This window comes from Amphibalanus amphitrite, unplaced genomic scaffold (assembly GCF_019059575.1).
Source record: "Amphibalanus amphitrite isolate SeventyFive unplaced genomic scaffold, NRLGWU_Aamphi_draft 000464F_arrow, whole genome shotgun sequence".
NCBI lineage: Eukaryota > Metazoa > Arthropoda > Thecostraca > Balanomorpha > Balanidae > Amphibalanus > Amphibalanus amphitrite.
This window is the reverse complement of record NW_024881958.1, coordinates 41,262-157,434: the sequence shown is the minus strand read 5'-3', so window position 1 is coordinate 157,434 and position 116,173 is coordinate 41,262. Positions and strand designations below refer to the sequence as shown.

Genomic DNA, 116,173 nt, shown 5'->3' with positions numbered 1-116,173 from the left:
TTAAAATTTTATGACGTCACGACAGAAAAAATTTTGAAAAATGATTTTTTTGAAGTTCTGGACCTCGTACGGAAACAAAAATAGCACCATTCGATTCCCCGTGAAAAACTGCATCAGATAGACACCTTTTTAGGCCTTAACAACCAACTTCAAAATTTGACCTCACTTGACCTGACCTTGACCTGACCTCGACCTGAAATTCATCCAGAGGTGGTCCATATCACTTATTGAGTGCGCCTATTGAATTCTATGAGTAAAATGACCCATAAAACATATGTCGCACATGCCCTTTTCTATATTTTGTTTTTGGTGACCTGACATGACCTGACCTGACCTTGACCTTGACCTTTGAATGACATTGTATGCAACGAATATTGTCTTGGTAGTCTAAGAACACGTTTTGGGCAATCAGTCTCACTCCATTCTTCGGCAACTACGGTGCAAGGCCGATACTGTAGAAACTTGCATCTTGTACCCTTGACCTGACCTTGACCTGACCTCTGACCTACTTAAGCAAAAAAAATTGGGCTCTTAAGATCCGCCTTGTTGAGAGCTTTCGATTGCCGTTTTCCCCGTCTTTCTACGACCATCGGTTCGGAAGTTAGACAGGGGGGGCAGAATCTGCCCCCCCCCCCCCCAGCAGGGCGCGTATGGCTGAATAGCCCAGCGGGGCGCGGGTTAATGTCCCTAACTAAGTCACCTCAAATGACCACTTTATACGACCTAAACATTTGATGTTTCGTGTATTATGTACCCGTGAGCGCTGTTATCATTTCTAATCGGGCATCCGCATCACAACCTTGTCGAGAGGGGTGAACCTGTGGTGCATTTATTCATACATGGATGCACACATGCAATCATACATAAGTTAGGAAGTGATGTTGATGCAGATCGGTGCAATATTGCGCGACCTGTCGCTATGGGAGGTATGTTCTATACCAGTTCCACTGAATTGTGAATGGGTCACAGCTGACACCAGCCGGTGCCCTGCCCCGGTGACCCTGGAAGCGTCCCGAGAGCCAATCTTCTGGGCTGAGGCGGCGCCGGCGGCGACATCACAGGGCGGAGGTGAAAGGTGCGTCTGACCGCCAGGTGTGGAGGGCGCTCGGCCCGGCTCGTCCCGTCCCGGCGCCGTCTCACGTATAAAGGCCCCACCCGTGGTCAGAGGGGCAGTGCCATCACGGATCGGACAGTGTGTGTGCCTGTGTGATATTCTCACCGTCTCAAGTCATGAAGCTGGTAAGTGCCGAGCTCTCAATGTGTCAGAGGCGTCAGTACGATCAGATGCTTCAATATGATATAGCACGCATAAAGTGATGTGCTCATACGGTTCATAAAGATCCCTTACCCCACTAAGATGTTCCAAATGTCTCACATATCTCCTTTGCTGCTTTCGGAAAGTTTTAGCAGGTTCTCGAAATGTGTAAAATTCATAACTTCAGGAGCTGTTCTATTGTCAAGCGTGATTCTCTTTTACATTGCATTATGGCAAAATAAATTGCATTGCTGATCTCTTCGGAGGCTTTGGCACCAGAAACCTTGTAATATTCTAACTGCGAATCCTTTTTGCCTGAAACATTTTCAGTTGAATGTCATGGGAACCAGGACACCCATAGTGGTACTGCTTGCGCTTGTTCATAATAAAAGTAGCAGTTATCTGAGTGAACTGAGCAATTATCTGTTGTCATATAAGTCTAGATTATTTTGTAATATTATGTTCCACGTAAGCACATTAGACCAAAACACAGCATTCACTTTTATCTCAGCTGGTTCATTGATTGGGGTCTGTACAGGCTTGGTATGCCTGCCTATCTTATACGAAAAAAAAACAATCAAGCGTGATTTACTAGTGAAGTGGTCTCTGGATGCTTCAGTATACAGCTAATGCACAAAGGGCGATCAAATGGCACAATGGTCTGTAGCAGCTGTCTACCAACTTCAAAATTACAGACAGTAAGTGTGCGAGCTTTCAGAAGCTGACCGAGCGCCCCGCTCCCCCAGATCGTTCTGGTGTGTCTGGCGGCCGTGGCCCTCGCCCGGCCTCAGGAGTTCTCCGCCGACCCCGAGCTGGAGGCCCTGCGCGACCGCGACCGTAACGCCGAGATCACCAGCTACCAGAACGAGCAGACCCAGGACGGCGGCAACGTGCACTCGTTCACGGCCACCAACGGCATCGAGCGCCAGGAGGAGATCCGGCTGCAGGAGGTCCGCGTCATCAACGAGAACGGAGACGAGGAGTTCCGCCTGGTGCCCTTCTACACCGGCGAGTTCAAGTGAGTCGCCGGACTTTGGCATGTGATGCGAACGCGAATCATTATGCGTTGCGATAGCTGCAATAGACAAATGAGTTCCTCGTAGCCCCGTAGTGCTACACTTTCGTAGCTCAACTACCTGGGGCTCCAATAAGAGAAGTTAGAGCTTCTTGCAAATATTGATGCTTCGATGCAAATCGGTGCGACTAAATGAGCTCCAGCGTCGTTTCAAGCTCAGCTACGGTCCATCCATTGACAAAACAGTTCATTACCAGCTTCAGTTATGTGCAGACGACAATGTGGAACATCTGTCCGATCTCCCCAACCCTTGTGACACCGTCCACCTACAGACTATTCTAACAAGTTTCATTTTTCCGCAGGTTCCCGAACCCCGACGGCACCTTCACGACCCGGCGGTACTACACCGATGAGACCGGCATCCACTTCGAGGGCGACGACCTGCCCGTGGCGCCCCAGGCCTTCTAGAGCGGCGTCCCAGCCCGCCCTCCGACCATCCTCATCACTCAGTCTGTACTCATGTCAAGTCACGCCGTCCCGTCGCGGCGGCCCGTCTCGAAAGCTCGGCTCGCGTTGTTGTGATAAGACGGTATTGTCCATTGTGCTGTAATACATTGTTATATCGACGTGATTTGCTCTGTTTGAGGCATTGCGAAACAATGGGATCGAAGATATTGAGATGGGCGTCGAGGGGCCACGCAAGTAGAAGGGATAGCTACACAGCATTGCTCTAATAACTGGCCCGTAACGCTTTGCGTTTTGTCATAAAGAGCAGCGAGGGTTAGAAAAAGCCACTTTCCTGCCACCTGCAACGCATTTTTATGTAATATCTGTCTCCAAAATGGACAAGTTGGCATTGGCCCTTCACCGAGCCCCGTTGTTTTTCAACAAAGTCAATGGGAAACAGCGGTATAATCCACTGCCAAAGCCGTTTCGGTTGTATTTATTGCCGACGTGCAGAAGAAATACGAGTAGACCAGAACACGAATGGCTGGTACCGAACTAAAAGTTATCAGGTCACCTGGTGACATGTAAGGTCAGATGACCGGTCCCAGGTCAGCATGCGATTTTGGTGCCGTACGTTTGTGATATCCAGCTACATTGCTTGATTAACCGTTGTTATAAAAAGCTGATGTGCACTGACCTAAGGCCAATAAAAGGTCAAATCTGTCCAGTTCAAGAGGAGACTCATCTTAGGAGGTCGAGTTCGATAGTATTGGACTTGGCAGCTTACTATAACTTCAGCTGTAACTATTTTGACTAGCAAAAAAAAAACATAATCGGGTATTATTGAAAAAATAACCTCAAATGGACTCAGTGACGTCAGACATGACGTCGTAGAAAACCCCAAATGCACAATTTGGCTTCGGCTCTTGCCAGGATAAAATGGGCCATAAGGCCTAACTGCAGCACATCAGCATATGGCTCTAACAAAAATCACTATCGAAAAAAAAAATGCTGCAGATCTTTCATTACCTGAATGACCTCAGGGACATAAGAAGTGCTTATGAGCACTGAAAACACTTTGGAAGAACGTTAAGAACGTACAAGGGTATTTAGACCCCTGTGGGGTAAAATGTTATGCCACCGTTTTTCAGAACCCCCATGGTTCTTCACGTAGACGGCTTTGCATTCTCATCAAAGGAATCCACACGATTCTTCCAAAGACTCTTATGAGGTTTAGGGTTTATAATAAGAGCGTTCTTAGCACCTAGATAAGAACCCCAAAGGGTCTGTGAAGAGGTCCCTGAGGTTTATAGGGAAACCACCCTGTGTTCTGAATATCGGTTGTAGAACCCTTTCAGTTCTATTGCAATACCGCAAAATCCCCGTTCATTCGTCTATTGAACCTCCCATGCATTGCCATCGACCTGCGCCGTCACATCTGCTGCGCAAACACAGTATTTGATATACCTTAAAATGTATTACCTTCCTCTTTACTCTGAGCAATCAGCCTGCAAGTCTCGAGTCAGGAACAACCAGCCCACAACCAGCCCATGCGATCAGCCCGCAACCAACCCGCATTCAGCCTACGATCAGCCCGCAATCAGCCTGCAGGAACGCTTTCCCCTCGGCCGTGTCACTTGTCTTACACATCCAAGCCAAATAACTGCAGAGCCTTTCGGGTATGTCTAATTATTCAGGTTGATTCCTTCACGCTCAGGGTTGCTTTCTGTACAAATATGAACACATTTTTAGCTTTAGCAAGTTGATGTTTTCCCAAACACAGTATGCGCTATCGCCCATGTCAGCAGCAGGGTGGCGATATCGCATTCTCCCAAATCACATACAGTTTCTCCTTCCACCATCAGCTTCAAGCCAGCGTTTTCGACGATGTCGACGTCTCCGCGCGCCAGGACGCTCTCCTCAGACTCCAGGGCCTCAATCAGATGGCCTCGTCCCCTAGAATGAAGAGTCGGGCGGATGCGTTATTCAACAGGCAGGGAGTAAAGAAACTTAGATTGACTTCAGAGACCATGAGCCTACTCCAAAAATAAAATAATGCACTTAACATATAAAGTGCAGCTAGATAAAATATTGCACTAATCAGCAAGAACATATGTTTATTAAAATCTGCCAAATTTATACCTAAACCAGTTGACCCCAAAATTGCAAGCTGATTCTATTCCTGATTTATCTTCATTTGGAAGATTTGTCTAAATAACACATGCATAATTTAAGCTATGGGGCATTTATACAACATATAAATACTTACTGCATTGATTGGTCTTGCATATGAAATTTCTTCATCCAATGCATTCATCCATGCATTTGAAGAGCGTTGTGATATTGCTTATCATTGTCAATAACAAGTAATATAGATAATACACAACACTTGACAAGCCAAAAATTATCCTTATTTCAGTTCTTCAATATTCGATTACTTGCCATTCACCCAATCTTGCACCAGCCGCTCGCCACTGCACAAAGCGTGATCCAACGCGATTGAAAAATGGCGATCGCTTCCGGTGGACGCTAGAACGTGGTACCGCGGGCGTGGTCTTGATGAAAGCCATTACACTGATCAAACCACAACCCCTTCTTCTTAAACCCGATGCTAGTTCGTGCAAAACCTTCCGAGGGTTTATCTTTCGCGCGCTTTGTGTGACGTAATATCACGTGACTAGGGAGAACGAAGAAGAATCGGTGTTGGTCGAGTTGAAGTCCCCTGGGGCCGCTAAGACTGCACGCGAAGAAGCAGCACGTGTCTTCGGTCTATGTGAAACACTGTGTGTGTTCTTCATGAACCAGACGTTCTGCTTCGCCTCTAAGCCAGTTTACCCTAATACCCAAAAAACCTAAGTGTGGAATATTTTAAGATGCTTTTGCATTACGTTCTTTCAACTTGTTTTCAGTGAGTGCTATATGTACCGGTTCAATGTGTCATGTCTACCTATAACCCGATGTTTGAGAGTGTTTAGTATGGCTTTCTTCCAAAAGAAAAGCAGTTCAATGCTCTACAATTGACTGATTGACAGGATACAAAATCGACTGAACCTTAGACACATAGTTTATACCTAATCTTGCTTCACCAATCGCCGAAAGGGTCAAAGCGATCGTTCAGTTGGTGTACTTAGCTTTAGCGAGCATTATCTTTTTTTCTGAGTTGAGGTCACTTGGCGTGACCTGGTGTCCAGCTGGTGACCTACATTGAAAGATCTGGGTCTCAATTGTTAACTTGTGAAGGAAATATGCATGTGTTCCAAGAACGGCGGCGCATCGCATCCCTTCCTTAGATATTCGCGAAAAACCGCAAGGGGGTTTCCCTCCCCCCCGCGCCGGACGCAGACTAATGAAAGGACCACAAAACTGATCTAATGTCAGGTCTCAGATATCAAATTTTGAGATAAACTTTTTGTACAATCTATAGGTACGTAATTCCCTCATCAATCACTGAACGTTGCAAAACGATTATTCTGTTTGTGTGGCAATGTCGAACCTATATATAACTTTCCCTAGGGTGAGGTCACTTAATTTGACCTGGGGACCTGACCTTGAACGATCTGGGTCTGAAAATCTAATAACATGTGTAAAAAAGGCGTCCGATAAGGACTGCAAAAGGTGTTGCACGCTGCGCCAGCGATTGTAAAATACTCGTGGAAAATCGCAAGGGGCTGTTCAACCTTCTCGTAGGGCGCGAGCTAATTTTTAAAAGCAGGCCATAACCAACAATTTACCATGCCTCATTCATAAGTATTCAATGATGTGCTTATGTTTATCACTTACCGCATGCTGACAGCGGTAAAAATGAGCACAGATATCGAATGGTGATGACGACTGACGTCTAAGAGAATGTTCAATGCCAGCCTTGAGTGGAATGCACTCTGCAGATTGAATGGCGCCATGTGCATCGGATCTTACTCCGCAGTCCGCACCCACGCGACGGGACAATATCACGCTGGTTCCCGGCCTCCACGCCGTGTACTACACACTCTAGATCGCCGCAGTGTGACATGAATAGTAATTGTGAATGCGCGGTCGGTTCGTCCGTCCGCGCACTGCGTGACAGCTGGATGGGGCCGGTAGGGGGACTGTACCCCGACTGACCGGTATGGCGGCTCAGTGGAGATGGTTCCACCGCTCCTATAAAACCGGACTGTCCGCCCAGGCAGCCACCAGTGCTGTCCAGGAGTCCACGTGTGTGTGTTTGCTGCCCATCTCAGACATTGACCGTGTCATGAAGCTGGTGAGTGATTGGAAATATTTTGAACAAGTGACCTCTCGAAATCCTCACAGTGGTTTGTGGCTACAGTCAGACAAAGTGATTTTTTGCTACATATTCACGTGCAAGACGAATACGTGAAAATTGATTTTGAAAATATTTTCACATTTTTTCGTCAAATTGCACTGAATAGACATCAATAGTTATTTTGATATAATCCATTTTAGCAGAAGGTAAACAAAAAAAGTATCGCGAAAGAAAAACTCAGACAGCTTTCCAAATTCTCCAATTTATTCGATACGCAAGTCTTATAAAAAAAAATACTACTCTCGACAGCCATAATTCTCACTGAAACTTCTCCACTTGCAACATGATGTTAAAGGGACTATCCCACCTTTAACATGGGGTTTGAGTTGAGATAGCCAAGTTTGCGGCGAGGTTCAGAAACCACTATCTATCTAGGTTGCAACCCCCGCGGCCTCTTGGTGTTGAGGAAATTCGTTCCCTTCATTTGAAAATGGGCCTTGTGCTAGGCCCTATCTTCAAGATGGAGCGACCGTTATAGTGTGACGTCACCTCGTTTAGTCATTCTGATTTAAATGGGTTTGTTCGTTGAAAAATCGCTTAAAACTTGGTCTGAACTTTGTTGTGGTGCCTACAGAGTAAAAAGAATCAGCTTTATGACAGTAATGTGGCATGGGGAAGGAGGTAATTTTGGGCTGTGACGTCACATATTTGAAAGTTTGTGTTTGGAATATGGGAAGCCTAAGATGTTTAATGAAAAATAAATGCCAGAACCGTGTTCCTGGTCATCCAATCTATAAAGTCGGGCACAATTTAACTGGTTTTAACAACATTTTAGAGGGTGGGATAGGCCCTTTAATTGGAACAACCCTTGCTGTCGGCAGCTCGTTCTGGCGTGTCTGGCTGCCGTGGCCCTCGCCCGGCCTCAGGAGTTCTTCTCTGACGCCGAGAGGGAGGCCATCCGCGACCGCGACCGTTTCGCCGAGATCACCAGCTTCGAGAACCAGCAGACCCAGGACGGCGGCAACGTCAATTCGTTCACGGCCACCAACGGCCTGGAGCGCCAGGAGGAGATCCGGCTGCAGGAGGTCCGCGTCATCAACGACGATGGGCAGGAAGAGCTCCGCCTCGTGCCCTTCTACACCGGGTCCTTCACGTAAGTGGATATCTTCGTTAATGAATCTTGAACGAATAACTTGGCGACGACAGCGTAAGGACTTGGATACTTGTCAAGATAGCTAAATGTCCTTTGCTGCTTTACCGTTTATTTTACTTTCTTTCCAATACATTTGCGTCCCTCTCAATGGTGCTTCCCGCTTGCGCGGGCCTCGAGTGGTAATTGATCTTTTCAAGATAAAAAGTTTAGAAGTCACGCAGCCTAGAAGCTTTAGCAGACCTACGAGTAGATCGTGTGAGCCCATTATTTACGGTCCACAACTGCAGCATCCGTTGCAAAGTCGTCTAACACACAATTTCATTTTTCTGCAGGTTCCCGAACCCCGACGGCACCTTCACGACCCGGCGGTACTACACCGACGAGACCGGCATCCACTTCGAGGGCGACGACCTGCCCGTGGCGCCCCAGGCCTTCTAGAGCGGCGTCCCTGCAGGCCTTCTAAATCGACACTCACCATTTCATCCGCACCATTCTCACTCCGCTTTCGCCAGCCAGCCCACAAAACGATAACGATTATCTCGTGGCAAGTGTCAGCACTCAGCGATCAAACGGCGTGGTGATCCCATTACTTGTTCATGTGAAGCAATACATGTTTATTGTTATTACTTGTGACTGTTCGTTGTGGTGTCCGACAGAATAGCATGCAGGGTGAGATAAGGCCGCCATTTAGCGCAGTTCATCGCAAGGATGTTATGGGGTACAAGTAAACGGGAAAACTAGCGCGAAAGCATACCATTGGAACATAGCCAGTTGGCAGAAGTGCCGACAAGTCAAGCTACCACATCAGACGACGCAGACACATGTACTTTGTATATTATACCGACTAATGGTATGCCGGATGCCGAGGCTCAGTGCTCCAGTCACTGGTGAAGCAACCAGTGAGAAGTCAGAAGTGGTAATTAGATGTTACAGAAATACGTTAAGGACAGGAGGGAAGGCTTCCCAGACATCCCACCCTGCCACAAGTGGGATGTGTAAAAAAGTATTAGTAGCCGAAGCCTTATTGTATTTGCCGAACAACTGCATTAAAAAACACCTATCTATACCCAAAGGGTAAAATAAACTGGTGCAGATTGTACGTTGAAGGTCAACCGGTGACCTTTGAGGTCAGGTCAAGTGTTCCTAGGTGGGGGCTCAATATTTGGTGAATAATTTGACCGAAAAATGGTCGCAGGACAGCGATTTTGACACCGTCGTGTTCATCATGGTCAAGCGCGTCAAATGGTACTTACAATTTGTGTTTGGGTGAAGTCAGCTTGTGATGTTTACGTCTGGTCAATGTCTAGTCAAAGCCACTCAAGTCACAAAGTTAGTCCAAGGAAGCCACGCTGCATAGCTCTTCGGCAAGTCTTCCTGAGTCCATTGATGGCTTTCCCGACTCGCTAGCACATTTATGTAGTCTGTTAGCTTTTGACGAACAATTCCGATAACCATAGTGAGTGACATCATTTATGACGTAGCAAAATTGTTTCAAGTCCTGCTTGCAAGGAGTGTATGCAAACATGGTTCCATACTCCTGAGAAGATTCTAGATCATTTCTCGCGCCAAACTAATAGTTCCCATATTTCCACCATTGACTTACAATGGTGAGGTCAACTGTCAAGTGACTGACCTGACCTCAGGTGATCTTTATGAAAAATAAAAAAAATGAGAGGGTTTGAGAGTTTGCCGAGCTCCGCAAGTTTCATCTCCATTCGAAAGGCCCTCTGGCACTGCGTGATTAAGGACGTTGCAGCACTTTTGCTCACTTATGAGGCCACTAGTGCCTTGTGAGTCATGACCTCATAAGAAGTGGCCTGACCTGAACTGAAGATGCCGTTGACGTCACAAGATCCGGCTCAAATCAAAAGTCAGGTGCGTCAACATTTAGCTTATGTACTATCGCCATCAGCGTTCCGAGCAATAATAATAATAATAACGTCCTGGGGACCCTTCCCAAAGCTTTGAACCGGCCAGGTGGGACCTAATCTCGATTAACCCGCGCTCCACTGGGGTCTGCGTATAACACGCCCCACTGGGGGAGGGGGCTATTCATAGCCCCCCCCCCCCTCCTAACTCCGAAACTACTGGGCCGATCGTCAAAATTCAAACAGCGTCTGATAGCCCCGGAAAAACTGTTGAGCGAAACCTAATTTCATTGACCTCGAGGTCACCGATGACGTCAAAGGTCAGGTCAAAGTAAAAATTATTAGCATTTTGGCTTGTTAACGTTTTGGGCTCTGGCCGCCGTCTTACAGGTCAGATCAGTCTCATTTTTGGTTCACACACTCGTGAACAGATGCTCTAGATACCCTGAGGGTACCAAACTTGTACTTTGATTTTCAGGTCAAGGTCAGGTCATCACAGGTCACGAAAATATTATATTACGCGTCGATCACGTGACACATGTTTTATGGTCCATTTAGGCCAAAGATTTCGAATTTGATGTCGTCTGTGTCATTCGAGGTCATTTTGAGTTGAATTTAGCTTAGGTCAGGTCACTTTCAGGTCAAAAAAGGTCAAATTTTGAAGTTATAATTTTTCAATAGAAAAGGTGTCTATTGGATGCAGTGTGAGCTCAGGAACACGATGGTGCTATTTATATTGGCGTACGATGTCAAATACGTGGTGAAAAAATTGATTTGAAAGATTAATAATTGTGAATTTTTTGCAATAATGCATATAACTTGGTCATTTTTGAAGATATTTAGCTAAAACTTGCTAGAGTTAGTCATAATAACGCGTTCTATCACATATATTCCGTTTTTTACGAAAAGTCATAAACTTTTTGGAAAAAAATGTAAAAATGTAAATTTTGAATTTTATTATATGCAATTTTCAAAATATTCAAAATTTCGAAAATCCGAGATATCAGTTTGATAGCGCATTCTATTCTGAGTCCTCTCATGCAAAGAAATTGGATCTAGCTTAAAAACTGAGCCCTTGGGAGCGATTGCTGTGGTTTAATGTTTTGCGTCGAAATCGGCCGAACATGACGTCACTCTGACGTCATTTCCGGCCGACCTATGGTAGCTTCGAAGTTCAAATTTTGACACAAGGTGTCAAATTAATGCAGCCGAAGGTACTGAAAGTTTGACGTCGATACGTCAAGCGGTTTGGAAGTTATTGCAGAAAAACGGGAGGGAGGACTATAAATAGCCCCCCCCCCCAGTGGGGCGCGGTTAACCCTCGCCCTGGCAGGGGGTCGATGCGACCCCCCCTAAGGTTTTTCGAAGATAGCGTAAAAACGGCGGCGCGCAGCGCCGCCAAATTTGGCACAGCCTATGGGGCAACCTTTTTACATATGACCTGAAAATTTCAGGTCCGAGTGACCTTGGGTCAGGTCACCAGGTCAGAAAAACCGGTACAAGGTCATGGTCAAATTTCAATTTTATTTTTGCACCTGTCCAACTCACAGTTTTGAACTGATTTCCTTCAAACTTTCAGGATGTGCTAAGTTCACCGAGTTGTATAACATATAGTTCGGGTTTTTTTGAAGTCACTGACCTGAGGTCAGTTAGAGGTCATGACGTCGTAATGTTAAGCCTACGGGAAAATACTAAATTCGGAAAATACTGGAGATATCCGCTTCGTTCTATCACTTTTGTGCTTTGAAACCACAGTGCTTAACAGCAGGTCACTTGGTGCTTCTTTGTTTGGTGTACTTATCCATGGGTCAGGTCAAATGAGGTCAACTGAGGTCAAATGACGTTTTTGCCAATAACTTGGCACATAATGACGCTAGAGCTTAAAAATGGTATCATTGTGTTCCTGGTGATCAGCCGAATCGAATGATATGCGATATGATGCAATTTGGTTAACTTGAACTTAATTTATTAATTTAAGTTTACTTAAAATTTAAGAAAAACTTTAAGTACACTTAATCAGGCTAAAAAGTATATCATTCGACGCACCTTGACGTGCTGAGTTCACTGGTGCTTTTGTTTTTGCGCTATCTTAATTAGATCAAAAGTTATAAGCAAAAAACTTTTGACCTGTTTTTAGCGAAATTTTTATATTTATACCCCCAAAACCCCCCTAAATATTGACCTAGAGCAACCAAATTTGCACAGGGGCGAGAACTCCAGGGGGCCCACCTACCTACCAAATTTGGTGTTTCTAGGTGCCATAGGAGCCAATCGCGAGGGGGGGTCGATGCGACCCCCCCCCCCTGCCAGGCCGTGTTATGAAAAATGTCCTGCCAGGGCGAGGGTTAAGCATCATTTCACCGATCGATCATTTGCATCCAAGTCACCCTTAGACGCTCAAGACGCAAAGGCGGCCAATGCTGGCGCTCAGACGGTGCCCATTCCGTATGACGTGATAGCCATTGACCAGACGTAAAAACAACAGAGGTAACGATAACAACAGGCATGTATTGCATCACAGGAGACAATGTAATGGATCACCGTATCAACTGGTGTGTAATGACTCACGATGACTATGTCATCTAAAAGTGTTGAGTGAGGGTAGGTGCTTCTGCGCCTGCTGATGTTCAGTATGGCGAAGCTGTCGACTTAGAAGGGCTGGGGCGCCACGGGCAGGTCAGCACCCTCGAAGTGGATGCCGGTCTCGTCGGTGTAGTATTTCCTCTCGGTGAAGGTGCCGTCGGGGTTCGGGAACCTGCAGAGAGAGGATCGTCGTTAGTTGGACACTGACAAAGATAATTACCAGAAGCAAAAAAGCACTAAGATGAGTAGGTAATTACGCAAGCAACATTTCTCCAGAATATCTTTTGTCCAAATAAGCACTAGAGGAAAAAAGAACTAGGAGAAAAGAAAAAAAAGAAAAAAAAATCAAAGAGCAAGTGCCTCGACTTTGAAGCCGAAGGATTGCAAACTGGTTGGTCATCGTACCTATCGCTAGGCAAGCAAGTCACAAAATGTAGGTAAGAGGTACTTCACTATTCCCAGGATGACGGCGCTACGCCTATCCGAAATCCTCTTAGGTTCCCCAATCTTCCCCGTCGAATGAAAGTCTTTTGCATGTTGGGCCACTGAATTGCGAAACACGTACTAAGTTGGTAGGCACCAGGTTTCAATGCTAGTTATCCAGGTCCTGTAGCTTTTGCACAGCTGAGGTTCTGGTGGTGAACTGTATGTATAGTTGGATGACCTTTTTACTACCGCGGAAGTTGTATACGTACTTGAAGGATCCGGTGTAGAAGGGCACCAGACGGTACTCCTCCTGGCCATCCTCGTTGATGACGCGGACCTCCTGCAGCCGGATCTCCTCCTGGCGCTCCAGGCCGTTGGTGGCCGTGAAGGAGTTGATGTTGCCGCCGTCCTGGGTCTGCTGGTTCTCGAAGCTGGTGATCTCGGCGTAGCGGTCGCGGTCACGGAGGGAATCCGCCTCAGGCTCCGAGAAGAACTCCTGAGGCCGGGCGAGGGCCACGGCCGCCAGACACGCCAGAACGATCTGTAACACAGCCACAGTGGTCAGTCACGTGCGATCGCAGGACACTGCGCAAGGCTTTTCCTTTTTGGTGAATCATCACGCTAACATCTGAAATATATGTGGAAGCGGCGGCACGATTCACTGTTCATTTTATCTTCCTTTTGGCAGCACTCACCAGCTTCATAACTGCGGGTTGAGGACGAGACGGGCGCACAGTGGAGTCAGTCAGATGGTTCTGATGCCCACTGCAGGGAGGAGGCCGGTTTTATAGGTGCCGCGTGGCCCGCTGACCGGCCGCACCGGTCCATCGACACGGTGGGTACGTGCCGCAGCCTCTGCCGCCCCGCCTCGGCGCACCAGGCGGGTGAATTGGCTGAGCAGAAGGCCGCAACGTGATGGAAGCGTTTGGAACGCATTGCCGTGGTGTCATACGGCTGAGTTGCAATCTAACCGGTAAGCGACTAGGTGGAAGATTGGGCTAACGGATCACTAATGATATGCGGAACGGGAAGATTAGGCTGATGATTTGCAATACGCTCTGATACTTTTGTGGCCCTTGTGAAATGCAATAAGAAAATGATGAAGGCCTTTGTTTATGCTAAGATGTTGACCTGACATAGGGAATAACTTTGGATAAATGCGTGAACTCTGTTTCATGAACAAAAGCTCTCCTTCAGTTCTCAAACATTTTTCTACGATGGCCAATTGGTCATTGTCAACTTCTGTTCGACAACCGTTACCGTCGGTAGCAGGACGATAAAACAAAGCAATACGTGGCTTAATTCATGTATATTTTCACGAATCCGGCATGCATTTCACAAAGATCATGCAAAACTAAGCGTCATTATTTTGCGTCTTTGATCGGTTTGCCCGATCATCCACCATAAAAATGCGATGGTGCACTAACACTCAAAACAATCTTTCGGCCTACCGTTTGCCTTTAGAATACCGCAGATAGCAAACTGATCTGAGCAATGAAGATCTTTAGGAATCGTCAGAGAAAGACGCAGTCTTTCCCGGAGATCCATTACACTGTATGTCAGCGTGCCGTGTGTCTCTTGCCTCTCCAGTTCTCATTCATGTTTATATCATCAGCCATTTTACGTTGCTACAAACATCAATATACATACTGCAATTTTAGGGCAGTTTGACAGGTCTGGGGTGCAGGACTTCACTCTCACCATCGTTATCAACAAGTCGACATAAACCACCGCTCTTCAACCACTTCCCACCTTGACCTCACTTCGGACCGACCTCACCGTCAGCTCACTGAAGCAGACTCCTCCTGCGGCCGCTGCACGCCCCTCACCCCACGCCCCCACTGCAGTCCCCGGAGGATCGTTCACGGCAGGCGTCTACTGCAGTGCCTGCGGGATCGAGTCGCCCACGGCGTGGAAGCCCGTCTCGTCGGCCTCGTACTGCACCTCGATGAAGGTGCCGTCCGGCTGCTGGTACTTGAACGAGCCCCGGTAGACGGGCACCCGGACCGTCTTCTGCTTGCCGTCCTCGCCAGTCACGGTCAGCTCCTTGATGAAGACGCCCTCCTCACGTTGGATGCCGTTCCCCGTCTCGTAGCTGGAACCGGAGAGCGAACATTCGTCAGACACTCAGCGAACCCGGAGTCACGAGCTGAGGCGAAAAGTGCACTGAGTGAGTTGGAAAGTTCAGCAATTACAACATCGTAGTTTCTTCTTGCAGACAATATTTCAAGAAATATGACCTGTTTCGTCTCATCTTGTTGGGAAAGATATTTTATTGGGAAAACAAGACATAACTTTTCAGATGTTCGGCGAAAAGATATCAAATGAAGCCCTGTTTGTTTGAAACATCAGCCCGTTTGAGCATTTCCTTCCACACAACTAGTTATTGTCCATTGGACCCACCACCTGGCCACTTTACTCACGCGTGCTGGTTGCCGCCGTCCCCGGTCGGTGCGTTCTGGTAGCGCACGATGGGTACGGGTGGGGTACGCTGCTGATTCACTCCGCTCCCGCTGTACTGCTGGGTTCCGCTCCCGCTGTACTGCTGGGTTCCGCTGCTGCTGTACTGCCGGTTCGTTCCGCCGCTGCTGTATTGCTGGGGTGCGGCGTTGCTGTACTGCTGGTTTGCAGCACTGTTGTACCGCTGCGCCGTGCCGCCGCTGTACCTCTGGCTGGCCCTGTTGGACGCTGCCGCCGCCGCGGGAGCCGGCTGCGTCCGCTGGCGGTACCCCCTAACGTCCGAGGAGGGGGTCGGGGAGGGCTGCGCGGGCTGCTCGTACTGCCGAGTGGTGCTCTCAGAGGCGGGCGGCGCGGCAGTCGTGGTGACCGCCTCCTGCGGGCTGTACGCCGGGGTAGTGGTGCCCCGAGAGGCGATACTCTGGTAGCGGTTGCGTCTCCGCGCGCTGGTGCCCCGGTACTGGGCGGCGGGGGCGGCCAGTGCCACCGCTGCGACGCACAGGATCAGAACAATCTGCAAAAACAGTCAACATCAGACACTGAACATGTGGTATCATCCAACCATAAATACTCAGTTTGAGCTTTGCAGGTCCAATTATCTTATGTAAATCGCGATGAATATGAAAATAAACCCATTTGATTCATCGCTTGCAAAAAAAGTTGAATAGATGATAAACGTTATAGGTAGATCAGTATATCTGGGGTGCTCACTCACTCGCTGCATGGTGGGCTCACGTCTCTGGCGATCTGACATGGTGTTACAGTTGCACACCTTCTCTTATAGTCGTCACGGCGTGTGACGGTGTGTGACGGCGTTACGGTGGTCGCTGGTGGCGCGTGCCGCCGCGGGCAGTGCACACCCCTACCACCGCGACGGGTGGCCCGCTCCCACGGCGGGACTCCCAGGGTGTCAAAGACGGCGAGACGAAACGGAGCCGTCTTTGAGTGTGTAGGTACTCTGTACTGGGTTGAAGAGGCCGCCTCTGACCGATTAGCGGTGGAGATTTAATTATAACAAGGCGTGTTTGCTCAAGGAATGAAGCAAAGCAATGACGGAGGCCGGAGGGTGGGATGCAATGATGGTGCATTTCATCGCGGTGTGAGCTATCGGACATAAAAGGGAGCGTTTTCCTGTGAGAATAGTACCTATGCTTCCCGAGTGTTGACATATGCGTTGCAACATTCTGGTCGTTCGCTATATCACATCGGTGTGAAAAAGACAGTGCGTTTCAGGCACCTTGTGTTCCGTTTGCAAAAGAAACTGAGGGCGTCCGTCGATTCATGAATTGTGATTGCCAAATATTGCTGCACCGTGAGGATTTCGTGCGTTCATGTGTCCTTCACATGCTGACACATATTCGATATATCGGTGCCGTTTCAGCCGTTTAAAACCACGTAATAATCGAGTGCGCGTGGTGTGGTCTGGTGACTCAAAACGGTCGGAAACGACCGCCATTATGTCAATTTTTCCAATCTGCTAACTAGCCTTCCCACGTCGGCGCGATTTTTCACGGGTCCGGCGACCGTGAAGTGGAAAACGAGTAGAGAAAATATGGTGCATGGAATGCTGCTTGTGAAGTATAATGTTCACTGCATGTCATGTCATTGTCCATGACACCAAACAATGTTCCGCAATGGCTCATGAGATGGCTACGTTTCATCAATCATGTCAATCCACTGTAAGTTTGATATATTCTGGACCGTAGAAAGCAACAGCCAGCATATGTATATTATCTATGAGGCGGAAGCCCTTCAATCATTGACAATTTGAAGCATTGCATAAACACCCGTATTCTCTGATGATCCTTGAATCTCTTAAAACTGCAGTGATGCGCAATGCGTATGCGTCTATTCAATTGCCCGTTATCCACCTCAGAGGTTATAGAGAGAAAATAAACGACGCCTAACAAAGCTCTTGTCCTCACGTGTGTCAAAATCCTGGCTCTAAGAATACGACGCATTTCCGGATCAGAACAGTCTGTGTAAATTGTCGCGTGATTTTTACCATTTCAGACCGATTAATGGTAATGTTTATAACAGATATAGCGTCTAGACATGTGACGGCAAATAATATCCAGGAACATAGCACGCGGTGAGTGCAATTTTTCTGCTCTGTATACCGCACGTAATTTGGATTTACCAGGACAGGATGGCAATTCAAGGTGACCTGATAAAGTTGCAACTTCTGTGCATCGTGGTTTAGTATGAGAAGCCGAGCATCCTGTGAGATATTTGACATTTTATCGTTTTTACGTGAAATCACTTTGGTATTGACTGAATCAATAAACAGAGCCCAAATGACGAATCAGTCCTCCTTCTCTTGCGTTATACGGTTTATTGATGTGTGTAATCTGTATTGAGTACCATCCCTCCCCAGACTCGACCACACCTTCTCCCCCCCCCCCCCCCCCACCTGTGGCCGGCACTATCCCACCGAGCGGTCACGGAGACCTGCCGTGAGTCGTGATCCCATACCGTGACGACCGTGAATTACCGCCCGTTCTCCTCTCGCGTCACTGCCGGGTGGGCGGCCACCGAGCAGAGACTGACGGGGGGAGGGGGGCAGTGGAGGGGCGGAGAGGTATCAGTCACTCTCGCCAAGGCAAGGCGGTGATACCGAGAGGCGAGATAGTTGGCCATATTGGCACGAACAGCAGTTGAAGAACTGAGAACCGGTCTGTCGGTCTCTCTGTTTGCCTCTCTCTCTCTCTCTCTCTCTCTCTCTCTCTCTCTCTCTCTCTCTCTCTCTCTCTCTCTCTCTCTCTCTCTCTCTCTCTCTCTCTCTCTCTCTCTCTCTCTCTCTCTCTCTCTCTCTCTCTCTCTCTCTCGCCCTCGCTCGCTCTCTTTCACTCCACGGTTGCTGGCACGAAGAGATAATGAAGCGAGCGGACTACGCATACCGTTTACGAGCCGCTACGGTGTGAGGCAACGGTAGCGAGATCAAGTGAGGCCATAAGCTGATAAAATTTGACAGGTTTGAAAGTGAAAATGCGGCAATGAAATGTAGCGAATCGTTATCGCTAACTCAATCATGATTTAATTGTTCTTCGTAAATTCATTTTCAATTTAAATCAAACACTAGGCTGATACTTTGCTATAGTTTCTTTTTCAACGACTCCCACATCAGAACGGATCCTGAAATTTGTCATGCTCATCAGTGCTTTCGCACAAACCTGCCATTACTGCATAATTATCATATTATTTAGAAACATATATCTAATACGCATACAGGTTGCGCAGCTTAGAAAGGCTGCATGTTTCACCAACACTTAGCTCTTATTGAAGCTCCGCCAATTCCCATAATTCGCTTCAAGCATGTCGGTTAGTCCGGAAAAACTCGGCAGCAATCCCCACAGAGCAGCTGAGACTCGACCCGAGCCGCCAGGCCCTGCACGCGAGTCGGTCAACCACCGGCATGCCTGTGAGGAAGCGGTTGCTGCCTGTTCCGAAAGTGACCGCGCCGCTCACGGCATGTGACTGCCGCGGATCATCGACACCGATGACGCCACTGGTCTCAGAGGTGACGTCACTGGGAACAGCGAGCCGGGGCGGTTCTCCGGGAAAACGGTGGGGCGTGTTCCGATCGGAGGCAACTCTCGCTTTCGCGGTGACGGGGAGAGGATTTGACGGCGGCCATTTCGGCCAACTTCACAAACCGGTATGATGTCACCAGAGCGGTGCAATTACTGAGGAAACGATTGAGAAACATCAGATCATTTCACTCGCTAATTGGTGCTGGAGATGAAATCGTAGACAGAGTGCAGCTATGATCGTGCAATGTAATGACCCTCGACAGGGATGCAGCAGAGGTCTCGATGTTAACTTTTCATGGTGTAGGTGGCTGCTGAAATTCGCTGCCAAATAATCAAAATGTAAGATGCACGACCCAGTCTATCTTTAGCCAAAAATGAATAATTCAGGTAGGTAATTTGCGAACTTTCCCGGGATCGGATCAGAGACTAATATGGCCAGCGATCACCTGCAAAAGGAGCCGGGCGCTATTTCAGCACCCGAGGTGGTGCAACTGACAAATCCAATTACTCATTGCTGTCTATTCATCTTGCAGTCTTCTTATGCGGTGGACTAGCTGAAGAGACGAGTCTGTCTCCCGTCCACCTTTCTCCGGCCGACCTTCAGCGGATCCATAGAAACTGCACCGGTAGAACTGCTCTCAGGTCTTTGTCATCGAACTACCGCAAGTCTAAGTCGACGGGGAGTTCCATTCTATGCAAATTGTTATCCGTCTTGGTTAACCGCTGCATGCCTAAGACAATACCGGTCAAATCGCCCCGGCACGAAAGCAGCTGATCGCTGAAACTGAGAGTCACGCGCCGGAGATGGCAGCCCAGGCAGCTCGTGGGCTGCATTCCCACGTGGGAGCGTGCAGAGATAATCGCGCGATATGACTCAGCAGCCTTTTCTTACTGCAGCTTGTCTTTAGCGAAAAGACTAGTTAGGTTGAAGGAATGTGAACACTGAACAGTAAAGTGATTAAAAAACATTTGTTATGGAAAAAGGAGAAATATATACAACGAGAAAATAATTCAAAATTAAACTAGCAGAGTAGAATAGCGCAATTGTTCGTGTAAAATCCAGATTAGTTTTTGCACATGCCTACCAATTATAAATGCGGCAAAACAGTCCTATACAGTCCGAATTTATTAACGCCCATTTATTCAAATAATTATTATTTAATTTGCCAGTCGAGCTTCTCCGGGAAGCCAAACATTAACTCATCAACAAAAGGTTTTGTCGTGGGTGGCAGGTCCTCCCCATGACAGCGGCATGACCGTCTTCCCACGCCTGGCAGATGCCGTCTTCGAGGTCAGTTGGGATGGCATGTCAGCTCCGATCAGATACGGGCCAATTGAACGGGATTCTGAGCGACAGATCGAGAGGCGATCTGTCACCGGCTGATCCCACCAGTCTGCCCCCTGCGGAGACGCAGCCGTTGCAAAACACCACGGCAGCGCTGCGCAACCATGGCGTAAGGCGTCTCCGGCTCGAGCGGCGGCGGCGGCGGCGGCGCGCGGGCGAGCCGCCCGCCTGATGGCCCTCTCGTGCAACAGAGCTGATGGCGCAACCCGGGGCGGGGCCGGCGGCCGGGTCACACGGCCCCAGCCGCGGTCACCGGTCAGAGGGCCGGCCGGCCCGCGGTGCGGCCGACCCACGGCTCGGGTACCGGCGGACGCAGCTCGGATCGGGCCAGCGTCGGCCGGACCGCCGCTCGGGGGAACCGTCCGTGCAGGGATTGGGCCACGCACGGCGGCGGGTCGGAAAAGTCCAGACGACCAGTGACCTTCGGAGAAGCCGGCGTGGCGGTCCGCTCCTGCCCTCTCTGCGCCGGCGTGTTCGCTGGGGTTCTGAGGTTCTGAATGTCCCGACAGAGCCTGACCTCGCCTGGATCATCGAGAAGTTATAGGTCTGCGAGTCGCTCATCGGCTACTGACCACGAACGGCAGATCCCAGTACAGTCGGGCAGCCACGTTGGGCACGTGGGTGAGGGGTGGGGCCCTGGCGGACACTGGAAAACGTCTGTGGAGCGCTATACGGTGGTTCATGCTGCGTCATTTGGTTCGGGACATGGTAAGGCACGATGAAGGACAAGATATTTAATTGGAGAGCCTACTTAGGTAGTATGCCATACAACGTCAATTGCTTTTTCTAGGCCCCGGCTACTAATTTTGGCGTCCCGCTTTCGTCGCAGAAGCGGTGTGCATGCTCCGAGAGCTCCGTGCACTGCGGATAATCTGCATTTTCCGGCGGCAGCTGCTCTTGTCTACGGATCCAGCAGTGCAAGCCTAGCCTAAGCCCGATTGCGGTTGGGTGGAACTTCATGCATTAGCCCTCACTTTCCATTCGCGTTGGATAAATCTGTCGCGTATTTGCGTCTTCGGGTCAGTGATACCGCTGAAAAGCCCAATCCATACCTATTTGAAAGCTCTTTCGCTAATGTGTCCCCAGATTTGGCCCAAGGTCAGCGGTTCGGTCTACAGAGAGCGAAAACCATCGGCATTGACGTTTTTATCGAGTGTCGCCTGTCAAACCACTCTAAACTGTTTACCGACACGTCTTTGCTAAGTGATTTGCTGTATAAATACTTCTATAAATACTTATAAACAAATACTAGATACAAATAAATAATATAAGCCCTTTTCCGAATAAAGAAAGAGCTGCTTTTGTTCGTGTGGAGCTGAGATGTAGCTCCTTTATAGGCAATGCTAGGCAAGCTAGGTCTAAAAGATTCACGATTTATCGGTCTCCTTTATCTCGTGGCGGTTGTCAGCAAGACCCTCCCGCGCCTTAGAATGATCGCAGAGCGGGTCAGGTGATAAGGACAAGCTTTGGACGGCTGACCCTGGCAAATGTTTCATAATTAATCAGGCTTCCCCTTATCTAGTGTAGACCGTCAGTTACTCAATCCCTCCTGGCACAGGGTACCGGGCTGGGAGCTGCTAAGGTGACCAGGGCAGGCACAGAAAGGCTGGCGCTCTCCGTCGGTCGCAAGGTCGAGGACTAGAGGTCCTGGACAATCTCTTTTGGCACCCTGGCCTGACCCCGATGGCGATGGGCCAGAACATGTGGCAACAGGGGACTAATCTAATTCAGGTTTGACATGTGCATGAACGAAAGTATTCGAGCGTCTCAAATTGATCATAACGTTTTATGCCCCCAGATTGTTGGTCTAATTTTGATTATGATTTTTGAAAGGCGGTCGGGTTTCTCCAGAAGCATTTACGAGGTAAAGATGAAAATCACAGCCCACAGGTATCTTCCGATAGTCCATGTATTTATCATTCGACGCATTAGGAAACAAACCGGCATGGCTTACAAATCGATGACCATAAAACATAAGACGCAACAAAATAACAAACTAATGACGTATTTCACAAGTCGCCAGAGCACAGACAGCCCCACACATTCCTTCTACCGAGTAGCACCATGGCTGGCCCGAACTGACGACTGACAGTCCGAGTCACTGCCAAGGCCGACGCCTGATCAGTGTCACCGGCCACCTCAGAGTCGGGAACAGCACCGGTACTCCTGGCAGGGGCGCCGGGTCTCAGGGCAGGGGCGCCGGGTCTCACGGCAGGGGCGCCGGGTCTCACGGCAGGGGCGCCGCGCGGGTCTCACGGCAGGGGCGCCGGGTCTCAGGGCAGGGGCGCCGGGTCTCAGGGCACGGGCGCCGGGTCTCACGGCAGGGGCGCCGAAGGGATATCCGAACTGACCGGCCGAAAGCCCAGCTCGTCGGCGATGTAGCTGAAACATCAAGGGCAGGTCAGCGAGGGCACTTTCACTGGCACGTCAGCGGCTCGGGCAGAGGTGCCCGGTGACCTCCCTCCCTCCCTCTCTCCCCGCCTCCCACACTCTGCCCCGGGCTCGTCTGAGGACCGGTCATCCCGCGCACGGCACTCAGACCGCGCGCGGCGGACCAGTTTTTACCCAGCCCGCTCGGCCGTGTGAAGGTGAGGGAGGTAAAAAGAGCCGCCTCTTCTGACCACCGGCGGACGGAATTCTGACAATATTGCGGCCTGCGTCTACCACAGAATTCCATCGCAGCGCTCCGGTGACGGCGGTCGGGTGCGCCGCGGCCGCGCCGACCTCGGGGCCGCTGTTTTGTGCCTCCACGCCGCGTCCCAGGCAGGTCGTGATCTCCGGTATCAGCCCCGGGGAAAGTAAAAGTGCTCCGCGCCCAGCGCTCGGCCGACGCTACATAACGGGACCGGTCCGTCCGTGCCCCGGGGCGGCGCGCGGCCTTGAACTCGCCTTTTGAGCTGAGATAAATGGACCGACCGGCGACCTTGGAGACCACGTGATGGTCCTATGGGTGCCCCGGGACAGGGATGATTGCGGGGCAACCCCGCCGCGGGGGGCAGAACAGGGCGGCAAGGTCGCTCTGGTCCGGGACGAGATGGGACTCAGTACCGGCCTTCCTTGAGGTTATGTTCATGGTGCTCTATCGATTAGTAAAAGAAGTAATGGGAACTGATAGCATCATCTAGGTACGGAGCACGCTAGATGTAACTACGAGCAAAAATAACGAAGGAAAAACAAACGAGGTATCTCGCTCAGTTTGATTGTAATATTGCGACACCGAGGGCTGGTTTCAAAGACTATATGTGCTCGATTAGTTAGTATTCTGTCGTCTTATCAGCCGCTCAGTTTCAAATACGACCTCTGAATGGGAGGGACACATCAGTGATGAACACACCGGTATCTCAAGGCGCGTCACGTGTGTCCAATAAGCCGTGGCGGGGAGCGGCGAGCGATCGGCTCAGCGCTCGCCCACCCAGAGCCCACCCTCGTGGCCGGCCTCACCGGGTCACAGCTGTGTCGAAAGCGACGGGCGGGCGGGAAGCGTACACAGACACGCGCACACACATATTGAGTCGCCCCAGCCATTGCACCATACTCAGAGCGTGGGCGGGACGGAGGTGCGCTATGAGGCGACTCCCCAGCGTCCGGCGCCTCACAGCAGCGTGCACGGTCCTCACGGCAGAGAGGAGGGCGGTGCCCATGCAAGATAATGAACCCCACTAGGTCAGGGTAGTGACCGAGGGATAAACCGCGATTGACCCGCACGCCACGCATGCGATTTCGCCGTGCATTGTTTGTCGGCTTTTGTTAGATTGAACGGGATGGACAATGCCATCGTATACACAAAATGGTGATCACGCTATTAGTCCGTGAGCACTAAGTCGTAATAATTGATAAGATAGAATCTCAGGTTGAGCATAATCCGCTACTATGGACATATTATATTCAATATCGTAGTAGGTTTGCCGAGACATTATGTAAGTTACCCTTTATCTTTTTTCTAGAGAAGTTTTGCCCTACAATTGGACTTGTGAGATGACCCGGCTGTCAGGTCGTTCAACTTAGCCTGTGTCTCGACTCACCTGAGCTCGTAGAACGTGCCGTCGTCCTTGGGGTAGCGGATGACTCCTCGCACCACGTTCACGCGTTTCACCTCCTCCTGACCGTTGTCATTTTTCACGACCACGTCCTTCAGGGCACCCTCCTCCTCACGGTTGATCTCGTTACCCGTCTTGAACCTGCAGGAGTCGAGTAAGAGAGCTTGTTAGTCCATGAGTGAAAAGTGGCAAGTTGACGTTACATGTCTTGTGAGTTAGAGACCGTGACGAATAATCATAAGTCACGGTGCGTGAAGAAACAACTCATGTGTGCCACTTCGCCAACGAGTAAGTATGATAAATTTTCCGTGAATAAGCATTACTTTTAAATAAAAAGCCATGAAGCCGGCCTCCTTTTAAAGCCTCCTTTCAGGCTACCCGGCACATAGAGCTTGTGTAATTTTAGCAACAAATCAGGCGGAGACATGTGAAATGAGCCGGCAGACCGGCAGGCAGTTACCGTCACCGTCCCGTTCAGTTGCGAGACGGGCCACAGTTGCACGCGCTGCATTGAATTTATTATGAATGCAGTTTGACAACAATCGTAAATCGCGCTCTGCTGCCAGCGGCAGAAATGTCAGCGGCTCTCGGCGCCACCGGCTCCGCACCAACCTCCGTGTTGCAATGCAGACTGCATAGAACGGTCATGTTCGGTCGGGTGCCTAAAGTATGCATGCATTGATGCAGCTCATTATCAAAATCACCCAGCTTTATCTGAGGTCAAGGTTGTGCATTGAGATGTCAGTGTAGCATGTGTTACGTCTATCACGTCACATTCTGTGCAGTTTGATGTCAATGTGCGACCCTGTGACGTCACTATTCGGAACATATCTAGCTTGGGAGCTTCGCGTTACGATCGAACCCACCTGAACTGGTAGTTTCCGTCTCCGCCGAACTGGTTGACGTACTCGAGGATCGGTACCGACGTGGTGGCTGGTCTCTCGCCCTGCGGAGCCGCGGCCGCCAGCGCCACCAGGGCAACAAATGCAATCTGCCGCACAATGGACGACGGTAAAACGTCAGTAGACACTCATGGGACGAAACGGAGGAAGAACTTCTGCGATTTGCGAGATCATCGGCCATGCTCGGTTTTACAACAGCCCAGAACTTCGGAAATAAATCGTAATTGTCACACAAGAAAACCTATTTGTTTCAAATACGAATAAATTAATTTTGGTCTGAATAACAATTTCGTCCGAATGCAATCAGCCAGTGGATACACCGTCTTTCTACCGATTTTTTTTTTTTTATAGACACACGGCCCGGAGCGAATGGCCGACATTCGCGAGGTCGGATACACCGTCCGGGGGAAGTGCACGTTACATTAGGGGTCAGGGGAACAGCTGGGCTACAGGAGGGTGCAGGAGGGGTACAGACTGACCACGTACTGGCGAGGTACGGGTTCCCAGCCGGGGTACCAGTACGGGCTCTACAGCCGGGGTACAGGAGGGTTACGGGGGTGTCGTCGGGGCACGGGAGGAGCCTGAGCAGAGTGCGGGCGAGGAGCGGAGGGATATAGATCGAGCGTGAGTGGAGCGGAGCACCTACCAGACTCATGGCAGCAGCGTCGGGCGTGGCCGGCGGGAGAGCTTCTCAGGCAGTGTGTGTGAGTGCCCCGGGCACGGCTCTCCCTTTATAGCCAGCCCGCGGCCTGCAACTGGAGCAATCGCCCGCGGGGAGAGCAGGAGAGACAGATCGTGCGTGGGGAGAGGGTCGGGAAGCGGGCGCCGGGTGCCGGGCGCGCCCCGGGTCAGCCATGAACGACCGCCACGCCCCCGGGTCAGCCGGGAACGACCGCCACGCCCCGGGTCAGTCGGGAACGACCGCACGCCTCGGGTCACCGGTGAACGGTGCGGCAGCGCAACAGCCGTAGGGCAGGCCGTTCTTGGCCCTGCACACAACAACCGGGCCTAGTGTCAACAATCAGAGGCCAGTGCATGCTGTAACGCAGCGCGGAGAAAGTGTGGATGACCCGGTGAGGCTGAAAGTTTGAGCCGCTAACGCCTTCACTGAAAACAATTTAACCCAAGGCCCGCAAGTAAACCGGTGTTTTGCAGGTACCCCTATCCGCAACCATTTTTAACCACCCTCCCAGGAGTACAGTAAGGTCCCATTGCAGTGTAGTCGTCCCTGCTCTCAGCGGACTTGTTCGCTGACAGCGGTTATATGCGCTCAGAGTAAGTACGACTACACCGCAATGGGACCTAGCACTACTCCTGGGAGGGTGGTTAAAAATGGTTGCGGATAGCGGTACCCGTAAAACACCGGTTTACTCGCCAGCCTTGGGTTAAATTGTTTTCAGTGTTTGTAAACTTGAAATTGCAATAATCTGGGAGCTGGTTGCAGGCGCCATTTATATTTTCACTCCAGACAAGGCCTGACTGTTGACGAACCTATGCGTGACAGTGAGGTGCTTTATTAGATTTGAGGCGAATACGTGGTGGATTCTTCGGACCCTGATGCAGCATTTACCGATCGACAATTTATACCTACCAATTGCATTTGCAACTTCAATCCGTTTTGATATGCAGTGGCCGTGATTCATGAAGGTTCCTGTTTCTCACGTATGCAACTACACCAAGGCTTCTGGTATGCTCGTGCATGTGCACAATACACATTCCACATTTATCCAAATTCCAAACACCTGTGCAAGCGTACCTAAACTATACGAGCAGCTACTGCATCTCAAACAGTCGCCCCGTGGTAGATCCGAGAAGCTCTCAGCGCTGCTACTCCGCATGCCCTTGGTGATCCATGTTAGACGTCCACTTCAGACACGCAGTGAGAGCGCATCTGTTGGGGGGGGGGGGCTGGATACCTACACCAGATGACACCGGCACTCACTGGAGGCCATTGCCAGGTGTCCTACCCTGATGAACGCGCGGCTCCACAAGGTCGCAGTCGCACCTTGTGCAATGAATGCTTTCTCGAGGGTGTCCTCGAACGCCTGTGCGCAGCGAAGGACAGTGACGGGACATTTGTTCGCACGGCGGATGAAGTTCGTTCAATACCGGGCAGCCGCCGCCGTCTATTCATATTGTCCCCAGAACTTTAGGGCATTTGACCTGACCTCAGAGCTGACCAGTTGACCTGGGCTTCTAAAACTGGGTATCATTCGCTGCGTCTCGTAACGATGCATACACTCGACTTTCTCCCACTGCACTGGGGTCAAACTCATTTAGGGGCGAAACAGCGAATGAATAAAACCGACATATCCGTCAAATGTTTACTTGTTTTTGCTTTTATATCTAGATTCACGAATGGCTCGACAGATAATAATCTTGCGAAATATAGCTATCATTCATGGAACCTGGGCGTTTTTCCTACTCAATATACATCTACATAACTACATATTGGCATATAACGGATAACGACAGCACGAATTTTCGAGCATGCGGCTGCCCCAGCCGGTGAGTCAATCGTTCACCGGGTATCGAAATTCACTGGACCTCGACTAAATCATCTTGTGCTGCGACGCAGCGGCAGGAATGACAAAAGAACTGCACTGTGACGAAGCCAAACAAGATATATATTTGTACGGTTCAGCTCAGCATCGTCGAATCCATGGATCACCGCCCGTAACTTCTGCAATATAAAGATGACATTACGTTAATTAAAAATCGGTTGATAAACCATATGTTGCGCACAATTTTCCGCTTTTGAGTTATAAAAGGCAAACGATGTGCGATTGGATTCAGCAATACTCAAATGAGCACGCCGGACATGATGATTCTGTGTAGATTGCAAACGTATCGGTCCTATTATATCGATAGGTATTTTATCGGAATAGCAAGCGAACAATATCGCATCAATATCATTGATCCCATACCCCGTCACTTTGGATGCTCCAAACGTCATCATACAGCCGAGTAAATTTCTTTGCATGTTTCTTTGTTTTCCAAATTGCTACATTAGCACTACATTACTCAAAACACGCTTTAACCCGTATACCCACCACACCAAAACACGTGTGGTTTCCGCTGTGCAGTGTTTGTGGGTTTTGAGCCAGTGGCTCCCACTGGTACATACTACACGTACACATACACACTACACGAACACATAGACCAAAAGGCAATAGAAGAAAAAAACAATAAATCACGTACAAAAAACATACCCGTTGTTCAAACAAGAGGTGACGAGGACAGCAGAGTCCTGTACATAATTCCTTAGATGATTGGTACTAACCACCCAAAATATCACAGCGGGACAGCGGGTTCCCCACCGACCCCTCCAGGTCACCATCGCGTCCCGTCACTGCTGCGGCGGGTCAAAAGTGATGTCCATCTCGGGCACATCAATCACATAGAGCAGCACGTCCTGATCCCCTCCCGCCGCGTCCGCCAGTACCGCCGCCGACGGCGAGCGGGCCAAGCTCGAGTCCAGCGCGGCGTCACCAGATGGCACTGCCAGCAGCAGCGTGCCGTCCGGCTCCAGGGTGAGGATGGAGTCGGCGGCCGGCCGGGCCGGGGCGCTGTGCAGCGAGTCCAGGAAGCCGGCGGGCGACCACTGCGGCCGCTCAGCCGGGTGCATCTTGGCCAGGTGCCGGCTGTCAGACGGGGGGGGGGGGGGAGCAGCGGTCAGCATACCTCGGGGCAACGTCGAGCTCAGCTAATTGGTAACATAAACGGAGAAAAACTGGCAAGCATAAACCCCATTGCGAGTGAAACATTCGATTTCACTTTCCGTCAAATCCCAATCCATAAAAGGAAACCCCAGCTTCTTAGAGGAAGCCAAAACGCCAGACATCAGACGCAATATTACTTAATTAGTTAACTACACCTAATCAGACGGGGACACTCAGCCAACCAACCGACCGTACCCACACTGACCCGTACTCCAACCCCTGACGGCTCGGAGTCTCACCTGATGCTGCCTTTGAGCCGTGTGGTCATATGGCAGAAGGGGCACTCGTACTGCCCGGCGGTGTGAACCACGGACATGTGCCGCTGCAGGTCGCGCCGCTTTAGGAAGGAGCGCGAGCACGCGGCGCACCGGTGGGTTCGACCCTGGTGGAGAAGGAGGGGGGTCAGAGAGGGGCTGGGTAGAGTGTAGGAGCGACAGGTCATGTGAGGGTGGTGGTGTGGGGAAGCAAACGTCTACTGAAATAACTATGGAGCTAACGAAATCGCGAAAGCACAAGAACTATGAACAATCGAGAACGAGAGATAAAAACACGTAGGAACAATCACATAGCTTCGTAGTTCAAAACACAGAGTAAGCCAAACCTTCCTAATAGACCCGAAAAAGAGCCCACTGCCCAAACTACCTTACAACTGCCCTCACCTAGGCATGCTGCAGCCGGTGGTCACCCCCCCCCCCCCGCCGGGGCGGTCCGTCCATCAACTGGGTATGTTGCAGCCGGTGCTTCTCCCCCCCCCCCCCCGCTGATGGTCTGCCCCTCAACTGAGTGTGCTGCAGCCGGTGGTCCATCCCCCTCTCTCGGTCAATGGTCCCATCCCCCCCCCCCGCCCCCAGCCAGTAGTGCGTCCTTACCTGCGTGTGCTGCAGCCGCCGCCCCTCCCTTACCTGAGTATGCTGCAGCCGGTGGTCCGCCCCCCCCCCTCCCTTACCGGGGTGTGCTGCAGCCGCCGCCCCTCCCTTACCTGCGTCCGCCCCCCCCCCCCTCCCTTACCTGCGTATGCTGCAGCCGCCGCCCCTCCCTCACCTGGGTGTGCTGCAGTCGGTGGTCCTTGAGGTGGTGCGCGCTGCTCAGGCACTTTCCACAGACGTCACAGCGGAACTCCAGCCGGTGGTCCGGGTCGTGGGTCCGCCGGTGGCGCAGCATGTTCACCTTCTGCACAAAGCGCCGCTCGCACAGGTCGCACGCGAAGCGCGCGTCCCCAGTGTGCAGACGCACGTGCACGGCCAGCGACTTTTTCGACTTGAACCGCTTGTGGCAGTGGGGACATGGCACCTGGGGGTGGGGACACAGTGGTTAGGTGTGGAATGTACAGAGCTGGTAATATGAAACCGTTGCGTTTTCTATGTGAAAGGGCCTTTTGTGCGAACGCATGATATACCTAATGACAATTGTTTTGATTTAAAAATCAATTAACTAATGAAACAGCGAAAAAGCAAAGACCTGCAAAAAGTGTCCTTCTTTCTCGCTCCATTTGTATATCTCCCCAGTCACCAAACCAAACCAGCCTCACCATTGGCTGGCCATGCGTGGCCAGATGTGACAGCATCGTATCTTTCCGCTTGAACTTCAAGCCGCACAGCTCACAGGCGAACTGGCGCTCGGCGTGTGTGAACCGGTGGAGCCAGAGCGACTTTTTGGAGGTGAAGGTCTGGGCGCACACCTCACACACCACTGGGGGTGGCGCGGACTGCGCTGTCCGGGATCTCACCGGTCGCCGGGAAGGAGCCACTCGTCCCGCCGCGCCCCGCTCCGGCTCCAGGCGCGAGCAGACGTGTGCGCCGAGCTGCAGCCGCGAGCGGAACCTGCGGCCGCAGGTGGTGCAGCGGTGCGGCAGCTCGTGCTGCCGGGCGTGCTCGGCCAGCGCCGGCAGCGAGTCGAGACGCGCCGAACAGCGGCGGCACGTCACCGAGCCGCAGCGGGCCAGCTGCTCCCCGGCGCCGCACAGCGCCTCGTGACGGCGCAGCGGCGCCGCGCCAGAGAAGCGCCTCGCGCAGCGCGGGCACGCGAAGCGGTCCGAGTGTAGCGCCGTGTGCTGTCGCAGACTGGCCGCGCTGGCGAAGCGGCGCGCGCACTGGGGGCAGGCGTGCGGCCGGTCGGCGGCGGAGGCGGCGCGGCAAACGTGAGCCGCGCGGCTGGACGCCGAGGCGAAGTGGCGGCCGCAGCCAGCGCAGCGCAGCGCTCCCGTGTGCCGCCGCTGGTGGCGCCGCCACGCGGCCGCCGTGGTAAACAGTCGGCCGCAGTGGGGACACGGCCAGCCCTGGGCGGCGCGCCGCGGACCGGGGCACGGGTGGGCGGCGAGCGTCTGACGGCGGGTGAACACCTACCGGGACGACGGGACATGGTTCGTTCGTCAACCACCGGCAGTCAACATCCGTCAGGCAGCAGCAAGCAAACATTGACACGTCAGACAAGCATTGACGGCTGTGCACATACAGTGAGGGCTTCCAGCCAGCAGAGAACAGCTGCATACGAATAACAGAGCTGCTGCACTCAGGATAAGCCAGGTTTGCCAAACACACGAACAAGAAGAATAATTGATGCAAAATGTCGATGAAAACATTCTACTAGATTTGCACAGAACACGCACACCGACGTCGGTCACACTCCCGATCCGATCCGAGCCCCACTAGTCAGACGGTACCTTGGCGCAGTGTGGACACCGGTGTAGGGCCCGGTGGCTCCTCAGGTGCACCACCAGGGCCGCTCCGTCCGTACACTCGGCGTCACAGACCGCGCAGCGCGGCGGCGGCGCGGCCGGCAGAGCCGACAGCTCTGAGCCGTGCACTTTCAGCAGGTGGGCGGCCAGCGAGGCGGCGCTGCGCGGCCGGCGCGGGCACAGCGGGCAGCACAGTTCGACGGCCGGACCGGCGGGTCCGGCCGGCTGAGGGGAGAGCGGGGAAACCGGTCACAGTGACTGGGTCATTACAGGTGATACGGGTTATAGAGGCCATACGAGATATACAGACCATGTATGAGATATCCAGGCCCTAAACTACCCTTCCCCGTTCCCCACCCCGTCCCGTCCCCGTTTGGGCGGACACTCGGCCTCAACTGTTCCGCCGCCTAACCCGTTCCGCGCCTTTCCCAGCTCCCTTTCCTGCAGACTCTCGGCCTTCAACTGCCCCACTCTCCCCACCCCCTCCATTCTCAACTCCTCTACCTCCCGTTCTGGAGGACTCTCTGAGTCTGACCTCCCACTGTCCCACCCTTCTCTCCCTCCCGTTTCCCACCTTGTCCAGCTCCTTTTCGGGCGGCGTCTCGGCCTCCCGAATCAGCACCACCTCCGTGACGTCACTGTCGGCCGGCGCCAGCAGGTCTGACGTCAGAGAGTGACGCAGTTTGGCGGCGTAGAACGGCGCGTACCAGACGTGCAGCGGCGTGCCGGCCGACACCGCGCGGCGCACCACATAGAAAATGTCGTCACCGATCTGAGGGGCCGGGCGGCGACGGTCAGCCGTCAGGGTGTACTTTGCCTCCAATAAGATAATGCAGACACCAACCGCCACATCACAAATGTGACGACCTAAATTTATTTGCCGTAAGAAAAAAAGAACTGTCAGACTGTGGCTGTTTAGCGAGCATTCTTTTGTAATGGTCCCACTTGACCTTAGGTTACCTATATGGTCCGAATGAGTAATGACCTAAGGCCATCTGGATCCACTTGACCTGAGGTCACCTGGTCCCACTGACCTGAATACAGGCGAGGTTCTGCAGGTGCGACTCCGAGGAGGGCGTCACCAGACACATCCAGTTGCACTGGTCCTCGTCCCGGGTGTCCAGGTACCGGTCCGCCGCGCCGTCCCCACCAAACACCTGACAGAGGCGGGTCAGGTCAGGTCAGGTTAGGTCAGGCAGGTCAGGTCAGGTCAGGTCAAACTCATACAATCCTGACACATCGACTGGCCGAGCAGACGATGGTAATGCTACGGCAAAAAAAAATAGCATCGTCAAATGACGAGCATCGATTTGTATCTTCCGGTAAAACGGTACGAAATCGATAGATCTTAATCAAACAAGGAAAAGCGAGAAGAGAGCGAAAATGTCGCCTATAAGTAGTTACTGATAAGAAACAAAAGTGAGCTGAGGTCAGCTGGTCTCCATTGGCCAGTGGCAGTGGCCGCCGCGTTATCGAATAACCAATCAGCGGTCGGCGACCACCACGCCAAGCGCCATCTGTCACCTTGATTGGGAACTGATGGTTGGTGATGTGGTCGGTACGCGGCGCCACCATCGGGCCGAACAGAGTGCCGACCCCCAGCTCGGCGGTGCTCACGACCGTTACGCTGGAGTCCAGGTGGCAGCGTAACGCCAGCACCGAGGGCAATGTGACGCGAGCGCGGCTCGTCAGGCCATCACCAATCTGTCAAAAGAAGGCAATGATGGGTCGTCTGAAATAAATGGCCAATGTCCATGATAAATGTGTTTTAAGCCCATATCAGGCTAACACCTATGACTGAACAAAGTGTCCTCTCTCTGATATACGAGTCATATATGAGGAGTTGGATTGAAATAGTGCCTGCTAGTTCCTATCAAATCAAGTGGACTACCAGCACAAGGGATCATCACAGGATAATTATCATTCTCAGATGCAGGATAATTAATTTAAACTCAGTATTTTTAATATAATAGCATGATTATGCTTTATCACAGGAAACTGGTCAACACAGATTTAAAAGGACTTCTGATAATGCATACGGGCAGCCTGAAAAAACATGATGTAGACTCTCTCACCCTTGGAGCATCAATGAGAAACTTGCATTCCTTGGCAGAATGTTTTTCACCACACATGTCACAGCAACGTAGCACATCTTCAGATAGACCTGTAAAGAATAGTGTAGCACAACAACATATCAAATAAAAGTAATGATTTATACCTATTCTTTAATTGCATAGGTAGGTAAAAATACAAGTTGTAATTGAGTAGCAGTTCCATGTTTTCAATACCTTATCACCTTTTTTAAATGTAGCCCTTGGCCAGATGCTCCATGAATCAATACCTATACTTTGATGATTAAAAGTAAAACATCAGTGACATTATTTTATTGGCTCATTCAGGACCAATCTACACATGATCCACATCAACTTTTGGTACAATGCTATTTTATGTTTAATCAAATTAAGCATTAGGCTCCAGTTCAAATTGCAAATTGCTTCACTGCAGCCTGCATAAATGACAAAATCAATAAATGCATCTACCTCATTACCTCAATTAACTACCTTGAAAGTGCAGGCATAGGTCATAGGTGAACAACAAAAACACAGAAATAGGTAGGAGTGTTAGCTAAAATTGATGTGAAATTGGTACCTACCTAACCATCAGCTCATATTGATCTAGGACTTTGCTAACATGCAAAGATCAAAACCAATGCCAGTGCACGTCAGAGAACATATTTATCAGTCAAGGTGATAACATCCAACGACGTACCTGGAATGCAAATATCTGGAATACCATCAGCAAAATCCATTTAAAATAACTCAGCCGTATCAAACCTTCATCCATGGCAAAACCAAGAGCAAAACTCGGACGCCGGTGAAAACAGGGCGCCGCAGGGCATATTAGTCACGTGATATTTGGAACTGCTCCCCCTCCGTGGGCCTTCTACATTCCAAACGTCACGTGTAAATTTCACGAACCTTGATCAAATCGCCCCAGGCGCCCTGTTTTCACCGTCGTCCCAAAACTCAAACTTGCTTGCGAGTCAAATGTATCCGGAATAAGTATTATGTTCACAAAATTAAATTTGCGTGTCCACATGCATCATTGACAACAAAAGTACAAATCAACGTCGCGTATCTTTGTGCTACGCGACCAATACGAACAGCAAATGAACATTTTTTGTTGCGTCAGAAAAAAGCATTGCTGCGCCATGTATGTACAAAATGGTAGCATTTTCATAGGGGTAAAAGAGAAAATTCCTGCCCGTAAAAAAAAAAATCAGAGAGAAGGAAAGAAGAAAGTCACCGTGATGACCGGCGTGAACCACAGTCGGATAAATTGAAATAAATAAACGGACGCTTACGGAGTGGCTCGTCTGTCCTCGCCATCCTCAGGACAAACCTATCCGCATCCCCCTCACGCTCCCTTTCCGGGATGGCGGTCACCCCACCTGACAACCCAAAATTATGTAGGTACCTTTTACTACCTCTTCCAACCGGCCAACCGGGGTGGATGATGTCGCCTGTCGGTCTGCCCTCACCAGTCACTAAGCCGGGACCCGTTAAAAATCCAGTCGGGTGACCGTTTGGGAGGCGGGCGGACTGTCCCGGGCAGTCTGCTCCCACCGGGACGCGGTCTCGCCTCTTCGAATGACTGTCGAACGTTTGTGTCCCACACACTCCAATGTCTACGCCCTATCCTATTACCTATCCCATAGATTTGCAATAGTCACTTAGGTGTAAATGATAAGCATCGGCCTTATAAGGCCGAGAAAGCTTGCTCCCGAGAAAACAAACAAACAAGCAAACAAACAAACAAACAAAAAACGTCAGATAACATATGGAAATACAATATCAACTTTTTCCCCACATCCTTAGGTACCTAACCATTTTGACACAAAATTTGGTACCTAATAAAACGACGGCGTAATGACCAGTGGCGGCGGAATAGGGGGTGCAGGGGGTGCAGCTGCACCCCCATCGAAAAACATGGGGGTGCAAACATATCTTTTTGCACCCCCAAAATCCGTACAAGGGGCCCGTCGCACCATCCAATGCAATTTTCTCCTGAAAACCAGTGATCGGGAAACGAACACTGATGTGGAATCATCCGGGATGTCCAATTATGATCAGGAGCGCCCCATGCTAGTCTTTGGGGCCCCCACACCGGCTAGAAGTGTCCCGAGAGCGTTTGGTGTTCCACGCGGCATCTGAGGGCCGCCCCCACGACGGCCTCAGAGGGCCCATTTATGACGATCTCTGAGGGATCCCACCTGAGGACTTTGTCCCCTTGGGGCCCTACAACGGTCACTAAGGGCCCTCATGACGACCGCTGAGGGTCCCACAGAGACTCCAGGGCCCCAAGGAGACTCCAGAGGCCACGCTGGCCTCTGAGGGCCCCTATGACGGCCTCTGAGGGCCCTTACGATGAACTCTGAGGGCTCTCACAACGAACTCTGTCCCCTGAGGCCCTATAACGACAACTAAGGGCCCTCATGACGACCGCTGAGGGTCCCACAGGACTCCAGGGGCCCACTGGCCTCTGAGGGCCTCTACGACGGTCTCTGAGAGCCCTCGTGACGGCCCTAGACCCAACTCAAGTCTGAGAGCCCATTTGGCTTCAGACGGCCCAGCGACGGCCTCTGAGGGCCCCAACACAACCAGGCTGCAGGAGCTATGCTGGCATCTGAGGGCTCTGCAACAATCTATTGAGAACCGTAACAAAGATGGCCTCTAGCGGTCTTACCAAGGCCTCTGAGAGCCCTGCAAAGGTATCTGAGGGCCCATGAAGACCCTCAATATGGCCAAGGACCCTCATGACGACCTCTGATGACCCTCTCGAAGGCTTCTAAGGGCCCTCACAACAACTTCTGAGGACCCCAGGACGGTCCCTGACGGGCTGGGCCCTGACGACGACCTCTCTGGGCCCTCACGATGGTCTCTAAGACCCAACGCAAGCTCCAAAGGCCCACACTGGCGTCTAAGGGCCCCACGACGGCCTCTGAGGGCCTCGACGCAGGCAGGCTCCAGGGGCCATGCTGACCTCTGAGGGCCCTCTTGACGGCTTCGAGGGCCTAACGAAGGCTTCAAGGGCCAGCGCTGGCCTCTGAAGAACCTTACGACGGCGTCGGAGGGTCTCAACTCAACGCAGGCAGGTGCCAGGAGACATGCTGGGCTCTGAGGGTCCCGCAGAGTTCAGATTCAGAGGATCCAACGACCTTTGTGGACCTTACGAAATACGAAGGTCTCCGAGAGCTCACGCAGGCTCCTGGAATTCCACACTGATTCTCAGGCCCCATGTCGGCTTGTTGAGGCACTTTATCTGCTCTTGGTGCCCCGTCGCCGGCCTCTGAGAGTCTCAATGTCGGAACTTATGGGGCCATGGGCCCTACACCGGCTTTTATGGCCCTTACATCGACTCTTGGGACTCATGACCCATGAAATGTGGGTCTAAGCATCTTCTAAGAATCCCCATGCTGGTTCTAGTAGCCGCCAGCCGAATATTAGGGCTCACACGCAAGCTCCTGGGACCCCATGCATACCCCAGGGGTCTACCTGCCTCTAAGACCCCACACATACTTTTGGGGCTCAAACGCTTGCCCCTGAAGACCCCACTGAGACCCCTTTCCTCTATTCAGTCTTCCATACCGGCTCTTTAGGCTAAACATCGGCTCCTGTGGCCTCCATCCCGGCTTTGGAGGGCCTCCATACAAGCTTTTTGGGGGTCCGATGCCGGTTTCTGAGAGCCCTTAAAGACTTTCGAGCCTATACTGCCTTCTGAAACCTTTCAGCAACTTTCAAGTGACCGACCCTGATCGGAGGGCTCATTCAATCTGGGGAGTCATGTATGTAGATCTCTGGAGGAGTCTCTATGTGGTCGGTTTCCAAGGGGCTTCTAAACACGGTCTTCTTGGAACGGTCTCGTAGGGCCCTCAATGGTCCACTGCGGATCCAGAAAAGTGGTTTGAGACGCTGCGGGTGGTGGCTAGACTACAGGGTGGACCAAAAAGGATGGAAACATTTTGAACTCGCATAAAATGTGTTATTGCATGCAGGTGACTGAAAATGATACCAAACGAGAGTACATTTCGTGGAAATTCATAATGACATCTCTCTCATCTGCTTTCTCTCGTTTTCAGTCTCCCACAGCAAATGTTCGAAGAGGCCACTTTTGCGAGACAGGCAAAGAGCGGCCCGCCTGGCTGCTGACGCGATAGCCCGATGACACATGTCCGCTTGTTTGGCTCGTACAGCCTTGGTGATCACTCTCTTCAGGTAACAGATGCCTTTAGAACCTTCCTTGTAAACCTGGCCTTGAGATGACCCCACAGGAAAAAATCCATCGGGGTCAGGTCAGGTGATCAGACAGGCCAGTTCCGACAGGCACTGCGGGATATCAGCCGGTCACCAAAGTGGTTCTCGCTCCACTTGAGCGTTGTTTCGCGATGTGAGGAGGCGCACCGTCTGGCTGGAATCACATGAGGTCCATGAGACTGCCATACTTCGTTTGGGCTCACTTCAACAACTTCTTTAGCGTCGCTTGGTAGCGCTTTTGGTCGTCAGCCACGGTGTTGTCGCTCCCATCCTCGAGCCGAAGTGGAACTGGCCTGTCTGTCTTTTCATCTGACCTATGGATTCCTTTCCTGTGGAGTCATCTCAAGGGTCAGGTCTACAAGGAAGGTTATGTAGGCCTCTGTTATCTGAAGAGAGTGACCACCAAGGCTGTGCGAGTCATACCAGAGGACATGTGTCATCGGGCTATCGCGTCAGCCGGCAGGCGGGCCGCTCTTTGCCTGTCTCGCAAAGATGGCCTCTTCGAACATTTGCTGTGAGAGAAGGAAAACGAGAGAAAGCAGATGAGAGAGATGTCATTATGAATTTCCACGAAATGTTCTCTCGTTTGGTATCATTTTCAGTCACCTGCATGCAATAACACATACTTTATGCGAGTTCAAAATGTTTCCATCCTTTTTGGTCCACCCTGTAAAAGATTAGCCGATACAAAACTAGCTGCAGTTGCTTCTTTATGCTTTCATTCTTTGAGACAGGTAGGTACACTGCAATTTCAAACCTTTTACAGAACTTTGTGTATGGGGATAGTTTTCCAAAATCTTCGTTTTTCATAAGTCAATAATAATCACTAAAAAAACTGAAGGGGGCCCAAAACTTCCAGAGGGGCCCCTTGAGAAAACTTTGCACCCCCATCCAAAATTACCTTCCGCCGCCACTGGTAATGACGCCGCTGTTTGCCTCTTTGGGATGGACGTTTTGATGCAATCGTGATTATACCGTACGAACTTCGTAACGTCAAAACAACGCACCTCACTATCTATTCATTTGCGACTGAAGTTTCCGTGAAACTCGCAAGTTCAGACGGTCAAACAAAACTGCGTGCATTTACGTTTACATAGATTCTATGGTGCTCATACAGCCCACCACCCGGTGACGCGGGTCGGCTGGCGTTTGACCTAACCGAGGTCACGGGAGCAGCGCCGCTAGCTGAGTAGCCGCCTGGGGCGCTGACACCCGCTCGACCGCGCCCGGCCCGGGCCGCCAGTGTGTCTCGGCCGGTCGGCTGCGCGGTGTGGGGTCTGTGCGAGCTGTGTGGGGTACGGACTGGGAAGTACGGTACCCGGTACTCAATGTCGCGGTACGGCCACCACCGGCGCGGCTGGGGAGGGGTACGGATCACCGGCTGCGGCAGCTGGTCCGGCGTGGGCAACTGGCAGAAGGCGGTCATCATCCTCTGCGGCCTGCTCTCCATGGTGAGAGGTGGCGGGACATTTTAGCGACCGGAGGCGGGCTAAAAGAGGTAACGTGCGTTTTTTTATGTCGCAACGTGAATATTGCTTGCCGAGTATCCCGGGTTGCTAATAAAGCCAAGCATTTATTATCATTTTATTAGATTCAGTGTACATATGCATCCCATTCCTTTCTTCGCCCGGTTAGGCGTTAGATATTCGCCTTCGCGTCCCGCAGGTGATCGGAGGCCTGCTGATGTTCTACGGTCTGAAGATGTGGTGGCAGTTCTCCAGTGACGCCTCGGAAGCCACTCAGTACCTGGTGCAACGGCTGAACCGGGCCGAGACACAGCTGGACCTGGTCAGGTTAGTACCGTGCTGGAACTGAACAGAACTGGATAATGCTGGAACTAAAATATAAAAACAAAACGTTAGGGTGGCTCTAGTGGTAACTAAGTTTTCGAGCGACTTATCTTTGTTGTCGTCGTCTAGCTCAACTGCTCGTCATTTCACTGAGCGTCGCGAATAAACAGTCGATCATGCGGCACAACGTTTTAGCTATATTCAGTTCGTAGGGAATAACATTTAAATAATACTGCGCTAGTTTTCTTGTGACTCAGATCATATGACTCATCACATTTTACCGTTCTCTGGTATCCCTACCTATCGTGTGTCTCAGCACTCCGAATTTTCTAATGTCCTTTTCTTCCTCTCGTATTGTTTGTTCCCATAATCTCGCATCGCGACTGTCCTTGTTATTTTACAATCGCCTCAAAGTATCGTCGTCTATCACGTCTTCTCGTATATCGTTTATCTCGTTCTTTCTTACATCGTTTGGCTCGTCTTCTCGTACATCGCTTATCCTGTCCTCTCGTAGGTATATCGTGTGTCCCTTCTTCCCATATACCTATCGCCTATCCCGTCTTCTCGTATATCGTCTATCCCGTCTCTCCGTTTATCCCCTACCCCGTGTTCTCGTTTACCTAAATCCCGTCCTTTCTTACATCGTTTATATCGTATATCGTTTATCCCATCCTTTCGAATACATATTGCCCTCCCATAGTTATGGTCTATCCCATCTTCTCGTATATTGTCCATCTCGTCCTCTCGTATATCATGTCGGCCTATCCTATACCGTCCTCTCGTATTAGTATCGGTCTATCCGGCCTTTCGTATATCGTCTATCCCGCGTCCTCTCGGCCCTATCCCGTCTTCTCGTATATCGTGTGTGCCATCCTCTCGTATACCATTTATCACCATTCTGTCGCATATCGCCTGTTCTGTCCTCTCGTATATCGTCGATGGCGCCGCTCTTAGGTTCTACTCATACTAGTCCGTCTGTCTAGTTTATCCACCCGGGCCATCTCATCAAGCTGCACCGTCTCTCGTAACCCTCCCCGCCGCCACCGCTCTCAGGGTGAACTGGGAGCACGAGATCGTCAGCCAGGAGTGCAGCTCGGAACGCGAGCCGTGCGAGTGCCACCTGGTGACCAGCAGCCGGCGCGGCTACAGAGCCGTCATCGTGCTCTCCATCGTCATCGTCATCGCCGGCGTCATCGGCCTGTGCGGCAGCTGCTGCGAGAGCAGCACCTCGCTCTTCCTGGTGGGTCGCGCTCGGGTCCCTCACAGAGACCGGTAGATACGGTGGTGCTGCCGCTAAACGTTCTTCAGTTCTTTTTACTGCAAATTATTTTTCCGTAAATCGATGTTTTAGGAGTTTTTTTTTTTTTGTCACTTTAGCCTAGTGTCACCAACGACCCGACGACCACTGTTCTACCCAAATTGACCTTTTGTGTAAATATACATTACTACTTTTAACCGGAACGGTACAAAAGTTCGAACATTGTTCGTGATAAAGAACAAATTGGTCCTTGTTTATTTGATGTTATGCACTAAATGCAGCTTCTGTAACAATTCCAAAACATTTCTCTGTGCCCGTTTCGTCTGTTGTCTCTAAATTCTGCTGCTGGGCGGTGACCCGTGATCCGTGACCCGTGATCCGTGACCCGTGATCCGTGATCCGTGATCCGCGACCTGTGACCCGTGACCTGTGACCCGTGACCTGTGACCCGTGACCTGTGACCCGTGACCTGTGACCCGTGACCTGCTACCTGTATGCTGTGTTCGCTGTGAGTATGTGCTACTGGCCTGATCCCTGTGACAGCTCTGTGTCCGTTGTCTGCAGTTTGTGCTGCTGGCCGGTGCCGCCGCTGTGGTCGAGTTCTGTATCTCGATGGTGCTGTTCAGCGCCCACCACCAGCTGGCCTCAGTGGGCGCCCACGTCTCGGAGGTGATGCGCCGGCCGCTGCCGCCCCTCTCCGACGTCTACAAGCTGGAGGTCAGCGAGTCGGAGCAGCGCGCCTTCCGCCGCGCCATGGGCTGGCTGGACGAGATGGGTAACCTGGACGAGCGGCGCATCCTGCCGCACTACTTCTCCTGGTCCGACTCCTGGCGGGAATGGTCCGACGAGATCCAGGATAAGACGCTGCAGATCCTCATCAGGAACGAGTGGATCGCCAAGCCGAGACCCACAGAGTTCTGGGAAATGCACGATGAAATCGGAGGCGGCGGTCGAGAAAAGGAAGACGGCGGCTTCGAGCCTCTGTGTGCGAGCGGCCGGTCCAGCCTGCGGCGGAGGGGGATAGTGGATGCTGCCACCTCTCTGGTGAAGGGGGTCAACACGCTCAGAGGGCAGCTTCACACGGTGACCGGTGAGATCACTGCCGACCTCAGCGCCGACGAGAACTGGCGCGCGCTGGCGAAAAAGTTCGACAAGGTCTGGAACCTGCAGAATATCTCGCTGGCCGAGAGGGCTTACGAGATCGGCGTCAACCAGCAGTGTCTCTACACAATAAAGATTCGCACCCTGCAGGATCTCAAAGAGGTGAGGGTTTTCCGAACTGTACATACGTTTTTTATTTGTTTCGTACGTAAAGCAAGAGAAAGTTTCCTTCGGTATGAGATCACTTTTAGTCATTAGCAGAGCGTACCGTCTTGCAAGTGTATTGCTTGGTCTGATTTGCTGCCGATAGCAGAATTTGCATTTGACTACCTCTCGATGCGACTGCAACACGTGCACACACTTTTTACAAACCTCATGATGGGCTGGCAGAATGGTAGCAGGGTTCATGAGTCATGAACCCTGCTACCATTCTGCCAGCCCATGATCTAACTCGCCACCGCCGTCCGCCGTGTGCCGCAGGTGAAGGACCTGGTGCCCACCGTGCTGAGGAACGCCGTGCTCACGCTGGCCATGTGCGCGCTGCACGTGCTGGCCGCCGTGGCAGCCCACCTGCTGGTGCGCGCGCTGCGCCGCCACTTTGAGGAGCTGATGGAGATGCAGCGGGACGCCGCCGACACCGGGGTCACCGTGGTGACCAGCAACACTACCAGCACTACCAACAACCAGCAGAGCAGCAACCAGCAGCAGCAGCAGCAGCAGCAAATGATGATGATGCCCATGATGCAGCCATGCTACCAGCAGCCCTACCAGCAACCATATCAGCAACCATATCAACAGCCTTACCAGCAGCCGTACCAGCAACCGTACCAACAACCGTGTCAACAGCCATACCAGCAACCGAACCCCCAATATCAGCAGCCGGCTCAGCAGCCTGCTCAGCAGCCACCGAATTCTCAGCTCAATCAGCAGTCCAGCCAGGCTCCGGAGCAGCAGCCAAACCAGCCACAGCAGCCAGGACCACAGGACCCGAGCCAAGGACCCAGCCAGCAGCCTCAGCCGGCGGCATACCAGCAGCCGCAGCAGCCAGAGAAACCCACGTACCAGCAGGCGTGCCAGCAGCCCTCTCTGGTGTCCGCCCAGCAGCCAGCCCAGCAGGCAGCGGCGCCCCAGGCCGGTACCAGCTCGGGGCCTCAGTCGCTCGCTCCGCCGGGGCCCGACCTCGCCTCGGCTCCTCCGGCGTCCTCGGCTGCTACCGGTCAGACGGTGGCCGAAAAACGCGACCTCAACCCGTTCAGAGAGCGCTCTCCGGCCGTGACGCCCGCCCCGCCGTCACCGCACACCCCAGGTAAGGACCCAGACATGTGCTGAGATCGCCATATATGCTTCAGGCACCGTCTCTGTGAATTTAGAACTGGTGGCGTAAATTTGAGCTTTTCCGAGGAATATTGTGTGACTATTACTTACATACGTTGTTTTGGAGGGATGCACAAGCATTCATTATCGCAGTACATCATGTTTTACTTGACATCGTCCCTCCCCGCCCCTCCTGCACGGCAGTGTACCGGGAGCCTCCTCCGCCGTACCAGCTGGTGGCACCCTCTGTATCGGGGCACCTGGTGGCGCCATCTGCGGCGGAGCAGTCCGGCGGCCGCTGGAGTCCGGTGTTCCTCACACCGGCGGTGGCAGGCGGCGGGACGGGGCCCACGGAAGGACTCAGCAGGCCGAACAGCCCCACCACCGACTTCTTCTGACGGAGGCAGGTGGCTTCCCTCTGCATAAGAGATCAGTCATTAGCAATAGTCACGCATGAAACTCGAATAGCTGGTCGGCGTTGATTTGTGAATTTTATTGTGCATGTGGATGTTAACTTTTATTCATAACTCGTTGTGAGGTGTATTGTTATTGTTGATTTTATTGTAGCAGAAATTTATAAATATACGTTGAACAAGAGCAGTATCGTTTACCTAACTGGCGTTCCGTGGGGAGGGGGGGGGGGGGGCTTTAATGCCTCTCGATAGATCGTCACCAGAATTGCAGTGTCCCGATAAGCTGTTAGCGTGCTAACCAGTGGTATTTGGGGATGACTAAGGGATGACGACTAATGGCATAAGATATTTTTATAAGATATCTTTCATATTTTTTATAAGATATCTTTAGCCCAAAGCCCTCTTCAGTTAAAGACCACTCTGATGAGTGTGGCATCGCCTTCTCAATTAACGATTTTACAATTCTGCAGAGGAGTTACCTGGAGCTTGACCTTAGGCTATTAGAGTCTCTCTACATCCACAAACATCGACCAAAACTGAATTCCCAAAACTCTGCGCTGCCACTCAATATCGTGTTATGAGTGACCTATAAGTGACGCTTCACACAACAGAGGCGTCCAAATATAACTGTCATGCGTATTGTGTAGCACGAATTAGTGTACTTGTTTCTTGTATTAGTGTCTCGAATGCATATATTACGAACGACTGAATGATTGCGACGTATTTGTATGTTTTTTTTTTGTATTTTTACTCACTGATGATGGTGTTAATACACCGAAACCGGTCTGATCATAATGAATTCGATACAGTGCCTAATCTTACGATTTTTATGCTTGGGATACGTGTGCGAAGAATTTACACATAATATCAGCGGCTTTCAGCTGGTCGTTCATGGTTCTCCGGATATAAAAGCATCCATTAAAGGGACCCTCCCACCTTCAAAAAAAGTTAATGAATTGGCACGAAAGTGATGTCGCTCGGTTCAGAAAGAGCGAAAACGAATATCTACCAAATTTCATCGAAAAATATTCACCGGTTTTCAAGATCTTACTTTTACTTTTGTTTACTTTTTGGGATCTCCGCTGTTCCTAGCGACTTTATTTGAAAGTGCGGCATTTGTTGCGCGCAAAGCAGCATATAGGGTAGTCTGGGACAAGACGCCCCAGATAATTTATTTTGCTACACAACTTTTGTCCCACATCACCTGGAAGGCCAAATTTGTGCTCAATGCGTTCTTTGGACATTTTACTTTAAATTCCACCCCTCAAATTCATTCACTTATGATCGGACTCCTAGCTAGGAAGTGATTAGTGAGGCAATTGCAAATGGGGCATTTTGCCCCAACCCCAGGGCAAAACGCCCCACGGCCTGGGGCAAGAAGCCCCATACTCTAGATTAAAGATTTAACATGCTAGTTGACTTAAATCTTATATGAGAGGTCTGTTAGACCTTGGGAAGCACGGCACTGAAGTTAGCTCCTTCCACCCTATCAGGTGTTCAGCTACGACACTATTGTATGAGCACCTGCCTCATAAGGCCAAATAATAAATTATTGGAATGGAAATGTTAACAAAATACTTCCTTTGCCATCCAGTTATTGAGAAAAGTACATATAAATGCATAGAAACTTACTGTTAGCCAGCTACCGAACATTAGAAAGTGGGTAGTCCGAACAACACATGAGGTAAAACGCCCCATGGGGCGTTTTGCCCCGCGACTTACTGGGGCGTTTTACCCCACCCCGTAGTTCGGTCAGAGAACAACGCCTTGCACTCCAGCGAGGCATAATTTAACACGAACCAAGCCGGCATTATAAACGTTAGATAAAGTTGTTCGAAATACATAAAAGTCGTTTAACCCTCGCCGGACCTATTGGTTTTCTACATACGCGCCGGCCGAGGGGGGGGGGGGGGCGGGTACGACCCCCCCTCGCCGTTTCGCCCCTGGTGGAGCTAGCGCGTCGCGGAAAAAACGAGCGTGTGCGCCGTTACGAGACGCAGAGATTGGTACCCGATTTTAAGGTCCTAGGTCAACTGGTGACCTCTGAGGTCAGGTCAAGTGCCCCAGGGTACGGTTCAGTTTTTGGTGAATAACTTCGCAAAAAACGGCCGCAGAGCCGCGATTTTGGCAGCATCGTGTTCGCCTCGCTCAGGCGCGTCGAATGATATACTTTTTGTTCGTTTCAGGTCAACTTAGGGTGTTGACCTCAGGTCAAGGTCAGGTCAGCACCCCCAGGTCACGAAGTTGGTCGAAAGAGGTCATGTTGCATATCATTCGATTCGGCAGGTCTTCCTGAGTCCATTGGTGGCTTTCTCGACTCGCTAGCTCAATTTGATCGGGAGTTATTGACGAAAAACTGATATGACCTTGATGACGTCATAAATGACGTCACGCAAGGTCAACATTGCAAAAGTGACGCATCTAACCTTGCAAGGAGTGCATCACATCACGATTCTGTGTGCTTGAGATAGTTGGAGATCGTTCCCGGCGCCAGAATAGCAGTTTTCGTTTTTCCCCATTGACTTATAATGGTGAGGTCACGAAAATGACCTGACCTCATATGACCTTTAGGAAAAATCCGAGATATACAAGTTGTGAGACTCATAATGGATACTAGATCCTGCAAGTTTCATTTCCCTGTGACATCTCCTCTGGCAGTGAGGGCGTTGCGAAGTTGCGACATCTGAAGACCGTGCAGAGGTTCACTTATGACGTCATAGGTCAGTGACCTGACCTGACCCAAAAATGCGGTTGGTGTCAAAAGATGCGGCTTGGATCAAAGGTCAGGTATGCCAAGTTTCAGCTCTCTATTGCCAGCGTGTTCGGAGCTATGGCGAAAAAACCCTATGGGGGGGGGGGCGGCACCCGCCCCCCCCCTCGGCCGGCGAGGGTTAACCCGATGTGGACCATAAAAGAACGCCATGATGCATAAGCTGACAACAAAACATAAAAATCACTCCAAAAACACATTTTTGGCTATATCTCCCTAAAGAGTCATCACAATTTCTTTCCAGTCTGCTCATATAATGATCATATAGTGCACGTTTTATAGAAGAGATGATGTTTTTCCAGAACCTTGCCAGTTCCGAGAAACATCGGTGAGGCGTTTTACCTCGGCGGGGCGACTTGCCCCGGTCTACCCTACCACCGCGTGCTACCAAACGTTTTAGTAAAAGATTTAAAAATCGTTAGATCTCCGCTGACGTCACAAATTCTAAGGGGGCATACCAATGCACTAGCCCTTAGAATCCGAAAACTGCAAGTTTGAAACTCCATATCTCCGAATTAAAGCATTTGTCGATGTTGTGAGTGCCCAAACCGGTATTTACAGGTCATGGCCACCAATTTGGCTATCTCAACTCAAAACTAATGTTAACCCGCGCCCCGTAGGGGGGGGGGGCCGAAACGGCCCCCCTGTCCTTTTCGGTCGATATCTCCTAAACGGCTGGAGATATCGCCACCAAACTTTCAGGACCCCTCCGGGCATCAATTTTACACATTGTGACCAAAAATTTTTCCAGAGGCTGTGATAGGTTGGCCACAAATGACGTCAGAGTGACGTCATGTTCTGTCATTTTCGACCGAAAAAAGACCTTCGCGAGAAGACCTGTCAGGCCTACAGCTTTAAAGATACAGAAAAATGATCAAGACATAAAAGGTGTAGAATTAACAGGGCTACAAAACTGCTATCTCGGATTTTTGAAATTTTTGAGTTTTGATCCCAAAAATCAAAAAAACATTTTTTTTGGATATATTAGCCAAAAAATCCAAAAAGTTTTTTGAGTTTCGAAAAAACCGGAATAGGTATATGTGATAGTACCTACCGTCTTCTATCTACATACCAAATTTCAGATCGATATCTCGTTTTTTGGCCAAGTTATAGCGAAAAAACTGTTCAAAAATGATGACGTCAAATTTTCAAACTCAATTTTTGGCAATTCTAGAAATCGTAGAGCAAAACAAAGACCACCATTAGACTCCCCGTGACGAGCTGCATCGAATGGATACCTATTTTATGCAAAAATATCAACTTTGAAATTTGACCTAATTTGACCTGACCTTGACCTGACCTTCACCAAAACGTGACCTAGGCTGGCCCCAAAGGCTGCCTAACCCACATAATCGCATTTGTCATGTAAAATGGACCATAAAACATGTATCACACGACACTTTCATATTGTGACCCCCCGGTGACCTGACCTTGCTGTGACCTGACCTGGTATCAGTGACCTCAGATAGCAAAGTATGTGTTTGACGAGCAATGTACCATCGATGGTTTTCAATAAATTACCAATTTACTCGCTTTCACAGCACATTTCTTGAATTGCCTGTGAACGGTGAAAATCTGACCTTTGACCTGACCTGTGACGTCATCGGTTTGACCTAGGTCAATGAAATTTGGTCACAAGGTAGTTCCCGGGTAGGGCTATCAAACGCCGTTTGAATTTTGAAAATCGGCCTGTAACTTTCCGAGATCTTAGGGGGGGGCCGAAACGGCCCCCCCCCCCCTACGGGTGGTAGGGTCCGCCGGTAGCCCTACGGGGCGCGGGTTAAGGTGGGAGTGTCCCTTTAACGTGCTGAAATATCAAAAGAAAAAAACATACACACACTATATAGACAGTCAAATCTCCGTACCGATATGCATTGCCGGTACGGGATTGTAGGCGCCGTGGCGTAATTGCGTATCAGGCATTCGTCACACACAATTTGTTCGATGCCTGCCATATGCGTTGTACATTTCCATGAAGTCATGGCTGAGATATTCGCGTACTTCAAATCTGAAATCACCATCCAGCGATAGGTATGCTGAGCGAAAATCGGTCAAGTAAGCCAGCTGTCCGGCTCTATCTAGGTATAACAAACGATGCCAGTTCCTTTGAGACAGCAGGATCGGTAGCCTGACGTCAGGTCTTCCGATTCACTCCGGAAAATCAGGTCCTCATGACTGTTGGTAGCCTGTCCACAATATTGGACATGCCACAGAGCGGCAGCATTTATAAGAGATGACTTTCGGGAAACCGTTCATTTGTCACCAAATGGTCCATAGGATATGACGCAGAAAACAGAACGGCTCTGGGAATGCACTGACGGCGATGTGGCCCGATTGATTTATGCTCGGTTACCATAAAGGCAATCGCAGCCTGTTCCACGATAGTGCCTTGCTTTCTTGAAAATATGCATGGCTATATTTCGGGAAAAATATATCATTGACGTACCTAGGCATGAAAGCCCAGTTTGTTTTTTATATAGTTCTGCGACAATCGTTATAACTGGCGCACTCTGAACCAAAGCCTCGACGCGTTTAGTGTACATCGTTTTCGTAGACGAGGCATATATCCGTGCCTGTGCGCAGTCAAATCCGTTCGTAATCGGTAAATCTGTTAGTCGCTTCCATGACGATCGCACAAAAATCCACTTCAAAGCGGGCGCAAATACATAATCCCCAAGCCAAAACAGCTACTGATTGTGTCCGCGGCGCCGGGCCACCGTTTGACATCACGTGCAACTGTTGGTTTCCACCACCCCTCGCCGGATAACGGCGCTAATCCGCGGGGTGGCTCGTTCGAGCACCTGCCGCTCCGATAGCGGCCACTGGCGTGTCGGGGTGCCGCGCACGCACATCAGCCGCGCGCGTGCCGACTGAGCCGCAAACCGCCCGCTCTGTGCTGAGCCGCAAAACGCCCGCGCGTGCTCCCCACGCCGACCGAAGCCGCGGACCGGGACCGGCGGCCGGGAGGGTGGTCAGATTCCCGCTATGGGTCGGTATCTGCCGTGAACTTCCTGTATCTGTGGTAACCGCTAACCTCTCATCCCCAATGATCAGAGCCGTACAATGAACGGGGCACAGCATCCGTTCTGAGCCTCTTTCGTGTTTCGTTCTTCCGTGTTCGTCGGTGGGTCCGAGATGTATGGCGCCGTATGTCAAATGCACTGTCATGTTCGAAAAGTATACACACAAAAAACTTTTACAATGTTCATGATTTTGCCAAAGTCCGAGACAGCATTGGATGATTTTGCAAAACACTGACTTGAACCATCGGAATGTTGCTCCCGTCAGTGGCCAGTACGATTCCACGCCGTGTGGCTGGCCCGTTGGTTGCTGAGCTCTGATTGGTCGCCGAGGTCACGTGACTCTGTGACCTGGGGGCGCGGCCGGCCGGCGGGAGGTCGGCCGGGCCGTCCAGTCCGGTGCGCGAGCTGGAGGGACGGGGTGGCGGCGGACGCAGGGGCATGGCCACCACGCGCAGAGAGGAGTCGGAGCGACTGCTGGGGCCGGGCGGGTCGCCGGTCAGTGACTATGGATCCTGTGACGACACGGTCGGTTCAGAGTGTCCCGCCGACTCCGAGTCAGCCAACTCCAGCGAGGACCTCTCGCACAAACCGGAGAGCGACCAGAGCCTGGCCGCTCACAAGAAGCGCTCCAAGTTCAACTGCCGCCAACTAATGTTTCTGGGAACGCTGGCCTCCATTACGATGACGTCATCTCTGTCGCTGTGCATCTTTCCACCGTTCTTTCCGAAGGTGGCCGAGAGCAAGGGCTTCAGCGCGTCTGTGTACGGCGCCATCATCGGCACCAACTGCCTGGTCTCGTTCGTCGTCACCCCGTTCCTCGGCCGCCACATCGAGACGATCGGCGTCGGCTTCAGCCTGGTGAGCGGCGTCTGCGCCAGCGGCGTATCCTGCATCCTCTGCGGCATGCTCGAGATGTTCCCGGCCAGCATGTCCTTCGTGTACGCGGCGGTGGCGATCCGCACCGTGCAGTCGATCGGCAACGCCGGCATCATCATCACCACCTTCACCTACACGAACCTGCAGTTCCCGCGTAGCACCGGCATCATATTCGCCATGAACCGGACCGTGATGAGCGTGGCCCAGATGTTCGGGCCGGGCCTCGGCGGCATCTTCTACGAGCTGGGCGGCTTCTACATGCCGTTCGTCGTGTTCGGCGCGCTGCACCTGGTGACACTGATGCCGCTGGTCTGTGTGCTGCCCGACCGGCCGGAGGCGGTCACTCCGAAGAAGGAGAGTCCCGAGACGCCGGTCAGACGGCGGCTGTCGCCGGAGACGGAGCGCGATCAGGACCCGCAGCCGCTGCGGCAGATGCTGCGCATCCCCGGCATCTGGGTGGCGTTCGTCTCGTTCCTGGTGTCCACACTCAGCACCGGCTTTCTGTCCATCACGCTGGAGGCGCAGATCCTGCGCAAGTACGAGCTCTCGCACATCTCGCTGGGGATGATGTTCGGCCTGAAGGACGGCGCGAGCAGCATCACCTCGCCGATCTGGGGCCTGCTGTGCGACAAGTTCCGCTGCGTCAAGGCCTACGTGGTGGTGACCTCTCTGACGGCGGCCGTGTGCTTCGCCGTGTTCGGCCCGCTGCCGGGAGTGCCGATCCACCAGACGCTCGGACTGCTCATCACGGCTCTCTCCCTGTACGGCGTGGCCATCGGTGGCATGCAGGTGTCGGGCATGGTGGACGCCCTGCGAGAGGCCACCGGCAACGGCATGGCCGACGACCCGACCACGCACGGCGTGGTCGCCGGCATGTGGAGCTCCCTGAGCGGCGCCGGACGCTTCATCTCGCGCTGCGGCGCCGGCATCCTGGTGGACACGATCGGCTTCCCGCGCGCCTCCTGCGTGGTGGTGACGCTGCACGCGCTCATGGCCGGCCTCGCCTCCGGCTACATCTGTCTGTTTGGGGAGAACCAGCGGCGCGGCCGCAGCGAGAAGTCGCGCCGCCGGCGGCCGGCGGGCGCGCGCCGCCGCTCTCCGGCCAGTTCAGACGACACGCCGCCGCCCCACCCCAGCGGCGCGCTGCAGGTGCCGCTGGTCACTCCGCGCGCCCGCTACACCAGCGAGGGCCGCATCACCTACCTGACCCACTCGCTGCCTGACGTCGGCGGCGCCAGCAGCTACAACGCCCTGATGGCCGAGTAGTGACTTGCCCAGCTGTACGTCAACAGCTGACCGCCACCAGGGCGCTGCTGTGGGGAGCGGAGCGGTCCGTGTCTCGCCGTGATGTGGCGTGCCAGCTGCTGGAGCCGGTGCGGTGGCGAGCAGCCGCGGAGACCACCCACCCAGTGCTGTGTAAAGTGAGGCAGTGCGAGACGGGCGCGCGGAAGCTGGCGACTCCGTGAGACACCATCCCGAGCGCTGAAGGAGATTGACGTCGACTCGCTGCACCGTTCTGCCGATACCGGAGTGCGGGTACGCGCGCCGCAGGTTATACCCCCACGAAGCAGCGCCGCTGTCCAAACGTCTCGTGACCAGCGTGTGAGGTGAATGATAGAAGACAGCCGTCTGTTGTAACCGGCGCCGGTCAACCGAACTCAGGATAAGGATGCTGACGATACGCACGCATAAAGCGAGACGTCTAGTCTGTGCTTTATATGACCTCGACTATGGTTGTTGTGGAGTGCCAGTTGATCGTATATGTATTTATTTATCAATTGTATTTATATTGAATCCATTTGATCGATTGGTGCGTAATGTATTTCAGACAACTGTTCACGATCCCTTATGTACAGGATGCAAGTGTCTTATTGCAGTTGTGTGCATCATGCGTGCTGGTAACGCATTATGTTCCATTGCAGTTGGAGTAAAATGTGGTTCTTTTGCATTTAATTTAAACGTTTTGCTGGTATGGTTTATTTGGTAGGTACACACTACATGCAAATAAGACACAAATGCATAGAAACTGGCCAACTAAAAATGTTGTTTTGAGATGTTTTGAGAAGGATGTATTGGACAGAAAAGTAGATACAAAGATTATATTTCATTCTAATAAAACTAAAACGGTAGCGAGACAGAAACGTTGATGAAGAAAAGTAAAACGTGTGACCGAGCGGACAGCGTCTCGCTATATTTCAGCATTGACGTCTTTACCATACCGACACATGCCGTCAATAGACGCTTATCAGCATTTCCTATGACGCAGCGATTTTACCTCCAAATGCTGGCACCTGCACTCTACGGATGCAATCCTGAGTGAATCTAATACCTATGCATACACCGGCGCTTCTGGCCCGTGACCCGATATCCCGGCCGCCCGCGAGAGCTGATGTCACCGCAGTGACAACGTACGAACAGATAAATACAAGGAAGACATTGCACTACAGCATGCACTATAGGAGGCGTGATGTCACTAGTGCACAGGTGTCCTGAAATCAGTGACTGTAGTGGCCAGCGTGACACGTTCTCTTTCTGACAACGCCGGGCTCGGTGACACGTCTACTTCCGTTCCAGTTTCCTGCCGCAATGCCACGTCTCATTAGTAAGCCATCGTCAAGGGAGGTCACTTCACAACGTCACGGGAATGGGGGATATTCCCGAATGGTGACGTCATGCAAGGATGATGTTACGTCATTGTGTTACGTCACTAGTCCACCGTCATCTCCGAGCGGCCGCCGTTATGGAGACACGTCATCATAGCTGACGAGGAGGGACGGGGAGGGTAAAGGACGGACATTAACAATGGCGAGGGAGGGGACGATGAGCAAACACATGTGCGAAAGGGTCGGGACGGGAGCGGAAGACATGACGATTTTATACCACACATCTGAAATAGAATATCATGTTAGGGAATAAGAGGGGACGTATCGAGAAGGTCCGAGATTCTAGTGATGAATGTCATCCGCACACTACTCGGGATAAACGACGGTAAAATCGAAATCAGAGATAAAATAAAATTGTTATGAAACAATAATTTATCGTGTTTTATCGTGCTGTTGCCAAACCAACACTCCAACGTGAACGTTTTATATTCCGACATAAGAAATAACGTGGGCAGATATCCAAAAAAAATTCAGACTGGTCAAATTTTAACTATCCTGGCACCGTTAATATTTTTCAGCGACTGTTTCTGACCGAAAAGGATCCGGTCTCCCTGTATTGGACGGGCTCCCCAGCGGCGGCTGTTCTCAGGCGCGATCCCACTACTGCCCGACACGGGTACTTTTGGCTGCTCGGTCGCCCGCCTGGCCCGGTACGCACCTCCTTAGTCAACCTGGCGACCCCGGATTCCTCCGGGGGCCCCATATTGATGCCGGGCTTAGTGCGGACACCCGATCGACACAGACCACCGCTGGAGAGGACTCCCGCCCTCAAGAGATCCACGGAACCACGCCTCCGAGTAGCCGGATTACAGGAGCGCGCCACCGCTCCCAGCGACGGTCAGGGTGTCTGTTATCGGTCGGCCCGAGCAATGTTTAGACAGTGGTATATCAACAATCCATGGCATTCAGCTCAGCATGTCGCTTTGAATGTCATCAACGAATTATCCCTGAGTAAGATTAGCTCAATATCTCTAATCATTTGCATAGATACCGCTCATTTGCTTGTATCAAGAATGTGATTCTTCATGTGGAAGCGCATCATTTGGACACGAGCGACTGGGTTTTGACCGTAATCCGCTCTTCGACTGTCATTACGAGCCAGTCGTCTAGATTGTCAGTAGTCGCGGCTCATTACAGAAACAATCGTCATTAGCGACCGATCCGGTGTGTGTTCCCACGGCTCTGAGAGCGCGCCGGTCACTGGCTGGGGGGGGGGGGGGGGGGGGGCGCTGACCGCGGTTGACAGCTCCGTACCGTTATAACTAGGCAGACCTGAGACGCAGTCAGACGCAGGGATCGGTCTCTAACGTCTATAGCTATAAATAGTTGAACGGTGACTGTGATGTGCATTTGGGGAGAGCATTCCTGATACATTTCTTTGACTGTTACTGTGCTCAACTTTGACTGCCAATGTTTTATGTTTTATGTGTGTTTTATGCACCCGTTTCAGCTCCCACTGCCCCCCACCGAGTTCCGGTTCAGTTCTGCGTCGGTGCAGCTCTCTCGGGCCCCGATCGACACACGCCCGATCGGCTGGGCGGAGCCGCCACACCGCAGTTTGTCGGCGGCGGCCGTTTGAAAGCTGAATGGAGCTGCGGCGGCGGACAGCGCGCCGGTCCCGGCCGAGGCCGGCCGGTGACGGTTACAGGCTCACCTCGCGGCGGCACGCGCCAGGTGCGGCACTATCGCGCCCGGCGAGCCGCGTTTGTGTCCGCCGCGCGTTCAGGAATGCGGCGCCGCCAGCTGCTGTGGCGCGGAGGTTTAAATCGGCGCAGGCCGGGCGTAAGCGGCGCGCGCCGCAGATGGTACCGGGGTGCCTGTGATTGGCAGCGTCAGCGTCTCAGGGGGGAGGGGGCTATCGCCCGCTGGGAAGTGGCACGTGGGGGAGGGGAGGGGCGGCGTGGTCGGGGGTCGTAAATTGGGGAGGGTGCAGGGTGTTTGTTCAGCTGCTGGCTTCAGTGACCACTGACCGTTGTGAGACACTTTGGAAACATATCGGACTGACAGTGGGCGTAGAAGCGTCAATAAAACGAGGCTGCAATTTTAGAGCAGAAATGATGTGAGCTGATGTGAGCTTAGGCACAATTAGGTGCCTACAGTTATAAAAAAATCTAAACAAAATACAAATATAAGCAGAGCAAGAGGCAGTGAGTTGTTCTTCAAGAGGATGCACGACCTCGACTCGAGGTGAGACCTCGAGGCTATGAAACGAAAAGGCAATTATCTCACACTTAGCTAACTTATTGTCTGGGGAGTGAAAATGCCATACTGCAACGCAATTTACTTGCAGTCTGTTAGAGTCACAGGCCTGATAGTTGACACTACAGACTCGTTTCAATGTTTTGGCCGATTGTTTTTCTTAGGGCGTTTCTCCCGTCAGCCATCCCTAGAACACTGACAATTTTCTGGTTTTTGCCTTCTGGTCTCGTCTGTAACTATCGCCGTGTCGAGTTTCGTCCTCTAATGCCGCCGTTAGCGTTCCCTCTCCATTAGGCGCGGGCTCGGTCACACGCTGTGGAACTAACCGCGGCCGCTCACAGCAATCAGTGTCGCCACGAACCGGCGCTGATCCGTCACCGAGCCCCTTCATCTCCGACTCATCCACGCGGGCGGCCACACCGTCTCCATGACAACGAACAGCTGCTCATTTCGGGCCGACCAGCTGCGCCAACCGTCCGGACGCACCGCGCCGCGCGCGCGATCGGGTCCGAAATCACGTCAGTTTTACAACCGCGAGCCAACGGCCGCCGGTATACAGCCGTCTCACGCGTGAGGGATCGGGAGCACATCTCTGGAGGCTGTTCTCCGGCGCGGCGGCCCTGATTAGCGTCTGGGAGAGTCGCCGCGCCGGCTCCCAGGCGCGAGCGCCATCTGTCAGCGAATGAGCGGCGGCCGACGACACGCGTCCCCCTCTGCGCCGCCAGCTGCGCGGAGAGGAGAGGGACAAAGCGACCGAGAGGCGCCGAGGAGCGTGTTGGCTCTCTCCATTGGGGGAGATGAATGCGCCCTGGGAAGCCATACGCCACCGGTTTGGCCGTCAGTTGGACGGGAGACACGTGCCGGAGCAGAGGTCCCCTCAGACACCTCCGACCCGCCGGCGCCGCTCGGCAAACCTGCAACGGCCGTTGGCAAACAGTCCCTCCCGCCCGGTGTGGATATTACGCTGTAACGGGCCCTATCGGCACCGCGCGGGGGACAGAGAGCATCGATCGACCAGTGGCCTAACGACCGCCACTTCCGGCACTATCCCGGGGGCGGCGCGACGGACCGACGCCGCACCTATCGACGCACGTGCAGGAGAGGAGCACAAACCGAGCGGGGCGGACGGACTGACCGGCAGTGGTGGTGTGGTGGCTCCGTGAAGTGGTTATCTGTGACGGAGAGAAAACTGACGGCTTCAGTGGTGACTTTCGGTGAGTTTGGTGGCCGCCGTGTGCCCGCGGGCGAGGACGCTGTCCGTTGTAAATACCGCGGACGGAGTGACCTTGCTAAAAGGCCTCGAAGTGTGCCAGTGATAACTGTGAGGACTAACTGAGGACTGAGGAAGACAAGGGCGTCGCGATGCGGTTTAACCGTGCCGAGGTGACCCGGCGACCGGTGCGAGGTCGCGGCCTGGCCCGCCGCAGTGCCGCTGACCTGAAGCCGATCCTGTCCCCGGCCAAACGGGCGCTGACCTATCAGCGGCGCAGCGCGCGGCTGCTGCTCTGGAGCGGCGTGCTGAGCCGCTCTCAGCTGCGTGACCTCGGCTCCAGCCCCGGGCTGGCCGCAGTGCCGCTGTCGAGGTCACGGCTCGACGTGACCTCGCCCCAGGGTGGGTCAGAGGCTGACCTGACCGGGCAGCGGGTCACGGACAGAGCGGCGGAGGATGGCGGCAGAGCAGAGAGTGGTGGTCGGGCAGAGGTGAACGGAGTGGAATACGGCGCTGGTGGTGGTGTGAGCAAGGGACACGAGACGACGGAAAACTCAGAACAGGAAGTCCGACTTCCGCAAGCTGACCGGAAGCATGGTGAGAATGTTCAGTCTATGTCCAAATCAAAGACGTCAAACGTAGAAGCTGCTCAAAAGGCCCCGGAACCCAGGGAAATAGTGAAGCCAGCCGACACGGGAGCGCCGCCAAGTCGCCGAGTTGCGCCGCCCAAACCTCCGCGGCCGAGCAAATCGGCCACCAACCTGCTGGCGTCGGTCACCAGCGGCCGGCGTCCGGGGCCCAGCACCAGGTCAGCTCCCAGTCTGCTGAGCGCCGCCGTCGCTCAGCAGTCAGCAGTCAGCTCAGCTGCAGCAATGAGCCAAACGGCTGAGAGGCAGCAGCACGAGCAAAAGCAGTCGCGGGAGCAGCAGCAGGAACAACAGCAGTCGCGGCAGCAGCAGCAGCAGACGGAGAGCAGCCCCACCGAGCTCACCTCCTCAGGTGGCCGCTCGGCAGTCGACCTCCCCCGGACCAGCGCCAAGGTAAGCTCCCCCTCCCCTGCCGCCCACCCCCCCTTCCCGTCGGTTCCGACTCTGCTTCCGGTTCCCACTGGAGCGTCCGTCGGCCCCGCGTGTAGTCACCCCCCCCCCCTCCCCTGGCCGCGCTCAAGGCTGGGGGTGGCTGCCCGGCTCATGTTGCTGTTAAGCCGGCGGGTCCGGTGTCGGTAACTGTCTCAGGCTCGGGAGAGGTTCCGGTGTAAGAGGGAGGGTAACCCATGTAAAGACATCCATTATCGCTTCGGAAAACGGGACGGTACTGGTCGCCGGTGATAGCTTGATGGGTCATTGGTCACGGTGTGAAATACGGTACTTTCAAGGCCATGCCGATAATTATGTTCCGGTCTCGGTCATGATGATGGTCAAAACTATATGTAAGAATCTTGGCCAAAACACAACTAACGGTGTATGATGGAGCCATTCTAAAGGTGCACTACGTCAGATGTATACATCTGGATATCGTATACGATACTGGACACGGATCATCCCGCTGCAGGAGTGATCCTTATCAGCTTGCAGTCGGCATTGCGGTGCTAGTGACAATTATAGGTACTTTACTTACCTATCGGGCTGAGATGATGCATTCGACAATGTTCTTCCTGCAGTTTGTCGTCCGTTGAATTTTGATTGAGGCCGTCCGAACACTCCCTGACTTACTTACGAGGGGGTATCGAAAAGTTCTGATCATCACCATGAATTAGATGTGATAGAAATTTGATTTTTTACATGATGTTCATTACTCCTTTACAAGTCACCACACACGACCGCAAACTTATTGCATCGTTTCTTGAGATGCCTCAGGCGGTCATTGTAGGACCCTCGCTTTGTCCCGTAAATCACTGCTCCACCTCATCAATGACGTCATTTCTGGCCTTTAATCACCGGCCATACTGTGGATTCTTCATCTCCTGTAACAATCAAGAGTCAGTTAATACCTGGTCAGGTGAATTTCTTAGATGCGGTAGGATTTAATGTCCCATGGGTGTAGTTTTCCAAAAATCATTGGGGGTGCTCAATAGCTTTCAGAAAGGCATGCCATATTTTTCGTAGGTCTTTTTTCAGCTGTTCTTTTTTACTGTATCAGGCATCATGCAAGAAATGTTAAATCGATTCGAGAGCTTGTTTTAATAGCGCCACTGTAAAACAATTTTGGCTCACCCAATGCATTCATAATCACGGAAGTTTTTGAACATATTTCAGAAAACGCTGGGTTTAAACTTTTAAATTCAGGCCCTACCGGACTTTTGGTAGGTCCGCGCTTAGGCAGCCTGGTCTGCAAAGGTCTGCACGAATGAGCTTATATTGAGGGCTATCCAACATGACGCCTGACGGGACAGGCTCGATGGTTACTTTCCGGACATGGTTCTCGTGAAATATTGCATTTTGTTCCTGGAATTTAAACCTCGCCGGCACAGGCCATTTTGCGTCCTTCGATGGCACAAGGGAGGGGGGGGTTGGTAAGACCCCCCGGTAAGCCAATGACCCAAAAGTCGGGAAAATCGGGGCCTGTTAGAAAGTCGTAAAGTGTGGCTGCTATGGGGTTTCCGGGGTGCTGATCACGAATATCGTGTTAGTTTTTATCACAGACAGGGGTGCCGGGTGGAGAAATATGGCGAGTTGGGGTTGCACGGGCGCAGCAAATCCGCCGCCGCCCTAGCGGTGACCTTGACCTCTGCCGTCTGGTGCGGCTCCAAAGCCAAGCCGGCGCAGCCGGCGTGGAATTGGGAAGGCTCGTGCTACCCCAACTCGGCACAATTCTCCACCCCTGAATTCACAGATGATGTCTTTAAGCATTTAGATCAGGTCGGGTCAGGTCAGGTCAGGTCAACCGGTAGGGGCCGTGACGGGTATTTGTAGTACGTGTCAACCGCCTCTGACAGCTTCGTAACATGTTACGAAGGCACCAAAACTACTTCGTAAATGTTCAAATGGTTGCTAAATTCGAATTCAGCTCGAAAAACTAGCCTAGAAACATGTAAAACTCGAAAAAGTGAACCGAGGTCACCAAAGGTAAATGACCTGACTTGATCTTCAGGTGACCTTGACATCCACCCTAATGCATTGGAGCAACAGCAAATCAAATGTTTGAACGTTTGAAACCACGAAAAACTTGCAAAAGCGCGGCTAAGGCAAGCCGACATACGCCGAATCGCGATTCCGGCCAAACATGGTCTCGGAAAGAAGGTCACAGGTCAAAGGTCATTTGGGTCAGGGTCATGAAATTTTTAGAGTAGGTGTAAAATTGATCAATGCGAGGGTACTGAAAGTTTCGTCGCGATCGGCCGCTTTTTACACGAGTTATTCGCGAAAAACCTTAGGGGGGTTGCATCAACCCCCAACCACCTCCTGTGCCGGCGAGGGTTAGATAATAACGCTATAGGTACTTGCCGTGCTATATTTACCTACATTTATTTACTCAAAAATGATTAAATTTTATTAACAATATTTAAAAATAGCACATTGATTTCAATAAACGAAAGTCATAGATTTGCTGACGGATGCTGGGGCTCCTCATGAGGAGCATGGAGATGCCGATTGCCAGCTTGTCCACCTGCAGCGCGTCTCGAGCACAGGGCGATACTATGCGCGTTCAATGCTCATGTTAGGTCCGTCCTCCAATACCAATACGGAAGTGTCATTTGGAGCGGTGCAGCTCCAGTCACTGCAAACCTTTAAAGGTAGTGTGCCAGCTTTCCTGGACCGTATGGAGTTAATAGCCCAGATAAGGAGAACCGGATTTTTAGAACTTATCCATACCTTCAAAACTCATGGAAACGTCTTAAATTCTTCAAATTTTGAGTACCCCAGTGCGAAATTCGCCCCGACGGGTTGTCGGTCGTACCCCAACCACATTTCACACCACTATGAACAATAAATGCACACACTGAAATCGCTATTACCGATATGCTCATCCAATCAAGTTTCGATAAACCCGTTCATCATCAGCTCCTGCGGTTTCGAACACGCCTGTTAGGTGGTGCGGTAGACCGCGCCCAAAGCCAGGGCCCCGGTAACGTGAGGTAGCCGAGTCAGGGCAGCGTGCGGTGACCCAAGCCGGAGCCGCGCGTCCTCCCGGTGTCATGTGATAGCCCGGGGCTGCCCGCGGGGATGCGGTAGACCGCGCCCAAAGCTGCGGCCCCGGCTTGGGTCAGCGCACGCTGCCCCGACTCGGCTACCTCACGTTACCGGGGCCCTGGCTTTGGGCGCGGCTTCTGCTCATACTTTGTGGTGCGGTGGTGGTGCGTCGGGCTGCGCGCTCTGACTTCGGCCAAGAAAAATGCGTCAGCTGATCATTGTCATTTCTGCCACTTGCGTGTGGTGAAATGGGGTCATAACTTATGAGACGGCTTTTTCATATCAATTATTTTACATAAAATCATATTTCAAACCATAAATAATGTTCGACAGCCAAATAAAAGAAACAATACCAATACAGGCTTACAGTTTAAGGCTCGACATTGTGTTGTCTACGATTAGACAGCTGATAACTCATTCCCGTACGCGGTATGGTCGTAACACTATAATGACCTTTGCTTATTGTCACATGTGCGCCGCATTCGCGATTTTTGCCGACGCCTGTTTGCAGGTGAGCCCACTACAGTTGTTATACATATCTAAAAAACGATAAACTTTTAGGCGAAAAAGGCACTATTCCAGGCCCATTTTGATTTTCTTTGCGATATTAGGTAAAAACAGAAGCTTCTTATCCCAGGAAAAATAAAATGGGAAATCTTTCAAAGGTGGCACACTACCTTTAAAACTGAGTTCATCAAAGCCCGCCTCATTCATACCGATGTCATGTTCTTGTACCAACTCCTTCACCACCGTACCGACTGCGCTTACCTGGTATCGATGTTTGGCCTTAACCCTCGACAGCACGGGGGGGGGGTTGATGCAACCTTCCCCCTCGGTTTTTCGCGAATAACCCGCGTAAAAAGCGGCCGACCGCGACGAAACTTTTAGTTTTAGACCTACTTTCCGAGACCATGTTTGGCCGGAATCGCGATTCGGCGTATGTCGGCTCGCATTAGCCGCGCGTTTGCAAGCTTTTCGTGGTTTCAAACGTTCAAACATGTGATCTGATGTTGCCCCCATGCATGGTGGATGTCAAGGTCACCTGATGGTCAGGTCAGGTCATTGACCTTTGGTGACCTCGGTTCTTCTTTCGAGTTTTACATGTTTCTAGGCTAGTTTTTTAGCTGAACTCGAATTTATCAATCATTTCAACATTTACGAAGTAGATTTGGTGCCTTCGTAACATGCTACGAAGCTGTCAGAGGCGCGGTTGACACGTTCTACGAATACCCGTCACGGCCCCTACCGGTTGACCTGACCTGACCTGACCCGACCTGGGCTAAATGCCCAAAGACATCATCTGTGATCAAAACTAACACGATATTCGTGATCAGCACCCCAGAAAACACTTTATATTTAGCAGCCACACTTTACGACTTTCTAACAGGCCCCGATTTTCCCGACTTTTGGGTCATTGACCTGACCTGGAAGGTCGGCCGATGATCTAGGACCTTAAAATTGGATATCATCGGCTTCCTCTCGTGACGGGCAACACGCTCGTTTTTCCTCGAAGCTCTAGCTCGATCAGGGGCCAAACGCGAGGGGGGGGGTCGTACTAGCCCCCAACCCCCCTTGTGCCGTCGAAGGACGCAAATTGGCCTGTGCCGGCGAGGGTTTATGTGCCTGGGAGGCGTAACCGCCGCACGGGCTTGTTTCATGTGCCCTTCGGGTGAGTGAACACCGTAAAGAACTGTCTTTCTGTGCATATTCCTCGGTTGTGCAATCAATTTTTGACACAAGGTCCGTCCGTGGACTTTTACCACCCTTCCACGTCTTTCCGGCGTGAAGCTTTCCAGTACGCCCGAACACTGGGCACTGGGCAGCAATGGGATCTCTCTGTCATCATGTCCCACTTGACCCAGGTTGTACTGAACTTTAAGAATATTACAGAAAATTGGATATTGTTAGGCTGGCGGCTGCTTATACATGCTTGTATGTTTTACCCAAACAGAGGAACTAAGCATGGTGTTGTGAATGTCGATACATTTTACAGCCATTGACATTGTTTGCCATTGACAATACTGCCATACAGCCATTTTGACAATACTGATTATTGAGAGCCTTGAGTCAGCTGGGAATGTTTTGAGGAGGCTGGGGGTGCTTTAGGGAGGCAGGGGGTGCTGAGCTCAGGATTGGGGGTGCTTGAGCACCCACAAAGAGATATAAAGTTACGCTTATGTAATGTCCACATCATGTTGATTCTTAAATCGCAGCTCAGGACGAATGGGCGGGGGCGCTGTCGGTGCGGATAAAACATCTTTCTTGGGCTTTTTTTGCGGCGATTCTGCTTGAGGCCATCTCGCAACTTCTTCAAAAGTGTGCAGTAGTGCTTGCTTATCATTATCCGACCATCATCAAGACAGTCGGTAATGACTATCCTACGCCAGATCCAGAACACTGATAGCATTGACCTTCCATATCGGCTTCTGCATCTTCGCCTTTTATGAAGGACAGATGTGCCGTGCTTAAACTTCTTAATCATCTTTTTGTCTCTGCATCATACACATACGAGTAGACCCAGCATTCGTCGCATGTCATTAAATGATCGAAGATGTCTTCAATTTCCTAAAAAAAGCCTAGTTTTCATTTCGGAAGGCCAAGACGCATTTTTCTCTTGAACGAAGTAGACACAAGAACTTCTAAGCGGGCTGACTCCTTTATCGTCTGTCGTTCTTCGCCGATAATATTTTCAGGCACTGCCAGCATCGAGACCTTTCTGTTGCACAATCATCTGAAAGGTCAGACGACGATCTGTAAGGATGAGGCCCTCCACTTCCTTCACAGTCATCACCTTGTCAGTCACTGGTAGTCACTCACTTCTTGACTCCCCTGCAAGGGCCATGCAACCAAGTTGAAAATTATTTCTTCATTTTCGGTAAGTGCATTAGATGGGCTTTCCTAGCTATAAACTAATTTCACGTTTTGATGTATTTTCTCAGTGTGATACCGTTTCAAATGCATTAGTTGGATGACGGTTCGGTCCTCAACGGGCCCAATACTCATCTTTTTTACTTCTAAGTCTCTCCTACATAAGATAAAACCACTTCTCAGGATTCTCTTTGCGGGAACATTGTTCTTAAGAGCCAAATACAATACCAACCAAAAATCATCAAAATCGGTCCATATCTTCTATGTGATGATCAGAACTTTTCGATACCCCCTCGTACATGCCGACATGTGTCGAGGAAGAGTGAGCGGCAAGCCCGGATTCGAGTCATCGTAATTGGATACCTACTGATGTCGTAATGAGATGTATTCATTCGCACAGCGCTCATTAGGATTTAAACCAGGAAGTGGATGAAGCGGGGGTGGTTCTGCCGGGCAGCTGTGTCTATGTGACTCGAGGAGCGTCCATAAAACACCTATAACCAAAGTGGAAGTTTCCCGATTCGGTGGTTCCTCATTTCAGTCCGCCTTCTATTCATGACGAGACGGTGACTCCGAAGTGTATGTATGATTCGATGCCGTTCCCTTCCGAGCGAAGGAATCTGTTCACACAAGCATCGCCTTCTGTTATTATCAGCCACAAGCTACACAAGTCACATTTACGGTTCCAACTCCAGCTCTCTTTATGGTGAATCGCTTGAACAATAGTATCCCTCTTTGAATACGGCCATCTATTCATCGCTCTCATCTAATCAATTCAAATCATGGCCGCATCTAAATCACAAGGCTTACAAGCGCGCTCCTATTTCGGAAGTTGGGCGCAATCGACCTCCCATCAGCATGTAATTTGAGCAGATCAGATAACGGCCGCGCGTCCGAGTCCCCTCCCTTCACCTTTCCCGCTTCTCCCCTCCGCCGGCGGCCTCACTAGGCCGGGAATCGGTCAGGGGAGCGGGGCGGGGCGCATGGCACGACCTCCCCTCTCACCCACAGGACGTCACAAGCTACCGGCCCATCTCGCTGACCAGCCACATCGCGAAGCTGATGGAGCGGATGGTGTCGGCGAGGGTGACGCACCTGCTGGACCGCGACAACGTCATCCCGGCCGAGCAAGTGGGCTTCAGGCGCGGTCGATCGGCGGAGGAGAACCTGGGACGTCTCATCCAGGAAGTCCAGGATGGATGGAACCTGCCAGCCCCGAAGGGACGTCCATCCGACGGCAAGACAGCCGCCAGGTTCGTACTCACCGCCTACGACTTCTCCAGAGCCTACGATGTGATCGACCACCAGATGCTGCGTCTGAAGATGCTGCACCGACTCCCACGGTGTTACGCAACGTGGATCTTCCACTTCCTGCGAGACCGACGTGCATGCGCGGAGGTCAATGGCGTCCGCAGCAGCAGCCGTCCCTTCCGAGCGGGCCTCCCCCAGGGCTCCGTGCTCGCCCCGACCCTGTTCACCCTGTGGTCGGCGGACTTGGTGGAGGAGCTCCGGAAGGTTGACGGCACATCGATCTACATGTACGCCGACGACACCGCCACCCTCAGCTCCGGAGCGACCATTGCGCAAGCGAAGGCACGCGCTCAGAGAGCTGCAGACGTGATGGCGGCCTGGGCGCGGAAGTGGAAGATGCGGCTGGCGGGCAGCAAGACGCAGGTCCTGGTACTGTCCCAACGGCACGAAGATGCCCGCGACATCGTGCTGAGGGTGGACGGCACGGCAGTCAAGGGCACCCGACACCTCCATCTGCTCGGCGTGACCTTTGACAGATTGCTCCACTTCGGGGAGCACTGCTCTCGTCTCCGCCGCAAGGTGAAGCCGCGTGTGGCCCAGCTGAGGAAGCTGACGGCGCGCTCGTGGGGCCTGCAAGAGCCGCAGCTGCGAACCGTCGCCAACGGTTACGTCCGTGGTGCACTCGAGTACGCGGCGGCGGCATGGCTCCCGGCGGCGTCGGAGTCGCACGGTGGAGCTGCTTGAGAGGGAGATGCGTGCCACAGCGCGCGTCGTGACCGGCTGCCCGATCAGCACGCCGAGAGACCCGCTGATGGCGGAGGCCGGCATGGTCCCGGTCCGGGCGCGCAGGGAGGCGTTGGCCGTCAGGCTGACCGCCACTGCGGCGTCGCAGAGGACCGATGACCCTCTCCGTGAGGTAGCAGCGAGGACAGCCCCCCGACGACTGCGGACCACCACCGGCTGGCGTGATGTGGGACGGGAGGCCCTCACCCGGCTTGGTCTTCAGGAGACACCCGTGGAGGAGCGACTTCACATCACCCTCCCTCCATGGTCGGACTGTTCGGGGGTGGCGATCCGGCTGGACGTCGGCGCGGCTATTAGCAGGGAGGCACGCGACGAGGTCCGCCGGGCGGCGGCCGAAGAACACCTCGCGACCCTGCCAGACCAGGCGACCTGGATCTGGAGCGACGGCTCGGCAGAGGGCGGTGTCGCGTCCGGGGGCAGTGGTGCCCTGATCACCCTGCCCTCTGGAGAAGAGAGGACGACCCGGACGCCGGCCGGCGCCGTCTGCAGTAGCACCCGCGCCGAGCTGGTGGCGATGCGTGCCGCTCTGGAGGAGGTGCAGCAGCTGGAGGACGCAACGTCTGCGACCCCGCTGGTGCTCTGCACCGACTCCCAGGCTGCGCTCGCCACGCTCGCGACGGGCGCCGGAGAACAGCGGACGACGCTGGGAGCCGAGATATGGCGCCTGCTCCTGGCGGCCCCGGACAGACCGACATGGCTGCAGTGGGTCCCGGCCCACTGTGGCCTCCCAGGCAACGAACGGGCGGACGAGCTGGCCAAGGAGGCCTCCAGCTTACCACAGGCAGCCGCGCCTGTGGACGTCCGCAGCCTCACTAAGGCAGTCGGCCGCGCCGCCTCCAAGGCCTGGCGAGATCGCTGGCCCGACAGCTTCTTCAGGCGGATTATGAGAGACAGGTTCCCGACACCTGTCCTCAACGAGACGAGGGAAGACGCGGTGAATGTGCACCAGCTTCGAGCGGGCCACTGGGGGCTCTCGACGAGCTACCTGCACAGGATCGGCCGTCGCCCAACACCGACCTGCCAGCAGTGCGAGGACCTGAAGTGCCCGGCGGCACTGTGTCTGGTCTGCCGAGAGGAGGCCGACACGCCGGAGCACGTGCTGCTGCACTGCCCCTGCCTGGCGGGCAAGCGACTACGCCTGTTCGGGACCATACACCCCGATGCGACTCGGCTGCGGGACGGCGGGGCCGTGGCGGCGCTGGCCCGCGGCTTCCTCCGCCACCGAGAGCCTGCGGGCTACGGCCGGCCGTAGGCCGGCCCGCGGGGAAACAACAACAACAACAACAACCTCCCCTCTCCGACGACTGGAGCTGACAGTCCATGCAGCACGGCGACGGCCATGAGTTCCTTCGGGCGTTGGTGTGGCGCCGGGGTGTCGTGCGCTCTCTCGGGCGACAGTTGGGCGCTATGAGTCCCTCAGGCGTCGGTTGGGTGCCGAGGCGCCGGGGCTCGACCTCAGCTGATTGTCTGTCCGGTCGAGGTCAGCAGGGCGTCCTCCCATGGTGCCGCGGCTGACCTCGCCGACTGCGCCGACTCGCCGATCCATCACCCCCGGACCAAAATCGACCGCGGCAGCCGGGCTGAACTCCCAGCTCCATCACCACAATCACAGAGATCAGACTCGGCCCGGCCCGGGCGCGGCTTTTGGCGCGGCCGAAAAAACGCCAATATTTACATATCGGTGCCGATGAGAAAAACCAAAACGACGGAGGCGAGCACTTCTATCCTTTCGGATCAAAACAAGCGCATTATACCCATAGCCATTGACTTTGGTGTAGTCATCTTATGACGGGCCCAGTTTTCTATAATCTGACTTCTCTTGTCTGATAGCCGGCGTCATGAGATAGCTTATATCTCTCAGTCCCCAGTCCCACCGATCTAATCACGATCAGTTCTATCTACATTCAGCAGTTGTCACCGAAACCTCCCACACCTATCAGCGCCTCCTACCTCCTATCCTATCCGCACCTCTCGCCGCTTCCCGATCAGCTCCCCAGCCAGCGGCCGCTCCGAGACCGCCTCCAGCCGAGCTGCCAAGGCCGCGGGCCCGGGGCGGTGACGGGTCGTCACAGACGCCGTTTGACGGACATTATCACCGTCCTCACACCCTCCCCTATCTGCGCGAGAACTGCCGTATCGCTTACCGCCAGCCCGGCATTATGTAGATACGAGGGTGGGGAGGCCCGCCGGCCCGTTTTGGTGCCCCGCGCGGAGTAATTAGGATAATCTGTGGCGGAGATACGGAGCCAGGGGTACAGAGGGCACCACCGCGGGACGGTCACCGGCGCTGGTGATAACAACTGGTGACCGTCACCGATTGTGGTGACCCGGGTGGCAGGGTCGAAGGGTGGGTCACAGGCACCGAGGCCGCCCCTTCACCCAGCTGCTGTCCGCACTTGGTTTAAGATATTTGAGCTTTATTCTGTGCTTAAGCTGCCCTTAAGAAGTTAGTAAAAGTTTTTATTAACTTGTTGAGGATGAAAGCATTTAGACAGGTGCATATAGTTTGACAATGGTTTCGCTTCAATGCGTTTCATTGCACATAGGATATTTTTGTTAATTTGTTTTTGTGTATCTGAAATATAAACCACTATGGTGATCAGATCATCAGGCTGATGGCTACCTGGCCGGCAACCTCCCCGGAGCATGCGTCACTTACTCGAATAGGTGACGGGTAGCCGATAGGTATGTAGGTCTGTGACTGCGGTAATCTTTTGTTCAGCAGCCCGGTCTTCTGAGTAACTGAAATAGCTGTGTCCTTATTGGATGTGCATAATTTACAGTTCGTGGAAGAGAATGATGCATGCTAAAACTGCAGAATTACTCGCCGTTGTGCTGAACATCATTGCACCATGTGCTCCTTATTTAGTCACATTCCATGGAATGTAAATAGTCGTTTCGGAGAGATGATGCGCCTCATGGTTTAAGACAATATACCCTGGTTCAAGATGGTTCAAGATAGCCGACTGTTGAGCGTCATAAGGGGCTTTTACGTGTGACTGACGACATGCCAATTATAAAACGCCACCAGTGCCGTTCAGCCTTCAGTTCATTGAATGCTGAATCCTTGGTATTTTTAGATATATTTTCGATTTCTTTAGAATAGGCTCGCGTCAGACGCATAAGTGACGAATTGAAGGTATATTTTTAGCATTTGAACTACTGATGACTAGTAATCTTTTGCGGCCAATGTGCTGCAATAAATTAGGCATTAACATGTAAAACTTTCTCCAAATCTGCAGAAGCGTGATCCGTTCATCAGATTTTGTCTCTGACAAGTTAACTGTTTCTGTCCCCTAACGGAACGCTGATTTATCAGCTAGGTGATTCGATGTCAATTAAAAATCATGATTTATTGCAAGAGCGACCGCAATTCTTGAGTTCGCTGTTCGCCTTCGACTGCTCACCGTTGAAACCCAATAAGTAATGTTACGGCCAGTTACGGCCGAGAGCCAGAAGAAACGTCACTGGACACTAAGCAACAACATTGAATAGCACGTAATGACGGAGAGGCTAAGCGCCTGCTTATCGAAGCGTTAGTGTTTCCGCACATACAATACTGTATTAGCGTATGGGGTGCCTGCTGCATCGCTCAGAGGAAACGCATCCAAAAGGTGCTGAATTTCGGCGCACGTGTCGTGTCTGGCCTCAGCCGAAGAGATCACGTGACTCCTGTGCTTAACGAGCTGGGTTGGAAGTGTGTGGACGACTTGATTCGTGACAGTGACGTAGCTGTGGTTAGTCGCCTACTTACTTCGGACAGTGCACCACAAATCCTGCGGAGCAAGTTGGTGCTCAGCTCCGACGAGTCAGCTCGCACCACGCGTGCGACCGAGCGGGGACAGCTGCGTCTGCCCCGGGTCCGAACCGAGTTCGGCCGTCGTGGATTTTTGTTTCGCGCCAGCCAGCACTGGAACGAGTCCTCAGGAGCGCGTCAACAGTAGGTGTGGTCGACTGGTTAGTGTACCGGAAGATGTCTTAGATGTGTATTTTACTCTGTGGTTTCACTTCTATCCGGTTTTACTGCAGTGTTTTATCCAGATGTGTTCTCGCATGTATACGACGTGGTCACCACAAAACCCATGTAATGGAGGGACCTAATAAAATTGTATTGTATTGTAATGTTCCGACTCATCCGAGTCCCAGCTCAGGCGTCACAGGATAAAGAGTAAAGTTAGAGTTTAGCTAGTGACGCCACTGGTCGCAGAGTTGATGTAAATCCCAGCAGAGAGTCCAGCGATATAAATTGTCTCGCAGTCAGGTCGTGACTCGGCCACCGCGAGTGGACACAAAGGTGCGTCGCCTCAAGGACGCACTGCACGTCTTGTACCGACGCACATGATTTTTCTCCCGCCAGATGTCAGGAAGGCGTCTCGGCTTACACGAGCGATAAATGATTTTGTTTTTCAGCGCTGATATTACATAACTCGCCGGGTACAAATCTTAAAGAAATTAACTGATCCAAATGTTCTACAAAATAAAAGAAAGAACATTGCAGGTACCGTACTTGAAATAAACTGAGTGTTCGCCCAGACACCATCCTGTAATTATGTATCAAGCAAAGGGTAAGGAAAACTCGTGCAAATGTCTACTATCGTGGGTCGTGACATTCCGACATGAGCATTGGGCCAGGTGGTGAGCGCAGCATTTCGAACACTGTTCACGTGCCTTCCACTTTCTATGTGGCCAAAACGTATGAGATGTGGCGATCACCTTATGCAAGTTCTGCAAGAGTTCACATCGCCCCCTGTAACAATCAACCAAATGGGATAGGCTGTGCTCAATCAAGCTGAAAATGTCTGCACCGTTCCCCCGATGTTCCCCGTATAGTGTCTGTCAGATATATCTATTATGCAGGTCATTCTGCTGCTGTCGGACGACTACCGAGCACCCCGTGACACCGTGGAGCGAACAAAGCTCTTTGTCTTCTATCCGTCCAGGAGCGTTTCGTTATTCTCTTCCTCCGAACAATCTGCAATCCGAATGAGTAATGATATGGCACCATGCCTGTCTGTTCCTCGCAGAGAAGCCATCAACATGCATCCGCATACCGAGTTATGCAAATGACGGGCCGAAGCATGCCATGTTCAATCAATGGAAACGTCGCGGACCCTGCCGCCGCGCAGTGTGCGGCTTTCATCGTTCATCTCTCCGCGGCGGTCGAAGCAGAAGGCGGGTCCTACCGGCCGTCTCCGACGCACCATGCGTCTTCTCTCTGTCCCACTGACTTACAGACCTATCTATCTCACCCCTATGACAAGCCATGACTCTCTGTAGCGACTTTGCGTCCATTTCCTGGACGGCGGTCTCCTCGCTGCGAAGCCTTTCGTCCGTGGCGCGGCTCGGCGGTCTTCTAATCCTCCCACCGCGCGGGCCGGCTGACCAGCGGCGGCCGGGCTGTATTTGTCGCGTCCGATTCCACGTCCTGATGGTCCGATGACGGGTGGAATGTGGGACCAGACAGCACCGTCCGAGCGGCCCAGAAAGGGCTGGTTAGTCCAATCGGCTCAGCCTCCTCCCCTGATGTACCCAGTACTGAGCTCTGGTCCCGCCACCCCGGCGCCTGCCGCCCACACGGGCACCCGCTACCGTTGTCGTAGCCCCGTCTCTGACGCCGCTGTAGTCTGTTACCCCCTCCCCCCGGCGGCCCCACATAGATACAAACAGACAGCACTCCTGCCAGATCGGTGGCCTGGGCGAAACCACAGATAAATGGATGATAACCAGTTCAGTATCACTGTCGCGTCACGATGGCGGTATATTCCCTCCCGGCACGGCGCGGTGGTGTGAGTGTGCCTTCTGACTACTACAGCTCCCATCCTTGCGTCACCCTCGCAGGCGTTACTCGGATTCTCAGCGGGTCACGCAGAGGTTGAAAGTGAACGTGTCTGCACAGCTGACCCCGCTGCAGAGATGGAACTGTAACGTGTCGGCTCATCAGCTCACCAACTCAGCAGCGCAGTAAAACTGGCAACGAGACCGACGTGGTATTGCAGTTCTGTCACCGCGAAACGAGTCTCACGCTGTTCTGTTGCGTCGCGGGAACCTGAGCCTTTTTGGGTCCCATGCGGGCTGATCTTTGATCTATTGCAGAGCCATGACTGACGGGGTCGCTCCCGTTACCCGCAGCGGTGCCCGGTCACAATTCCCACCCGTAAAACCGCTCTGAGAGCATTACTGCAAATCCTGGTGGGAGCTGCTGTTGTTTGTGAGAGGTGATCTCATCTTAGATCGCTGCCGAACTGAGCTGATATTTTGAAGGTGAAAGTTGTGTAGAAAAAAATGGCTACTGTCCTCAGTCACCAGATCACGACTCAGCGCTCTCACACTGAAAACGGGAACTGCATCGTCAAGGTTTCACTGCAAGCCGAGTACCGTTACCTGACCCAAACTGTACACATGTATTGCTGTACAACATCCACGTTTACATGCGGACAACACTAAAACTGCCTGAACCAGCCACCGCCAATACGGACGCGAGGGACCGTTAGGGCGACTGTCACACAGAGTCCACCTCTGGCCCTGATGGACTCCGAGTGGCCCTGATGGACTCTGAACGGCCCGGGCGTGCCCAGGATGGCCCGCTAACTGACCTCCATCCGCCGCATCCCGGTAAGGTTCGCGGTGTGAACTGTCCTCGTTTGTCGTAGGATGAATGACCGCGGCGCCGCAGACAATGCGACGTACTCGAGAGCGCCGCGGCGTGCTGCGCGCCGGACAAACCGGAAACGACCGCGCCGGCCGGCCGACCCAGACACACCCAACGGGGTGGGCTGGGGAAAGAGAGCTGGGGTTGTGGGAATCGACCCAGGACGGCAAGCTGAACTTTGGAGCTCCGGTGACGGCTGTCTCACTCTCGTCTCCATACCACCATCACCCGGTTTGAGAGACTGATAGCGTCAACTGAACAGGCCATTAGTGCAAGAGCTCGAATATTAATTCTGTTCTGATTTATACAGAGCAAAAGATTCGCTTGAATCAGTTGAGCCATCCTTCCTCGGCGACTTTCATTCATTAGTTCTTTTCCTGTACTCGAAGAAATCAGAACATGCATGCTCACAGTAATAGCTCGACTTAGGCAATGGGCGTGTTATATGTAGTTACAGGAAAATTAGTAGCTTTCAGTTTTCACTTGGAATTATGTTCCTAGCGCAATCGGAAAATGTATTCGCTCTGACTTATTGCTCCCATTGTCCGTTTCCGCTGACCTGAGGCTGTCGTCGGAGGCCTGTATGATTGTCGTGTCTCCATTCGCTCAACCCTTTTGATGTTATCACTGGCTGTCGTCCACCGGGGTCTACTGCAGGTACAGCTCCTACTGTGGCCTCTCTAGTCTGACGGACAGATTCCGTGCAGCCCTCTGCAGTGCCGGATATGTGCAGGTACTCCCCGCCGCGCCGCTCCGGAGTCCGTGCCCGGTCCCCTGAAGGACACACCCCGTGCCCTCTCAGCGGCCTACCGGATGTGCTCTGGACCCTCCGCGCGCTGTACCGACCGTCTGCGGGAGACTGCAATCTGCAGAGGGCCCCTCCCCACCCCCACCCCCACCCCCAGTCGACCACACCCGCGCAGTCACCCCGCCCACTCGTCTGACCCTGCGCCGGGGCCGGCCTAACGCGTCCGGGTCCTGTATAAGTCCGGCAGGCCACTGGGGCCCGGGTCCGAGCCTCTCGTCCCTCACGGGATAATATGTCCGGCTGGCCGGCCGCTTCAGAACTGAGCTGAACCGGACGTTAGTCAGGGCGTGGTTGTGTGTCTAATTGATGCACAATGGACAGCCCTGCTGTAGAGGCGCAATGTCCTGAGTCGTTTGAGCGTTGACGGCTGAACTTCTCATTGTCGTTTCAGTTGCGACCGGGGCTTGTCAGGCTGTCTTGTTGGGCTGTCACGATGGAGTCTCAGTTATTCACGCATATCTGAACCTGTCTTCTTGCTCTTCGTGACAGACAGGATGGCGTGCATGCCAATGCACTGGATTTATATTTCACAAAGTCAAACAGGATTCTCAGCTGCTAAGATTGGAAGACTTATGAAATCAACTTACATTACGATAATTCGGATGATGAAATACATCACTCTTATAGATATGTAAAACCTAATTTCATATGCCAGTACCTCACCTACCAGTCTGCAAGTCCCATAATTAAAACGTACTCCACTTTTCCCGCCGGCCCAGCGCGGCGGCTGGGCTCGGGTCAGGCCGAGACCGGTCACAGTCCTATCCGTCACATGGGCGGCTGACTGCTGCGGCCGGCCGGTGAGACAGACTCTGTAATGCTGCGGCCGGCCGGTGAGACAGACTCTGTAATGCGCCGGCCGGCAGGTAAGACAGACTCTGTAATGCTGCGGCCGGCCGGTGAGACAGACTCTGATGCGCCGGCCGGTGAGACAGACTCTGTAATGCTGCGGCCGGCCGGTGAGACAGACTCTGTAATGCGCCGGCCGGCAGGTAAGACAGACTCTGTAATGCTGCGGCCGGCCGGTGAGACAGACTCTGTAATGCGCCGGCCGGTGAGACAGACTCTGTAATGCTGCGGCCGGCCGGTGAGACAGACTCTGATGCGCCGGCCGGTGAGACAGACTCTGTAATGCGCCGGCCGGCCGGTGAGACAGACTCTGTTACTGGGCAGGCGGTCGACAGCCCCGAGGCGCTGCATTGTGCAGGCAGGCCGCCAGATTTCACCCCGGTCCGACCGTGTCTACCTGGAGAGAGTGAGAACGGCGCGGCCGAGCCGCGCGCGCCGGCACTGCACAGACGAGCACTGGGGATACCTACATACCTACCTACCGGTCCCCGTGTCGACCCGCCGCATCGCGCGGAATGAGCCCATCTGATAATCACACGAGCTATTCGTGTCATACGCCAAATGAATTATGATAAATATTTCCAAACCATTGAACACAACAAAGAAGGTGAGTCTATTATACGCCTGAGTGAGCCCAATCACTTTTACGATACAGATTATCTGGTCTTCAGCACACTGGGGGCGGGGCGGCCAACTGGTGGATTCCAGGGTCCGAATTCTTGAGCACATACCCCACAAAGGCGTGAAATCTCACACTGAGGCGGCCGGGGGCGGACTTGGTCTCAGCCTTGCTCCGCCCGGCCTCAGGAATGTGTAAACAGCCATTATGGCTTCCGTCCCTCTCCGTGGGGGTCCCGGCGCCCTTTGAGCCACCGCCGGTCGTTAGGAACCAGGAGATCGTGAGGAGAGAGTGCACGTGACCCGGGATTCACCTGACATGCATCCGGTGGGTTAGCACTTGGCTGCCTGTACCTAAACCTGTAAGCTACGTGATCTACTCGGGTTTCAAGGTGTTCTTCACCTTCCGTATATGACAGGAAATGGTACCTTGTTCGGCCTCTCTCTGTTGACTACGACGTAGTTGCGTTACCGTCTCAATCTTGCTGTTTGGGTGCGATATCTCCGGAGTCCGGGGTAGCTATGTTCTGAAAGAGTCAGATATCCCCGGCTGTTGCATGTCCCGGCACTGTACCGGAACTGTTGTCTAGCCAGTTTTTCAGACCTGGCATGTATCCCCAGCTCTGTTTGGCTCAGCCATTTCCTCGGATGCAGCAGCAGCAGCAGCACATAGGCTGTGCTGCCATCTTGGCGATATATCCTTGGCTCTGGTCTGTATCAAGTCTCAATTTCTGTCTCTGGCGTATCTGGCCAATACTATCTCCTCTGCAATACTTTGCTCAACTCTCAGTAATATCTCCCCGACTCTACATATTATGTACGGGCGATATCTCCTGACTCTATTATGTCCGGGCGATATCTCCCCGGCTCTGTTATGCGAGTTTCGGTGCAGCCGGCCAATGAGCCGCGGCGTTTCCAGCCGTCTCGGGCGCCGCCACTTTCGTTGACCCCAAATTTGCGTCGGCTGACCCACAAAGGCGGCTGACCAGCTGGCTCGTCGGGCGGCTCCGTCCGGAGATTAGAGTCTTCCGTCTATGAGCCGGCCAGTCAACCGCCGCTGAGGAGTTAGTCATAAGATGGCAGGTTCATCAGCTACAGACCGACCGACCGCTCGACCGATCGACCGCTCGACCGACCGACCCCGGCTGTCCGACCGACTGTCCGACCGACCTGGCTTTCCGACCGACAGACCGACAAACCGTCCGACCGTCCGACCCGAGTAGCCGGGACTGGCGCGGGGCGTGATGTGTGGAGCGGACAGGGCCGGATGCTACCTGAGATGGTGCCTGCGGTATACGGACGATAGGCTGTGGAATGGCGCGGTTCGTCGAGCATGGGTGGACAACGGTGGAACGCTATGATCTAACGTATGACGACAACATGACGTGAGTCTACCGGCCGGAACGGTGGGGCAGGGTGGCATAACAGGAATACCCCGGCAGTGAGGAAACTGCAACTCATGGAGGTGAAACATAACACCGAGGGAAATCAAGCACTATAACTAACGATAGGCCAGACCCATCTGCCGAGCCTCTGTGCATCAACTTCTAGCTTTCTTTCCAAGCTCCAAAGCACCGCAATGCAGCCAAATGATGGGCATAACCCCGAATCTACTTCCTGTATATCGGAGCGAGTTGCATCAGTTCCCATGACCTGTGCTCCTGATTCCCGGTTCAGTTCGTCGCCGCGGCTCATCCAGCTACCGTTGGCTGGCAGCTACCGGTCCGAGGCATTGGGAGCCATGCAAGCTTTGTCTAATGCCGGCCAAAGTCCCGATAGCGCACGGTGAACCTGACAGTTAGCGGCTTATTCTGAGGCAGCTGTGTTCGGTCACCGCGTTTCCCCTGTAATGCGCCGGCTCACCCTAATTTCAGTCACGCTAGTCAGTTCACTGGGGACTAACGGAAAATGCTGAGGGGAGAAAGCTGCCTTACGGATTATTTCAAACAGATCTTATAGATTGACGTCACACAAACCACTCACAGCTGGGAGCTTAGCAATCGGTAACGTCCCACTCAACTTTGAACTGAAGCTATACCTATTATTGAAACATTATTATTTCGACTGAATGGCTGGTCATGTAACAACCATTTTTACTCGTGCCTGAATTCCCTCCAAGGTTCATTCATTGTAGGTATAGCAGACCCTGTGCTCCGCCTTCGTGCCAAGCTCACGAAGAACGGCGACGCATTGTCACGAACCGTCTGTTCGGTACATGATTCGCCGCCCGATCTGAACATATCTGATTGTATCACGATCTAGTATCCATTATGAGTCTCACAACTTGTATATCTCGGATTTTTCCTAAAGGTCATATGAGGTCAGGTCATTTTCGTGACCTCACCATTATAAGTCAATGGGGAAAAATTCAAACTGCTATTCTGGCGCCGGGAACGATCTCCAACTATCTCAAGCACACAGAATCGTGATTTGATGCACTCCTTGCAAGGTTAGATGCGTCACTTTTGCAATGTTGACCTTGCGTGACGTCATTTATGACGTCATCAAGGTCACATTCGTTTTTCGTCAATAACTCTTGATCAAATTGAGCTAGCGAGTCGGGAAAGCCACCAATGGACTCAGGAAGACCTGCCGAATCGAATGATATGCGACATGACCTCTTTCGACCTACTTCGTGACCTTAGGGTGCTGACCTGACCTTGACCTGAGGTCAACACCCCAAGTTGACCTGACCCGAACAAAAAGTACATCATTCGACGCGCCTGAGCGAGGCAAACACGATGCTGCCAAAATCGCGGCTCTGCGGCCGTTTTTTGCGAAGTTATTCACCAAAAACTGAACCGTACCCTGGGGCACTTGACCTGACCTCAGAGGTCACCGGTTGACCTAGGACCTTAAAATCGGGTACCAATCTCTGCGTCTCGTAACGGCGCACACGCTCGTTTTTTCCGCGACGCGCTAGCTCCACCAGGGGCGAAACGGCGAGGGGGGGGTCGTACCCGCCCCCCCCCCCTCGGCCGGCGCGTATGTAGAAAACCAATAGGTCCGGCGAGGGTTAATCGATGATGCTCTCTGATAATATGACAAAGCAGGCATATAAGCAATTAGTGCAACCCTAGCTGATAGCTGCTAAGAGACACACTGAGCCTGATTTGACCAAATCTGCATCTAATCTGTACCAGATGCGCACCAAATGTGTACCAGATGGCCGTCGTGAAAACGGCTATTTTCAGCGGGACAGGTCGACAGACAGTTTGCCTAGTAGCTCGTCCGCTCAGACACACCTGTTGCCCTAGTGTTCAGTCCGCTCTGGGATCCCTGTCATTGTCAGGTGGACTGACAGTCGCGGCCGTGCCTGTCGTTTGTGGCCGCCGCTGGTTCCCAGGCCGGGCCGGGTCAGGGCAGCCGCGCTCAGCTGATCATTATTGGCACTCGGCCAAGGTCCCCGTCTGACCGGCACGGTAGCCTGTGTGGCAGACGGTCCGTCAACAGTCAGTTTCCCACAGTTCTGTGATATAGTGGCATCTGATGTCGACAGCGTCTGTAAGGGAGCCAGGAGATGCATTTTGTCTGAGGGTACAACCAAATCGCGCAGTTGCATCACCAATATTGTGCTGGGTATCTTCAAAGGGAAAGTGTGGTGTGAACACAAAGGTACCTATTCATATGCGCTAATGAGACACGTCCCGTGTGCAAATGAAAGTGTGGAAACATGACGCTATGATGGCAGCGTCGTGTTGCTACAGGAATGTACCTCTGTTGCATAATTTATCTGCGGAAAATTGACCCATGATATGACAACAAAGTACTCGCATTTTACTATGAGCGTAGAGCAGTGACGCAATGTCCAGTTCCGACGTCACGATCATTGTCGAACATGGCACTGGTCACGGCTAACACAACCACCCAGGCTTCAGGTGGATTGTCCCAGCCGCATTTTATCTGCCGACGCCTGCTCCGGAAACGTTAATCTGTCAGCGCGTTAAATGGCATCAGGTGACAGGTCCACCTAATTGCGCTCCTCCACCTAAAAGTCCTCAAACAGGGGTCCCGGAGACCGGATTTACCGGAAAAGATCCCGAGGTCGTTAACAGGTAGTGGGGAGGGGAACTTCCGGTCAACGGCTAGAACCTGGCGGCGGCGTTTTTAAACTCTACCCCTACAGGCGGATCCGATGACGGCAGCCACAAACAAACCGACCCCACCGTCTAACGTTCCGGGTTTATCCAGTTTCACCTATAAAAATACATTTACCTTTATAATGTGTGGTGCTGACGTCATGATTACAAGAGCCACAGCTTACCGGCAAGATCAAAGGAAAACAGATATGAACGGCATCTACATAACTCGCACCTTGCAGTCGCTGCTCGAGCAGCGTATTACTTGAGCTACACATGAGCTAACATGAAACAATTCCTCACACAGCTCTGATGTTTGACAAAGATGCCGCCGGAATGACACACCTCGAGCGAGTAGAGCTCTCTCCTACTTCTACGGGATGCATATCTTTTGATTTTGGCATTAGCTAAGTGTATTTTTAGGCATTTGTGGCTCACTAGACCGTAAGCATGTTTTTCAAAACTACCACGACAGCCATGATAAGTTACACTGCTTGCTATTATGAGGACCTGCTAGCAGCCTGTTGCATTGGTTGATAGCACAGCCACCGGCTGCGTGCAGGGAGTTGGGCGGGGTGCCGCCGGGAGGGTCGGATTGAGCCGGATAGAGGACGGGGAGGGGCGGTGTAGGTACCGGTCACAGACGGACCATCACTCCTCTGGCGCCGGCAATCTGACCCTGGGGCGGCTCAGAGAGCGCCGACGCCTCTGCGTGCGCACGCTGCACTGGTGCACAGGTGCACAGTGCTCACTTGTGCACACAGCAACGTCTGGCGTCCGTTCGGGCGACCTCTGCGCACTCTGGCTACTGGCGACTTGACTTGTTAAGTGACTGAGGAGATGGAAGGAGGGAGGAAGGGAGATGGAGAGAGAAAGAGAGAGAGAGGGGAGAGAGAGGGGAGAGAGAGAGGAGGGACTCCATGACCGAGGCGCTTATACGAGAGGTAAACCCATCAGTCTGATTTCACCGCTACTTGAGAGTAAATAAAAATAGATTTTTTTTCGCGTTTTTATTGTAAGGACGTCAATCGTGTCGATGGCCATTAGGTATGTGTAGTCGGCTGTCCTTGTACGAATCTAACTTGTATCAGTTGTGCTGCATTTTGGTCACATTTCGAGCGATGGCGTGCTGAATTTATAACTCCAATGTAGCTCCAGCCTTACATGATACGTTCAAAGTCTGTGGTGTGTTGAACCAGATCCTGTCTGAGTCATGTGTATAATTTTACACTCAAGTAGGGAGCGTACGCATGCCTCTGCGCCGGTCATTGTGTTGAAACACACACCGCGTGACCGGCACTCGACCGCGAACATTAGTGCACCGTGTATCGGTTTGGTGCACGAATTGACGGACGGAAGGCTGCTCGGTGCCGTTCTGGGTGCAGAGGGGCCATCCCGGCGCACCCTCCCCTTCAGCCTGTGTGCACCACCGCGCCGGTCAGACAGGCTATACGGCGAACCTGGGGCGTCAGGCAGACCGCGACGAACCTGGCGCGGGCGCCACGATGGCCGGCGATACTGTGCCGGCCGTGCCTTTCGGGGTGTACCGTGCGCAGTGACGGCCCATTGGTAGAAGTTCGAACAGTCTGAGCAGCCACGGCACCTCGCGTTACCTTAGGGCGCGCCCAGTGGTGGCTGCCGAGGGAGGACAGGTTTACCCGGTAGGGTGGAGGGAGGTGCCCGGGCTGCAGCGGCTCACTCCGAATTTGGATACGATTTTTGTGTGGATTCTTCGAAATGTTGCCCGGTTTTCCAGGCTGGGCTAGGTTATTGAAGCTAATAGTGACTGGGCAAATAAATGCAATTTTAGTTTGTGCTTACGATAGCAATGTTTCACTCGTGCGCCTCAGACGATAACCACAACTCTGCAGCGAAAGCTAGTGGCAATTAATGTGCAATGCTAATTTCATTCAAGTGAAGTTATCACAGCGGGGCTTCAAATAGGCTTCCCAGCATTCCGTTTCACCCAAGGGGCTTGTCCGAGTAGCTGTTTGGGCACGGACCAGGATTCCGACCAAACTACTTACCTCTGATAGGGATGGGCAGTTGTGATGAGGACCAGACTCAGAGCCCTATATCCATTGGGTAAAAGGTTCCAGAAGAATAAACTATGAGCAAGAGCCATGGAATGAGTCATAAGAAGGGTCCATGCGGAGGGCTCGTGAGGCGGTGATCATCCATTGTTTGTGTGGGCGTTACGTCACCTGGCCGTGGAGTGAGAAGGGTGGGCGGCGCCGGCGACCCCAGCACGCCGGGTCAACCCCACTTTCATTTGGGACTGCCGGGCGCCTATTGGGGTCGCCGAATACGCAATCACCCGGTGGCCACTGAGGGACGACTGAGCGCAGAGCTCACACAGCCTCGGCTCCCTCCGCGGACGCCGAATTTTCCTGCCGCGGTAATTGATCGGGCCGTTATTGCCTGCAATTTGTGTAGGGCGGCCTGAGAAGGCCGTGCGCCCGGCGCCAATTGGTCGCGGTCGTTTTCCGGTCCACTGTCCAATATTCCTGGGTCAGGGCGACTGGGAAGGACACGGAGACGACCGCTCTGCTGATTGTGAGAACGGTGTGCCGACCTCGTCTGTTTTGTGACGGTCACCACGGCACGGCGGCCGGACTCGTGTGTCGCCTGTAGCCGCCTCATCGCTCCCCATCGCCGCATCATCGGTCCTCATCGCCGCCCGTTTGCGGCCGATTCTCATCACGCTTATGCATACAATAACCCAGATCAGGGCACGCTTGCACCTCATTAACCTACTGTCGGTGATAGAGCTATCAGCTCTGGCATATAGAGCTATAGAGCTCTGGCACACGCACTGTCCCGTGCGGGCGGCCAGGTATCGCCCGCCGCCCGGACCTGGTGTTATTGCCCAACGCCGTCGTGCAGTCTCCAGTTGTGTTCCTACCCGCCATCGCAGTCTCCGGCTGGTGGCGTGGTCTGCCGTCGCAGTCTCCCTTCGGGAAGTGGTGGCTGCGACTCTCACTCTCCCGGCGAGGGAGTTAGTAGGTTAATCGAGCGGTGACGGCCATGGCAGAGGGCTGAGGGCTGGGGGCTGGGGGCCGAAGGCTGGGGGGCTGGGACTGGGACACCCGTTGACGGCAGGTCGATACGAGACCCGCCGTTCCGGCCGACCGGTCCCGTTTTTGCATGTAACGGGACATGCGGGCACAAAACAAATGAATCGTGTCAACGCTCACCATGTCTGACGACCTTCTCCTCCGGTTTTTGCGCTCATTTATGTGGGTTTGTTTTTCTTACACGACGATTAATCCACGAATGAATAAATGATTTTACATTAGGGCAGGCAGGGATGAGATACCACAACGAAGCCATGATCTGCACTGCGCTAATGAGTCAAGTCGATGCGTTTACTTGATCGAGATGCGTTATTTTATCGTCTGCACACCTATGTATATTAATTATCAATGCGTGTTGACTTTGATTGTGGGGAACAGGCAGGGATGAGATACCACAACGAAGCCATGATCTGCACTGCGCTAATGAGTCAAGTCGATGCGTTTACTTGATCGAGATGCGTTATTTTATCGTCTGCACACCTATGTATATTAATTATCAATGCGTGTTGACTTTGATTGTGGGGAACATCTTTCGTGTGAAGAAACCACACTAAAACTTTCGAATGGCAATCATGTAACTATTCAGCACAGTAAAAACTGCTATCATCCCCCACAAAGTGTCCGAAAGGAAGTGTCTATAATTTTTACCACCGACCACAGAGGAGCGGGCGATTCCTTTGGCCGCCCCGACTGAGACAAAAACTACCTCCGTACGGGCGGCGGCGGCCACCCGCTGCCCGCCGCGCTGTGGCCGTTGCCATGACGACCCGGCCGGCGGCGGCGCGGGCATTCTTGGCCGACCGGTCGGCGGCGGCGGCGGCGGCGGGCAGTGCGGCTCGAGCTGGCGAGGCGGCCACAGGGCCACCTCTGATGTGACGCGGCGGCGCGCGCTCCAACGGCCTCTGCTGTGAACGGCGAACTGTGCTCAGACCAGTGGACGGTTGTGAACGGTTACAGTGTTGTGGAGAGAAGCAGGCGAAAATGGGAGGGTTCAAGCTGTCCCAGCAGACTCCCGCGACTATGACGCGAACTAAAGGAGCACCTGTTCTGCCCGACTGCAATGTGAGTAATACGCGCCTGAAGCTTGGCTACTGTAAAACCTATAGTGATTTATGTGTTAGCGGCAGGTCATGGACTTTCCGGACCACTGCTTCCCGGCCTCTGATCGCGAATCGTTCGTCGAACTTGTCTGGCGTTGTTCCATCGCTCGCCACACCTGCACAGTCCAGGCGGATCCATCGGCCGCTCCTTCTTTGGCCCGTTAAGCGGCCAACATCAATATCTGTATGCTAATTTGTTCACTGGAGGATAGCCGTGGCGGCGGCTGCAGCACGCGTCCCGCGGTCGAGGGCCCCTGGCAGGAGGTCGTCGCTCTGTGGCCGGCCGCGCTGTGACGCCGCCGACGGACCGTTGGCGGGCCCAGGTGGGCGGATCGACAGCCTGAGGGGCGGGATTCGACGCGTTGTCCGCTGCACCTTGGCGTCGACACGCCTCGCTGGCTCTCAATCGGGTGACCCGCTGAATAGTGAGGGCCAGACTGAGAGCCAACAGAGGACATCGACTGTTGGCTGACTGAGCGCCAATCTAAGCGACGAACGAGAAGGCCGCCCGCGTGGGCCGCCGTCTTTTCACAGCGCCACAGCAGTGAAGGTCGATGTGACTATGATTTGCTCACAGCACGAACTTCGTGACTGAAAACGCCTCCATTAATGGACTGCTATATTGGAAGGGAAGATAAGTGCACGTTGTGCCTTACGATTTGCGCAATTATAAATTGCATCAGTGCCGTTTTGCTAGGATGGCAACAGCGTGCTTTACATCAGTGATTCTAGAACATACTTATTATTGAGATAATAAACAGTCACAAATGTTTTCCTGGTTGAATAAGTGTTATATTTCTGAAGGACATCACATTGTTGTTTAGTTTCTTTGGAAAAGAGCTTTTTATAGACCCGGGTTTACTGATGAGACGTCGCAGGACGGATGTGGGACGACCTAACGCCCCATTTATTCAGCCATACCTATCCACCGGCAATGCCAGCCTCGGGAAGTCTCTCGCTGTTTCTCGAACGTCAACCCGGGTCCACGTGAAGTGCCCTGAAACGTCAACCAACGCACCGCGTGAGGTGTCCTGGCCGGATCCTGTCGCACATGTTTCAGCTGACTCACCTGTGGCCAGCGCGGCGGCTGACTCACCGCGCCCCGTATTTAAAGTGACGGCGCTATATTTATGTACCGGCGAGCGCGTTCCATCTCGGCCGGGGCGTCAGCGCTGGGCGGAACTCTCAGCACTCACGGCCATCGCGATACGGCGCTGCGAGACACGTTTGAAAAACGCTAAATATGCAGCCGCCGGTGACGGTTGTAACGGCCGACGCGCCGCTGGATTTCTCTCCGGGCGCGGCGGGCGGGCAAACATACCGGAGAGGATGGCGGGAGAGCCCGGTCAGGTCAACGCCGCAGGTCGGACCTGTTCTGAGCTGCGGCTGACCTACACTGTGGTCAGGGCTTTGGCCGCTGACACCGGAAGACGCCACACACCCCCTCCCGCGGTGTTGGCGGTTGGAAGTCGCCATGGCCACCGGACGGTGACCGAGCGGCGGCGTCTGCGTGATGACGGCTCATTTGAACAGGTGCTCTGTCACTGATCTGCGACACCGATATCACAGTGAAACCACTGGAAGACTGAGTACCTATATAGTCATCAGATGGTCATCAAATGATTGTCGAAACACAACAAAGGCGCCGATCAGGCTGCTTCCGTGTTTCTACGTCAAACAAATGTGATTTCTGCCTGTCGAACACTTGAGGAGAGCGCTCTTTTCTGGGTCCGTGTGAAGTCATTGGCGACTTCTCCGGAGCTGATGGCCGGTTCCCAGACTACAGTCGCTCATTTCCCTGGACAAAGACATCGCGCGACAACCGTGAAACGACATCGTCGGAATTTTCGCGATTGGCGACACGGCATTCAAGGCGGGACATTTACGAAACGGGTGTTTCCGTAGGTCCAACACGCTCTTGACAGGAAATTCACTATCTCTACAAGTGTAATTGCACGTTTAGGGCACGTCCTACAATGCCCGTGCATCTAGAAGATAATTTCGCCCGCACTTTACACGATCATGTGCTTCCCATCAGGCCTTTTACAACCACCGTCACTCTATTGTCCTTACCGGCCGGTGCAGACACCATGCTTAACCACCGGCTCGCATAATTCCTCTTATCACAGCATAACTTTGCGCGGCGTATCCCGTCGTATCGCTCCCATAGCTGAGCCGTGAGAGCGCACAGTGGTCGCTGTGACCGGCCGGCCCGGAAAGTGCGGCCAACGCGGCGCACCGGCGAGTCGTCCTGCGCGCCGCCGGCGACCCTTTGCCGTGGGAAGGCCCGGTGGACACGGCCCAGAGCGCAGCGGACGCCACAAGGTGCGGCAGGAGGCGCTCAAACGGACCGCGGCAGCCCACTCACGGAGGACATACACCGCGCGGCCGCTGATACGGTCTCAGGAAGTCTAAATCAGCCGACAAAAATGGACAAACGGATGACGTCAGGCACACCGAGGACACTCGGAAGCCGCTCACAGCACGATGCGCCCAATGTGTTTAGAGATTGCATCACAGATCAAACAAAGCGCACAGCAAAGAAGGGCTCAGCCTGGCTTTGCGCCGCGCCCACGGTAGGCCCACCTGCCACTGCAAAGAACCCAAACAAAACAGCGCCGCGAACTTGGTGGGCCGCCCACGAATCACCAGCGCAGACATCAGCTGACAGCCGAATCTTTCATCATCCCCACGACCAACAACCTTTGTTTACTGTCCTCTGGTGTGAAATGCCTGCAACTGTTACCTTCTCTGGCCAATACCGCTAAGGGGATTTTATGTGAGCCGGTGCCATGTTTACCTCGTCGAGGTGTGGGTGGTTTCAGACCGGCCTCTCGCTACAATGCACGTGACCCGTATGATGTCATCATGACGTCATCACAGTGATGTCATGGTCACGGCGGTAGTATCGGCTACTATCACATCACCGGTATTGCGGCTCTGAGGTAGAGGTCATGTGCCGCTGATGTATTACGTGTTTAACGTTTTCTTAGAAACGGAAAATTTATGACACAACTAACCAGATTTAGCAACACTTCGTGGAACAGAACATCGATGTTGACAACAAATAACTGATCCCGTATTTAGACTTTAGAGTCAACACCCATAAAGTGATTAGACATACGTATAAGCCGACAGCGAGAGGGTTATCTCCCGGACCTTCTGCCTATTATCATATAATCCAGCCCGCGACCGTGCCGCTTACGGCGCTAAGCTAAGCGCCGGGCAGAGCAGGGCGGTGCGCAGAGACTGCTGAGTAATGCTACCATAGTTCAGTCTTACAACAGGAGATTTCATTTGCGGCCCCTGGTAGCCGCCCCTCCCTCTTCAGATAGCAGCAGCGGGCGCCAGCTGGTCTTGACCCCTTCTTCAGCAAGCGCCACGAGTGCGACACGAGGAGCCCCCACCACACCTGCCCAGTGCCCCCGCACCTGCCGTCCGCGTCTTACTATCAACCCTCTTCCGCCATTATGTTGCCCAGCTGTTTCCGCTGTTATCGAACATCCCTCATGGTTTTCTACCTGCCGACTTATCCGCATCAAACGGGCAACTTGCATGGGCGGCGCCACCGGGGGGGACGGGGGGGACAGGTCCCCCGCTATCGAAAGTTAGGGGGGTACAGTACCCCCCTATCGGCGAGGGCCGTTCAATAGTTGATAATAATGCATTATAGAGCTATCCGTCGCATTTAATGCATCGTTGGTTAATCAAGGCAGGTTCTGAATAAAGATTGCTGTTGGGATGCATCGCAGGGGGTCCTGGCCATCTGCAAAAGGTGTGGAGCTGTGATGCCTGTAGTTATAAGGTGATCGGCAGGGCCTCGGGGATCGTGCCCCCTTTTTGGGGCGCCAGGCAGGGTTATTACTTATAACCTCCCCACCCCATTGCCAGACCCCATTGCCGATAAAACCAAGTTCACTGAAATTCCATAGATTTCCGTTACCATATGAAAAATTTTCCATTCCTAATTAGTCAAATTCAAGCATGGCAGTTCTACCACAGGAACCATTTGAAATCTATGCCATTAACCCCAGCACTTGTGGGGAGAAGTGTTCGGATAGATCACAGGCAGGACCAAAAAAGCACGCAGTAGCCCAAGACCTTATAATTGGATATAGCATTGACTCCCTCTCGTCAAGGGGTTCGATAGCACTCGTTTTTTTTTCTGCAAAACTAAGTTCGGTCGGCGGGTCTAATCGAGCCCCCCATCCCTCCCCTTCTTACGTCAGCGGCTGTGAAAATGCCATTAGGTACCAGCTGTTGAAACATGGCAGTTGCTTTTGCATGAGTGCACGAAAGGGTTTTAGGTTCGTGATACGTGAAAGGTTCTACATGAAAATTGAGATACACCAGCTTATCAAATTGTGCTCACTGTGGTGCGCTCGGATTTACCTTGACTATTATAGTCTTTGAATTCTGGGGTGAAACAGACCAGTCAAGAAACCTGTTCCATAAGGAGAGCCACTAATGCTAAAGAGATGTGGGATGAGGTTTCCAGAGACCTTCATTACCTCCCAAAGGGAGGTAATGAAGGTCTCTGGATTTTGCCGAGCTATCGTAACAGCGCCTGCTGTAGTTACGATTGGAGGGTGAATATGAGAACGATGCAGGTCGTGCCAGCTCGAGCATGACGAACACAATGGTGCCGACATCACAGCTCTACTGCCATTTTTGACGAAGTTAATCAACAAGCACCGGAATCCTACCCTGGGGCATTTCACCTGCAGAGGTCGCCGGACCTGAGACCCTTTCACTCAATTTTTTCAACGGTGCATGCGCTCGTTTTTCCCGCGAAGCTCTTGGCAAGTAAAATCCATCAGAAAGTGTGATCAAATAACGGCTGGTGACCTTCCATGACCTAGCATGGCCTTTTGAGTGACCACCGATGACATGACCACTGACGGCTAGCCATTAGCTGCACCCTGCCCGTTACATATGGATCAGGTGGTGATGTCATGATTCTGAAATTATATTGCAGTTTTGGCGCACTTGTCAGAGCAGAAGACATTCCCACTTTTCCTCCACCATGACTATATGATGGTGAAGCCCTGAAGCTGACCAGACGTAAGATCGAAAATTTGAAAGTACGAAACGTAAGAATAGCTGGCACTGCTACTCATACCTAAGCAATTCGCAGCTTGTAGGAAACCAGCTTTGAGTTGGCAAGACTGCAAATTTTGATTTAGAGGCAAGGATGCTTGAAAAGGTGATCGATCTTAATTGTCCTAGGATAAGTTTGGAAACGGGATGCACCATTCGATGTGTTTTGGGCCTTGCCAAGTTTCGCGGCGTTACGTGCCTCGTTTTTTTTTTTTGCATACACAATCAGTATCTCCTTTTGGGATTTTCGATTTTCGGTCCCCGTCCCCCCCTATCGAAAACCCGTGGCGCCGCCCCTGGCAACTTGCTTCAGATTCAGGATTCGGCATAGTTATTTATCCCGAGTGTTTGGTGGTAGGTAATCCATAAGAAACTACCCACTCTCACACAGCCGTGTCACCCGATGCGCCTCGCTCTGTTCACGCACACATCAGACGTGTCGTGCGCCGTGTTGACCGGTCGTGTACCGCTCAGGGGCGTGGGCGGTGACTGATCGGGCCGTCACTCGTCTGATGGTCGCACCTCGGACACTGAGGATCACCAGCTCGGCCTGTGTCAGTTGGTGGGAGCGGCGGCGGTCTGTGGGGGCGGCGGCTGTCTGCGATGCTGTCTGTGGGAGATCTGTCAGTGGCTGTCGGCCGCTGTCGGCGTGTCCTCGCAGCCGTCAGAGCTGTCAGAGTCGATCCTTCAGCTGTCCGACCCCCCGCGGAACCAGCAGTCCGGCCGAACGCCCAGCTCACGTTCTTGTTTATCTCTGGGCCGCCGCTCCGGAGACGCTCGGGGCACTCTGGTGACGTCAGACACCACATGGGAGAGCCTGCCGTTGTTGGATGCGTTTCTCGACTCTGGAGGAGTCGGAGAGAGCCGCTGCACTCTGGGATCTCCTGCTGGGCGTGCCGAGCTCCAGGCTCCGCCGTCTGACCCAGTATGGTCGGTGCACTGTTGACCGGTCGCCGACCGCTCCCTGATCGGGCCAGGTGCGCCGCCGCTGCAGGCGGGCAGCGCCGGGCGCCGTCAGTTCCGGTGGGGACCGCACCCGCTCCTCCCTCTGTCCTCCTCCGTCACTCTGCCCATCTCTCAGTGACTCACCCGGTCAACTGGTCCCACAAACAGAGGCTCGGTCCGTCCACTGCAGGCCAACTGGAGCCGAGCCGCGAACGGTCGAGGTGAGGTCACACCCAGCCTCTCGATAGGGCGCTGACAGCAGTCGATGGCTCCGGTAGTGTGACCGTATCACGACAGCGGCTTTGTGGACGGGCGGGCAGCGCGGCTGCGCGCGGCCGGTGACCCCGCAGCGCTATTATGGAGCTCCTACGACGCTGGCTCGCAGCTGGCTGCTCGGCGACGCTGCGTCGAGGGCCAGCTGGATGCGGCTCGGCCGAGAACCGTTAATCGACCGTGGCCAGCGGCGGCGGCGGCGGGCATGGTGGTCAGAAGTGAACGCGCCGCCGCCGCCATGAGGGCTCTGCCGCCTCCAGACCTCCGCCCATCGCACAAACCCGTCCTCCGCCCACTGCGCCCCCCCCCCCGCCCCATCCTCTCCATCACCGCCCTCTGTCAGTGATGACTGACCGTTCTCGTGCCCTGCAGCGGAGCTGACTGCGCAGGCGACTGGCACGGACGGTCTAATACGAACTCTAAACTCTTTTCGCGCTCGGCCACTCGGCCATGGCGGTCACCTTCGTGGAAGAAGAATAAAGCTCGCTTTGGATGGTCGCTCGCACAGCTGACTGACCAGTTGGAGAACTCGATCTCGACCATCGCATACTTTAGGAAAGAAAGCCGCGTTTTTGTCTGGCTGTCCTTAATTGCTACGATGTTGGATGGAATGGGGTTTGACCGATTCCGTGATTCAGGGCATGAATTCCACCGATCCCAGGTCACAATTGTAAATGTATAACGCATGTCGGTATGGTCGAGACATGAAGTCCAAACGAGCAGGCGGCTAAATTCCATCATCCGTGTGACGAATGAGGGAAAACAGCCACCGTCACGTAGAGGCTCGGCATGTGACGAATTCCTCCTCCATTGTCAGTCCCCCAGTCTCGGTCTTCCCCGTGCGCTGACCCCTGTGCCGCCCAGCCCGAGACGACCGCACCGCACCTACTTTCCGCTCGGGAAAGCTGCCCTCTGTGCACTCGGAGTGCACGGCGGCGCGTGCATGCCCAGTGCAGCTGCCGCTGAGGGTGCTGTCGAGAAGAAAGCGTGGCGCTCCTCGGCTGAGAGGGCCCGCAATGCGGTCAGGAGCGCCGCTGGCAGGCGGCTTAATTGTGGAAGGAGCGGGGCGCGGCGGCACGAGGGGCGGCGGGTCGGCTACCACCGCCGGGGAGACTCCTCAGCTCTCACCAGAGGCAGACGGACGTCCGGCGACTCGTCTAGGCTGGGCCGCATATGTCATCCCGGTTTAACTACAGCCTAGATACAAACATTGCGGGACGGCAACTCGACCGATTAGGCTCTGGCTTCATAACCACAACGAGTAAGTGAACGTCTTTCCCTTTCTGTTGAAACATTTAATCATTCTCAATAGCCATGCAGAGAGCATGACAGTTATTTTGTAATTGGCGAACTCCTAATTGGCCGTGCAGCTTTTGTTCGATGTGAAGGCATTCCTGTACCACAGTTTCGCATTTCACTGCAACCGTGGGCCTTTCCTGGCTGAAATGCAGGCGCCCATACGAGCCCAGCGCCATAATTTAGCATAAACGCCGCCGGTAAGACATGCTTGCGTGTACGGTATCTAAATGTTTCCATGGTTACACCAAAGATACGAAACGTGTCATGGGCTCAGCTGCAGCTTAGCTGACGTCATTAACTCTTTCAGCTGTGCTGTAATGCACCTATCTAGATACGAGGCGTGCTTTTCTCAGTACCATGCACGAGCATGGCTCGTTAAGGTCTTCCGGTCAGCAATAAATGAGGTATATTCTCCTCGGGCTGGTGTAAAACTAAAAACATTTGTTTGCCGTCTGCCTGCGCCGGGACTCCCCCAGTGAAAGGACAGCACTGGTGGCTGTGTCTCCTGTTTCCACCCGGACACAGACCGGTCCGCTGGCGCTGTGGGAGGGGAGGGGGAGGGTGTCACGCACTGGGGCACGCGAGAGGCGCGTGCGTGCGTCGGCGGCCGCTCCGTCCGACGCCCGTTTCACCGCGCTGCTCGGGCAACAGTGAAAGGAGACCGGCTCACAGGAGTCGAATTAGCTCCGGAGATTGAGACTCCGCAGGGGTGGGAGTCGGGAAACGACTGCTTCTATAGTCCGTTTCATCCGACGTTCTCCTTCGCTTGATAAATGCACAACGCTTGATATTTTGTAGCAGCGAGTTGTATGTTTTCTAAATGTTAAAGAGCTTCCTGTTTCAAGAGACCGAGAGGTTTCTGCGGATATTGAGCCTGAGTTGTGTGTGTGCTCCTCCGTCGTAAAGTGAAATTAATATGGCCACAAGCCTTGCTCGTGTCGCACCGCGGCGTCTCATTTGCATGCCTACTCCCACCATCCCGCGCTTTGATGGTTTCCGGAGCTCGAACAAACGACGAACCTCGAGAGAAGCCCGGGAAAAGTCAGCCACTTTTCCCGAAGCGCTTCCCGACCATCATAGGCACAAAAGACAACAGCTACACTGACGTGGTGATTCTAATCCAAATCTTCCTCCCCCACACATCCAATCCAATCTACCGCTCCGCTCTGCACCTCGCAGTGAGCGAGCCCGACGCTCCAGCGCTCGCCGCTATGCCTGGGCGGTGGCCGCTCGCCGCTGCAGGCCGCCCGATGGTATCGGTCCGCTCTGGGGAGCCTCTGTAGCGGCCGGGGAGGTCAGCAGCTCCCCGTGGACTGGCCTCGGCGGCGGACCGACCAGTCACCCGTGCAGACGAGACGCCACGGCCGCACGTCTGCCTCGAGGACGAGACGGTCACGAGCGGGAGAGGCGGCTCATGACGGCCACAATCAGGGTCGTTAGGGATCTGCACCGGTGTCTGTCACTGTGTCATGACAGACAGTGCAGATATGACAAACCTGACAGACCTGCACTGGTGTCAATCATGTGTCATATGTCGGTCGCGTGTGGCAATGGAGGGTGTCACCGACAAGATTGACTCTCTCGATGTAATTCGGTAGCTGAGAACGCACTGGTCACCCGCCGGATTACATAAGTAAAAATTCAAATTACGGCGACGGAGCCCACAGCTGTGAGGTAACGGCCGATTCCAGCGTCACTCAGAAACCACAACCGCAGCGCGTCTGGCTGCCTGACGCCCCACCTGGAGCCAGGACTCACGCCAGTTCCGGCGGGCGGCCTGCGTGTCGTTTACAGCAGCGGGTGGGAGCGTCCGCGGCGACCACAGCGCTCCCGCGGCTCCCACGGGCCGGGGCGGGTGACTTTCCAGCCGCTGCCGCAGTTTACTCACACCCCTGACGGAGCTGCATTGTGCGGCCGGCCCCGGCCCAGCGAGCTGGTGATTGCCGACATTCCCACCTTTCCACCGGCACCGTTTCCGTGTGTGTGTGTGAGTGCCGGCCCTGTTATATGGGACACCGCGCCCCGCCCCGTGCAGTCGGCTATGGAATCGGGGCGGGATGGGCTGCCGGTGCCATTTATCAAAGAAATTAGGGTGGATTCAATGGCAGTGCTGGTGAGCCAGCTCTCACAGTTTGTCCCCAAACCGCCGCTGGTTTCCACACTTGTTCTGGCCAGCGTGATGGCCTAGAAATCATGTTCCCGAACCCTGGCTGGCGCAGCAGTGCGGCTGGACGGCCTGCCCGTTCTCCGTTTGAAGCTCAGATCAGCGCACTCCACGGCGCGCGAATGGCCAGCGGGCCCTCCACCAGTGATCCCGATATATGACGCTCCTACGACAGTCCAGTGGACAGTGGACAGCGTTCATCTGACAGCAGACAGTAGGCAGCGGACAGCAGACAGCAGACAGCGTTTACCGGACAGCAGACAGTGGAGGTCATCGGCGGCGCTAGTACCGCAGGGAGTCCGGTCGGACAACGGACAGCAGACAGGAGAGTCTGTGAGCAGACAGCAGACAGTAGTAGGGCGCAGACAGCAGACAGCATGGAGGACCGTGACCGCAGGGGGCCGGTCGGACAGCAGACAGTATACAGCAGAGGACCGTGACCGCAGGGGGCCGGTCGGACAGCGGACAGCAGACAGTAGAGGACCGTGACCGCAGGGGGCCGGTCGGACAGCGCTGGCTGCCGGCCAGAGAGCCAGCAGCGGACCAGCTCGTGATCGGTGGGCGGCGGACGAAGGTCGCCCGGACCCAGCCCGCTGCCGAGCGCCGTCCAAAACCAGCACCGCGCCGCCGCCACAAAGACTGGCTCGGCGGCCAGTGGTTTCATGGTTCTAGCCCGGTCCTTTTCTTCCCGTTCGGCTGGTTTACTTAATGTACTGCTGACCCGAACTGACATATCTGGTTTGTTTACAAAAGCTGAGGGTGCGGAGGTTTTGGATTGCCCCGGAATATCCTGACGTATTCTGACAGAAGCCGTGCAGTCATGCAATGGAAGAAAACTCAGGGAGTACCTTTGTGACATGCAACAGGAAAGAGACGATCTATTCTTTTACGATGTGATGTCAAGCGGACGGCTTCTATAAATTAAACATAAGTGTAATATAATGATTCAGGGTTGATGAGTAACATTTATGTAATACGTGTATGTAGATGCGTCACTACGAACTACGAGTTTCTTTCTACGCACCAATAATTATTCACCTCGAGTGTTCGCCGTCCGCTGTTTCAGCCAACAGTGCGAGTGACTCAAAGAAGTGGGGAAATTGATCACTGATACGCCTACACGCTAAGCAAAGTATGGAATACGGAGCTTCCACACTTGTGGCGGCATGATATCGCTGAAGATAAATAAATAAACTTTACAGCCGATTGGACCTGATAGAATTGTGGCAGATACTGCCAGGTTGGAGATCCGGGATCGGTTTGAGCGGAACGGTGATGGCTCTGACATCACAAGGAGCCGCGGGGGCGTCGGCAGTTGGAGTTACATAAGACGTCAGCCGATATACAGAGCTACTGAGAAATCATCACAGATAGCCGTTTAAAGACGGATCCGATTTATCGTCCGTGAGTCGGTGGATTTAGTGCCTAGCCAAGACAGCTTTGCATGCGCACGCGAAATAATCATCACCCCTTACGTCCTCGGTCAACTTGCGCAGGGCACGGTAGGTCAGCAACTTCATCGGCCCAGTATTTGTCACGGCTGGCGGCTAGGGGAGATAGCTGGCGGCGCCAGGGGAGACGCCGGGCTCCCTCTCCCCCGGTCCCTGCTCCCCGGCCCGTTAGACGATTCGCTAACGTGAACGCGCATTGTCCGACTCTGCACACGGCGGCCAGAGCGTGACTCTGTTCCACTCCATTCGTGCCGTTTCCTAATTCTCGGCCGTGTGAGCGTGCCGTATTGGCCGGCAGTGCGCCCCAGTCGCCACCCGAACCGTAATCGGGTCGTGATCAGAGTCGAGCTCTGCGCGGTGCTGGCCAGATTAGCCGGTCTGTGGAGCGGTCACCGAACACTGGCGGGCGGTCAGTGGTCAGTGGTTTTTGGTCAGTGGTCAGTGCCGTATGTGGTGCACAGCCCGCGTAACGGTCAGCTGAGCCTGAATTCGTCCGACTCCGCCGCTGGTTCCGTGGTCAGCTCGTGTCGACGCATTGGCTACTCTGTACTCATGCATGCGCCGCTTGACTCACAGATATACCAGCCCTTTAGCTGGGAATCGCGGCGTGCGCTGACCTAAATTTCCGTGGCACGTAGCTCGGCGGGCCTTGAAATGCACATAAAACTGCGTGCCCGGCGTTATTTAAAAGGTCAATACAGTTCCGTGCACCGGGTAATGAGCGATAGCCAAATCGTGCGGTCAGATGTCGCTAATCTTGTTAGGCCGATGAACAATGGGTCATTACTCGAACACAATCAGTGTGCTCTGTTTGATGACAAAGACATACCTCTGTAGGACCGAGTGGCGTACACAGATTGCAACATGCGCATCCTCTGTGAAGCGGAAGGTAGGCGGAACCAGCGTACAGCGACACATTCCCATCACCTGTGACCCAGACCCCATCCACGCTGACAGCGACGGCGGAACGAGCAGTACTCGCTGTGGGGAAGGCGCTTGTGGCGACTTTCTAGCCAGCTAATTACGTACGAGGGTGGTCGGCAAACGCATAAATTTACCAGGTATAAGCGGTTCACTCGCGATTGAACGCTCGTATATAACTGGTTCTTGGACTGCGTTTGACAAAACTTGCATGCGATTCTAAAAATATGCCGGCGGTATGGAATTGACTGCGCAGGGCCGGTCGGATTTGCTCTGGGCGGGTCCGGGCACGTAACATAGCGAGAGCAGCAACTGCAGCCACTTTTTGTGTTAATTTCTGTGAAGGTTAGGAAGTGGTGCAGCCGGATACGGGGAAGCGAAAGTCGCTCAGGGCCGTCGGCGGATCGGCGCAGTGCGCTATCTCTCTCCGGGCGGGTCTCGAGGTCGGCGGTGCCACGGCACGCAGCGCCCTCGTGCTCCGGCGGTCTCCATAGGTGACCCCTCTGCTGACCCGACCCCGGCGCCCGCCCAGATCGCCGATATAGCAACCAGAGCACGCCGGAGAGCGAGAGCAGAGAGAGAGACGCTGGGACGCCGACAGAGCGCTCGTCGAGGGAGAGAGTGCGCGCGGCAGCGGGCCGGATCTCGGCGGCCACCGACAGGTGAAGCACACTCGGCTCAGATGCTATCTCCCGGAGGTGATCAGAGAAAGTCCGATATTCGAGACCATCTCGGCGCGGCGCCGCCATCTGCTCCCAGCCGAGTCCATTGGGCCGGTCGACGAGCGCCGTGGAAAGCGCAGTCGTGAGCGCGCCCGAGCGGCTCAAATCCGGCCTCTGAGCCCGGCGTGGCTCGGAGACCGCTCGAGTGACCCGGCCGCCCGGCCGCCGGCCGTCGCTCAGTCGCGGGGACGCAGAGAAAGGCTGTTTATCTCGGACGGCCGCGGGCCGTGAGGAGGGTTTTACCTGGACGGACGCGTGGACCCCTCCCTGCCCCGAAGTCGAGGTCAGTCGCTGCGGGGGGTGCGGGGGTCAGGGTCGCGTCAGACGGCCCCTCCCTCACTGGTCATCGGGGCGCGGCAGGTGATCAGACGTGGCGGCACTGCATAACATAAACAGGCCCAAGGTCCGGTTTTGGCTCTATATGTACATATCGCTATCTTCCAATTACGAATGCTGAGAAGCTGTATGTAATGCACCCGCTTTTTGTGTGCATGACTGCTGACAGCAGGCCACACCCACGTCTTGGAAGCATGGCGCCTCGCGGGGCCATTGGTCTCAGCCGTTTTGGATGACGGGCCCGAATTGGGGCCAGCGAAGGCACCGTCTGTCACGCTCGGAATCCAGTACCGCCTTTGAGGGCGCGGGGTGGGGCGGTGCGGTGTCTGCCGAGGAATGCGCCCGCAGTGGCGACACGCAACGCGCGGACCTCGGCGACGGGCCGTCGGTGCCGAGCGGCCGACGGTCGGCCGGGCCGGCTGCTGCAGATGCCCGGGGACGCCCACCGGGTACCATATTGGGGACGAGGCACGGACCGGCGCCAGTCCGTCGCAGAAGGGACCGGCTGGGCTGCCGGGGAGTGAGGATCGGCTGCCGGCTGCCTAGGAATGAGGACCGGCTGGTCCGTGCGGGATCGGCTGGGCCGTGCGGGATCGGCTGGGCTGACTGTGGACAGGGTGGTGCTGGCAGCAGGGCTGAAAGGAAGCCGACTGGCTAATGGCTATACCTAACGTAGACCGGCTCGGAACGTTTCGTCGGCATGAGAGACACTCGACAAAGTCGAAATGGCGTGCTGGTGAGCGCTGTTTGCATTGCAGGTAGCCGGAAGACTGTGCTCCGATCCTCACGAAGGTTTTACGCTGCCACGAAAACCCTAAATCGGCCCAGTATAAGCAGGTGTAGGTAAGTCCAGTAACTGGTCCTTCCTCCGTCAGCTGACCTCGCTGTCTCGGTGAACAGGAGCAGAGTGCTGAGGAGTTGCGTCGCCGGCTGTGGCGCCGCTGCAGAGTGCAGAGCACTGTCGCGGCCCATTGGGGCAGTGCTCGTGACTGCTCTGGTTTCAACAGGCTGGTGCTGGTCAGTTTGTGCAACACGATTGAGCGTTGAGTCATTGCATCTGCAATGCGCGCTGAACAATTCGATGAGTCACCTGGACTCTCGCAACAGTGCCACATCTGTCCACCCCGAACAAACCAGCGGTCACCTTTACAGGCAGGATTCACTCTGTCGCATTATGCAAGCCTGCGTGAAATAGCTCGCTAACAGGAACCTCAGGTTAGCGCCCCAAGTGCCGGCGAAAAGCAGCCCCCGATCTGGCTGATTGGGTTTCGGGAAGACTGGTCGACGCCGGTGTTTTCTCGTTGGACATCTGACCGACTGGTGGACACTGGACGGGGCGGCGTGTCGTCTCATTGTTATTCGGGGAGGAGCGGCAGACTGGTGTCTCCGAGTGCGACTCGCCCGGGCGGGGGCGGGGGCGGGGGCGGGGGCGGCTCTGCTGTACCCGGGCGGCTGTCGGGAGTCACCGCCCGCCGCCGGCGACCCACTGACCCGAGCGGCGGGCAGCTTTCGCCGCGCTGCTGCGCCGCCGCCGCGCCGTGCCTGCGCGTCCCAGCCAGCTCGGCTGATCGCCGGGCGGGACGGGTGGGACCGGGCCGGGTGCCGTACTGGCGCAGAGCCGGTCCGGTCGGACGGGGACCATCCCACCAGCTGCTGAGCCCGCCGCCCGTACAGCACGGTACCGGCAGTTTCACCCAGAACGGCCGGCCGGCAGTGAAGGGTCAACTGTGACACTCGGGGTCACGGCGGCGCGGCGCTCCGCTCGATAAAACGGCCGCCGGAGTTCCCATCCGCGCGCCGGCTGTGACGAAAACTTTCGAAACAGAAGCGTGATACAATGGGTCGCTACTCCACGACCAACACCAGCTCTATTACTCCTGAGACCCAGGTGAAATGTTTTTACTGCTGTAGGTCAAAGGTAAACCATTGCGAAACTACACACTACACATTTGTATAGGTACGCTGGAAGTGTATCACGTTGACCAACATTCAGATACACGCCCGCATTAATCATTCAACCATTAGTCTTGTTGTGGCGTCTCTTCTGCAGCTCTATGCCCGCTGATTGCTGTATGGAAACATGAGTCGCCAGTATGACCGTCCCGTCCAGTGCGGCCCTGACCGAGCTGAGGCCGGGCTGCTCTGACCGACTATCGGCCGACCTCACAGGGCGGGCAGTATGGTTGTTGGCCGGGGGATCTGCTCGCTGCGGACCGCCGTCCGACGCTCCCGATTGCGTCACGGCATCATGCGCAGGAGTAACGACTTCTCACCACCGCGGAGTGCTCCAGACGAAACCGAACGGAACCACGCGGAACCACACGGAACCGCCCCATGTCGTACACAGGACGGCGCCGCCGGGAGGCCGAAACTGCGACCCGTGCCGCGACGGAGTCGTTGACTCGGTGCCGTCGGGAGCTCGGTCGTGTCCGTACCACCACGACCCGGAGCGAGACGAACGAGGAGGCGATTCCAGGCGAGACGAAGGGAGGAGACAATTCTTAGCGAGACGGGCAGAGGAGACGGACCCTGGCGAGACGGACGGAGGAAACGATGCCTGGAGAGATGAAGGGAGGAGACGATCCCTGACGAGACAATTACTCGCGAGGTGAAGGAAAGAGACGTCCCGAGGCGAACGGTGCCATGTCCAGGGCCGAGCGGAGCGAGACAGCGCTATCCAGGGGCGGTGCCAAGTGGGGCTCGACGGGGCGTGAGGAGGCCGAGACGGCTCTTCACGACGTCATGGCGCAATGCGTGCCGCCGGCCGCGCGGCTCGAGTGGCTCCGATGTTAATGAGCGCAGTTCCACGATCCATCAGAGGGCAATTTGTAGACAGCTTCACGCGGCCGGCTCTGCGGCTGAGAGGTCGCCCTGTCAGACCGCGGGCGGATCGTTTTGAAACATTGTCGTTACTGACGACCCGCGCGGCGCGGGCGGGGCGCGCGGCGACCGGCCGCTCTCGGCTCCCTGACCTCGAGAGGCGCCGCGCGTGCTGGCTGACCTTCGACCTGGCCCGACCCGCGGCGACCCAGCCGCCGCCGACACCGGCCCGGGTCAGCGAGATCAGGCACCAGGTCACGGTGCGACCCGCGGCGCCGCCCGCCGACTTACGAGCCGACCAACAATGGCCTGCTGGGCGTCGGCCGCTGAGCGATCCCCACGCGCGCCGTACGGCCGTCCGTGCGCCGCGCCGTGATGGGGCAATAACGGACTCGTTAATTGTCCGAGCCGAGATTGCAATCACGTCTGTACAGGAAATGTCCGGCACGGCACAGGACACGGCACTGGTGGTGTTCATCAGGATGCGCGGACGGCCGAGCCGGCAGTAAATCACCGATTAGCACCGCCCATTACGGGCGCGTAGGCGTGTGCTGCTTGTAGGTCAGCGAAGTGGGCTCGTGTGCGGATCAGTCCGGTCACGTGCTGACCCGGGAGACACTCTGAGACCTGTCGGCGACTTGCGCGAGACGGGTCGCCGCTGTCCATGCTGAACACCCAGACCGGGTTGGAGGTAGATTAGCGTGACAAAAGCCACGGCTCGGTGTTTGTGTACTGATACCGGATTCAGTCGCAGAACCGGAGCGACGGGAGAGACAGCACACAAAGCCGACGTCTCTCATCTCCTGGACCGGATCTGAGACCCAGACCAGATGGCGGCGGCTCTAATCCCATGGCCGGGGTGACGTGCAGTGACGGAGAGCAGCGCGCGACACACGACAGCGGCCCGCCTCCGCCCGGTGGACGCTCACGACACAGCGCCCAGGCAAGGTCGGCGTCCAGCGCCATATTTGGCAGCGCCAGCTCCCCGAGCCGATCTCTACCGGGGAGGTGGACGGCGCTGGTATGTAGATGAGCCCGTGCGGGTGCAGTAAACACGTCAGTGGCCGTGCTGGGAAAACTAGCCGACAGCGACAACTGATAACATTACGGAAGCTGCGTAATGTCAGGGTCTGATTTCCGAGCCTCTACCCGGCTGCTCGGCCCGGACGGCGCAGTCAGCAGCGGCAGAGAGACCCGGCCATGGCTCGGTCAGTCCGGAGGCTCCGCGGACCGGCAGTCCGCGGCGCCGCTGCCGGTCAGCCGGTATACATATACGAGAGGCACGTGACTGGGCCCGCTGCCAGACGGTATGCATTGGCCTAGATTCGGCACTCTGACTCTGCCCCAGCGCCATCAGCTGCCCCGCGCCTCTGTGATGTCAGAAGCTCACCCGGCACTGAGAGGCGCAGACGACAGGACAAAGGGCCCGGCTCTCAGCGGCCGCAGCCCGGAGCTGCCGGGTGCATATCGCGGCCACTGGCCCCGGCCGGACCGCCGCCGGGCAGGGCGGCTCCCCGCTGCAGCGTGCAGCTCTCCCGGATACAGCCGCTGCTGGTCCTCAGGGTCGGGTCCTGCAGCTCCCCACGGTTCGTACAGACAGGAAGCAACACTACCAGCAGGACCAGCAGGATGAGCCAGCCAGTCTCAGCAAAGTCTGTACCGCTGCTGTTGGGAAGGGCCTCTTCGGGCTCTTCTAGTCTCTCTCGGACAGGCGGCAGCACCGTGGCCGACTGCGGGGCCGCCGGAGAGTCAGCTGCAGTCAGTGACGTCACTGAACCGATGACGTCACGGCTCCATGACCGGTCCGGTGGCGCCGGCCGTAATCCTGCACCGCGCCGAGAGCTGATGTGATCTCCCAGAAATGATCGCCGAGAGCCGATCAACGGGAAAAGATAGTGAGCATGGCACCGGGCCGCGTCGGGCTGGGAGCGCGGCTTACCGACGAGCTGCTCCAAGGGACGATACAGAGGCGGGAGGAGGTGGTCAACATGCGTGACCTGAGCAGATTTCGGAGCTGTGATGACTCCGGTGCAGCGTTTGAGCTCATCCGGGTTCGCTCTGAGACTGCCCGATGCCTATTGTTCATTGCGTTTTCAGAGTTGCAGCTATTGCACGGTCGAGTGAGCGCGTAGGTGTCAAACCATAGGTAGAATACCGGACTCTCACACACGCCTGGAGTGACGTCATCGGAGGAAAGGCGATACAATCACGATGCAAATCGCCTCCTTCATATCTACTTTTCGTATGACGTGATTGCAGTCCATGAGAACAAAACCAAGTGCGCTGCATTTGGGAGCTTTGTTCGTCGAGCGCCAACAACGTAGTGCCCTAGATAGAAGAGCTTTTTCACATCTCGTTATGGTTGAGGGAAAAGTAACAATCTGGCGGATTAAGCTATTTTTATATCGCGTACTCAGAGCACTGTGATTTATGTGGAATCGCAGATCGGTGGCGAAGGCCAGCGCCTGTTATCCCTGCAGTTCCAGGAGGGACATTATTGTTCGGTCAACACCGGTTATTGGACTCCCCGTGCACATGCCTTTATCGCAAGCAAAATAACCGCGGCATGACGAAACCATTTTCAGGTATCTACATAGACCCAGCCCGTGAATAGCTCAATAGCTCATATGCTCGTCTTCGACCTTACATTACAGTATTGCTCATCGTTGGAGCTGATGACCACACAGATATGAATTTGGAATGCGGCGAGTGTGCCCCGTATATGTCCCCTCCCCTATATGTCTCCGCCCGGCCTCCCAGCTCTCTCTGACAGTCCCCCTCTCTCCCTCTCTCCTCCAGATGTCGGAGCAGACGGCCGATAGCAGCCAGCAGCTGCGCGAGTCGCAGCGCGCGCTGAAGCGCACCCGGCAGCACCTGCAGCTGCAGGAGGCGCGCAGCCGGCAGCTGGTGACCGCCTGCGCGGCCAAACTGCGCGACCAGCAGGCCGAGGCCGCGCGCGCCGAGGCGCTCAAGGAGCGCCAGTTCCAGCGCATCCTGCAGCAGCTGGCCGTGCTCCAGAGCAAGCTGAAGCGCGAGCAGAAGCTCATCTACCAGGAGATGTCGGAGCGCGAGCAGCTGTCGCAGCAGCAGGCGCGCGAGCTGGAGCGGCTGCGGCGCACCAACCGCCGGCTGCTCGGCAAGGTGACGCGGCTGAGCGCGCCCTGCGCCCGCTGCGGCACCAAGCCAGACAGCGGCATCAGCGACTGCGACGAGCCCGACGAGCTGGCGCCCAAACAGGCCAAGACGGGCGGCTCGCCCGACTCGGCGCTGGCCTCGGCAGAGAGCAGCGACACCGCCAGCCCGCCCACCGCCGAGCGCGGCATCATGAAGACCACGCGCGAGCAGCGCAAGGCGCCGCCCAAGACGGTCACCTTCTCCCTGAGCGACGAGCCGCGCGAGCGCGAGAAGTCTGCGCCGCGCCGGCCGCCGCTGCCGCTCAAACCGCGCCTCATCCTGCCGCCGAGCGCTCACGTGAACGGCGCCACCTTCGGCCAGCCGTCGATCGTCAGCACCATCAGCCAGCTGCTGGGAGTGGAACTGGAGGCCGCCGCAGCGCGGCAGGCGGCCGCCACGACCCCGGCGCCGCTCTCCGCCATACCCGAGGACCTGGAGAGCTCCCGGGAGGCGGCGCCCGCCAGCCAGCCCTCCGAGGATAAGGAGAATGTGCCTCAGGAGACCACAAAGGCAGGCGAGGAGCCGGCGCCCGTCCAGGAGTCCAACCACAAACCGAAAAACGCGCCCCGATCTCGGTCAAATATCAATCTGATCATGAGCGAACACGAAGGTGTCAAGATAAAAGACAACTTCGAGGAGTTCAAGTTCGAGGAGGATATCTCCGGCAGCGTGTGCTCGGACACCGCGAGCGAGCGCAGCGCCGACAGCGGCCGGGACGAGAAGCTCAGCTTCGACCGGCGGGCGGGAGATGGCGCTGAGTCCGAGCCGGCAGAAACCCAGCCGATCATTGCCAACTACGACAAGTTCCTCGAGCAGTCGGGCCTCAGCCAAAAGTCGATCCGCACCCCGAAGCGTCTCTTCACCAACCACCGGTCGATGTTGAAGCCCAGCGACGTCAAACACCGACACCGGACCAAGCTGCTGGACGGCTTCACCATAGAGGACGTGTCGCCGACCAGTGTACGCTACTACTCGGAGGAGCTGTAGCGTCCCCTGCTCCCAGACTCCGCCGCGCTGCCGTCCCAGCCGCTGCTGTGGACGGCGGGCGGTTCAGTGATAGATGAGGCGGCCGACGCGCGTCTCGCCAGTGGTGCTCCTACCGACCGTCGCGGTCAGGTTGTGCGCGTGTCCGGACCTCCAGTGTGTGTCTGTGTGTGGAGTACGCGCCTGTGCGCGATAGTTCGTCCAGCTGAGAGCGGAGGCCGGTCGGCCGCAGCGCCAGCCGCCCCCGCCCCCGCCCGGCGCCGGATCGTCGCCGCCGCCCAGCGCGGCCGCCGGCTGAGTCACGGGCGCACCCGGCCCCAGGGCGCAGACCCGCCTCTGTCCGGCAGAGGACGGGAGCTGCGCGGGGCGGAGAGAGGGACAGAGGCGAGAGCCGGCCACAGAGAGGGACATCGCAGCGCTCCGAGGGACAGCGCTTCCTGTGGCGGAAAATCGAAACGCCAAACCGCTGCACCGTCGCTACAACACGTCTGAGCGTGTTCGCCGGTGTGACGTCCGGTCCTCTCTCGCCGTGGCCACCTCTCTCCAGCGGGGGCGGTGGCGGCTGGGACGCTGCGGAGGCAGCCGACCGCCTCACGCTGCTCCGTCGGCGTCTTCTTGTTTCGCTGTCGCTCTATGTCAGAGTATAGAGGCCGTCACCATGCTGACAGGCCGTCCCGAGTCGGCCCGGCCGGCACAATGTCAGGTAGACTGCCCTGTGTCAGATGTGTAGTCATTTATGCAAATAGACATGTGTATAATTCGTACGTGACTGTTTGGGAGACGAATAGGGGCGATGGCGCTCACTTAGGGGAGTGAAGGGTTCGAATATGACGAAAGAAACAAGCCACGGCACACGGACGACTGAAGAGCATTTGAATCAAATGATCAACTCTAGGGGGACAACACAAGATCAGGACCATATAAGGGCACAAACTAAAATAAGTATATCGATGAGTCTTAAATGCTTTAAGTTCATATATTTCACACGATATTCGACATTGGGCACATATGTAAGCATGGAACTGTTTTGGCATGTCGCTCATCAACGAAAGACGATAACGACCATCAGTTACGCAGACACTGCTATTTGAACTACCTCATGAGCTAAATGTGATGATAAAGCGCAATTACCTGCGCTAGAATATACAATTGATTATGTGCATGTATATAAAATAGTTCCTCTATTTGATCGATCATACACTATATATTAGAACAAACGGTTTAATAGACCCCTGGATAAAAAATGCACTGCTCAATTTAAAAGGATATTTGGTCTAAGAATGTCCCCGATAAAGGTCCCGGGCACAGGTACGCATTCTGTCATGATAATCTACATCACTAGATCATCAGGTTTGATATGTTTGACACACACAGATGTCTGTAATATCTCTCGCACTTCACGGCAGGCACTCAGCAGTGAATTGTGGCCCTGATACCACACCGTCTCGTCAGAGACGATACGATATCTCTCGCCCAGGCTCCTGTGCCGACCCGGCGCCTTACGGCTCCTCGGGTACCCACTGGGCACGGGACGGTGGCCTTCAGAGGACAGCTCGGGGAGACGATAACGCAGGATGGACCGGGCGCCACAGACACTGGGAAGACTGGGCGGCGGTTGGGTGGGATGATGGAGGGATTGAGATGGTAACGACGCGCTCGGAACGCAGGGGAAAATCATCGACTTCTTGAGACAAGTAAATACTGACCAGGCTAGAGTTAAAAGCTGGCTAAATAGGAGACAACTAAAAGATAGGACAGGACGGCTAAAAGATAGGCTGGCTACGACTATGAGACAGGACATTGTGTGCTTGGCACGACGTGTGACGTCAAGGCGGGGCTAAATAAAACATGACGGGCAAAGTCTGATCCCGCCAGTCAGGGGACCGAGGTTCGTGAGCTCCAGAAGCCGGGCTCCGACATACCGTCAATCACTACAATACTCTCCAATCATTGCCACAATCAAACCCTAAATAGGTGACACGCCAGGGGGCGACTCTAATGTCCAGCCTCTCCGAGCCGAGCCGCGTTCAAGGCACCCACAGACCGACCGGACTCGATATCTAATCAGAAAATGGTCCCGTCGTAAGCACCACGTCCCGCCGTCTGTACTCCACTCCTCCCTCTCTCTCTTACCACTCCTCCCTCTACTCCTCCTCGACGAGAAGGCTGGCGGGGGAGGCCGACTGACCGCGCACTTTGCGGACGGCCATCCACAGTCCGCCGCCGACCAGCGCCACGGTCGGCAGGCCGAGGCCGAAGCCCAGCAACAGGATGACCATCAGAGAGAACTCGTCCTCGGGCGGCGCGCCGATCCCCACCGTCAGCTCCCTGAGGGGGCGAGGCGGGGGGGGGGGAGGGGTCAGAGGGCACAGCAAACGGCGGGGAGGGGTCAGATCGGTCTCCAGTCGGCAAGAAAGAGGACAGAATGGTCGCCAGCTGAAAACAGAAATACAAGAGGGAACACGGAAATGCGAGGGGCCATATGGGTTATCTAGCTGTGTCCCATGAGGACGGGCGGCTGGGCGAGGGAGAGCTCAGAAAGGTCGCTGACTAGTCATGCCACAGTCGGTCACATCACAAGCATGTGCACGCGGTGGACGGGCCAAAACAAGGTCAAGTAGCCAACTTTTTAGTTTATCTTATCATGTAGCCACTCAGAACAGTCTTATCTTATCTGCAGCGACCCAGAGTCAAACTCCCATTTCACAAAGATAACTGTAATTTAACGCGTCTCCCCTCCACCTCCTCGCTGGCTGTCATCTCAGCGACTCCACTCAACTCAGCTCGTCTAATCTCGACTGTAACTCACCAGGCCGAGTACTTGGCGTCCGTGTACCAGCCGTCCTCGCTGAGCCCAAACGTCACGTTCAGCTGGTGCGTCAGCGCTCGCTCGCCGAAGTAGGCCCTCAGCAGGGGGCTGGCGGCCGTGGCGTTGGCCGCGCGGACGGCGTAGTGGCGCGCCGTGGTGGAGTGTTCGATGATGTACTCGGGGGCCGTGTAGGCGACCGGACGCCACTGCAGGTAGCCGGCGGACGTCGCGCTGGACGACAGACTGACCAGCTGCGTGACGGGGGGAAGGGGTCAGAACGACAGCGGGAGGGGAGGGAGCGGTCTGGGTCGACAGCGCGGGAGGGGGGGGGGGCGGTCAGGGTCGACAGCGCGGGAGGGGGAGGGGGAGCGGTCAGGGTCGACAGCGCGGGAGGGGTCAAGCCGACCGGAGTCGGGAGAGGCATGTGTCCGCGCAGCTAGAGCTGGCTGGCTTCAAAGAATTGAGTGCAAGTGTTATACTAACGGTTCAGTTAAGCTAATAACCCATGAAGAAATACCAACGATTGCTACCCAAAAATCCAATGAAAACAAAGTAATGATCTTATGTTTCCAAGCATCCTTGAATAATTGAATTGTAACCCACTAAGTCTAGTGTGAGCCGTGTATATTAAGCACAAATATGAAAACTCGTGAATTAAGTTCAGACACAGTACTCAGTACTAGCGAAGCTTAGCTTATGAATGCAGGCGGCAGCATAGGCCGTCAGTTCGAGCGCCGCCGGTGATCCCCGTTGGTCTGGCCCCAGCGCTCACCTTGAACACGCCGGGCGTGTACTCGTCGTCCAGGCTCTTGATGACCTGCAGGCTCTGGCTGCGGTTGCCGACGGTGGTCATCTGGACGCCGAACCTGCCGCACAGGTAGCCGCACGATCAGACGTCGGGAGTCGGAGCGGACTCAGGGGGTCGGGCCGTATAGAAAAGCGCAAACAAACCAAGCAACCTCAGATACGGGAAAGTGCAGGTAAGACCTCTTTGGGAAAGATGTCATTATATCCACAGATATCCTTGTCGTCCACTCGTAGCCATACAGCCTATAAATCCCATACAGAGGCTATATAGTCTCTAGCCCACCCTCTGGGGTTTCCCGGCAGCTCGGCTATCTGCCGGGTCGCGCGGCGGCCGGCGGCCGGCGGCGCTCGCCTACCGCGAGTGTTTGTATCCAGAGCTGGTGAGCAGTTTGTCCAGCACCAGGCTGGCCACGGCCGAGGTGCCCGTCTGCTGCAGGTGCGGCAGCTCGTCCGTGCGCCGGCTCGTGTCCAGCACCTCCACCTGACGCACACAGACGGTTAGGGGGGTGAACAGGCGGTCAGACTGTCACAGAGGGCGGTCAGACGGTCACAGAGGGCGGTCAGACGGTCAGAGAGGGCGGTCAGACGGTCAGAGAGGGCGGTCAGACGGTCAGAGAGGGCGGTCAGACGGTCACAGAGGGCAGTCAGACGGTCAAACGGTGCGACAAGGCGGCAGGCTGTTAAATAGGGCGGTCAGATGGTTTGAAGGATAGACAGACTGTCAGATAAGACGGCCTGACGGCCAGACAGGACAGTCGGACGGCCAGATAGGACAGTCAGTCAGGCCAGATAGGACGATCAGACGGGGGAAGTGTTATCTTAATCTGTGTCGTAAAATACAAAATACCGCCGTACTCTTCTTATATCATGCAATTGAAATGAGTATCATTTCTCCCTTCCTCTCTTCCCACGCCCTCCCTCCCTCGCTCCCTCGCTCCCTCCCTCGCTCCCTCCCCCTCTCTCTCACGGAGAATGTCACGTTGCCGACGGCCGTCCAGTCGCTGGCGTTCAGAGGAGGGGCGCGCACATGGATGCCGCCCTGCTCCCCGCTGTCGTTTGTCGATGTCCAGTTGGAGACCACTGCGCCGGGGGCCACTATGTCCAGCGCGAACGGACGCAGCGAGGTGGCATTGGCGTGCGTGACGTCGGCAGTGTCTTCAGGGTCGTCAAACTCGATCAGCTGAGGGAGGAGCGGGGCGTCGTACGCGATCAGCTGAGGGAGGGGGGGGGCGGCGTTAAACTCGATCAGCTGAGGGAGGGGCGGCGTTAAACTCGATCAGCTGAGGGAGGAGCGGGGCGTCGTACTCGATCAGCTGGGGGAGGAGCAGACCAGCTCGGCGGAACTGACCAATACGCCCGTCGTTCAAGTGAAGAACGGTCTGCAGCGGAGTAAGATCTGTTATATAAGGGAAAAGGGTTCATTATATCGGAAACGAAATAGGAGGCTGTGCCGTGGTGTCGGCCGCTCTGGCGCCGGCCTCACCGGCCTCCCCTGACCCAGGCAGGGCCTCCCCTGACCCAGGCAGGGCCTCCCTGGCAGAGCCTTCCCTGACCCATGCAGAGCCTCCCCTGGTTCAGGCAGAGCCTCCCCTGACCCAGGCAGAGCCTACCCTGACCATGGCAGAGCATCCGTGACCCGGGCAGACCCTTCCCTGGTCCAGGAAGAGCCTGCCCTGGTCCTGGCAGAGCCTCCCTGGTCCGGACAGACCCTGTCCTTCGTCTCCCTCACCTGATCCAGGCTGAGGCCGTACGACGAGAGCACCTGGTCCGCCTGGATGGCACCCGTCGTGTTCGCTCCGGTCAGCAGCGTCCAGTCGATACTGGGCGGCGGCGCGGCGGCCGGCAGGTGCAGCAGCAGCACCGACGGCTGCGCCCACAGCGACACCAGCACGTGCAGCGTGTCGGCCGCCGACTCGGACACCACGTGTCCCAGCTGGTGGGAGCTGCACGTGGTGCTGTCGTTCAGCTGGTCCATGCACGCGTCGTACTCGCGGGTCACGGTCAGCTGCCGGCCAGCGGGGCAGGGATAGGTACCACAGTCTGAGGTTAGAATCGGGTCCGAGCCGCGCCAGTCTGCCCCGGCACCAACCGAAACCCGCAGCGACCCACACATACTCTCACATCAGTATTTTATAAACCATTGCTTCCATGTCTACAGGGTGGGGCAGCATAATCGGGAATAAATATCAAACGGGATTATTTGGTCATGAATTTAAAAATACAGCTCCAAGCACTATTTTAGCATTATCCCATCAATCGGTCACCTTTTACCTATCCCTCATCCCATGTGACCGCCCTCGGAGTCGATGACCTTCTCAAGGCGGGTCCAAAAGCACGCGCATGCACGTGCAGCCTCCTGCTTGTCCATGATCACCCATCAGCTTCGTGCCTTGCACTGAAGACCGTCTTTACTGATGATAAGTTGTTCATTAACCTTCTACCAAAAGACGCTCCATGTAAAGAATTTGATCGGATTTAAATCTGCGGAGTTGAAGGACCAGAAGTTTTTGGTTCATCTCAGCTGGAGGTGCCCTACACAATAACATGTCGTCCTCACTACAGTACCAGCACGGACAGAGTCCTCGTAAGACGTGATGTGAACCGTCAGTGATCCTTTCTTCCGACGGCTTCACGTGAGTCTGCCAGAGTGCGGATGTATTTACCAGAGGTGCTCATTTTATCCGGGCTGGATGAAGTAGAGTGCACCACGTGCACCTCCCTTGAAGACCACCGATAGGTCCATCACCCCAACAGGATGTTTACTTCGCATGACCGCTGGAATATTTTCGATACAATCCCCTATATGGCATGCCATTCTTTTTTTATCGTATTCCAGTCGGTGGTGAGATTTTTGGTCGCGGAAGTTTTGAACATTGTTTCTTTTTAATGTGCTCAAGAGCTTCTTCCTGATTTTCAAGCGAGTCATCTGTATGTCCTCTGCTAAGAGTTATTTTACGAGGATTACGTTAATCTTTTGTCCTGAGTATTCCCACACAACCCTTATTGTCCGTGATAACATGTTGACCTGTCAAGCAACCTTCACGTGGCATTGCAGGGTTTTAAACAAAATCATCTTGCTTTGCTCGTTTAACATTAGTGTCTATGGGCGCGCGCGAAGCACTTGGAGCACCGTCGAACTATTTTGCTGCTCTTTTCCAGGAGGTTGCATGCTCATGGATGTATTCATGTCAGATGATGCACAACTTTTGGGCGTTTCGTTGCCATGATATAATTTATCAAAATACTGCCATGCATACTCATGATCAGAGCCCAAAAAGCATTCCCGATTATGCTGCCCCACCCTGTATTTCGCCTGTCCTGTAGCTCAATTGGTGTAGTGTTGGACTCCCAGAGGTGAGAGCCCGGGTTCCAGTCGCTCCTGCGCTCGATATTTGAGACTCCTGATGGGAATGGCCTGCGGTTGGTGGGAGCAGCCGCAGCCAGTTGAAGTCAGTAGAGTGGGACAGACCGAGTCTGGCTTTGATTGGCACGTTTAACTTTGACATCTGAATTATCTTGTTAGGTACCCAGAATTGCGCAATCAGATAGCAGGGTTCTGCTTCTATGTCTATGTCATACGCTCTCTGTTACGGGCGGGCTCCAGCTCTGTCCATTCAAAAAGCACACAGTTGAGCTACATTTATAATAAAAAATGTTCCCTAGGATCACATTGGGAGTATTATTTATGATTATGCTCATGTAAAGGAGTCATGTTACAGCTAGATGTTACTGAGAGCCAAACATGACTCTAGAAACCATCAGGATGTGCAGCATGTGGATACATGCACATTGCACATTTACAGCATACCTACTGAGAAAAGTAGGTACGGAGTCATCAAAACATACTAACCAAAATTTTGCAATGAGGTAACTCAATGGAAGGTGCACTTTTTTAGAATTTGAAGCCAGTGGTTGTAAATTAAAAAACACAATATTCAAACAAAACATTATTTTAGGAAGACAAAAAAACGTTATACGGATAATATTGATTTGATGAATTTTTAGTGCATTAATTCATTGGGCATAACACTAAAAAGAAGGATTGTCTAGTAACTATAAATTAAACAATAGAAAAGCATACGGTCCCTAACAATCAATGGTATTTGTGGACAAAGTACAAAGGGAACATGGCAGCAGCTAGAGTAAATTGATACATCAAATATTGCAAATAGGCTCATTTAAAAGCAAAGGATAATAAAATGTATCATCAGAGACAAAGGCTTAAACCACTAAACCAATAGATAAAAATGAGAACATGAAATGTTACCTATACCTAAAACCTATGGTTTAGGCACCATCTACAAGCTGGTAAAAAAGCATATTGCCCACCTTTCTGGTGACACCCTCATCACAGTAGACCCCCGAGGAGAGGCCCAGCAAAAGAAGTAGCACCGTCACAGCCATGGCTTGTATCGGTAGAATCTGAAAACAGGGTGCCAAAGGGCATAATTAGTCATGTGACTTCAAAGAAATTATCCCCTCTCGCTGCCTTCAACTGGTTAATTATCATGTGATCTGTGCAAGCAAATTTCAAGATCCTTGATCAAATCGCTCCAGGTGCTCAGTGTCCAAAAATTATATTTTAGCTTGTGTGTCAAGGATGGAACTTATTCAGTAGACAGGGAGATGAGAGTGGAAAATTGGCGGTCAGGTGAAGCCAAAACACGTGGGAGCGGTAAGAACGGAGGGAAAACAGATTGATAGCATTCATTTCCACACAAATGTAGTAGGATGTATTTCCAGTGTGAATGAATATGAGGTTTAACCCTCGCCGGACCTATTGGTTTTCTACATACGCGCCGGCCGAGGGGGGGGGGGGCGGGTACGACCCTCTCCCCCCCCCCCCACATACCCTGGTTCTACCCAAGATTCATCCCCAGCCCCAAGGTTCTGCCGTATACAAACGTACCTCCTGCCAAGGCTCTATATCAATATCCTCCTGCTCCTACGGCTCCTACTGCAACTGCTACGCACTCAAGTACGCACTCTTGCTATCAACGTTATGTTGTTTGTTGTTGTTGGGTTAGGGCGCGTATCCGCTAGCAAGCCGCGCGGCACAAGCGTCCAATGGCAATGAAAGCCATTATAGCGTTCAGTGATGAAAGCCGATGAAAGCTAAAAGCCATAATTGTAACAAATGCGCAGCAATCATCGAGTAATTTTTCCGCCATATTGAAGTATTTTTCAATCAGGGAGAAAACACTCTCCATCATTTTGAAGGGTAAATAAATTTTCCAAAACACCGCTTTTTGCATGGCAATGATGGGTCGGGATAATACCATCCACCGTCCCCCCTCGGTAAATGAAGAGCTCACCCTCACCGGACCTATTTATTTTTTGCATAAAACATCAGCTCCGGCTGAGGGGGGGAGGGGGGGGGGGGGGTTGCGGAGGCGTGGAGGGCCATAGATACCTAATTAGCGACCCCCATCATGCCACCCGCACATCACTCCATTTTCCCATCCTAGAACGCACATGGGTGTTTGCGACCCCCCCCCCCCCCCCCCGGCGCCATTTCGTTCCTGTTGGAGATAGAGCTTCGCGGTAAGGACCAAAAAGATTCTTTGGGAAGAGACGAATCCAATGATAGGTACCCAGTTTTACCTTCTCGGGTCAGGTCATTTTTTTAGTTTGACCTGACTTTCCAGGTCAGGTCAAACAAAAAAGTTGCTGTTTTGGGTCACCGTTGGATATCAAGTGCGCTGCTCACCATGTAGGTAGGTACCGATGACGATGCCGTTTTGTGGTTCCGAGCCAGGTTGACCTTGATCCTGACCTTGACATTTGAACATCGTCGAACAACATGTTTTAGGGTAAGTGCCAAGTGGCTCCTATCACGCACACGTCTTAACCCACGAGCCGCTGGGGGGGCATAAAGTTGCCCCCCCTTTACGTTTTGTGAAATATCTCCGAAACCTGATGAGCTACGAAGGTGAAACTTGGCATAGCTTCAAATGAATACCTAGGCAATGTTTGAGGAAATTTTGGTGGTTGTAGCACCTAAGATGACGTCACAGTGACGTCATAAAGTTTTGTCGTTTTCCGATATGGACCGTTTCTGATGACGCTGAGCATGAAACTCAACTGTAAACATAGGCGGCGGAACGATTTGAGACAAGGGGGGGCACCATGGCTCAAGGAGCCAAACCTAGGGTACCCCCAAATCCTGTTTTCTCATCGGATTTAGGCCACTTATTTTTCGTCACAGCCCTGACACGATGATTTTTTTATTTTTTTTTTACTAAACGAAAATGGCAGTTCACCCCCGTATGCAGGGGTGTAACTAATTTTATATCTCTTTGTGGGGGCATATGCACCCACAATCCTGAATTATGCCCCCACAATGATGAAAAAGCACCCACAAGTCTTTTACAAGGCTGCAAGCGTCCTTTCGAGAGCACGGTGCCCTTCGCATGCTCTAACGGCGTCCTCCTGACCGTCTCGCGTTCATGTACCGGGGTTACATGAGCAAGTAAATGCGTATCAGGAACGGATTTTCCTATTCGCTCACCATTGTAGTCCGTTTGTAATGCGTATTAACTCTGCTCATGTAACCCCGAGCATGGATAGCGTTTTTAATCATCACTCGGCGCCCTTCTGGGAGAATGGCGCACTTTTGACAGCACCGCGCCATTCTCATGGTCTAACGGCGCCCTCCTGACCGTCTCGCGTCCTTAGGTCTCTGTTCGCCGTGCATCCCTCGACTATTCGGCGCCCTTCTGGCCTCTCAGCGCCCCTGAACCACATATAGCGTTTTCAATCACTCGGCACCCTTTTACGAGAATGGCGCCCTTTTCATGATCTCAAGGCGCCCTCGTAACCATCTGGCGCCCCCACGTCCCCACCAACGTAGCACTACTGACTGTGCGGTGCCCTTCTGGCCTCTTAGCGCCCCTAGACCACATAGCGTTTTCAATCACTCGGCGCCCTCCTAAGAGAATGGCGCCCTTTTCATCGTCTCACGGCGCCCTCGTAAGTCGTAACCGTCTGGCGCCTCCACATTTGGTGCCCCTCCTACTGGATGGCGCCTCTCTACATATTTTTACGTCCTTCCGGTCAGTTTCCACTTTTAAGCGTGTATTTGCTTAGTCAGACACGTCACTTGAAGCGCCATTCGGCTAGCAATGTTATCAAATTCGGTGTTAATTTAGGCTCCCACATAAAGAATATCTATCGCGCCCCAAAACGGCCTGGCGCCGGGCGCCCCTACAGCTGGGCACCCACAATCATTTTAGGAAAATTACACCCCTGCCCGTATGTGTGGTTAACTTTAAGCTGATCCTCAAGTACCTATGTGTTTGTCTCTTCCTTATTGTCGTTTGATAAATTCCATTTATCCTACATGTATAATTCCCAAGAAGCCATCGCAGTACTAATCAGTGGCGAATCCCAGGGTGGAGGTCACATGTGTCATGACTTAGGGCCTGGGGTCACCACATGGCTGCCAGGAGCACCACAGGCCTGACAGCCGACAGGGGCACCACAGGCCCGCCAGGGGTGCCAAAGGCCTAGCAGGGGCACCACGGGCCTGTCAGTGGCACCACAGGCCTGTCAGGAGCACCATCGGCCTAGCAAAAGCACTACAGGTCTTCCAGGGGCACCACAGACCTGCCAGGGGCACCAGAGGCCTGTCAGGGACACTATCGGCTTCGCAGGGGAACCACCGGCTTTGCAAGGGCACCATGGGCCTGTCAAGGGCACCACAAGCCTGTCGTTGGCAATTTAGGATTGTCAGAGGCACCACAAACCTGTCAAGGGCACCTACGTTCTAACAGGGGCACCACAAACCTGCCAAGGCCCAGGGACACCACAGGCCTAGCAAGGACACCACAGGCCTGTCAGGGGCACCACGGGCCTGTCAGGGCCCATGGGCACCTAAGTCATGTCAGGGCCCACCGTAGGCTTGTCAGGGGGCAGGGTAGGTAGGTACCACAGTCTTTCTAGGGGCACCAGCGGCTTAGCAGGGGCACCAGTCATCACATGACTAACCAAAAATAAAGAAAAAAAATGAAAATAGGGCACCACCAAAATTAAGTGGCCGAAATCCGTTGAGGTTTTAATTTTGGGCATAGGTAGGGGCACCACTTCGATTCATGAACCTCCCCTTTCCCGAATTTCCCGAGTTTTCCCAAATCCGCCCCTGGTACTAATACATCAAATTTAAGGGGGGGCACCTTGCTATTGGTGCCCCCCTTGCAGAATCCAAGGGGGGGCACGGTGCCCCGGTGCCCCCCCCCGTTCCGCCGCCTATGACTGTAAATGAACTAGACAGCACCTGCTGTCATCCTAAAACATCTAACTACACTTCCATCTAGTTTCTGACCAATAATCGACCCTTCACATTCGGTCCCATATATCTGATGTATCGTGAGGAATATGAGAGTCGCAAATCTATAATTTCACTTATGACGTCACTGTGACGTCATTTCAAATGGGATCGACACCAAATTTGGACACAACCTCGGCTAGGTATTCAGGAAGATGTGTGCAAAGTTTCGCTTCTCTATCTCGTCGCGTTGCGACGATATCGTCGCAGAAGTAAAGGGGGGGGGCAACTATATGCCCCCCCCCCCAGCGGCCGGCGGGTGGCGCGGAGGCCCAGCGGCCGCCGGGTTAAGGGATGGTCACTTTAACCCTCGCGGGCACAGGCCATTTTGCTTCCTTCGACGGCACAAGGAGGGGGGGTACGACTCCCCCCTCGCATTTGGCCCCTGATCAAGCTAGAGCTTCGCGGAAAAAAAACAACCGTGGTTGCCCGTCACGAGAGTAAGTCGATGATACCCAATTTTGAGGTCCTAGGTCATCGGTTGACCTTCCAGGCCAGGTCAATGACCCAAAAGTCGGGAAAATCGGGACCTGTTAGAAAGTCGTAAAGTGTGGCTGCTATGGGTTTTTTCGGGGCGCTGCGTGTTATTTTTGTTTACAGATGATGTCTTTAAACATTTAGACCAGGTCGGGTCAGGTCAGGCCAGGTCAACCGGTAGGGGTTGTGACGGATATTCGTAGTAGGTACGTGTCAACCGCCTCTGACAGCTTCGTAACATGTTACGAAAGCACCAAAACTACTTCGTAAATGTTCAAATGGTTGCTAAATTCTAACTCAGCTAAAAAAATAGCCTGGAAACATGTTGGTACCTAAAACTCGACAAAGTGAACCGAGGTCACCAAAGGTCAATGACCTGACCAGACCTTCAGGTGACCTTGACATCCAGCCCAATGCATGAGAGCAACATCACATCACATGTTTGAACGTTTGAACTTTAAAACCACGAAAAGCTTGCAAACGCGCGGCTAATGCGAGCCGACATACCTACGCCGAATCGCGATTCCGGCCAAACATGGTCTCGAAAAGAAGGTCACAGGTCAAAGATCATTTGGGTCAGGGTCAGGAAATTTTCAGGGTAGGTGTAAAATTGATCAATGCGAAGGTACTAAAAGTTTCGTCGCGATCGAACGCTTTTTACGCGAGTTATTCGCAAAAAACCTTAGGGGGGGGGGGGTGCATCTGCATTGCATCTCCCCTCCCCCCTGTGCCGGCGAGGGA

At 53.8% G+C, this 116,173-nt stretch overlaps 9 protein-coding genes across 14 annotated transcripts; 4 read left to right on the top strand and 5 right to left on the bottom strand.

The window, feature by feature from the left end:
- Window positions 1-1,048: 1,048 nt before the first annotated feature.
- LOC122391970 (larval cuticle protein 16/17-like) lies at window positions 1,049-8,739 on the top strand. 4 transcript variants are annotated; one of them, XM_043386352.1, is made up of 4 exons: window positions 1,134-1,239; window positions 2,002-2,273; window positions 2,633-2,729; window positions 8,543-8,739. In XM_043386352.1, exons 1-4 carry the CDS (start codon window positions 1,231-1,233, stop codon window positions 8,549-8,551), a joined length of 387 nt encoding a protein of 128 aa, XP_043242287.1. In that variant the 5' UTR covers window positions 1,134-1,230; the 3' UTR covers window positions 8,552-8,739. The 4 variants fall into 4 exon arrangements, with proteins under 4 accessions (XP_043242286.1, XP_043242287.1, XP_043242288.1 ...); XM_043386351.1 differs by lacking the exon at window positions 8,543-8,739 and having other exon boundaries at window positions 1,049-1,239; window positions 2,633-2,901; XM_043386353.1 differs by lacking the exon at window positions 2,633-2,729 and having other exon boundaries at window positions 8,446-8,739.
- A 3,730-nt stretch (window positions 8,740-12,469) lies between these two features.
- Window positions 12,470-13,830, bottom strand: LOC122391969 (larval cuticle protein 16/17-like). The gene is made up of 3 exons (XM_043386349.1): window positions 13,686-13,830; window positions 13,260-13,531; window positions 12,470-12,736 (listed from the first exon to the last, which is right to left on the bottom strand). Exons 1-3 carry the CDS (start codon window positions 13,692-13,694, stop codon window positions 12,631-12,633), a joined length of 387 nt encoding a protein of 128 aa, XP_043242284.1. The 5' UTR covers window positions 13,695-13,830; the 3' UTR covers window positions 12,470-12,630.
- Window positions 13,831-14,280: 450 nt separating this feature from the next.
- LOC122391983 lies at window positions 14,281-16,346 on the bottom strand. Its single transcript, XM_043386369.1, has 3 exons — window positions 16,163-16,346; window positions 15,414-15,961; window positions 14,281-15,085 (listed from the first exon to the last, which is right to left on the bottom strand). Exons 1-3 carry the CDS (start codon window positions 16,199-16,201, stop codon window positions 14,866-14,868), a joined length of 807 nt encoding a protein of 268 aa, XP_043242304.1. The 5' UTR covers window positions 16,202-16,346; the 3' UTR covers window positions 14,281-14,865.
- A 5,870-nt stretch (window positions 16,347-22,216) lies between these two features.
- LOC122391984 (endocuticle structural glycoprotein SgAbd-2-like) lies at window positions 22,217-25,987 on the bottom strand. Its single transcript, XM_043386370.1, has 4 exons — window positions 25,911-25,987; window positions 25,229-25,353; window positions 24,348-24,503; window positions 22,217-22,707 (listed from the first exon to the last, which is right to left on the bottom strand). Exons 1-4 carry the CDS (start codon window positions 25,917-25,919, stop codon window positions 22,641-22,643), a joined length of 357 nt encoding a protein of 118 aa, XP_043242305.1. The 5' UTR covers window positions 25,920-25,987; the 3' UTR covers window positions 22,217-22,640.
- Window positions 25,988-27,874: 1,887 nt separating this feature from the next.
- On the bottom strand, window positions 27,875-34,501 carry LOC122391991 (zinc finger protein 271-like). Its single transcript, XM_043386379.1, has 10 exons — window positions 34,430-34,501; window positions 33,736-33,824; window positions 33,185-33,364; window positions 32,695-32,817; window positions 32,235-32,432; window positions 31,646-31,885; window positions 30,515-31,324; window positions 30,028-30,276; window positions 29,226-29,368; window positions 27,875-28,908 (listed from the first exon to the last, which is right to left on the bottom strand). Exons 1-10 carry the CDS (start codon window positions 34,467-34,469, stop codon window positions 28,614-28,616), a joined length of 2,367 nt encoding a protein of 788 aa, XP_043242314.1. The 5' UTR covers window positions 34,470-34,501; the 3' UTR covers window positions 27,875-28,613.
- A 4,617-nt stretch (window positions 34,502-39,118) lies between these two features.
- On the top strand, window positions 39,119-44,034 carry LOC122391977. The gene is made up of 6 exons (XM_043386361.1): window positions 39,119-39,425; window positions 39,640-39,767; window positions 40,818-41,004; window positions 41,587-42,285; window positions 42,604-43,429; window positions 43,642-44,034. Exons 1-6 carry the CDS (start codon window positions 39,303-39,305, stop codon window positions 43,833-43,835), a joined length of 2,157 nt encoding a protein of 718 aa, XP_043242296.1. The 5' UTR covers window positions 39,119-39,302; the 3' UTR covers window positions 43,836-44,034.
- A 5,988-nt stretch (window positions 44,035-50,022) lies between these two features.
- Window positions 50,023-52,560, top strand: LOC122391990 (MFS-type transporter SLC18B1-like). The gene has a single exon (XM_043386378.1). The coding sequence runs from the start codon at window positions 50,082-50,084 to the stop codon at window positions 51,783-51,785; it is 1,704 nt and encodes a 567-aa protein (XP_043242313.1). The 5' UTR covers window positions 50,023-50,081; the 3' UTR covers window positions 51,786-52,560.
- Window positions 52,561-56,233: 3,673 nt separating this feature from the next.
- Window positions 56,234-103,777, top strand: LOC122391989 (actin cytoskeleton-regulatory complex protein PAN1-like). Of its 2 annotated transcripts, none has more exons than XM_043386376.1 (2): window positions 56,234-57,631; window positions 101,655-103,777. In XM_043386376.1, exons 1-2 carry the CDS (start codon window positions 56,744-56,746, stop codon window positions 103,014-103,016), a joined length of 2,250 nt encoding a protein of 749 aa, XP_043242311.1. In that variant the 5' UTR covers window positions 56,234-56,743; the 3' UTR covers window positions 103,017-103,777. The 2 variants fall into 2 exon arrangements, with proteins under 2 accessions (XP_043242311.1, XP_043242312.1); XM_043386377.1 differs by lacking the exon at window positions 56,234-57,631 and adding an exon at window positions 82,536-82,786.
- A 198-nt stretch (window positions 103,778-103,975) lies between these two features.
- LOC122391980 (glycosylated lysosomal membrane protein-like) lies at window positions 103,976-111,733 on the bottom strand. Of its 2 annotated transcripts, none has more exons than XM_043386365.1 (8): window positions 111,539-111,733; window positions 110,959-111,051; window positions 108,359-108,634; window positions 107,597-107,809; window positions 106,986-107,110; window positions 106,595-106,688; window positions 105,823-106,073; window positions 103,976-105,341 (listed from the first exon to the last, which is right to left on the bottom strand). In XM_043386365.1, the coding sequence occupies exons 2-8, from the start codon at window positions 111,031-111,033 to the stop codon at window positions 105,158-105,160; spliced, it is 1,218 nt and encodes a 405-aa protein (XP_043242300.1). In that variant the 5' UTR covers window positions 111,034-111,051; window positions 111,539-111,733; the 3' UTR covers window positions 103,976-105,157. The 2 variants fall into 2 exon arrangements, with proteins under 2 accessions (XP_043242300.1, XP_043242301.1); XM_043386366.1 differs by lacking the exon at window positions 111,539-111,733 and adding an exon at window positions 111,482-111,500.
- Between the last annotated feature and the right edge of the window lie 4,440 nt (window positions 111,734-116,173).

Excerpts from the sequence above, each read along its gene's own strand:
- LOC122391989 (XM_043386376.1), top strand. The coding sequence starts at position 56,744 with ATGCGGTTTAACCGTGCCGAGGTGACCCGGCGACCGGTGCGAGGTCGC. Across the intron at positions 57,632-101,654 it reads TCCCCCGGACCAGCGCCAAG|ATGTCGGAGCAGACGGCCGA; the intron begins GTAAGCTCCCCC and ends TCTCTCCTCCAG.
- LOC122391991 (XM_043386379.1), bottom strand. The coding sequence starts at position 34,469 with ATGGATTTTGCTGATGGTATTCCAGATATTTGCATTCCAG. Across the intron at positions 33,825-34,429 it reads TCCAGATATTTGCATTCCAG|GTCTATCTGAAGATGTGCTA; the intron begins GTACGTCGTTGG and ends TATTCTTTACAG. Across the intron at positions 33,365-33,735 it reads TTCTCATTGATGCTCCAAGG|ATTGGTGATGGCCTGACGAG; the intron begins GTGAGAGAGTCT and ends TTCTTTTGACAG.
- LOC122391970 (XM_043386350.1), top strand. The coding sequence starts at position 6,823 with ATGGCGGCTCAGTGGAGATGGTTCCACCGCTCCTATAAAACCGGACTG. Across the intron at positions 6,958-7,841 it reads TTGACCGTGTCATGAAGCTG|CTCGTTCTGGCGTGTCTGGC; the intron begins GTGAGTGATTGG and ends TGCTGTCGGCAG. Across the intron at positions 8,114-8,445 it reads TTCTACACCGGGTCCTTCAC|GTTCCCGAACCCCGACGGCA; the intron begins GTAAGTGGATAT and ends ATTTTTCTGCAG.
- LOC122391969 (XM_043386349.1), bottom strand. Across the intron at positions 12,737-13,259 it reads TTCTACACCGGATCCTTCAA|GTTCCCGAACCCCGACGGCA; the intron begins GTACGTATACAA and ends CTCTCTCTGCAG.
- LOC122391990 (XM_043386378.1), top strand. The coding sequence starts at position 50,082 with ATGGCCACCACGCGCAGAGAGGAGTCGGAGCGACTGCTGGGGCCGGGC.
- LOC122391980 (XM_043386365.1), bottom strand. The coding sequence starts at position 111,033 with ATGGCTGTGACGGTGCTACTTCTTTTGCTGGGCCTCTCCTCGGGGGTC. Across the intron at positions 106,074-106,594 it reads ACACGCCCGGCGTGTTCAAG|CTGGTCAGTCTGTCGTCCAG; the intron begins GTGAGCGCTGGG and ends CCCGTCACGCAG. Across the intron at positions 105,342-105,822 it reads GACGCCAAGTACTCGGCCTG|GGAGCTGACGGTGGGGATCG; the intron begins GTGAGTTACAGT and ends TCGCCCCCTCAG.
- LOC122391977 (XM_043386361.1), top strand. The coding sequence starts at position 39,303 with ATGTCGCGGTACGGCCACCACCGGCGCGGCTGGGGAGGGGTACGGATC. Across the intron at positions 39,768-40,817 it reads ACACAGCTGGACCTGGTCAG|GGTGAACTGGGAGCACGAGA; the intron begins GTTAGTACCGTG and ends CACCGCTCTCAG. Across the intron at positions 41,005-41,586 it reads GCAGCACCTCGCTCTTCCTG|TTTGTGCTGCTGGCCGGTGC; the intron begins GTGGGTCGCGCT and ends CGTTGTCTGCAG.
- LOC122391983 (XM_043386369.1), bottom strand. The coding sequence starts at position 16,201 with ATGTCAGATCGCCAGAGACGTGAGCCCACCATGCAGCGA. Across the intron at positions 15,962-16,162 it reads GTGAGCCCACCATGCAGCGA|ATTGTTCTGATCCTGTGCGT; the intron begins GTGAGTGAGCAC and ends CTGTTTTTGCAG. Across the intron at positions 15,086-15,413 it reads GACGGCGGCAACCAGCACGC|CTACGAGACGGGGAACGGCA; the intron begins GTGAGTAAAGTG and ends CTCCGGTTCCAG.
- LOC122391984 (XM_043386370.1), bottom strand. Across the intron at positions 24,504-25,228 it reads GACGGAAACTACCAGTTCAG|GTTCAAGACGGGTAACGAGA; the intron begins GTGGGTTCGATC and ends CGACTCCTGCAG. Across the intron at positions 22,708-24,347 it reads GGCACGTTCTACGAGCTCAG|CTACATCGCCGACGAGCTGG; the intron begins GTGAGTCGAGAC and ends TTGATGTTTCAG.